The following is a 144179-nucleotide window of genomic DNA, read 5'->3' on the forward strand; positions in this document are numbered from 1 at the left end:
CCATTTAGCATATAAATAAACACAATAAAACATCTTGCATATATTTCCCAAAGAAAAATATAAAAATATATTCCTGACAACTTGGAATACTGGCTGACACCAGAATTTGAAAGGAGATAATAATAAAATTTGAAAAATTAATGTTACTAGTCCTGACAGTGTCAACATAGACTTTCAACTACTCAACTTTCTTTTGACAATTCTTAACAATGTGGATGGACTTCTTTAAATACAGACACTATTAAATTAAAAACTAAAACACAGTACTGTCAGGAACTATGTAGACCCTGTTCACTTTTTGTTTTTAAAAGTCCATTCACTTCAGCAAATACTGTATTGAACATGCCTTTGTATTACTAGTAATTCTGATAACTCAAATGAGAGCCCACCTCAGCAACTGCTAACTAGAGTTCTTTCTCATGTATATGTCCATGAGACCAATTGTGTTTCATCCTTTTACTCACTCTTCTGTATCTTCTTTGCATTATGTGTTTGGAGATGTTGCAGAGATTTCATAATGTGTATACAGTGTCCTCTGTGAACTCATTTATACAGTTCTAATTACACACACATCCATGCACACTCACACACACACACACACACACACACACACTACTAGAGTTTATAACTTTTGTGTCTTTTAAAGAATTTGAAATATATAAAAAAATCTTACACCTTTATGATGGTGTGTCACCATCTGCATGGAGCAATGTATGGAAACAGTGAGATAGAGAGTAAGAGAAAGAGAGAGAGAGAGACAGAGACAGAGAGAGAAGATGATAGGGAGGGGAGAGAGAGGAGATGGAGGGAGCAGGAAAGGGAGGGAAGACAGAAAAATCAAGTGCAAAGCACACTAAACAAGGGCAACTTTGGGGAGCCCCTGAGGTCCTATAAAAACTGGTGAGAATGTAACTCCTCACTGTATGTATGGCTTTCTTGTTCCATTCCCCTGTTTCAATACTCAGAAGTGTTAAAAATCCTTATTCAAATTAAAGGGTTTGGAGAGGAAAGTCACATGCAGAATTTTAGTGATATTAGAAATGACTTATTATTCCTCTTTCTGTGGTGCAAATGAGAAAACTGGGAATAATGCAGTTAAATTAATCCGATAATAGTAGTAATATTTAAGATATTATATCTCAATTTATTACTGCAATTGTCTTAATTTCCTGTCTTGAATTCCTGCCAGCATTCTACCACTGCCACCTCCCTTTGAATTATTCTTCAGTAATAGGAAAGCTAATAGGGCTCTCGGTAACTCCTGCTTTTTCTTTTCCCTTTACTTTGACCATGGACAAAATTATAAGTGCCTTTTTTTCCTGATGTTATGTCACACCATATCATTTGTACCTCCTAGAAGTTTAAGGACATTAGATGAAGGCAAAAACAACATTAAGGAGGTCTGTATCATCCACAATTGAGAGAGAAAGAGAAACTGAGAGAGAGAGAGAGAGAGAGAGAGAGAGAGAGAGAGAGAGAGAGAGAGCTAACATAAATTATAATGTTACTAGTGTAAAACTAAGAAAAGCATGTCTGAGTTTTGGGGACAATGATTTTGACTTCTTACTTACCTTTAAAAGGTGTAATATATTAAATTTCTGACAGTGCTATTTTTTTCCTTTAGACTAATGATCCTGCTTTGTTATTTGAACAAAGTACCTAGCTACTACATTTTCTCAGAGAAAGGCTCTTTTATCTTGATCTCAATAGAAAATGTTGCTTGGCTTTCCCCAAATCCTATGACTCCTAATACGGTATTGTTCTGCAGTCAATCCCACAGGTACCCATTACAGAAGCAGAACAATCTATTTTGAAAGAGCCCAAAGGCATCTTCTTGTTCTCTAATGTAAAGGAAAAGAGAAAAACAATTACCTTGACTGTATAACATCTACAATGCAATTTTTTAGAAAAAAATAAAAAAGGTATTGAATACTCACCAACACTTATGCACTCATTTTAAGTGTTCACTGGAACCTGTCATTTGAAGATGTTAATTTGTTAAGGTGATTAGAATGTAATGTTCATTTTATTTATAAGTTGCTGATGAAAAGCCTGAAAGTATGTTAGTCTTGAGAAGGAGTCCACAGTTGAAGAGTTATATCTGTTGCTGCAAAATATCCCTCCCCAAATACAGAATATTAAAACAACAAGCTCCATTAAGCTTAACATTCTGCACAATTTAGCGTGATTTTTTTTTTTTTTTTTTGTTATGTGGTTTTTAACTCTTGGCCAGAGCATCTTATACATTGGCAGCCAGCTTAGAGTTGCTACGACAAGGCAGTTTGAGAAGAACTAAGGGATGTGTGTTGACTGAAGTCTCCTTACTCCTACACCTCCCAATCAACCCAACAATGTAATTGCAAATCAGATCTGTCAAAAGCAAGAGATAGGGATGTACAAACCCACTTCAGGTTTAGGCTTAAAGGATGATGCTATATAACGATGAGGAAGAAAGTAGCAGCAGCTGTTCTGAAAGGAAAACAGGAATAATCATTCCCAATGAGATTGTAAAAGCTTCAAGGCAATGATTTGACCTTGAGGTGGGAGGAGCAGCATTAGGCAGAAACTACCACATATGGAGGATCTAGACATAGTATAGCCTTGAAAAGGAGAGACATTCTATAACTGGAGAATTGCTTTATAAAGAGTAAATATTAAAGGAAGATCTATATAAAGATAACAAGGTAGCCACTCAGAGATGGGGCAAGTCTGGGGAACCCCCAAAGAAAGAAGCTTTTAGAACATCTCCACAAGCAAAAATTGCCCCAAGGAGACTCCAGACCAATCCCCCTGAAGACTTTTTCTAACCTTTTTTTTTTTTTTTTTTTTTGAGTAGCTGTAAACTTTATGTTATGTGATTACTTCAGCATAGCAGACATGAAGAAGTTATGCAGGAACAAGACACCATGGGTGCAGAATTCAAGTTCTAGCACTGCTTCTTATTCCTGTGTCCCGGAGAGAACTGCAAGGACACATGGCCTGATTCTGTGGGTAGGATGTTGCCTAAGAGTGAAGATAGTAAGTTCTAGAATTTACCTTATATTGCATTCATCTCTCTAATGCCAATCGCCAGGTTGGTCAGAATTCAGAAACAGTGAAAGCCTGTGACATTCTGAACAAATTATATTAGAAAAGGGAGTGCCATTTGGACCATTCATGAACTCTGTTTATTGTGACGTAATATTTGTAGAAATAATTCATATCATTTTAGCATTAATGGCATACGTAGCCCTCCACAAATCTAGAAAATAATAAAAAATGCTCATCAAATTACAGCACCCAGCTACAAGTACAAGATGATAAAAAATAACAAGTCTGAATTCGTGTTGTAGGAGGAGACTCTAGAAATGTAAGAATAAGAGTAAGGCAATTTAACTGCCTTCTGAGCACATAATGTTAAACAGTAACATAACAGCAGGAAAATCACAATGCAAGGTCCATCATAAAAGCTAGATGAAGAAATAGGAGGCTCAAATCCACACTAATCCCACTAATTCTTTTCAGAAACAACTGGTCGGCTATACATGTCATCATTAACCCATTATACCCTAACACATGGTCACTATTTTTTGTATTTTATTATTGTCATAAGTATATATTAATGAGATTTCTTCAGCTCTGTCCATATATGCGTATGTTACACATTAATTATATTTATCTATCCACTTGCCCTTTCATTCTTCCTCACCTCATGTCAACAAGGACTTTTCATGTCCCTTCTACTCTTTCTTCCACACTCAGAATTTTATGTTTATGATTCCAAATATAAGAGAAAATATTTAATTTTTAATATTTGTCTTTCTCTGTATGAGTTTTTCCACTTAACACAATATCATCTAAATTCATCAGTTTTGTGAACAAACCATTTTTTTTTAATTTTGCTGGCCATCAAATATTTTTGTATTTGCTGATAATCACTACTCTTTATGAATTAATAATATGATTCCATTGTACATAGATACGATATTTTCTTTATCTTCCCAACTATTAGTGTATAGGTTGGCTCAGTAGTTTAGGTATTGTAAATAATGCCTTGAATGTAGGCATTCACCTATATATTATGTTTACTAATTCAAATATACAAAAATATGTGTCTATGTGATCAGTAGATTGATAAGTGAATCATATGATAGTTCTGGTTCAGTGTTCCTATGAAGACTATAGTTGTTTATACAATCAAATTTAATTTTATCCATACCACAAATTTTGAATATTTTGACAGAGAGCCAAGATTCAATAATAGGAGGAACTGCAATTACAAAGTTGATTAATCTAGACCCTCGGGGCAAAGAATTAACCTCATGAATTAAAAAGTATAAAGTCAATATTTTAGTTTGCATTATACAAGTTCAATATCAGTTCCCTATGGCTCATTTGAGATTTGTATTTAAAAATAGGTTGATTTTTGTTGATCAACTCAAATTCAGAAACTGTGAAAGAACTTTATTTGGAGAAGTTAAGAGCTGCAGCATATGATATGCAGGTTTGAACTAAATCCATATTCCATTGTGGAAAGGAATGTGAGTGCTTTTATGGAGTATTGAAGAAATAGCCTACATGTCTGTTAGGTGATAAATAAAGTGATATTTTTGGCTTAAATGTTGGCAAAGCAAGAGTTTAATACTACTAAGATACAAAAGTTCAGCTATTTCATGTGATCTTCATAGATCCCTGCACAGAAAATTCTACTAAGTTTAAATGCTTTTTACAAGAATTTAGTACCATATATGTTGTAGAACAATGGGTAAAAATTTATTGAATTAGCATGAAAACATGCTAATTTTCAAGTCTACACACTTAAGAAATAGAAATTCTTCCCATATATTTGGGTATAACAAAAATATTGAATATTTCAAAATAATAGAGACATGTTTCGAACCAGTATAAAGGTACTGATTTTAGAAAAATATTAAAATATATCTCTGTCTCATGTCAATATTTATACATAGAATTCATATATAAAGATTATGTTTATATGTCATATTTTGAGGTGATGAGTTTAATAATAATACTATTGTGACTATGAGGTGGAAAATTAATATCTGTGTCCATGTATTTGAGAAAAATATATTATTATATTCAGCTACAGACACAGCTATAGTGGACACTAAGTTTTTATGAATTAATAAATATGTTTTAGGAGCCTAAGTGTATAAACATGAGGACCCATCTTTGTATCCCCAAGATCCATATAAAAGCTGGGCATGGAACCATGCTTCTGTAATTCCAGTGCTGGGGAAGGAGTGGTTTTAGATACAGGTGGGTTCCTGAAGCTCTCTGGCTAGCCAGCCTACCTCCTGAGTTAATTAGTTACAGATTCGTTTTGGTAAGACAGTCAGTCAAAAAACTGATTTATTCATATACAAGACATATATATATATATATATATATGTTATTAATATACACTTGTAATATGAGGATGATTGTCTTAGAGTTGTTTTCTTTTTCCTCTGAAGACACACTATGACCAAGGCTACCCTTATAAAGGAAGACATTCAGTTGGGGCTGGCACACAGTTTCAGAGGTTTAGTCCGTTATCATCAAAGTGAGAAACATGGCAGTGTCCAGGAAGACATGATGCTGAAGAAAGACCTGAGAGTTTTCCATCTTGATCTGTGTTTCCCAATGAACATACCTTGAGCCTAGGAGACTTGAAAGCCTGCCCCACACCCACCCACAGTGACACTTCCTCCAACAAGGCCACACCGCTAAGAGTGCCACTCCCTGTGGGCCAAGCATTCAAACACATGAGTCTGTGGGGGTCTTGCCTATTCAAACCACTAAATTTATCAGCCTTGAGATTGGTACAAAAGATTATTTACACTCTTGGATAATGTACTGAAATGTGTCCTTCTAAGTCTTGTATTTTGAAGTCTTAACTTTCAAAGTTACTATGTTTGATGCTAGCACCTTTAAACATATAATTAATCAGGTCACAGAAGTGGGCCCTGAACACAGGCTGTCCTGATGAGATTTGATAGGCTAGGGTCAGATGGTAGGGGAGGAGTAGACCCCTTTCAGGGGACTAGGGATGGAAGATAAGGGGAAAGAGAGAGGAGGGTGGAACTGAGAGGAAATGATGGAGCAAGCTACAATTGGGCTATAAAGTGAATAAATTGCAATCGTTTAAATGAATAAATAAATAGAAGTGGCCCTGAATTTAATACGACTGAGATCATTAAGAGAAAAGAAAGGGACACATAGATATAAGACACACAGGTAAAATGTAACAGTACAGTGAAACAGTGGCTTTAGATATAACTGAAAGAAAAAACACAGGAGAATGCTAACACCCAACACCCTTATTGTGGATTTCCGGCTCACAGAACCAAGAGAACATGCTTCCTTTTGTTTAAATTACTGAGTCCATAGTCATTTATTGTGTTGATAACATAATAGTTTACATATATAAGTGTAAGATTCAGAGAAAGCACGCATAGATGACACCATCCGACACAAGACACAATATAGTCTATCATGCCATAAATAGTTATATATAAAAATGTTGTAAAGAAATAAGCTAAGAATCTAGTGTTTCATACAAAGGTTGACAAATCATGGACAAGGACATGCAAAGTTCTCAGAGTCACAATCATAGAGAAGGTTCACGTACGTGAAAGAATGGGATCAATGATCATGTGTTAGAAACTGACATATCTAATGTCTTAACTCTTGTCAATAAAATAAAGGGGCCTTGGCTTTGCACACTGTAAAGAGAAAGAATATTTGGGAAATGATAAAAATTCCCTAAACTTTGAATTTTTGTATCATTTTATCAGTAGTAGGAACAGAAGCATCTTTCCTCCTAGGTGCATATGAAGATTCAAGTATTTAGAATATGAAGAGACCCATAACCTCTAAGTTTAAGACATTCTCACTTTTATGCATAAACCTACGTGATCTCTAGGTGGAACTCAGGACAGGATCCACTACAGAAAAACTCCATCTGACAGCAACGGAAAGAGAAAATAAAGCAAGAAACGAACCACACCTGGAAAGACCAGAGACACAGGCATGTTCATCATCTTTGTTGGTTGCAAAATGTCACAGTCAGCAAGTCAGAACAAGATAATGAGAAATGGAGCTAGCATTACCGACTTTATTGAAAGCAAAATGAAGTTCACACTTCACACCTTGGTGACAATTTGAGCTCACCTCACATTTGTTGCTATGCCCTCCATCATTCCCCCTAATCCTTGAGAATTCTAGCAACACAAAATAATTTAATGAAAGCTGCTTGTATTCTGAAGGCTTTTTGTATTCTACACTTTTTAACCAACAAATGGAATTTAGAGTAGGTAATTTAGAACCTTATTTCAGTATCTTCATCTTCACCTTGTTCCTAATTTATTTTCAGAGTCAAATGAAGAGATGTTTGGTTTTTTTTTTGTTGTTGTTGTTGTTCTAATTTGAGAATTTAAATGTAAACAAACCATTCAGCACTATGACCTTCATATTTCTAAATGGCTTGTCTAACAACCTTACTAAAGTTCAGATTAAGAACCAGAGTCTTGGGCTGGAGAGATGGCTCAGTGCTGAGGAGCACTGACTGTTCTTCCAGAGATCCTGAGTTCAAATTCCAGCAACTGCACAGTGGCTCACAAACTGTAATGTAATCATTTTTCTTTTCTGGTGTGTGTTTGAAGACAGAACACTCATATATATATATATATATAATATTAAAAGAACCAGAGTCTATATCCCACCATAATTGTTGTCAGGTGTCAGTCACTATTATGTAATAATTTTTATATATGTGTTCTCACACATGTTTCTGCATACTTGTTTCAACTTTTATTCCAAGCCACATTCTAGAAGGGTCATCTAATTTCTATCTTAAACCATTGCAACATGCATTTTAATGTGGCATGGTTGTACTCTGTAAAATTAATTTCTTACACCAGCTATAACTGAGGTGTCAAGTACTGTTAACAATCTATGCCTTAGCAGATTTTTCTCAATTCATTAACAATGTGTGTAATTAATTGCAACAGAGAAAGGCGATTGCTATGAACTCACTGCTTATTCCTAATAATTATTAAGTCTGATGGCAGTGAGATTTCTTTCTCCTTGCCAGTCATATTTGGTTTATTTTATACTTAGTCATAATAAGTAAGGAAAAGTAAGTAATGTAATATTAAATTATATACTAATTAATATTTAAAATTAATAAGCTTTGTTAGGATGTTATTTTATACTTCCTTCATAGCAGACTCTATATTTTGAAATAATTTCCTTGTTAAGTATTTACAATGAGATTTCAAATGTTTCATCCTTCTTAATGTACATAATACAAGTGAATCAAATAAGAGATCCAAGGGACACAGCTTGATTATGACTAGCCATAAATGTAAGGTTATAAAAAAAAGCAAGATATTTCTTTCCCAGTATGCCTCATCTTAAGTCTTCCAAGTCTGAGTCTGGTAATCCCCATCAACCCTAATCAGCAAGAAGTGGATAAAAAAAAATTTCCCTACTAATCTCCTACCTAAGGTTGTGGGGTGTTTGTAAGGGAGGAAAAGGTGCTTAATAAAGGTACCAAATAAAGTATGTTTGGTGCAAAATCCAAGCCTATATTTCAGGATATGAAAAAACCTTTGAGTGTATTTTAACTAAAACTTTCCAAATCTTTATAGCCTGATAAACATCGTTGTCTTGTAATAATCACACACAGACTGAGAAACTGAGATCCTGCACTGCCTCCTTTGGAAGATAGTGCCTCTGATCCACTATGACAAGCAGTAAATCATTATACTGTGAAAGACCAACTATCCACCTACAAATCAGGAGAAGGAAGACATCGAATGACATTGTGAATAGTCTTATAAATTGCTAACTTTTGCTAACTTTGAATCTGTTGAACTCAGATTCTCAGGAAAATGAAGATTCTACGGGAAGGATGACCTACTGAGAACATCTGTGATTTTGGCAAGCTAGAAATTTCCAGATCCAGAACCATGTCTTTTTTGACTATCTTGAGCACTCTTAATTGATTTATTGCCCACTTCAATGTTTTCAATAACATCCATCTTGTGACAATTAAATAGATCATTTCTGGTTGTACCATATAAGCAGAACCCTTGCTTCAACCAAGTCTAAGAATGTCTTCAGGTATCACAGAAACCCACAGCAGGATTTTGCAAATTGTCAGCAGTTTACATGGTTTTTACACCTATGAAAACTGGAATGACCTTTGCTTATGCCTTTCTTTTGCTACCCTCCAATCTTCAGGAAACTGTTATTCTCTTTTAATATGGTATTGAGGATAATCTCAATCTGTGTTCCCAGGCCATGAGACATTTTTAGGTCACAGTAACTCTCCCATTCTCTTTGAAATGACAACTTTTTATTTGAACCCACAAACTGTGATGAGAGTTCCTAAAGGAAGTTCTCAAATGCAAACAGCAACATTAACTATTAGGCATCAGGTCAGGTGCAGGGCTTTTTTGAGCTTTATTTTTCATCAAACAGTAGCAACAATAAGGATATTAGTGGTTGCAAATCATCAAATTGCTGAAACGATTAAAGAAAGAGTGAAACCCATGCTTACTAAATCTAAGATTTCAGGAACACTGAGGTTCTAACATGGTTCATCATTATAAATAATCACCACTGTGGGAAGCACAGTAAGGAAGAGTCTACACATGGGAGAATTTGTAAGAGAAGAACAATAGTTATGTTGTCTAAGTATGTGGTAGTTATATGAGGCAAAAAAGAAAGAGAAGGAAAAAAGTACCCACTGTAATTGTTAAAGCCGCATTTGAGCTTAATATGAAATACAAAGAAGATAGATGAGCATTACTTGTACTAGGGAACCTGAAGGAGAAGAGACAGAAGACACAACAGCTTGGATTACATTTACAATAACAAAAATTTGGAATTACCCAACATTGTAAAAATCACCACTTACAGGGGTCTTTTCAGAGACTCATACTCCAATCAAGTACCATACATGGAGATAACCTAGAACCCCTGCACAGATATAGCCCATGGCAGTTCAGTGTCCAAGTGGGTTCCATAGTAATGGGATGAGGGACCACCTCTGACCTAAACTGATTGACCTGCTCTATGATCACCTCCCCCTGAGAGGGGAGCAGCCTTACCAGGCCACAGAAGATGACAATGCAGCCACTCCTGATGAGATCTGATAGACTAAGATCAGAAGGAAGGAGAGGGGGACCTCCCCTATCAGTGGACTTGGGGAGGGGCATGCGTGAAGAAGAGGGGTAAGGTGGGATTAGGAGGGGAGGGGGGAGGGTCTTATGGGGGGATACAAAGTGAATAAGGTGTCATTAATAAAAGTTAAAAAAAGTCACCACTTATATATGGCACTCCTTCTTTTTTCTTGGAATTAAACACCACCAACAACAAAGAGGCATGCACATTCTAAGATTCCAGGCTGTAAGGACTGACTGTCAAGTTCATTCAAACATCAGATTTTATTTTTTGGTAGAAAGCAAAACCACTGATAGGCTAAGGAAAGCAGATATGTATTGTAGTGACTGCTGTGGAACTGCCAGGCTCTGTGGCCTCTGGTAGTTCCATTTGCATGCTAATGAAGCCAGAGGCCAGATGCCACTAATTACAACCCAGTCACTCTGTCCAAAACCCCACAACCAACTGCTTCTGAATGGACCTCGTCATTCCATTATGCAAATGCTAGTTAGGAAGAGCAGGAATAAATTCTAAACAGTGGCAACCCGAGCCATATATTGGCAGGAGGTAAATTAATAAATATATTCAAGAAATGGAAATTAAAAATTATTATTCAACACTAGATTAATCATGGCTGAATAAATATGGAACAGCACAACTCTTTTTTTTTTGTCCCCTAGTGTCCTGTTTAATTACTTAAAAATTCCAGTAACTAACTAAGGTATATAGTAAATTGTGTTTCCAGAAATCATCAATCAGTGTCTGAAGGGTTAAGTTTTCACAACATACACAAGTTGTTTCTTCTTCTGAAGAAGAAGAATAAACAATAAACAATAAATTAAGGCTAAAAATTCTTCTGAATTATAAAATTGTGTTTAATAAAATTCAAAATGAAGCCAAAGATGATGGTGAGTTATGCATTAAAGCCCATACCCAACTTGGCAAAAACATATGCAGAGGCTCTCCTGTTAAGATATCTAAAAATCATGCACCAATTAGAAGCCAAAAACTATTTGCAGTTAAAACCATTCAAAACACATGCTTTTTTTTTTTTTCCATGAAATGTCTTGCCTGAAAATGAATTGAACAGGGGCTGCCCGTTATTAAGTTCCAAAACCTTCCTCCCTGAAGATCGCCTTAGGAGGGATGTGTGAGCCTAGAGCAGTTCTCCCTAGGGCAATGTCAGAATCATGGCATCATTTTTCATGAAAATCACAATGAGTGTTTAAAATACATTTCCCACATCTCTATTAGCAGCCTGTCCTCTCACGGAACATTTCACTCACTCCCAGTTGATTGGACTCCTCATTTTGTTACCATATACTTTCAATTTTCCAGCGATTTCTGATTGTTTGCATTCCGATTCATAATTAAGGTGACTGTTTTTGTGTTTAACCAGCTGTGATGAATATATTATATATGTGGCATTTAGCCTTCATATCAGTTCATAAATGAGGGTTTCGTCTGGCCAGGTGTGGCGGCTAACATTAGTTATGTACTTGACACACCTGGGAGGAGGGAAAGTCAACTGAGGAATTACCTCATCCGGATTGGCCTTCTAGGCATGACTGGGGACTATTTTTTTAATTAATAATTGATGGTGTGGGATATGTCTTAGCTCACTGCCGGCAGTACCAACACTGGAAAAGGAGCCAAAAATAAAACCTGGGTAAGACAGCAAGTAGCATTCCTGTGTTACCTCTGCTCCAGTTCCTGCAGGAGCCAGGTATTGTGATTACATTCTCTGAACATGTGTCCTGTCTATTTTGTCTCCAATAAAGTTAGTGAATAACATTTTTTTTTAATTTGCCTGTTTTGTTTATATTTTTTTTAGTTTTAGGCATATGTATGCACAAATATTGTGTGTGTTTGTATATGAAAGTGTGAGCACACATGTGTGCCACAAAGCATGCATGACAGTCAGATATTCTACTGTTTCGGTTGCCACCTGTCTTCTGCCTTGTTTGATACGTCTGTTGTTGACACTGTGCCACCTTGCCAGGTAACACATGGGATCCCTAGGATTCCCCTGTGTCTACTTCATATCTCCCACTTGGAGCCCTAGAGTTACAGACAAGCACTACTGTTTGAAGTTTAGGTTCTGGTTCTCATGGTTGCTCATCAAGAGCTACTTTTTCCAGGCTGAGTTCCTGAACATTATTACAAGAGAAATTCCTTTTTTTTATTAATTATATTTTATTCACTTTATATCCCCCCATAAGCCCCTCTCTCCTCCCCTCCCGGTCCCACCCTCCCTCCTCTTCTTCAACCATGCCCCTCCCCAAGTCCACTGATAGGGGAGGTCCTCCTCTCCTTCCTGCTGATCTTAGTCTATCAGATCACATCAGGATCTGATTGTCATCTTCTGTGGCCTGGTAAGGCTGCTCCCCCTTCAAGGGGAGGTGATCAAAGAGCAGGCCAATCAGATTATGTCAGAGGCAGTCCCTGTTCCCATTACTATGGAACCCACTTGGAGACTGAACTGCTACATCTGTGCAGGGGTTCTAGGATATCTCCATGTATTGTGTAGGGAAGACAGCTAGCTATCAGACTGAAACCTACATGGTCACAGAGGTGAGATGAAATGCTCCTTTAGAAATAAGTGGTTAACAGAGCATGTTAGAGGGTACTCCAGAGAGGTACCCCACCCCGATAACAAAGAAGAAAAGCAAAATAGAGAACAGAACAGGTTTTTGAGGATCACTAAGCAGGCATGAGTGTATAGACAGAGAGGACGGTGGGAGTGTGAACAAATGCAGTGGATTTACCTTTTTTTCTAAGTATGAGGCGAGAACAAAAATAAGAATGGAGTAAGATTCATTACCTCCAGCAGACACGGGGAGCACAGGAGTCATTTTCAAAACAAGATCCCCTTCAGAAAAGAAGATGGGATTTCTCCTCCAGGATTCTGTGTGCATTTACCTTTAACTCACATACTTAAAGTACGTTACAGGCAGATACACTCCTGAGCATGATCAGGTGAGGAGTACACTTCCGAGCATGTTCAGAAACAGTTCAGGGAGGGAATCTTTGATAGCCTGCTTAGGTCAATATCAAAAAGGCCCGTTCAAAAGTGGTGGACAAGATGCCTCTGAACACACTCAACACTTTCCTAAGAGTTTTAGATGAGAAGGGGGGGAGGTGAAGGAACATTAACAAAAGAGTTTGCACTTCAGGCTGCCTGCCTCACTTCTTAGGGATAAAAGTACCGACTGAATATTTTCCATATACAGATAACCAGATGGTGTGTCTTCATTTTCACCCCGTAGTTGAGCCTCTGAATAATCCGACATAACACATTTAATATTCGAGAAAAAATGATGCTTTACACAATAAGGGTAAGATAATGGCTGCTTTTAATATAGCTCTGAATGTTAATTAAAATAGAGTTTCAAAGCCCTTAGTACAGTCATTGTGAAATATCGGGCAAGTATTAGCTAATTTGATCATAATGATACAGTGGGATTATATTAGATATGAGATTCAAAGACATGGTCATCTGAGTTACTCCATCACAAAGGGCTACAGGCCTCCCTCAGACTTTCCAAAGACTTTTTAGAATCTGCTTATGTTTCCTGAGCAAGAGGTTTCAGCTTCCCTCAGTACCTTTTACTGTCGCTCTCACAGTTTTGTTCCACTATAAATTGGAATTTTGTCCCCAAAGATCATAGAATCACCTTGAGAGACAGCTGACTAGAGGAGGCAGAAACAAATTCATATTTCATAACAGAGTCATGACTCCATTTCTGAGACTACACCTAAGAGAATGTCTTGGCTGAGGCAGCCTGATCAAGGACACTGTAATTGTCCTCATTGTTCCTTTCTCATCAAGTCAGTCCCACAGTTTGAGGCCCTTTTAGTAGAGATTCACAAATTTATGATGAATATTTTATTTTGCTGAGCTGAGAGGCCACTAACACCCAAGTTCATTGCTTATGTCAGCAGGATGTTGTGTGTAAACTGAGCATCTGCTCATGGGGGAAAAAAAAAAAAAAACCAACCAAGCAAAGAAACCAAACCTCCAAACAAAAACCCTCAAACAAGCAAAAAAGAAAAGAAAAAAAAAAAAAAAAAGAAAAGAAAAACTCTGGAGACGCTCAGGCTCCAAAAGTGTAGAAACATGTTTTTTTCTTGTTTTGTTTTGTTTTGTTTTGTTTTAAATCCTATACTGTCATCCTCTACAGAACTAGAAAACTCAAAGGCCAGATATCCACAAAGGCATGGTATAGCTACTCTCTCCTTCACACCCACACTACCTTTTATGTACACTAGTTAATTCAGTTCTCTCTGCTAGTAATGTACTAATTCTCACCTCATTTTATGGATGAAAGAGTTGAATTTCAGAGAGGTTAATTGACTTTCTCAAGGAAGCACAGGTGTGTCAGTTTTATCCTCACAGAAAGGATTTTCAGGGTACTTATGCCTGTGTTAGAAAACCAGGCCTGGCATATTCTATGTGATAGATAGACTACAAGTCATACAGTTGAGGCTTTGCAGCCATATGGTAGCTCTCTCAGTTACTTAACTCATTGTAGACAAGAGCAGTGGTCAATAATTCAGGAAAAAAAAAGATTCAAGGAAGTTGCAACAAAACCAGTTAAAAATTATTGAATAGACAATATTGACCCCTAGAATACAGTTTTATGATCCCTACTATTCCCTGGAAAATTGGTCATAGGTATGCTACTATCTTATTATACAATTTTAAAACAATTCCGGAAGGATTTTTAAGGTCATGAAAAATTTGGCTCCAGTAAAAGTTTTATTAATGTTCAGCCGTGGAAATGTAATTCAAAATCAAGTGATTAAGGGATCCGAGCTCTTCTAGCAGTGCTTGCCTGTGTTGCATCCTGTCAACTCACAGTAAGCTTTGTTGTGAAAACAAAGCTATGCATTGCCCACTTGTTATACCACTCACTGCCAAGGGATATATCCTGAGGTCACTCAGCTCAGATCTAAGACTATTCCTTTTTTGTAATTAATTAGTTTATTACATTTTATCCTGATTGTAGCCTCCTGGTCTCCCTCTCCCTCTTTCTCTGCCTATTTTCCCTCCCCTACTGCTCAGAAAATGGGAGCTCAACAGTTTGTATCCTCTTTTCCTATGGCCTGGCTATACTGTCTTGCCAGGGAGCAGTGATAAAAAAATCAAACAACAATGTCTGTGTCAGAGACAGCCTCTACTCTCCTTATTAGGGAAACCGCTTGAAGCCTGAGATGCCTACTAGCTGCATCTGTGGTTCTTGGTTGCTGACTTGGTCTCTGCAAATCCCCCTTGGCCCTGATTAGTTGTCTCAGTTGGTCTTCTTGTGGAGCTCCTGTCCCCTCCAGGTCCTCTATCCTTCCCCCACATTTCCTTAAGACTCCCTCTGCTTCATCCAATGTTTATCTGCACAGCTATTCTAGTCTCCCACCTGAAGACATAGCAGAGTATCATGAATAGTGTCAGGGGTTGGCTCTTTCTCGTGGAGTATTAAAAGTTATGGTGCTTTCACCATGCAAACAAGGTTATCTGCTGTTAGAGCAGCACAGTGACTGCCTTGGAAATTTCTTATTGGATGTGAGTGCTTGCAGTCAAGCCTGAGGAGGTAGGTGATTTCTTTTTCTAGAACTCTCATGGTAGAACAAGAGAACTGACTCCTTCAAGTTGTCCTTTGACCTCTAATAACTGGACAAGGAAACCACTTGGCTTTATCAAAGAAGTGGCCTATACCTACTTGTATCCCAGGTAAATTTCTGTCTCCCCTACCAAATACTTTTTGCCTGCCTTCTTATACCCAAACTCCATCTTCAGAGTGACCCCAAGAAAGAAGAAAAAAACCTGAAAGTTTAACTATCTCCCCTAAGGTGAGCTATGTGAAGAATACATTTTCAACATCACAAGGAAATAAAATATTCTAATTAGTGATTTAAAAATCCAGAACTTAACAGAGTAGAGGTTCAACAAATGAAAAATAGGTCAGTGCATAAAAAATTAAAAATGCATTTGATAATGTGTAAATTCCTACCCCTCTGCCCTTGCTTCTTAGTCTAACAGTCTATGATCTCCACACGTGTCCAACTCCTATGACCAATACATCACAAGTTAACTAAGTATCAAGATCTTAACTGACAACTTAGCAAGAGCTCAGCAAGAGGCATTCACCATGTATGTGTACTTCATCTATTGTCTTTAATGTATGTCTGAATATGAATTTCCATTACAAAAGTAGCAGATTTGCCTTGCTATCAATATCACAAGGACAATAACTGCAAAGTTGAACAATGGGCCTTTTAAGATAGGAATTTGCAAGCTTCTGAATGCCACAACAGGAGATATTCAACAGGACCTGGGAGAATTCTATTTTAAAGGGAGGCTCATGTCTGAAGCATTTTTCAACCCCATTTAAAATGAGAAAACAAAGAAAAATAAAACTCCTTGGAGAAGTTTTGCTCAAACCCAAGTCACAGACCTTATCAAATGTTCCCACAGTAATCAATGAGCCCCTAACAACTGCTGTAAGGACTGGGGCAGTGGGAGGAATGTAGACCATTTGCTTTGATTCAGAGATTTTTATGGGAGCCATTAAGGGGAGAAAGGCAAGTAACTATGCTCATCAGGGCAAAGCCCCACTGCTCTGATGGATGAGTCTGACCAAACCCTTCAAAGGGCCCTTCAAATAAAATAAAATCAAACCTGGTATAGGTCTTTTGTGGAAGTTGGGGAGCTAAATATTCTGATTTGTATTAAACTTTTGAAGAGTAGAAAATGATCTATATAGGTCTGAGTTATTATGTCTTATAGGAGGACTAACAATAACAAACAAAAGTTATATATGGTTACTAATAAATAAGTATCTTAAGCATCTTAGACTGATGTTTGTACATCTCACAGAAAATAGAATTGTGAGCAACATTTTCTAAGCATTGTCTACATTATCTGTGACTAAAACATGCTTCAGAGAAATGAAGCATTTATAAGGAAATGAACATGTTTTTCCTCAGCTCCCAAGAACTCACCAACACGTGCATATAAGCTCCTTCTTCTGTGCTGTTCACTGCATTGACCACTTTTCCCATTCGTATCTTACAGTATTTTAAACTCCGTCAAATGCTTCTCTACCCATTCTAGATTGTGTATTGTTACAAACTGTTATGTCCAGATAATAACTTAAAAGGAATTTTTTATTTATTATTATTTTTTTTTTAGATAACAAGAAAGAGAGAGAGAAGACACAAAGTTGGGTGAGTAGAGATGTGGAGAGAATCTGGGAGGCATTTGGAAAAGGGAACAATATGATAAAATAGATAAATGTTTTAAAATAAAACTTTAAAAATAAGCAAGCAAGCAAACAAATAAAAAGCAGCTCTGCTCAATTCTTTCATTAATCAATTTTTGTAAAAACATCTCGACTTATTCTGTAATATTTTTAAGATAACTTTCTATACATATTAAGTAAAATAACCTGGGTTTTTTTTTTTTTTCTTGCCCTGTTTGATCCTGCTGAAACATTCCGGTGTTTCTATGCTAAGAAATAGAACCAAGGGGTAGAAAACACAATGGATAGCATGAGTTTTATGTAAGAAGAAATGTTTTCATCCTTAGCTACTTGTTACAAATTCTAAGGAACAACTGCAATGTAAACACTAAGCTATGTGCTTAACCAAATTTATAAATCGCCTAATAATGTCTAGTCATTGCATCAGATGTATAGATCCAGGAGATATCTAACATCATAAACATGTTCTAACAAGTTAATTCAGATGATTTTATTATAGTACAAATACTGTAGGTGACACACATATCCAGATGACATAATTCAATATTGAATTTCGGAGAATTTGCATTCAATGACACTGGATATATATGGCTCCTGCCAGCAAAGCAGCCTGTCTGCAGTAGATTTTATTTGGTTATATAGAATGTACTCTACACTACTGATAAAGTAATTACTAAGATTATACAGTGTATATAATTGCACTGTTATCAATTTATATTGCTGTCAGCTCAGTAAGTCTGTTTATACTAGTTGTACCATAAATAAGCTATTGTACAAAGGTTGGTACCATAGGTGATAAAATGTTTTTAGTTCCATTATAATCTGATATGATAACATGGTGAGCATAGTTCCTCACTGACCACAACTTTGTTATGTGATATGTAACTTTGTGACGATACTTTCAGACTTCATAGTCTAATGAGAAATATCAGTTAATCAATTTCAATCAAATATGGTAGAGTGACAGAATATATTTCTTCTTTACTTAGAAGATTTAATAATTATTTCCTTAGAATAATAAGTAAACATTTCTGAGAAATAATTTATGATATAATTTTATAAATCTAGAAATCAAGCTATTTGTATTTTTTATCAAAAAATACACAGATGTATGTTTTCATGTTATTTCGTTTTTTTTTTTTAGTTATGTCAATATACATGTTTTATCTATTAAACAATTGAATGAACAAGGGATTTCATCTGAGCTCAGCCTGAATCAGGTAACCCAGACCCAGAAAGACAAACATGGTATGTACTCACTTATAAGTGGATTTTAGCCATATGGTATATGATAAGCACACTATGAGGTACGCACTCAAAGGAGATAAGTAACATAGAGGATACAAGGCAGGATGCATAATCTCACTCAGAAGTGGAGTTAGAATAGACAGAAGAAAGGGAAGAAGGTAGGAGACAGGGGACAGAGAGTTTAGAGGGTGGAACATAGACCTGGAGAGAGCAAGGGCAAGAGAACAGAAGGAATGTAGAGATCAGAGAAACTGAGGATGGAGGTATCTCTGTGACAAGCTGGAGATCCAGGTCACTGTAGGCTCGTGGGAGGACATGCGGGGGACTCGAGCAGAGACTATAAGTAGCGGAAGCCATAGAGACTAAAAAGGACATCCACTCACTAGAGTAGTCTCCTACAGAGGGAGGGGAACACCAACCCACCCACAAAATCTTCAACTCAAAATTTACCTTGCCTGCAAGATGTGCAGGGATAAAGACAGAGCAGATATAACAGGGATTGCAACCAATGCCCAACAAATGCCCCACCCAATCAGAGAGTGCTAACTCCTGATTCTATGAATGACACTGCTAAACTTGCAGAAAGGAGCTTGACAGTGTTTCTCCGAGAGGTGCTATCTAGCAATGCCTTAAAACAAATGGTGAGTCTCACAGCCAAACATTGGGTGATGTGGAGGGTGTCTTGTGGAAAAGTGGAGGAAAGAGAAAAGGACCTGGAGGTGACAAGAGCTCCACAAGAAGACCAACAGAGCCAACTAAGCAGGTCCCAGAGGGACTTGCTGAGACTAAAACCATGTAGAAACTGAACCTAGGCCCCCTACAAAGATGTAGCAGATGGGCAGGTTAGGCTTCGTGTGGGTTCCCTAGTAAGGGAAGTGGGACTGTATTGGACACAGACTCACTTTCCAGTCTTTTAATCACTTTACTGTGGCCATGACTGCTCTGCCAGGCCACAGGAGAGGGGGACATGCTCAGTCCTCTTGCTACTTAATGAGCTGGGCTGGATGGGAAAGGGAACTCCCCTTTTCTGGGGGTAAATGGGAGAGGCAAGGGGAGGGAGGACAGAATGAGAATTGGACTGGGATGGAAGGAAGTATGGGGCTACAATAAGGATGTAAAGTGAATAATAATAATAATAAAATAGTTAGACCTGTCAGTACAAATCTAAATGGAAGGCTTAGGTTGGATTTGTTTGGAAAAGTTTGGAAGCAAAAGCTTTCTGAAGAAAAGTAGGACATGGAGCCGCTCCTTGGTTTGTCCTGTTACCCACAGAGAGCAGGAAACAAATTCCTGTGGGCATTTTGGAATGGCTACGTGATTCCCCTTTCCCCATGTGCTTTTCCTTGCTATGCTAGCAGATATCGTTCTACGTGCTCATGATGGAAGAGGAGGAAGTTACCATCAAGAAACTAGTTTCAATTTTACCCATTGTTGGGCAGTATCCATCCTCTGCATGCCAATCAGCAATATATGTCAAAAATGCCACCTGCTATCTTATTAATGCTGACTTGGCAGAACCAGATGAAATTTAGGACAAGTCAGAATTCTTGTTTCATTGTCCTATTTTCAGTATGAGAAGGAATTTAGGACAAGTTAGAATTCTTTCTCTTGCCCTATTTTATTGTATCTATGTTTATTCATATTCAGCAAAAAGGATCCCAATTTTAGCCTTTAGTCTCAAAGAAAGTATTTCTCCAAATTAATTTTGTTTTTCATTTTAAACTTAGCATATTGATGTAAAGCGAATGGAAGTTATATAAACTAGAATACAATTTTAAATGGCTCATAGATTGAAAAGCAAAGAAATTGATTTTTTATAGACTCTTGACATATTCTATTGTGAAGTTCTTAATTATAGGTTAATTTTGTTTTAGGATGCTCATATGTGTACACGTTTGCTTGTCACTTAATTTTTTAAAGATGTATTTATTTTTATTTCATATGTGTGAGTATCTCTCCTGCTTGTTTGTGTGCTCACCAACTGTATGTGTGGTGCCAACAGAGGATGAAAGAAGCCTAAAAATAGAATTACAGGTGGTTGTGAGCTTCTATGTGGATTCTGAGGACTGAATCGATCTGGGTCCTATTCAAGAGAAACTAGTACTGTTTCAACCATAATACTGAGCCATTTCTCTAGCCTCTCTTATAAATTATATGCTACAGATTTGTTTATGTTTTAATATTTGGTGTATTAGGAAATACATAGACCTGATGGAGTTTGAGGATCTGCATTAAGAACCTTTCAAGCCCCTTGACTGACTGAGACAAAGAGATTCTTACTGTACCTAACAGAGCCACTGTCAAAATTATTCGGGTATAGGATGAGTATAGGATGGGGCAGTATTTTCCTTCTGACAATTTGATTAGTCTTTCTTTCTTTGAGCTATCATTCATCTTGTATACTGTGTGTATTCAGTTTCTGAACAGCGGAGCCTGACTACTAATCAAAGCAACTCCATGGAGGAAAGACTTTATCCAATCATGGTTTCAGAAGGTTGCCATTACTGTCTACTTTAAACTCTCCAACTGTAAAACTGAACAGGAAAACACAGTCAATTAGACCTTCATCCAATGCAGATATTTTTCCCATTGTTGCTTCTCTCTCTCTCTTTAGAAAGTGAATGTTCTTTTCTTGTTTTTTTAATGTTTTCTTTATTATTATTATTTATTACAGTCTATCCACTTTGTATCCTGGATGTCGCCCCTCCCTCATCTCATCCCGCTCCCACCCACCCTCCATCTTTCCCACTTCTATGTATCTCCCCTAGTCCACTGATAGAGGAGGTCCTCCTCCCCTATGATCTGACCCTAGCCTATCAGGTTTCATCAGGACTGTCTGGATCTTCTTTCTCTGTGGTCTACTTAGGCCACCTCACAAGGGCCATGGTCAAAGAACCGGCCACTGAGTCCATGTCAGAGTCAGCCCCTACTCCCCTTACTAGGAAACTCACTTGGAGACTGAGCTGCCAAAGGGCTACAGCTGAGCAGAGGGTCTAAGTCCTCTCCATGCACGGTCCTTGGTTGATTCATCAGTCTCTCCAGGACTGCCTGAGTCCAGATTTTGGTTATGTTGCTCTCCTTGTGGAGCTCCTGTTCCCTCCAGATCTTTCTATCTTCCCCTTCTTCCATAAGATTCCCTGCACTCTGCCCAAGGTTTGGCTATGAGTCTCAGCATCTGCTCAATACTCTGATGGCTAGAGTCTTTAAGAGGCAGCCTGTGGAAGGCTCCTGTCCTGTTCCTTGTCTTCTCGTACTTCTGATGTCTATCCTATTTGCCGTTCTGAATGAAGATTAAGCCCCTTCCCTAGGGTCCTCCTTGTTCTTTAGCTTCTTTAGGACTTTAGGTTTTAGTATGTTTATCCAATATGTTATCATGGCAAATGCAAAAGAAGTGTTCTTCGTCCCCACTTTCAGACCATCTCCCTAAATCTTTTTTAGCCACCTGGAGACATTTGACTAAGCTCAAATTTTAATTGCACAATACTTTACCTGTAATAAATTTGATGCTAATTTTATAAAGGGAAACAAAAATGGGTCTGCCAGAATAAGAACAATGAAAGAAAAGTGGGAGAAAACATTGGGTTAATCTGATATTGTCCATACCTTAGTAATTGTACCTGGAACTTTTTAGAAAACAAAAGAGATTATAGTGCTTCCTATGTTAGCAGAGATATTAAAATATATTCTAATGATATTTTAAGTGAATAATTGACTAATTAATTACCATCTGCAAGTGAAATTTGAGGAAGCAGACACCATTCATCTTGTGTGATTAATGAGCGGAAAAGAGCTGAATCAGGCATTTGTCTTCCAGAGTTTTAGAACTAATAATGAAACCTCAGCTACACGTGGTCTATGATGAAGCATTGCCATCAGTCTCTGGTTCTGAGGCTTATGCTATGTCACCTGTGATGCCAGTCTGTGATCACTTTCTCTTTTTGTCCAGGTGTAATGAAATGAGGCAATGCCAATGAGCAGTCAATGTAAACGGAATACAATTATGCACCTGTCAGTTTCCACTGCTAACATGCATGAAAGGAGGGTAGTGGGAAGGAGAAAAGACACCAGAATTCTTCCATTAGAGTGCTGATACAGCAGGACACATTGCTGACCATCTGTTGCTCACAACTAACTCATATAGGAGAATTATACCTGTTAAATAGCATAAACACCTGAGTCTTCCCAGAGCTGAATCCTGATGAGCAGTGACCTGGCCTTGTGTTTAGTTTATATGAACTGACAAGATCACAGGTAGAAGCTTAAGATACATTTACTTATGGGAAAAATAGTGTAAAATATATTTACATAAGCATTATTGTATTTATTTATCAGTTTTTATGTGTATGAAAATATTGCAGACTTTTCAAGGATAAAATCAAGATTAATGGAAAATGTTATAGAAAGTATCAGACACAGCAACCTCTTCCTTATTGACCCTTGTTGAGCTGTCTAGGACCATCACCATACACTTTAATTAAGATACCATATAAGTTGAAGGATAATTTATATTTGCAAGAAACACCATTCTGACTGAGAAGAAATTCTGGCTTTAACATCTGACGAAAGAGTGCGGTAATAATATATTGCAATTAGGTATTTTTCTTTAATCACATGTAAAGGTAGACAGAGCAATATTATCTACCTCAATGAATGCAAACATTTTCCTGAGTTTTCAGATGTGTCTCTTCAGGACACATTGGGTTATGGGAGATGATGCTGATGATGGTAATATTGGTGATGATGAAAATGATTAATTATACTGTTCTCCAAAATCCTGTGAGTGTAGGTGCCATGGTTATTCTTTTTACTGAGAAAGAGTAATGAAATAAAAACTAACATTGCTTTACCTGCCTGTTTGTAAGTAAGCAGCCTGGACATCTGGACACACATTGCCTTGCTTTCCTTGATCGCGGATGACAGTATTTTGCTCTGAAATACAATTTATGCAATGCTATTGCACACATACAACCTTTGATGAAATACCATAGAGCCATAAAAATTGTTGGTACAATGTTTTTGTGTAATGTATACAATTTACCCTTGCTCATTCAAATTCTGATTTCTCTACCACACTGTTTTCTTATTTTATTTATATTTATTTATTTTTTTTTGAATTTTATTTTTTTTTCTTATCAGTTACATTTTATTAACTCTGTATCCCAGCCGTGTCCCGATCCCTCATTCCCTCCCAGTCCCTCCCTCCCTCCCTCATCTCCACCGTGCCCCTTTCCAACTCCACTGATGGGGGGGACCTCCTCCCCATTCATCTGATCCTGTTTTAGTTTTCAATCTGGACATTGCATTGTGGAGTTTATTCGAAGTATCACCTATCTCAAGTTTGTGCAAACATGCTACCATTTGTTCTCCGTATTTTCAATAAAACGACCAGCCAATGCTGTGCAATAGAGAGAATAGGGTAGGACATCTTGGTATGGATGGGAGGAGAAAGAAACGAGTGGAATGAGTCAGAGAGGAGAGATCAGCATGAGCAGAGATGAACCAGACCTAAGATATGACTAAAAGCAAGTATAATGGGTAAAATCTGAATGGTAGGAAATTATGTGGGCTTGGAGGTTTAAGATGAAGTAACTATTTCCCAGCATTGTGCTCTAGGTTAATTAAATACATCCTCGTCTTTGTGTGGTGATTTGGGTTTACAGCTGGTTTAGGAATAACCAGTGTTTAATTAAAAGATAAATCGATAATAAATATTAATAACCCACAATAAATATAATAAAATATGTTAGATGTCTTCATGGATTAGCATAGCAGGAAATCATAGGGAAAATGGTTATTACATGTATTGGAGATGAAGCAACACTCAATCTGTAGGCTCAGAACTGTAGTGCACTTACAGAAAGTCAAGCAGGCACTGTAAGATGAACCTTAATGTACTTCCATGTCATGCCTGCAAACCTATCCTCATTTCAACTGTAATGGAAGGACAACCACACTGCTTGCTCCCAGTTTGGCTCAGCCCACACATTGACTTCTACCACATTTCTACCTTAGAAAGGATGTTGTGTACTCACAGTTACCTGAAGATTTGAGAAAGTCGAAGGACCTGGAAAGAATTTCCACACTTAGACTCATGGCTACTGCCAGAGATGCTGAAATGAATTGTGTGATGGAGAGAAAGCCCTCCATTTTAGAGGTTCTCTTGCCAATACAAGCACACAAAAATATGTTCAATGGTTTTGTATTGTTTTTGTTTCCCATATCTTTTACCTTAATGTGTGTTCACCAGAAAACAATATAAATAGTTGTAGGCAGGTAGATTGATTTAGTAGGGGACATGTTTCTTTAAACAATATTTCATAGTAAGTATTTCTCTGACTAATCATTAAGTATAGTTCCAAATATCCCCCATAGCCCAGAAACACATATGTATCCTACCGTGCGACACTTAATAAACCCATTGTGAACATTTACTTTTCTTCAAATATTGAGTCATACCTTGATATGATATTTATTAATATTGAGTCATACCTTGATATGATATTTATTAATATTGAGTCATACCTTGATATGATATTTATTAATATTGAGTCATACCTTGATATGATATTTATTAATAGCCTATACATTTTTTTGTTCTCATATATTTTCTTTTGGAACACAAAATAAACATTGGCAAGGCTTTACTCTGGGTTCATTTATTGCTATGTCTCCTCTTCCATGAACATGTCCTGCAAATACCAGGGCTACAAAATCATGTATGGAATAAAATTATTTACTAGCTCTGAATTCATGAAAAATGAATGTTTAAAAAGTATGAAAGAGAAGAGAAAGGAATGGGAGGAAAGGAACAGCATAGGAAAAAAGTAATTGATAGAAGGAAAAAGAATCAATAAAAAAAGCATACATTAAGTAAGAAGCTTAATATACTTTGCTCTCTCTCTCTTTCTCTTTCTCTGTGTATGTGTGTGTGTGTGCATGTGTGTGTAGGGCAGAGGGAAAACCTTTGGTGTTGTTCTTCGGGTGACATTCACTCTTTTGAAACAGGATCTCTAATTGCTCCAGAACTCCCCATTTATGCTGGTCTTCCTGACCAGTGTGCTCTGTGGACCCACTGGTCAATCTCTTCAGAGCAGAGATCTCACAGCTGCATCCTCATGCTTGGGGGTTTTGGTCTTAGGTCCTGATGCATACATTCAGGCTCTCCTGCTGGCACAGCAACTGCTTTATTGACTGAACTTTCAGCTCAGTTCAGCATAATGTGCTTTTTCTCCTGCTCTCAGCCAGTTCTTTCTTTTCCTTATTTATTGAAATACAGGCAAAGGAGAGCAGTCTTCAACTGATTAAAAGGAAAACCAGGGACTAGAGATGAGGCTCAGCAGTTAAGAGTACTGTCTGTTCTTCCAGAGGACCCAGGTTCTACTCCTAGCACCCACATGGAAGCTCACAACTCTCTATAGCCCAAATTTCAGAGGATCTGATGCCTTTGCCTGGTCTTTGCACCACCAGGCATGCAAATGGCTCATAGACATACATGCAGACAAAACACCCATAGACATATTTTTAGAAGAAATATAAATCAAAAATGAGAGGAAGAGAGAGAACTATTTAGCTATCATAACAAACACCTGGGAAATTTTCTTGTTATGAGATCTGAATATTAGTGAATCAGTATTAATGTACTGATATTGTCTACTTTATTAAATCTGAAAGATGTAAAAGATTGTGTGTGTGTGTGTGTGTGTGTGTGTGTGTGTGTGTATGTATTTTTCACATTGAAGGCTCTAGAATTAAGGCCAATATACACAGCAAGCTTTTTGACTAAGGAAAAAAAAAACACACACGTAAATGTAAATAAAAGCTAATATTTATTCCCAAAGGTGAAAATGTTAAAAGAATAAAACCAAGGAAATACAGATACATGCTAAATATAATAACCAAGAAATGAACCAGCATAAAATACAAGCAGAAAATATGGGTTATCTTCATAGAGTCTAGTCCATTACTCACATTATTTTCCAATTAAAAAAAAATCACTTTCACAATAACTTTTAGAATACCTGCTTATCTTTATAAACTCTCTGTGTTGTGACATCTACCATCTAATGGACACTTCTCTAAAAGGAGCACTGTTCTTAGGAGTGCTAAAAATATGGTTTCTTTCTCACTCCAGGAGCAAAGAAGTAACTGTTGCTATGGTTCTAATTGAACTGGGAGCCTGTGCAAGCACAGAACAGTTTTGTTTATAGGCACTTAGCTGCCCTCCAGAAGTGTACGGACACTATCCTCAAGGAAACCTTTTAGTTGCTCAAACCTGGCATATAACTGAGAGAGAAAACTTCAAGAACCCTAAGATTTCTCTTCAAATTCTAGCAACAACATGCTGACAGAAATGCTGAAAAAAAAAATACCCCAAAGATCCTCATTATGAGGTGCTTAGTTTTCAAGTCTGTCTTCTACTCTATTTGGACAGAGGAAAGATTGGAAAAAAATGAACTTTCGCCTGACTACATAGCGACTGGAACCTTGAAAGAGACTCATACTCCCTGGTAGATGTTATTTAAATGTGCCTGGAAAGCTGATATAATCTCTTTCTCACATTAGCACTCCCAGTGACATAGACGATGTTCATTTGCCTCATTATTTGAGCTTCTCCTTCCCAACCACCAAAGTCATAAATAGATCAGGGAGCCAGAGGGATATTATCTTTTCCTTTCAACTCCTGTTAATTTCCCTGTGATAATTGACTTCTAACGGGAGCACAGGAAACAGAATTAAAAATATCAGTTGACTGCCTAATGATCTCACGTCGTAGAAGGTCCCATTTGGCTTGGAACACACTTGACATCCCTATCAAGCGACCTGATCTGAGCCTTGTAGTTAAACTTGAAACATGCTCATGTGCACCTGTTTTCTTCCTAGGGAGAGGAATTTGACACAGAGCCAATATGATATATGGAAAGGCTGGTACAGGGAGGGAAGAGGATGAGGTCTGCTCCTGTACAAATTCTCTCTCTCACACCACAGAAATGACTCCGTCTCCTGAAATTATCTGATGAAAGGGAAATTGGTGACATTTAATGTTCATAAATAATGTAAGCATCCCATTTCATGTTGGCAGCATTGTCACAGCCTGTCAGTACTATTGTGGTATCACCAATCTAATCTCAGGACTTTGTTTCCATTGTTGTTTTTTTTTCATATATATATAAATGGAATGGAGAAATAAAAGAGACACCAACAAGCCAGGCTTTTATTGAAGAAATCCAGTGGGAGATATGAAAGCTAGAGCATGAAAAGCTGGACTCTCCAGAGGCCTATGCTTATTAATAGAATGATAATGATTCCTCTGGTGCCCAGCCTGAGCTATTGGATCTAAGAAAAGGGATATTTGTCACTCATTTAAAGAATGAAATGGGACAAAAATGCACAATAATGTTATCAGCTGTTTGTAGACGTTGAATGATTACATCTCAAACAAAATGCAGGTGGTGAAGATTATTCAAAAAATAAAAATCAAAAAAGATGCCCTGGGATTAAAATAACAAAGAAAACTCCTATATTATCACCAAATAGAATAAAGGTAGCATTATACTCATTTTTCTTATTCATTAGTGTTTTAAAATTAGAAACCTATTTTCCTGTTTAAACAGAAGCTTATTCAAATCGAATGTAAATACAGATCAACTTTTTAAAAGTCTAACTCTTGCCCTGTATCTCCTAGAATATTCATAAATGCAAAGTAGCATGTTCAACCGAACAATGAAGGGGCAGAATCTTTTATAGCCTGAGACCTTACTGTACTGAGACCCTTCTTATTACTCAAAAGTTTTTGGAGGATTCAGCTCAGCTAATGTTCCAGTTTAGTAGCTCTAAAAGTATTTTTAAAGAGATATTCTAATACTTAAGTCAGTTATTTCTCCAAACTCTATCGTAAAGTACGCAATACTTCAGATACACTGTTAACTTTCAGTGGTTTTTAAAGTATAGAATTCCTAATACTGTGCAAAGTTGAGAGATTAAAAATATGGGCACTTTCTGAGCTCGCAGAAGCTGATGGGGTGATTCCAAAGCAAAAAGACCACGGTGCTTTCAAAAGAAAGGTATTTGCTATAAACCCATACCACTGAAGATGCAATTTGAGTTTGGCAGAATAAAAGACTACCTGGAAACTTAAGATTGTTAGAAAAGAACAAAATTATCTGCTCTTTGATTTTGGCTTTTTATGATCCTGCTACAAAGTCATTGTCATATACTAGAGAAGGGGTTAAAGAAAGAAAATTTAATTCTTAAAAACAGTCCAAAGTTTCAGTGACTGAAGGATTTCTGGAGAGGTAGTAGTAAAGGGACTATGGTTGAAATGCTCTTTATTATTTTAAATTCTTACTGGTTGAGAGACAAGCCTGTAATCTATAGGAGACTTTTTAAATATATATATTATATAAAAATATTTCTATACTCTTTTAAATATATACATATTTAATCTGAATATAGCATATTATATAGCATGATATACATTTATATATATATATATATTTCCAACAGGATTTTTTAAATTACGTATATGTAACAAAATAGTTTTGCTGTAATGAGAGATAAAAGTTATTTTACCAAAGAACTAATGAATACAAAAAAAGAGAGAGAAAGAAAGAGGGAGGAAGAGAACAAAGGAAAAAAAGAAAATACAAGGAATTGTAAAGGAAAAGAAAATAATTGAGGGTGAGTGAATGGAAAGAAGAATGGAAAGAGAAGAGTGTGAAGAAAGAGGAGATTGGGAATGAGATAGTTACTCCAGATATTATCTAGACCACATGATAAATTTCTATAGCAGTTATTAGTAACAAATAAAAAAAGAACTCATATATATGCCGTTGAGTTGCACAGCTACAGTGTAAAAAAAAGCCTAGACTTTCAAAAATATTCAATTTTCTATCCATGATATTTTGGCTATAGCTGAAACAAATGTTAACATTTGAGAAAGCGGATGCATGGTATTTAGAAAAGCTTTGTGGTGTTTCTATAAAATTTTTGCACATCTAAGATCATTTCAATGTGACACTTTAAAATACATCTCCAAAGACAAACAAACAAGAGCGTTGGCTTTTAAAACTGTCCCCAGAGAATAAAGTTATCCTCATATAATACAGTGTGCAATGCAGAATGCTCCCTAGACTTTCTGTCACATCCTCATTTGCTGCTATACATCTGCGTCCAGTCATTTGCATTCATTAGAATGTGCCACATGCCCTGGTGCTGTGCATTCTTAAAGACAGTGTCCTTACAGACTTAGTATAGCATAGCAGACTCCTAATTCTCTGTCAGGCCAGAGATCGCATTCGTTCCTTAACACTCCAGGCAGAATAATGCACTTGCTGTTGGAGTGGTCCTTTTTGTTTTCATCTCTTCCATTTAGCTCTGGATAAAATCTCTGGTAAAAGTTTTGCGATAATACTTGACCATAAAGCCAAAAGTTCAAACCAAGGTCCAGACAACTGTGCTAGTTCACCACCCCTGGCCACTCCAACACCACTCTCCAGTCGCACTAAAACACCTGTACTAGCCTGACTACCCTGATGAAGGAAGGAAAGTTTCCAGCAAGTAAAACTAAATTTGATTCTGGTAGGAATTTGCTGTCGGCAAACCTGCGCATCCATTAACAGCTCTCCAAATGACTCCATGAGGCAGACATTATTGTGTCTGCGTTTTATGGATGAGACCCTATGACTAACAAGGAGGGGGAAGGAGACTTGGACTTAGATTGACATTACCATATTTATATTTTCCATTAATGAAATCTCCTGTCATGTCAATCACCCTGGCTCTACCATTTATTAGAGACATGTAGCAATCAGCTATCATGCAGTACTCACTTGCATGTCTTTTAGAAAGAAATGAACAGTTTTATCACTTTATTTGTACCTACTCGAAAATTTCCAGTTTGATAGACCTATGTGAATTCTTTACTCAGAAACACCCTGGGCTACAGCATGCATTCTTTTCTTTACATTCATAAATAGAGTGGCTTAGATATTCTTATTACTTTACCATGTCTGACTGTTAAACATTTTTAAGCTCTGAGTACCAGAGGGTAACCTTAAATGAGTGACATTTTCAAGTGCTTTATACTCCAGACCTCAGGATCAGATGTTGCCATTTTCAGAGACAGCTGTAGCTCCGCTCACAAAAGGCCAAGCATCTTATAAAGGAAAGAGGAATTGTAAAGTAAGCTGTTCAAAGCCATATGCCCAATTCTTTTCAGGTACCATAGGAACAGGACTTACTCCTCCACTTTTCAGTGAGGAGAGTGTCTTAATTTCAGGCCCTACTCTAGAAACCATGTTCATTTAGTCCATTTATTTTTAATTATTTATCATCATTCATTTTTTTTGACTCACATATGTCTCTTATGTTACCCATGAAACTTAGAAAGATGATGTAACAGTGTGCCCTGTTGCCTTCTCTGATTCTTCCACTACTTCTGCCTCAGTGGGAACACCTGCTGTAGTTACATAGCACAATCTTTCTATTCATTATAAGTACGGAATTCTATTCTCTTTCTTGATTCTATTTTGTGTCACACATAATCTAGGAATAGGCTGTGATGTTGACTTAACTATGCAAGTATGCACACACAGACATACACACACATGAGTCCATACATATGTGCACACACATATTACACATGGACCTAGAAAAATGAATTCTAATATGAGGACAACCCTTTGCTTCTTAGTCTAAAGAAGTGCTGAAATACAAAGTAGTTAGACACAGATAATATCTATAATGTATCTATTTGCTTGATCATATGACTAGGTTACACCATTTTGAACACATTTTGTACAAAGTTGCAACTTAGGTTTTTGTTTGTTTTTTTGTTTGTTTGTTTGTTTGTTTATTCTTAGCTTCACAGTGGTACAATAGTTATCCAGGAGTGATAGTAACTGTATTTAAGATTTTAAGTTATAATTTTTGTTTTCTGAGCTAGCAATATGTAGCCAAATCTTCTTCGAGCTACTAGATAGCAGCAGTTTTCTGCAGCTCCCAAGCAACTACATGCTTCAGAATAAGGTAGGCTAGTAGAGAAAATCACTGTCAAGTCAGAAGGGTAGAGATCCAAGAGCACCAGTGTCCAAAGCAGGGGAACCAGGGACTGCTGCCTTGGTAATATATTGCTGGTACATTTCCCTTGGTGCTCTTCTGACACCAAGGCATTGCATGATTTCCCGCATACAGGTGGGGTTAACTGATTCAAATGCTCAAGTCTTCTGGAAAACATCTTCAAAAGACATAAGCAGAGGTGGTGTTTTATTTCAGTGGCCAAGGCAGGAGCATTCAAACTGACCTATAAAATTAATCATTAAGGCTATACAATCTTATTTCTAACATCATATTCCTCAAAATATTAATTCACAACTTTACTTGCTTTGTACTTCATCACTCAACAGTGCTATAAATATCCAACAGACATAATGCCAAGGCCTGCATCTAGAAAACGTGGAGAGATTCTCTTTTCTCTACTCCTTGAATGCAGAAGGAAATTCCACTGCATACAGCCCCTTTGGTGATTGAGTGTTGCAATTGTTACCATATCCCCTTGCTGCATGTCACTTCCTCTTATATAAGTGGTCACAGTTTTAATAAGTTCTCTAAATACACACTGACTAAGCTACAGAAATGAGATAATAATAATAATAATAATAATAATTATTATTATTATTATTATTATTATTAAAGCTATCCCAATTCTTTCAGTTCGCCATCCTTGACTGCTTACCTTTGTGGAGAATATTAGAATATTGAAATGTTGAATATTTTCTTTATATATAGAAAATGTTGAATCTTTTCTTTGAATATATAGCTAATATGGCTGTGATCTCTCATTCCTGCATACTGTGTTCTATTAACAAGGTCTAGGCTCCAAGAGTCAGTGTATTATGGTGCCTCACTCATAGAATTCTTTATAATCATTGACTATAACCTATCCAAACTTGCATTCCAATTCTGTCAAGCCCCATGTTAGCACCAAATCTATTTGTGAAAGGAAGTCTCTTACTCTATGTAGTGGCCTGAATGGAAACAACATGCAGTGATTTTTTTTTTTAATGGCAGATTTATTTATTTATTTAGTATATGGCTGTGAATGTTTTACTTGGTGCCTCCTAGGCCAGAAGAGGGCAACAGTAGTGTGAACTAGAGCGACAGACAGCCACAGTGTGTATAGAAACTAAACCTGGGTCTACTGAAGGAGCACTAAGTGCTCTTTAATCCTGAATCATCGACGCTTCCAGTCCCATTTTGACCTTTTACTTTAGGAACTAATACAGTTGGCATTGGATTGTGCTACTGAACTTAGAAATGCAGAGAAGATGCCTTCTGTGGTAGACTCCTGTCATACGTCCAAGCAGCCTTTCAAAACAGATACTAAGACTCGTAACCAAACCTTTGGCAGAAGGGGAGTTAGTATGACGTGGAAAGGATTGGAGCCCCACAAGGACCAAATATATCTGGGCACAGGGTTTTTTTCTGAAACTGTTTCTCTAACCAAGGACCATTTATGGATAAAACCTAGAACCTTTGCTTGGACGAAGCTCGTGGTAGCTCAGTAACCACTTGGTTGGGGGAACATGAACTCAATGGCAGGCTCTTTGACCTCCCCAGCCCCCAAGGGAGGAGCAGTCCTGTTAGGCCACAGAAGAGGACTTTGCTGCCAGTCATGAAGATACCTGATAAAACAAGGCCAGACGAAAGGGGAGGAGGTACCCCCCTATCAGTGGACTTGGAAAGGGGCAGGGAGAAGCTGAGGGAGGGAGGGTGGGATTGGGAGGGAATAAGGGAGCGGGATACACCTGGGATACAGAGTTAATAAAATGTAACTAATAATAATAAAAATAAAAATAAAATAAAATAATAACACAGAAAAAAAAAAAGAAATGCAGAGAAGAGCAGAGGATGTGCACAGGAAGGAAACAGCATTCCCATTTCATTTAATAAGCACTTAGAGTTTATGAACGGGGAGGCCAGAGACCTCTGCAAAGCTAATTGCACAGTGTGAGAAATTCAGGGGAGGGATTTAGCTGAACTCGTTCCCACTTCGAAGTTGCTGTCTGCTAAATGGGCACTGTTTAAGCCTTCAATTCCAATAGAGGTAGAGGAGGCTAATGAAAACTGAGCAGGCCAAGCTAAGAAATGAATACACATTAATAAATCAATTCTGATATTATGTAGATTGATTTGCTTATTTAAGACTCTTGAGAAAAATGCAGAAATCTGGGGGTTTCAGCCGCTTGATTTAATGATCTATTTTTTGAGCTTGAAAGAACAACTTCAGAGGCCCATTTCCCTTTCAAGAGAAGGATTAAATAATCTTAAAGTAGTTTGATGTGCAGTTTATGTTTGCATTTTTTATCTAATCAGCCAAACAAATATAATTAATTCAGACAGTTGTCTCTACGGTTCTGGCGCCTGGTAGGAGCAGTATCATTACAAATGCAAATATGTTCCTAAAATAATGAGAATGTCATTATCACCCCTTACTCATTTACGTGGTCAGAGAGAAAACTAAAATATCATTTGTTATAGAAGTGACTTTCGCACGCTGTGAAAAGAACATTAACGTCTTTGCTAAGCAAGACATAGCCTGGCTGTGACTTCCTGTAATGTCACTGTGTTGCTAATGGGGCATGAAAGTTAGGGGTGTATCATAATGAACTAGGCTGACCAGTCATTTCCATGGACGAGAGATTTTATTCTATATCTGCCTTGGTGTCCCATGCTGATGATCCTTAACATGTCTGTGGCTACATTCCTCATCATTTCTCCCTTGTCTGACTGAAAGCGATGGTATGGGGATTCAACAGAACACATGAAGGCATATACATATGTAAAAGGATTGCTGTTAATTATATACTAGACAGTGTGTCTGTGTGTGCATGAGCCTCTTTTGGCTGATGTTCATCCAATCAATGCTCACAATCTCACTTTCTGTCGGTCTCTATTCAGACGTTAGAGACGTCTTTTGGCATTTTTGTACTTATGTTTCCCTGCTTGGAGTTTCCTTTGGTATGCTGCTGCTCTTTTTATCTCCCTTATACTGGAGTTTTGGTGCATCCAGGAAGCTCCACCTTTATTTAAAAGCATGTGCAAAAGTGCTCAAATTAGTAAAAGGGAAGCCCATAACCATTGCCACTACAATCTTTTTGCTTTTTTTTTTAATTTTCATCATGATATATTCAAATTTTGCCACCACCTTCTCAGTATCAGTTACTCACTGAGCTAGAATTTTTCTGACATTGTTTTCTATCTTAATAATCTGAAGCTGTGGTTTGTCTTTTTCCTAACTCATCTTTCCACAGCAATGGACACAGTTGACCATTTTTACCTAGAAAAACCACACACCTAGAATATTGTTAAAATATTAATACAAACCATACTTTTTACAGTTTTGTATATGAAGCTTTTAATTCATGAGTCTAGAGACAATGAGGCCTTAATTACAATGATGTGTCCTCCCTAAATTTCAGAACATGAATAATGATATTTCTCTCATTTTGTTTTCATTTTCAGGTTTGAGTTCAACTGAAGCTGAAAAGTAGTTGTGGAGAGACTCTCTATGTAAAATAAAAAATCCTGGAACTATGATTTTACATAGTGTTACATAATGAAATGGTGTTGAATGGAAAAAGAATTACATGGCTGATGACTGGAAAACCATCTATGACTTATTGATAGAAAGCTTGAGAAAACACTGTACCAAATGATGCGTAGCAAATATTATCTCAATAAGTTTTAAAATTGTAGAAAGGAAATATACTTTAACTGTTAATAAAGCCTGCCTTAGAACCAGAGATCTCAATTTAATGATCCAATTTTCAATGTTTTAGCTCTGAATCTTTGGGTCACGTACAAAACCTTTTTACATTTTATGTTTGTTCTCTGGTAATGGTAAACATAATAATTATTATCATGTATTAGTATGAAAATTAAACATAAGATGTCTCTTGATGATAACTATAATAATATAACATTTATAATTAATAGTAATAACTAAACGGCAATAAAATAATAATTAAATTATCATTGTAAATGTAATACAAAAGGCAACAAACTTCCTATTGTAAAGATGCTTTCTCAAAAGGCCATGTGGAAGTTTGAGAAAGCAAGGCCATGCTTTCTCAAAAAGCCTCTGCCTTGGTCTGTGCTATCATCTGAGGCCATGTTGATGTCTTTGATCAGGGCTGCCAAAGTAGATCAAGTTAATGTCCATGAACTGCATTACCATCTGAGACCATGTTGAAGTTTCTGTTCCAATCTGCCGCCATTGGGAAGAGAGCATTGGGAAGGTCACGATCCTTGCTTCTGCCAGCTGTTATGGGCAAGGAAGCTTCTTTTGCAGTGGTATCAATGACTGCAGACTCGTAATGAAGATTGAGAGACGTTGAAGGATTTGTGACAACCTCTAAAATGACCCACTTCCTCCAAAAAAAAAAAGAAAAGAAAAAGAACTAGTCCAGACAGGAAGTTATAAAGGAGAGTCATTAAAAGTTGTGATGAAGATGCGAAAGTGTAGCTCTTTACATGTGACGGCTTCTGGCAGGGGTGTGTGGGATGTGGAAGGACTTAGCAATATTTAAGTGGCAGCCACAGGGAGTTTGACCATGCTCCAATGAGTGTATAAACAACATAAATTGGACTTGGTGTATACATTTTTTTTTCATTCGGAGGGAGAAGGGCAAAAGGGTGGGTAGTGTGATCAGATTGCATTGCATGAAATCCCTAAATAATTAATAAAAATATTATGTTGGGGGGAAAAAAGAAGCTTTCTCCAGTCAATTAAAAAAAATACATAGAATAGCAAAATCTAATGTCACTCCCCAACAAACATGTTTGACCTGAACCTGGTGTTACAGGCCAGTAATCCAGCTACTTGGAAGACTCTGATGGGAAGATCAAGGGTGTGTGAATGTCAAAGCAACTTCAAGGCCATGTAGGAAACTTAGTGAAAGTATGTCTCAGAATAAAAATTAAAATGAGGTTAACTTTAACTTAGTGGTGGAGCTCTTGGCTATCATGAGGAAAGCCTTATTTTCAACTCCCAGGGCTGCCCAAAATTATTCATTTTAAATATTTCATCTGTGTCTATCTATCTATCTATCTATCTATCTATCTATCTATCTATCTTGAGCATTTGATATAATATTCATGTTTCTTTCTTAGTTATTTTCATTATTAAATCAAAGTTAAATCTTTTGTAAATAATATCTGTTTCATATATAATACTGAAAAGAATGTTTCCTTATAAAGCTAAATGTTTATAACTTCCTAGGGCATTTTTCTGTCTGATTCTCATATGGGTACCTAGGTAAAGGGCCTAGGCCCTATGTCTGGCAGCATCAGCAGAAGATTCCTGAAACCAAGAAGTAGAATCACCATCGGAAACTAGTTAAAAGAAGGGTCCCTTCCTAAACATGTGCACTATGCTAGTCATAACCATTATAACGAAACGTAGACGGCTTGAATGCAAGAGCTAAAATGATAAGTTAAAATCAATTTTTCCCTTATTCACTATTTTGTTTTGTTTGGAAATGAGATGAAGACTTAATTTTTTCTGACTAAATGAATGATGATTACCCTCAACACAAGCAAAAGAAAAGAAAGATGACAAATTCATTTTTAACCTAGTCATTTAAATTTTCGTTTGATTTATTCTAGTTAAACAAGGAGTAATTATCTCAATACAGCTATATTTTAAAAAAAGTATTGAGGAAGGAAAAAGAGGTTGGGAAACAATAGACTCTGTTATATGTAACTGTGTGTTTATATGGATCTATATTTGCCAATATGTGTACTACACACCTATGCTTTAAAGCTTTGTTTCGGTTTACAAACTTTCTTCATCTACAAATCGTCATCTCTCATATTACATCTTCATACAATAAGCAAATATTTTTCAAAATATTTTTATAACATATTAAGAGTGGAAGAGTCCAGGATGTGAAAGACTCAGAGAAAATAAAGCGAATGGATCCTCTGCAAAAAGTAATTTTATGTTATATCTTTTTTCTTAAATTATATAAAATTTGTATTCTCCAATATAACTAAAAAAAATTCAATTACTTACTATGAGTATCAAGTTCAACACCTTCTTCAAGGATACTTTCATGGAAAAATTACACATCGTACTTTCTATCATCTTGGACAAAATTCAGAAAAAATTTGCATAATAATAACCCACAGAGTGAGTTGTTTCCTGCTTTTTCATGCTTTAAATTCATAAAATGTAGGTATTTTGAAAAACAAGGCTAAAAATATACAGTGTGTGCCAACTTGCTTAACTGATGATTATTTATTCCACAGATTAAGTTGTTTTCTCCACACCCTGGATCCTTGGATGTCTGGCTTCAGCGGCAGTGCTTGAACTATTGGAAACTTTTAGTATGAAAATTTATTTTCAGGAACATCAAATAACAACCATTTTCTCCACATTGTCATTACAGTTGTTTGTGGTTATAATTTTTTCAGTCATTTTCTTCATGTTGGACATTTAAATTTTCCTTAACGTTTCACATCTAATAAGCAACATGAAACCATAAAATTTTGTTATGAATTACAAGAGTAAATACCACTGAAAGGATTAAAAGTCAGATATACTGAAATATTGCAAGCTTTCTCCTACAAAGCTCTAAAGAGTATCTGCTAAATCGTGATGGTAAAACAAAATTATAAGACATGGGAGAGATTTTGTAATATTCAATACGGTGAAAGACACCGAAGATTTGCTTGACTCTAGGAAAACAGCAATCAAGCAGATTATGTAGGTGGGTTATGTCAATCACAAGGAGACATGCCAGAAAAAAAATATTCTAACCAAATGAGCTGCTACTCACAAGTACCCCACCTTGCATGCTGTGCAAAGGCCTGACTAATGTGTTTCCTTACTGTACATGTGGTAAAACATGAAAACATATATGCACATATATATACATACATATATGCACTGACTGAAAAGCTAAACTTGAACATGCTTTTTTATTAGTGGTGTGTATTTGTTTTAGAAAGGTGTTTTACAGTAAAAATCAGGCTATTTTAGAAACATGTTAGACAAACATGTCTCGAAGGGTTGAATGTCAAGGCTATGCCAATATGTGGCTTACACATGATCTCGTTATAGAGAAAATTAGAATTACTTTACAATCAGAATGGTGGTGTCACACCTAAGGTTATAAGATTGAGAGCCAGAAGGAAGGTCCATGAAGAAACCCTTGGCCTGCCAAAGGAGTCCATAAACACCAGAATCCCGATGAAATCAAATTAACACACTCTACTTATATGCCTATCTTTACAGAAGCTTTAAAGTTTACTAGAAAATGTGAAGGGCTAATTAGTGCAATGTGAAAGTGTATCCAGTTAAGGAAGGAAGCCTGATCCCATTACCATGTCAAGTGGGTTAAACGTGAAGTGCTCTCCTGAGAAGTGAGCTCACTGTCTCATTAGTACTTTTGTATATGCATATGTTTGCTTGTGGGGTGCCTAGGGGAAAATCTGGAAGAGCTGGTGCATAATTAGTCTCATATTACCAAAATCACTGTTTCTGGGACACACTTACTAATGAACTTTTTTTTCAGTACGCTTCTGTATTTGTCTGTTTTCACCCAAGCTTTACAGCAAACTGAATCCACAGCGATATTTTGTTAACATCAGTAGTGTTCAAAGTTAATGCTTTCGCAGCACTCTTGAATACTTAAAATACACGAATATTCATGAATATTCACCTTGCTAGATGACTACCTCCTTCGGATTTCTGCTTCCTTTCCTCAAGTCCAATGTTACACCTAATTTACACAATTTCTCTCTCTCCCTCCCCCTGTTTCTCTCCTTGTGTCTCTCTTTATCTCTGTTTCTGTCTCTCTTAAACGACTTTAAGCAAAATTAATAGATCGAATATATAAACAGTACTTCATTATCAGTATGTGTGTATGTGCATACATATGTGTAATGGGAAATCACTTCGAAGAAAGAAGGCAAAATCTCTACAGTATGTCTCGGAAAGAAATCTGTGGCTCCAAATACTACCTTATGGTATTAAAGATTCATGTCAGACTTCAGCTGGGAGAAAAAGCTCTGAACTACCTGTAAGAGCAAGCACTTTACCTCACATCTTTTGAACCATATACTTGAAAGACTAGGTACAACGTGAACTGAGGAAACAGATTACAGGAACATAATGATACTAGAAAATGTTAGAGATAGAAACCTTTGGTGAGAAAGAAAAAACTGATTGATTGAGTATCTTGAGTTGATGAGCCTCATAGAACTCAATAGAAAAAGCTTATACATATCATCACGAGGTATAAATCAAGCCCAAGGGTCTGTAATAGATTGGAGCAAACCTGGATGTGTATAAAATCAACACAGAGGATATAACATCAGAATTATAAGAAGCGTATGGGTTTCTATACACTAATATTAAAAATCAACAAATGAATATAAAACTACTTCAATATTAAATAGATATACCATGCTCATGGATAAAGCAATTTGGTGCAAGGTTATTTAATAAATGTTTTAATTCACTAAATATTAATGCAATTACAAGAGAAAATTATCACATATAACTTGGGTGTACTGATTCTGAACTTTTATAAAACAGGAAGTAAATTAACAAAGAAACAGTTAAAAAGTATTCTACAGAAATTTACACTGCTGGCTACTTTCTATGCAAATATCTATAAGTTATGTCATCTAGGATGCAAGGTGAGATGGGTCCTTTGTCTTTGTCTTTGGGAGATTCCAAGAAGTGCACTCTGGTGCCATTTCTCTGCCCGAAACCAAAATCTCAGTATTAAATCCCTTGAGAATAGGTAGAACTAAGTAAAGGCTTTCATATGATAACAAATGTCTAATCACTTTAGACTTTATTATCTTGTCTGATATATTTCTTTAATCACAGGTTGCTTTTATTTTTGAAAAATTATCATCTAAGAATAAAATATTCAACATATTTTAATCCTGCAAGAACATGAACTCTACCCAACTACTACATATCATTTATATTCAAAATTGTCTTTTCTCCATAGAATACATGAATAACATTAATATTTAATATCAGTCATCATTCGGTGAAAGGAGGAAGATCTTTTGTTTTAAATGAAATAAATAAATAGTAAAACATAACAAAGTTCTACATTAAAACAAAAGAAAATATTAATATCTATAGCAGTTGTTTCATAGAGATAAAAATCTAGTATCAATACAACTTTTAAACTATGCAGAAATAAGGCAGCTGCCCAGAAGGGAATCAACAATTTAAACAATTCTAATATAGTCATACTTAACAGTTAGCTTTATCTCTCCAAGCACAATATGTAACAAATCTCATAACAAATGTCATTTGTTGCAATAAAAGTATTGCAGAGAAAGCCATCTGACTCTTTCTCAGAAAAATAGGAATAGTGCTACCTCAAGATCTAGCTATACTACTCCTAGGAATATAGCCGAAATGCTCAAGCATACAGCAAAGACATTTGCTCAACTATGTTCTTATCAGCTTTATTCCTAATAGCCAGAATCTAGAAACAACCCAGATGTCCATCAACTAAGAAATGGATACATAAATTGTGGTACATTTACACAGTGGAATACTACTCAGCAATTAAAAACAAGAAAGTCATGAAATTTGCAGGCAAACAGATGGAACTAGAAAAGATCATCCTGAGTGAGGTAAGCCAGATGCAGAAAGACACACATGGTATATACTCACTTATAAGTGGATATTAGGCATATAATATAGGATTATCATAGTAAAAGTGATAGTCCTAAATAAGCTAAGCAAGAATGATGACCCTGAGAAAGATACGTAATCCTCATTCAGAAGGGCAAACGGTATAGATATCAGAAGTGGGAGAAAACAGGGAACAGGACAGGAGCCTACCACAGGGCCTCTGAAAGAATGTACCCAGCAGGGTATCAATGCAGATGTTGAAATTCATAGCCAAACTTTGGGCAAAGTTCAGGCAGTCTTACAGAAGGAAGGGGAGACAGAAAGACGTGGAGGGGACAGGAGCTGCACAAGGAGACCAACAGAGACAAAAAAAGTCTTACCACAGGGGGCCCTACAGATAATGATGCCCCAATCAAGGACCATGCATGGGGAGGACCTAGATCTCCTTCTCAGTTGTCGCCCATAGGCAGCTTAATGTCCAAGTAAGTTCCCTAGTAATGGAGGCAGAGGCTGTCATGGATCAGTGGGGGGGATCTTTGATCACCTCCCCCTGGTGGTTGCAGCCTTGCCAGGCCACAAAGGAGGAAGGGTGGCACTGGGAGGGGTTGAGGGAGGCACCTACAGCCAGAATACAAAGTGAATTTTAATAAATAATAAAATTTTAATAAAGAGTAAAGAAAATCTAGGCATGGTGGGTAATTACTGTTTTATCTCTATGTAGAAAGTAGAAGCAGCATGATCAGAAGTTCAAGCTCATGATTATCTGCATAATAAATTTTAGATGATAAAATTTTCAATGCTTATTGAGCCCCATTTTATTCATTTGTTATTCCCATAAAATAGGCAGTAGAGGGCTTGAGAGTTGGCTCAAAGGTTAAGAGCACTGGCGTTCTTCCAGAGGTCCAGAGTTCAATTCCCAGCAACCACATGGTGGCTCATAACCATGAATAATGGTATCTGGAGCCCTCTTCTGCCTTGCAGGTATACATTCATGCAGAATACTGTATACATAACAAATAAATAAATCTTTATAAAAATAGACAGTAGAACTCTCTGTAGTCAGAATATTATTATTAGTCTTGCTTAACACATGAAGACCTGCTCTAACATGCAGTTAAGCAATTTGGCATATATATTAGACTCAGACATGGAAACAAGAGTCCATAACCTGTGTTCTAATTTCATTTTATTTATTTATTTTTTTAATAGGGACTTTCCCATAACTCATGTTCTGGTTTTACTTTGAAACAGTTCTTGCCAAGGTTGGATTTGAACTCACTTTTAATGGTCTCAGCTTCCCAAGGATTGAAATGAAAGCTCTGTACTGCCATGCGCAGCCCTAGCTCCCATTCTTCAGCCATATTTATATAGTTTATCCAATGTTCATAATACCGTCTCTGTACTGGATATAACTATGTAATTGCATGGTGTGCCCTACAAGGGTTTGTATAAGAATTTATGAAGAGAATTATTATAAAGGAGGTTGGGTTAGAGAAAATGACTGTTGTAAGAAATAATTCCCTAAAGCTCCTTGTAGCCACCATGGAAATAACTATGGTTCTGTGTCAGGATGTAAAGAATGAAATGGAATCAAGATATATTCCAGTAAAAGAACGAGAAGATGGTCTTGGCTTGGAGGAAGGAGGTGATCGAATGCATTACTGAAAATGCTGAAGTGCTAGGTACAAACTGCAGAAAAAAAGGCAAAAGGTGTGTTAGAGCAAAACACATTTGAGAAAATCAAGTAATTGGCCTATTTAAATTGTCTTTTAACACCTCAACTGGTACAGGTGTACTCTAAGATTCTGGAATTACTGAAAGGGAAAAAAATGCCTTCTGAATGCAATAATCACCTAGGCATGAGGAAAAGAAACACCGAGAGAGGTTTAAAATGCATCAGCAAGAGGCTCGAGACTCGATGACAGCCGGTTCTGAATATGCAGGAGGCCTGACATGATTCCTTTGTAGTGGGTTGGCAATTTTAAGTGGAATATTTTGAGGTAGGATTGTCTCAAGGGAGGAGGCATGGGGCCATTTGATGAGTCAATATGAAATGTGTCTTAATTTCGAGAGAACACATAGAAAGTTATTGGAAAGGTGAGTATTGTATTTTAAAATAATTGCCCCAAAGTGCTCAATTACATGTTCCTTACTATCAACATCTGTTAGTAAGAAAATAAAGATCAGGTTCCCAGGCTCTCTAATGTACCTTTAAGTGATGAATAAACAGATGAACACATTGGGAAAAAAACTGCATCTTGTATTTCACAGTGAAATTTTGCTGTATAGAATTATTTAAAGAGCATTAAAAAAGAAATGAACTTTTAAATTTCCATTTCAACAACATTTTATATAAATCTAAAGGAGTCAGCAAAAAGACTTGTACAACTAGAGAGGATAGATGAATAAATGCCTTTTTAAATGGTTTCTTATATTTCACCATTATAAAAAATAATCAAAACAACTCCTTTGTGTGTTTTAGTGAATGAAACAAATTAATTTTAATTAACATGAAGTTAACTATGAATAGACAGTCCTTAAATCATGTTCCACACATAATGGTTCTTTAGCCAATGCACATTTTGATCTTTCTATCTTTTACTTATTTGGTTTCAAGGTACATGAGTCTCCAAATACAAATGTAAATTACATAGCCATGCTCAGGAGGTGTTATCTATCTATCTATCTATCTATCTATCTATCTATCATATATATGCATTTTTATATATCTATGTACATGGCTTATAATCTTTAAACTTTCTATATATGTACATATGATTTATGTATTTGGTTGTAGTATAATTATAAGGTGTAAAAATATTGGAAGAAATTTCTGCCTAGAAGAGATGTGGATACGAAAGGGGTAAGAGGTGATAGAGAAAGACAGTGCAGAGGTTCCTGCCTCCTGTACTCTTGCTTAAGCCATTTTTATTTCAACTAGAATTTAATCTTGGTGGAGAAAACTGAAAAATTACCCAACTCTGTTCTCGAAACCTGAGATCAAGATACTTGAGTTAGCTTCTGTTAAATTGCTTGCTTGAGCAAAACCACCTCTTGCAGCAAGATGTCAGGATTGTTTTTTGCCTTTATAAGCTACTTACCATAAACATTCTGTGTTACACTTGGGTCCTGATTACATGAGTATAGTCCCAGCAGGCTGGAACAAAATCTTTCAATTGGCTACAAACTGTGTCTGTGAGGTCATCTTGATGGGCTCCACATAACAAAATGACCAAGAGCTCATACTCTCATAATATGTATATCAGCAAGGGGAAAGGACACTGTGTAATAATAGCTAGTAAAGAATAGCTTGTTTGCTCTGAAAGAGTTGTGACAGTCTCAGAGATGTATGAACATCCCTACTGCTTAAAAACCCAACACTCTAAACGGCTTCAACCACACATCAGAGTTAGTAGGTAAATATATATAAATTAGTACTTTTGAATACACAGGAATACTCTCATAGTTCAAAACTAATTAAGCACTAAAAGCTATGAGGGAAATACTTACCTCCAGCTTCTTTGTTCAGATATGTAACTTTCCTACCCAATCTTTGTTGTTGTTTTTTTCTGGTGAATTCTATTTTTTTTTTAATTTTTTTATTTATTACAATTTATTCACTTTGTATCCCAGCTGTAGCCTCCTCCATGTCCCTCCCAATTCCACCCTATCTCCCTCTTTTACTCCCATGTCCCTTCCCCAATTTTCAGTTGAATCATTGAACATTTATATGATTCAAAAAAGATTATACAACCATGACCAAATGTATAATTTTTGCATTTTGTTTTGTACAATTATAACATATTATGTAGTTTTCTGAGCTTTCTCATAAATGGTGAAAAAAGGACTTGAGAGTTAATATGATTGTTAAAAATTTTATTCTTAAAGTTGAGGAACTATGTAAGCCATGGAGTTAATGACATACGTGGATACACCAGGTTTCATTTTTACACAGAGCGTTACAAGAATGGCCATGGGTTTTGTATTTACATTGTCATGGATGCATATTTATTCAATAGGTTAACAGTTCATTGTAGAATATACATTAGAGAGAGTTAATAATAGTACTAGATGAAACACAATTCATCTTAAGTTACTGATATGATTTGGAAAATGTCTATTCTAATCTCACAGAACTACTGGCATAAAATGTTAACCTTCTTTGAAAAAAAATGTGAACACTCCCATGCCCGCCCATTCCTTCAGATGATTCATGGCTGCAACAATCCATGTTGATAATCCTATGGTTAGTCCTGCGTCCACTCTGGTAGAATTTACTGTGACAATGGCCACTCTCAGCTGCTCCATCGTAGTATCGAATTCTCCAGTCCAATTACCTAAAATATAGCTCGACAATTGTTTAGACAGATTTGCAGCACAGGAAAAATTCTCATGTTGTATGCTAGTGACACGAAGTCCAGCATACTTTCATTGACAGCCAGGTTGAGCGATTTGCCATAGGGTATCAATTTGCTCCTGCAAGAGGTCAATCCTCTGATTGAACACCATCAAGCTTCCTTTTAGTTGAGCATTAATTCCTTTATGTACAACTAAGGCATGAGCTACATTGGCTAAATGATTATTCAGGGTCTGAGCAGTCTGCCTAGTATGACTCATGGCTAATGCCCTGGTGGTAGCTCCAACAGCCGCCAATGAGTTGGTAGTAACAATGGTGGCTGTAGTTCCAAGATCCCTTTTCTGTCTGAAGAGAGTCCTAGCGTGAGGGGCATCAATGGGCACAGGCACCCAGTGAGGCATGCGAGCATGGGAGCTTTAACAGGTCTTCTGGTGTTGGTCTCCTTGGTTTGCCTGTGGTATATATGCAAGATTAGAGTCTCACAACAGTGTGATGCAGCCATGATCATTCAGGCTTTTACAGCCATTGAAGCAGGACATTCTCCCCAAGCATGGTTGGATACCATAAAAAGCTAAAATGATACGCTCAGGATGCGAGGCTAAGCACTGCACTCAGGGTCAGCCGCTTTCGACCCAGAGAAGAGCATTTCTGATTGCATGCGGGTTGATGCCCCAGGTCCCGCCTCTGAGAAAAAGGTATCAGACGGTTCTGATGCTCTTTGGGTGGATGACACCTAAATGAACATCGGTACAAAGTCCCAATTTATTTCTAATATCAGAGATCAGACCTCTACTCTTGCCTGATGCATCTAAAACCAAAAGGGGGAACTGTAGAGAGCTGCGGAATGCTATGCCTTAAAGACTGACTGGTTTCCCGCCTTCCACCTTCCCGATGGTGAGTGCTCTCTGTCACGAACAATTCCACATTTGGCTAAGGCTGAGGATCTCGCTTGCTTCCATGTATGTGGACCTATCTGCATTGCCCACGTGGCACGCCTGGGTTGTCTACCCAGAGGCTATTTAAGCTGTGGGCTGGCTTTCCCCAGGGTCCGAGGATTGTTCAAGGTTCCTGAATAAACTGCATTGAAAAAAAAAATGTGAACACAATGTGTGCAAGTAATTACGAAGCTTTAAAGTTTTCTGATTCCATTAATTCTCCAGAAAAAAAAACAGTAAAGCTTCTTGTTGAGAAAGCAGGCTGTGGGATGCTGATGTCTTCTATCATGTACAGGTGCATGAAGTAGCCAAACCCTGCCGCTTGGTATTCCCAACTGGATACATAGGCATGCAGTGGCAGTGTTCTCAGGGAGAACTTGAGTCCTGCAGGAGTCAATGAAAAATAAAAGCTATAAAGGAGAGTTTCTGAGATTTACTGAATGTGTGAGAAACCATTATTCCAAATTAAATGAAGAGTACGTACATACAAAATCCAAATTTGGATCAGACATTGAAGAAGGAAGGCTGACTTTGAATTTAAATCTACAACACATGTGTTGAGCATCTAATGTGAAATTTATCCTGCATAAGATTATGAAGACCCAGGGTTAAGCCAAAAGCGTCACTAAATCAAATAATAAAGAATACATATTAACTGACAAGGTTTCAATGTGCATGGTGTCAGGAAAGACCATGTTCGCCGCTAAGCAGCCAATGGGAACTTAGCAAACATGATCGTTAGGAAAGTGGATCTTGAAGAATGAATGGAACTTCTCTGACAAAAGTTATCAAATAATGAATCCATTTTTGTTACATTACATTGAGTTCAGACATCTATCAGCAACCACAAGGTTATTATTTGTCTAATCACACATAAGAAATGCACATCAGGGAGAATGCCTGGAGAAGGAGATAACTTCAATACGTATAGGGATTTACACAAAACAAATAAAGGAAGTACTTTGTAGAGAGAAAATTAAAAAACCAAAAATAGAAGTGGAATGTGACCTACATTTAAATATAGTCACAGACTGTGGAATAGTGAAAGGTTCACTAGGAGTAAGACATATGGTAAGTAGGTAAGTCAGTAGACATGCTATGATAGATATGTAGAAATACCATCATACATGTAAATAAACATTCAATTACTAATTTAGGTTATATTTTGATGACTAGGCAGAGGGACCAAAGTTTAAAAGGGGAGGTTATTATGAATAAACAAACAAGAAATCAATACTCAGATCTTTTTTGTTTTTTCTTTTTTTTAGTTTTTTTATATTATTATTTTTTACAATTTATTCACTTTGTATCCCAGCTGCAGCCCCTTCCTCATCTCCTTCCTGCCACACCATCCCTTCCTCCAGTTCACTGATAGGGGAGGTCCTCCCTAGCCTATCATGTCTCATCAGGACTGGTGCATTTTCTTCCTCTGTGGCCTGGTACTGCTCACCATCCAGGGGGAGGTGATCAGAGAGCCATCCACTGACTTCATGTCAGAGACAGGTCCTATTCCCTTTCCAAGGGAACCCACTTGGAGACTGAGCTGTTATAGGCTACATCTGAGCAAGGAGTCTGAGATATCTGCTTTGGTTGGAATATCAGTCTCTGCAAAGACACCTGGGCCCAGATTTTTTAGTTCTGTTGCTCTCCTTGTGGAGCTCCTGTTCACTCCAGGTCTTTCTATCTCATCCTTCTTTTTCATAAGATTCCCTGCACTCTGCCCAAAGTTTGGCTATGATTCTCAGCATGTGCTTCTACATCCTACTGTGTAGAGTCTTTTAGAGGTCCTCTGTGATAGGCTCCTGTTCTGTTTTCTGCTTTATCCAATTGTTGATGTCTATCCCATTTGCCCTTCTGAATGAAGACTGAGCATCTTCCCCAGGATCCTTTTTTTGCTTAGCTTCTTTAGGAGTATTGCTTTTAATATGTTTATCTTATATTATATGTCTAATATCCACTTATAAGTGAGTATATATCATATGTGTCTTTCTGCATCTGGGTTACGTCACTCAGGATGATCTCTTCTTGTTCCTACCAATTGCCTGCAAATTTCAAGTATTCCATGTTTTTAATAGCTGAGTAGTATTCCATTGTGTAAATGTTACACAATTTCTGTATCCATTCCTCAGCTGAAGGACAACTGGGTTGTTTCCAGATTCTTGTGATTACAAATAAAGCTGCTATGAACATGGCTGATTTAATGTCCTTGTTGAATGTTTGAGAATATTTTGGATATATGTGTAGGAGTTGTATAGCTTTATCTTGAGATAACACTATTCTTAATTCCCTGAGAAGGTGCCAAATTGATTTCCAAAGTGGTTGTACAAGTTACATTCCCACTGGCAATGGAGGAGAGTTCCCTTTTGCCACATTCTCTCCAACATGGGTTTTAACTTCATTCTAATGGGTGTAAGGTGAAACTTTAGGGTCATTTTGATTTGCATTTCCCTGATAACTAAGGACGTTGAGCATTTCCTTAAATTTCTCTGCCATTCAATATTCCTCTATTAAAAATTCTCTGTTTAGCTCTGTACCCAATTTTTTAATTGGTTTACTTCATTTGTTGGTGTTTAACTTTTTGAGTTCTTTATCTCTTCTTGATATTAGCCCTCTTTCAGATATAGTGTTGGAGAAGATCCTTTCCTAGTCTGTAGGCTGTCATTTTGTTCTGATGACAGTGTCCTTTTCTTTACAGAATCTTTTCAATTTCATGAGGTCACACTTATTGATTGTTGATTTTAGAGCATGTGCTGTTGGTGTTCTGTTCAGGAAGTTGCCTCCTGAGCCAATGAATTCAAGGCTCTCCCCCACTTTTTCTTCTAACAGGTAACAGAAGATGAAAAGATCTCCCACCCTCATGGATCATTAGAATTAACATAGTGAAAATGGCCATCCTGCCAAAAGCAGTCTCTAGGTTCAATGCAATGACAATCAACATACAAACACACCTTTTTACAGAACTTGAAAGAACAATTCTCAATTTCATTTGGAAAAACAAAAACACAGAATTGCTAAAACAATCCTGTATAACAACATATCATTTGGAGGTATCTTCAACCCTGATCTCAAGGTGTACTACAGGGCAACAGTGATAAAAGCTGCATGGTACTGGCATAGAAGCAGAATTGTGGATCAATGGAATAAAATGGAAGACCAAAACACAAATCCACTCACGTACAAATACTTGATTTTTGACAAAGAAGCCAAAACCTTACAATGGAAAAAAAAAATAGCATCTTCAAATAATGGTGCTGGTCTAACTGGATGTCTACATTTAGAAAAATTCAAATAGATCCACCTTTATCACCCTGCACAAAACCAAAGTCCAAGTGGAGCAAAGAGCTCAACATAAAAGCAGACATACTAAACCTTTTATAATCAGATCTTAAAGAAGTTGTTGTGGGATAATATAGAAGCTGGCTTCCATTCTTAGGACATAAATGATATCTGTTGTTTCAACAGCTTATGGTATTCAATGCATGTTTATCACGTGTCACCAGAAAAGAAACTATTAAGAACATGATAATTTCTATCTTGTGTGCTGAACATTGTCAGCTGACACAAGTACCAAACACTTTTTTCACTGTGTTTTAGTACACTTGAGATATGACATGTGTGTATTGTCAAAAAGAGCAGGTTTAAATTGTTAAAGGAAGCAGTCACAAATTTTATCATCTGTCCTCAAAGAGCTTTTCACTTTCACAGAGGCATTCATAGTCAGAAAAATATTTTCTATTTTAGATTTTCTTTTTATTTTATTTTCTAGAGCAAATAACATGACAATTTCGTGTTTAAAAGTCCATCAGCGGCTGACCCTGAGTGCAGTGCTTAGCCTCGCATCCTGAGCGTATCATTTTAGCTTTTTATGGTATCCAACCATGCTTGGGGAGAATGTCCTGCTTCAATGGCTGTAAAGGCCTGAATGATCATGGCTGCATCACACTGTTGTGAGACTCTAATCTTTATTGGAGGGGTCTGATGCTCTTTGGGTGGATGACACCTAAATGAACATCTGTACAAAGTCCCAATTTATTTCTAATATCAGAGATCAGACCTCTACTCTTGCCTGATGCATCTAAAATAAAAAGGGGGAACTGTAGAGAGCTGCGGAATGCTATGCCTTAAAGATGGAGCTGGTTTCCGCCTTCCACCTTCCCGATGGTGAGTGCTCTCTGTCACGAACAATTCCACATTTGGCTAAGGCTGAGGATCTGGCTTGCTTCCATGTATGTGGACCTATCTGCATTGCCCACGTGGCACGCCTGGGTTGTCTACCCAGAGGCTATTTAAGCTGTGGGCTGGCTTTCCCCAGGGTCCGAGGATTGTTCAAGGTTCCTGAATAAACTGCATTGAAAAAAAAAAAAAAGTCCATCAGCGAGGAGGAGGGGCAAGATGGCGGCGCCGGGAGGACTCTCATTCTGAGCAGCAGCAGCAGGATCAGCACAGTGACCAGTAATCAGAACTCACAGCCATAAAACACAGTCATTGCGTTTCCCAGGTGAGAGGATACCCCACAGTGGGGGATTCAATCAGCTTTTAACTCACCCGGCTAAACCGCGAAAGAGATCCCTGTTCCACCAGACGCTTGGCTGCCGGCTGCCAGCCCCAGCCCAGAGCCACAAGCTGGTGTCTCTGGTCATGGTCCCAGACTGAACCGTGCGCACCTCACTATCAGAGACTGGAATTTTCAGTCGAGAGATAACCCCAGGGTACAGGACCGACCTTAGGTCACCCACACATCCCCTGGAAAAGCCTCGGGGTCCACGGGCACCCCAGGAGCCAGCCCAGAGCCAGAGCCGGGGACCCAGGTTCCGGCACTGAGCCCTGCCTGCCTGCACGCCTGACTCGCAGCCTGAGATAGAACTGTGGGCACCAGGGCACCAGTGAATGAGTTTCACTGTCTGGTGCAAACACACAGGGAGGGAAACGGCTGGTCTGATCTCAGAGCACTCAGCCGACACCCCCAACCTGAAAAGATCCCCGGAAAATTACCCAGCTTAGGGAGGCACCAAGGCTCCCAAAGGCCGCAAAGGCAGACACAGGCAGTTTCTGCGCACCAGACAGCTGGCAGAGACTGAGCCGCCATCACACAGCTGTGATCCAGGCACAGGCAGTTTCTGTGGCCAGCCAGCTGGCAGACACTGAGCAGTGTGCACCAGGGCAAAAAAGACACTGGGAGTCCGTGTCTCCAGAGAATCCACAAGGAAGGAAGGAAACTGTACTGACCTAAATCACCCAATCCTTCCCTAGAAAAAGTCTAGCAGACTAGTGGGGCCGAGGCACCAGCACTCAGCTGGGCTCCAGACACAGGCACAAACAGTTGAGGCGCGCCTGATGTCCAACTGGGTCACAGCAGCTGATCATTAAATTTATAACAAGAAACCCAGAAACAGGGCAGCTGCCCTCAGGACTTCCCTGGGTGAGAGGAGAAGCCTCTCGACTAACAAAGACCACAGTTACCACTCAGGTCTATATCCCTGAGGTGAGCAACTCCTGAAAAAACACCAGCCATCCAGGGACTATACCCAAAAAGCTGAGAAGACATCCTTCAGGAAAAACCAGCTTTCTGCAAAGGGGATTCTCTACACCACAGGATCCCCAGGAACCACCAGAAAATAACCCCAAACACCTAAGATAACACAATGGGTGGAGGCCAGTGTAAAAGCTCAAGCAACAAAAGACAGAGCAATATGGCATCTCCAGAACCCAGTTACCCAGGGGCAAGTAGCCCTGGACACCCCACCATAACTGAAATCCAAGAAGATGACCTAACAAGTATGCTCATGAAGATGATAACAGAGGAAACAAATAAGATTCGTAAAGACATAGAGGAAGATAAACTCAACCAGAATATTGACATCCGTAAAGAAATAGAGGAAGCTGCAGCCAGTTTATGGCCTTTAGAAAGGAAATGCTTAAAACACTGAATGAAATGATAGAAACAGAGTTGAAGGAACTAAAAGAAAAACAGGAAAGTACAATCAGACAGGTGAAGGAAATAAACAAAACAACTCAAGACCTGAAGATAGAATTGGAAAAATTAAAGAAAACACAAATGGAAGAAATAATGGAAAGGAAGAATCTAGGGAAGAAAACAGGAACTACAGAGGTAAGCATAAACAACAGACTACAAGAGATGGAAGAAAGAATCTCAGGTGTAGAAGATACAATGGAAGAAATCGATATATCTGTCAAAGAAAATGTAAAATCCGAAAAATTCCTGACACAGACCGTCCAAGAAATGCAAGACAATATGAAAAGACAAAACCTAAGAATAATAGGTATAGAGGAAAAAGAAGACTCCCTTCTCCAAGGCCCAGAAAATATTTTCAACAAAATCATTGAAGAAAATTTCCCCAAGTTAAAGGAGAGGCCAATTAGAATATATGAGGCCTACAGAACACCCAACAAATTTGACCAGAAAAGAAAATCTTCCCGCCACATAATAATCAAAACAGTAAGTATACAGAACAAAGAAAAAATACTAAAAGCTGCAAGGGAAAAAGGCCAAGTAACATATAATGGCAAACCCATTAGAATCACACCTGACTTTTCAACAGAGACTATGAAAGCCAGAAGGGCCTGGATGGATATCATGCAGACCCTAAGAGAACACAGATGTCAGCCCAGGCTACTGTACCCTGCAAAACTCTCAGTCCTCATAGATGGAGAAAACAAGATATTCAATGACAAAAACAAATTTCAACAATACCTACAAACAAATCCAGCATTACAAAAGACACTGGAAAGGAAAATACAACCCAAGAAAGCTAGCTACATTCAAGAAAACACAGGAAATAAATAACCTCACTTCAGTAAAACAAAAAGCAACCAAGCACACAACCTGATGACCACAGCCAACATCAAAATCAAGAGATCTAACAGCCACTGGTCATTAATCTCTCTCAACATCAATGGACTCAACTCTCCAATAAAAAGACACAGATTAACAGAATGGATACGTAAACAAAACCCAGCAATCTGTTGCATACAAGAAACACACCTAAGACACAAAGATAGACATTACCTGAGGGTAAAGGGTTGGAAGACGACTTTCCAAGCAAACTGACCAAAGAAGCAAGCAGGAGTAGCCATTCTAATATCTGATAAAATAGACTTTCAACCAAAATTAATAAAAAGAGATGGGGAAGGACACTTCATACTCATCAAGGGAAAATTCCACCAGGAAGTCATCACAATCCTGAACATCTATGCCCCAAATACAAGAGCACCCACATTTGTGAAAGAAACATTGATAAAATTTAAAGCACATATAGATCCCCACACATTAATAGTGGGAGACTTCAACACCCCACTCTCAACAAAGGACAGGTCAACAAAACAGAAATTAAAGAAAGAAACAATGTCTCTGACAGAGGTCATGAATCAAATGGACCTAACAACATTTACAGAAATTTACACCCAAACACAAAAGAATTTACCTTCTTCTCAGCACCTCATGGAACCTTCTGCAAAATAGACCACATAGTGGGTCACAAAGCAAGCTTCAACAGATACAAGAAGATTGAAATAATCCCATGTATCTTGTCTGATCACCATGGAATAAAGCTGGACCTCAACAATAACAGAAATAACAAAAAGCCTACACACACATGGAAACTGAACAACTTGTTACTAAATGACAGCTGGGTCAGGGAAGAAATAAAGAAAGAAATTAAAGTCTTTCTAGAAATCAATGAAAATGAAGACACAACATACCCCAACTTGTGGGACACAATGAAAGCAGTGCTAAGAGGAAAGTTCATAGCACTAAGTGCCTTCAAGAAGAAATTCGAGACAGCTCATTCAAGCACCCTAATGGCTCACTTAAAAACCCTAGAAAAAGAAGAAGCAGACACACCAAGAAGGAGTAGACGGCTGGAAATAATCAAACTCAGGGCTGAAATCAATCAATTGGAAACAAATAAAACAATTCAAAGAATCAATGAAACCAAGAGCTGGTTCTTTGAGAAAATCAACAAGATCGACAAACCCTTAGCCAGGCTAACTAAAAGGCAGAGAGACACCACCCAAGTCAACAAAATCAGAAATGAAAAGGGGGATATAACTACAGACATTGAGGAAATCCAAACAATCATTAGGACTTACTTCAAAAGTCTATATGCCACAAAATTTGAAAATCTAAATGAAATGGACAATTTTCTTGATCGATTTGACTTACCAAAGCTGAATCAGGACCAGGTACATCAACTAAATCGTCCTATATCCCCCAAAGAAATAGAAGCAGTCATCAAAAGTCTCCCATCCAAAAAAAAGTCCAGGACCAGATGGCTTCAGCGCAGAATTCTACCAGACCTTCAAAGAAGAGCTAACACCAATTCTCTTCAAACTATTCCACAAAATAGAAACAGAAGAAATATTACCAAATTCATTCTATGAAGCCACAGTCACATTGGTACCTAAACCTCACAAAGACTCAACAAAGAAAGAGAATTTCCGGCCAATCTCCCTTATGAACATTGATACAAAAATACTTAATAAAATACTTGCAAACCGAATCCAAGAACACATCAAAGATATTATCCACTATGACCAAGTAGGCTTCATCCCAGGTATGCAGGGGTGGTTCAATATACGGAAATCCATCTATGTGATCCACCATATTAACAAACTGAAAGAAAAAAAAAAACACACGATAATCTCCCTAAATGCTGAAAAAGCATTTGACAAAATCCAACATCCATTCATGTTCAAAGTATTGGAGAGATCAGGGATACAAGGCACATATCGAAACATAGTAAAGGCAATATACAGCAAGCCTATAGCCAACATCAAACTGAACGGAGAGAATCTTAAAGCAATCCCACTAAAATCAGGGACAAGACAAGGCTGCCCACTCTCTCCATATCTCTTCAACATAGTTCTGGAAGTCCTTGCTAGAGCAATAAGACAGTTGAAGGAGATCAAGGGGATACAAATTGGAAAGGAAGAAGTCAAATTATCACTATTTGCAGATGATATGATAGTATACGTGAGTGACCTCAAAAACTCTACCAGGAAACTCCTACAGCTGATAAACACCTTCAGCAAAGTGGCCGGATATAAAATTAACTCAAAAAAATCAGTAGCCCTCCTGTATACAAAAGACAAAAGGGCTGAGAAAGAAATTAGGGAAACAACACCCTTCACAATAGCCATAAATGACATAAGGTACCTCGGAGTAACCCTAACCAAGGAAGTCAAAGACTTGTATGAAAAAAATTTCAAGTCTTTGAAGAAAGAATTAGAAGAAGATATGAGAAGATGGAAAGATCTCCTATGCTCATGGCTTGGCAAGATTAACATAGTAAAAATGGCCATCTTACCAAAAGCAATCTACAGATTCAATGCAATGCCCATCAAATTACCAACACAATTCTTTACAGACCTGGAAAGAAAAATTCTCAACTTCGTATGGAATAACAAGAAACCCAGAATTGCTAAAACAATCCTCTACAATAAAAGATCTTCCGGAGGTATCTCCATCCCTGATCTTAAGTTGTACTATAGAGCAACAGTTTTAAAAACTGTATGGTACTAGCATAGAAACAGAATGGTGGATCAATGGAACCGAACAGAGGACCCAGAATAAACCCACACACTTATGGACACCTGATCTTTGACAAAGACGCCAAAACCATTCAATGGAAAAAAGATAACATCTTCAACAAATGGTGCTGGTCTAACTGGATGTCTACATGTAGAAAAATGAAAATAGATCCATACTTGTCACCCTGCACAAAACTGAAGTCCAAGTGGATCAAAGACCTCAACATAAAACCAGACACATTAAATTGGCTTGAAAAAAAACTGGGAAATACCGTAGAACTCATTGGTACAGGGAAAAACTTCCTGAACAGAGCACCAACAGCACAGGCTCTAAGAGCAACAATCAACAAATGGGACCTCATGAAACTGAAAAGCTTCTGTAAAGCAAAGGACATCGTCATCAAAGCAAAGCGACCTCCTACCGATTGGGAAAGAATCTTCACCAACCCTTTATCTGACAGAGGACTCATATCCAGTATATATAAAGAACTAAAGAAGCTGAAAGGCAGCAAACCAAGTAATCCACTTAAAAATGGGGAACAGAGCTAAACAGAATTCTCTGTAGAGGAATACCGAATGGCAGAGAAGCACTTAAAGAAATGCTCAACCTCACTAGCCATTAGGGAAATGCAAATCAAAACAACCCTGAGATTTCACCTTACACCCATGAGAAAGGCCAAGATCAAAAGCTCAAGTGACAACACATGCTGGAGAGGTTGTGGAGAAAGGGGAACCCTTCTCCACTGCTGGTGGGAATGTAAACTTGAACAACCACTCTGGAAATCAATCTGGCACTTTCTCAGACAACTAGGAATAGCGCTTCCTCAAGATCCAGCCATACCACTCCTGGGCATAGATCTAAAAGAGGCTCAAGTACACAAAAAGGACATTTGCTCAACCATGTTTGTAGCAGCTTTATTTGTAATAGCCAGAAGCTGGAAACAACCCAGATGCCCCTCAACTGAAGAATGGATGCAGAAATTGTGGTACATCTACACAATGGAATATTACTCAGCAATGAAAAATAAGGAAATCATGAAATTTGCAGGTAAATGGTGGGATCTGGAAAGGATCATCCTGAGTGAGTTGTCCCAGAAGCAAAAAGACACACATGGTATATACTCACTCATATAGACATACAACATAGGACAAACCCACTAAAACCTGTGCATCTAAAGAAACTAAGCAAGAGAGGATCCTAACAAAAATGCCCAATCCCCATCTGGAAAGGCAAAGAGGATGGGCATCAGAAGAAGAAGAAAACAGGAAACAACCTAGGAACCTACCACAGAGGGCCTTTGAAAGCCTCTGCGCTTCAGACTATCAAAGCAGATGCTGAGCCTGATGGGCAATTGTTGGGCAGAGTGAATGGAATTTTAGGTAAGAACTGGGAAATAGTAAGAGTTGGAGAGGACAGGGTCTCCACAAGGAGAGCAACAGAACAAGAAAATTTGAACACAGGGAACTTCCCAGAGACTCATACTCCAACCAAGGACTACTCATGGAGATAACCCAGAACCCCAGCACAGATGTAGCCCAGGGCAGTTCAGAGTCCAATTGGGTTACATAGTAATGGGAAGAGGGACTGCCTCTGACATAATCTGATTGGCCTGCTCTTTGATCACCTCCCTCTGGGGTAGGGGGGAGCAGCCTTACCAGGCCACAGTAGAGGACAATGCAGCCACTTTTGATGTGAACTGATGGACTAAGATCAGAAAGGAGAGGAGAACCTCCCCTATCAGTGGATTTGGGGAGTGGCATGCAAGCAGAGGGAGGAGGGAGGGTGGGATTGGGAGGGGAGGAGGGAGGGGCTTATGGGGGGATGCAGAATGAATAAAGTGTAATTGATGAAAAATTTTAAAAAAAGGGAAAAATAATTTAAGAACCTTAAATGACTTTCAAAAGTGGAGGAAAACATGGAGTTAGTCAATTGGCATGGAGCACATCTCGCCCCTGGGGGCAATGGTCTCCTGAACCTACTCAGACCTCGGACACCACCACTGCTAGTTCTAGAACTGATGCAGGATGTTCCAACGAGGGGGTTAAGGCTTCTCATAATATTTCCTATAAGCCCACACCTGTTTGTTTATATCCCCCATTTTTATTCGTTATTAGCCAGATAGAGCCAAGTAATTGTGGTAATGATATTTGCTTTTTTGTCCAATGCTGGAATGCTAGTAAATTTAGGTATGCCCTGGTTACTCGCATGCCTTGTTGGGTACCTGTGCCCGTTGATGCCCCTCACGCTAAGACTCTCTTCAGACAGAAAAGGGATCTTGAAACTACAGCCACCATTGTTACTGCCATCTCATTGGTGGCTGTTGGATCTACCACCGGGGCATTAGCCATGAGTCATCCTGGGCAGACTGCTCAGACCCTGAGTAATCATTTAGCCAATGTAGCTCATGCCTTAGTTGTACTAAAAGGAATTAATGCTCAAGGAAAAGGAAGCTTGATGGTGTTCAATAAGAGGATTGACCTCGTGCAGGAGTAAATTGATACCCTATGGCAAATCGCTCAACTTGGCTGTCAACGAAAATATGCTGGACTTTGAGTCACTAGCTTATAACATGAGAATTTTTCCTGTGCTGCAAATCTGTCTAAACAATTGTCGAGCTATGTTTTAGGTAATTGGACTGGAGAATTCAATACTACGATGGAGCAGCTGAGACTGGCCATTTTCACAGTAAATTCTACCAGAGTGGACGCAGGACTAGCCACAGGATTATCATCATGGATTGCTGCAGCCATGAATCAACTGAAGGAATGGGCGGGCATAGGAGCGTTAGCAGGCCTTCTGGTGTTGGTCTCCTTGGTTTGCCTGTGGTATATATGCAAGATTAGAGTCTCACAACAGCGTAATGCAGCCATGACCATTCAGGCCTTTACAGCCATTGAAGCAGGACAGTCTCCCCAAGCATGGTTGGCTACCATAAAAAGCTAAAATGTTATGCTCAGGATCCGAGGCTAAGCACTGCACTCAGGGTCAGCCGCTTTGGACCCAGAGAAGAGCATGTCTGATTGCATGCGGGTTGATGCCCCAGGTCCCGCCTCTGAGAAAAAGGTATCAGACAGGTCTGATGCTCTTTGGGTGGATGACACCTAAATGAACATCAGTACAAAGTCCCAATTTATTTCTAATATCAGAGATCAGACCTCTACTCTTGCCTGATGCATCTAAAACAAAAAGGGGGAACTGTAGAGAGCTGTGTAATGCCCCGCCTTAAAGATGGAGCTGGTTTCTGCCTTCCACCTTCCAGATGGTGAGTGCTCTCTGTCAGGAACAATTCCACATTTGGCTAAGGCTGAGGATCTGGCTTGCTTCCATGTATGTCGACCTATCTACATTGCCCAATTGGCACGCTGGGGTTGGCTACCCAGAGGCTATTTAAGCTGTGGGCTGGCTTTCCCCAGGGTCAGATGATTGTTCAAGGTTCCTGAATAAACTGCATTAAAAAAATAATAATAATAAGAAGAAATAAAACCTAGAAGAGAAAAAAAAAGTCCATCAGCATATAACAAGTTGTCATGGCCCACCTGTCGATTTCAGAAATAAATATTGTCTGATACAGTGGAGAAAAGAATGTTGTGAATTAAAGGAGATAATATGGTGTGACATGCCCAAATGCCTAAAATCCCACTGTTTAGGAGACTAAGTTGGGAGGTTCAACAGGGTGAAGAGGAGCCTGGCCTCCATTATAAGTTCAGTTGTGGCTGGGTTAAAGAGAAACACTTTCTCTCTCTCAAAAATAAATAAATAGGAATAACTAATGTGTTGCAACAAGCCTTTAATGCCAGTTCTCTGGAGGCATATAGAAGTGAATTTCTATGAGGCTGAGCCGAGCCTGGTTGTACTTCAAGGCTCTGGGGTAGCCAGTGCTATATAACCTTGTCTAAACAAAAATAAAATTTTGTAAAATAAAAATAAGTAGGAATTACTACGAATAGACTAATCATCATGCTTTCAAAAAACCAATTGGCATTTTACTACAATATAAAAATTGTAAAAATTCCATATTTCTGAAGAAAATTGGATGCAATAAAGTCTATAAAAGTCAAGAAAATATGATGCCAATATGGATATCTAGAGTCAACTAAAGGTGGCAGATACCAGATACCCGTGTAACTTTGAATCCGCAGTGAACAAGACTATTAATTCATCCATTATGGAAACATTCTGGCCAAATGCCTCTTTTGTGTGATTTTATATAAAGTTGTCATTGAGTTGAAGAGTGACTGCCTTCATGTGAATAAATAAAGCATGAAGCATCTGCCTATGACTTCTCACATTTTCTTCTACCTCCTACCTCCTCCAGCATCTTTCTTTCCTGGCTCCAGAGCTCAGACTTCACAGTGTCCTACTATACTAATGTTTAAATCCTAACATTTGCAAAGTAAAGCCTGAATACTAACGTAGAAGTGCACTTAAAAATATTCAGAAGGGTGATTTTCCATCATATAAAAACACCTACAGGACAACACCCTAGAACCAGAAAGACAGCACCCCTGCCTCAGACTCTAAATCTAAAAGCGACTTACTCGTGGATGTTCTAACCTCCAAAATTGTGAAAATAAAGCCTCTAGTTTATAAGGTATTCAGTCCATGGTATTTACTTAAAGGAGCATGATGGACTGAGACTAATAGTTCTTTTCCTTTATTATTCTTTTTTCAAACTGAAGCTTGAACAAGTCACATATTCCTGACAGAGTATTTCAGAGTGAAATGGGGGCTTGCCAGCCAGATTTGCCCGCTGCTCTGATTGCTATCACAGTTCACTCTTCCCCATGTCTGATATGCATGTTTCAGCTCATTTCTTGCTACTATAAATAATTCATTAGCTATTATATGTAATTCTCAGCTTTCCCTGAAGATTGGAAGTCACAGGCATGTCCCTGCATTGTGGTTTCAGCAGCTAGTGAGTTCTGACTTTAAGTGCCAAGGATATGGTTCAGGAATTTATTTAGAGTGTATTAATTAGCTATTTTTCATTAGGCAGTTCTTCAAGAAAGATGGGAAACAGCATATTAACTTGTGTAAGATCTGATTTACCACACATCCTATAAAACAAAACCAAATGAAATTGGGTACAAGTCTGAAATCTCTACTGTACTAATTAATTCTAGTAATTACTAATCAACTCTAATATTAATAAATTAACATACGAAGTTAGCATAATGAGTGTGGGGTCATTCTATGATGTTTATGTGTTTAACTTTCCTTTTTTTCACTAGAGTTTAGAGCTAGAACAAATGTTTGCTGTCATCTTATCTAATATAATCTTTTAAGAATGACATAGCTAAGGCACTGGATGAGATGAAATACAACTTGCATAATTCAAAATTTCTAAACACTTAGGAAAAAATACAAACACAGAAACAACAACAAAAAAGAGCTTTTGGAATTCATTTCTCTGGAAATCACTGTATGCTTTACTTGTTATTATCCGTTCATCGTCCTTGAACAAAATAGGAGTACAAATGATCCCATAGAATGTGAAATACCAGTTTGTCTTGCTCAAATTCTCAAAATAGTTTTTCCCAAACCAAGTACATGCCTAAGGAGGAAGTTCAAATGAAAATAATTAGAATATTATAACTGACATTTTGGAAGTGATGATTATTCACTATTCAAGGTGACATTTATGCAAACCTTGCTTTTACAGCTTTAAACAAATTTCTCGTCTTGTTATTTTATCCTACAGGCTACATTTGCCCCTTTCAGCTCAAAGAAATTTGGGATTTGCTTTGTTTAATCTGCTTCTCTACCCTAACCACCATCACAAGACCCAGCACCTGACATATAAAGTGTATTTCTAAGTTACTGAACAGAGGAATGTTAGCGTAACCAATTTTAAACTAGAAGATTCTAAAACACAAAATCATGATCTCATGAATACTTTAAGGGCACCATTAAAATAATTTACTGACTTCATTAAATTACGAAGTGACCAATACAATGAAAAAGAACAGAATATCAGAAAGGCATTTAGGGAAGATAATAAGAAAAATAAAACCTGGGAAGAAAATATTTGCTAATTTAGGTACAAAATTGCCAGTTGTCCTTCAGAAAAAGAAACAAAATGTTTTTAGATTGTCATTCCTGTAAGACAGAAACCTATTAGTTAAAATATTACTTTGCAGTATTAATATTTTAATCAAATAACAAATAGAAAAGTCAAACAAAGGTACATTCTTTTTTCTTTTTTATTATTAGTTACATTTTATTAACTCTGTATCCAAGCTGTATCCTGCTCCCTCATTCCCTCCCAATCTCACCCTCCCTCCCTCATCTCCTTCATGCCCCTTTCCAAGTCCACTGATTGGGGAGGACCTCCTCCCCTTTCACTTGACCCTGTTTTATCAGGTCTCATCAGGACTGGCTTCAAAGTCCTCCTCTGTGGCCTAGCAGTACTGCTCTTCCCTTGGGAGGGTGGGAAGGTTAAAGAGCCTGCCATTGAGTTCCTGTCAGAAGTAGTCCCTGATCCCCTTACTATGGGAAACCAATTGGTTACTGAGCTACAAAGGTACATTCTTACAGGGATTCATAGAGTCTTTGAATTGGTCCATGCTTATTTGATTTCCATATTTTAAGCAATTTTCTTCCACTTCATTTAATGAGATAAGTAAAAGATTATGGTTTGTAAATATTGTGAGTTATATATGGAAAAGAATCAACTACCATGAAAAGTTCAGAGAGTAACTGTTATAATTGTAGTATAAACTAAGGATAAAGAGCCAGAGAGATGGCTCAGGGGAAAGGGGGCCTTACCTGGAAAGCTGATGGCCTAAATTCAACCCCTGAGGTCCACACAATTTGACTTCCAAAAATTTCCCTCTCAGCTCCATAGGCATGCTATGGCATGGATGTACACACATGAACATAGACACATACAAATACACACAACCCCCCATACACACTCTAGAAATAAAGTAATATTTTTAATAATGAAAGTATCAAAGTGTAGAAATGAGGACGATGCAGAAAGGATGGTAGCACAAGTTTGTGAAAGTAGCACAGCTAGAGTGTGGTGCAATAAACCTTGGGAGTTTCTAGTCATCTTCTGAAAAATAAATCTACAACAAAGTCTGTAAAACCAAGAGTGAGCAATACTGCCAGAGTCAAGAGACAGGCAATCTTGGATCACCTGTATTGTGTTGCAGTAGACTGTCAGTTCACACATTTGGAGAAAGATGGAAGTTATGGGGTGTGTCTTAGTAGCTTGGTTTGCGGAGTCATTGAAGTAGAGTATGAAAAAAGTTTATATTTCCATAATTTTTTTTTCTGAAAAACAACTGAGATATTAGAAAGTTGAGTTTTTGGACAGTGGAAGAGTCTCCACTAAGTCATCAGCGGGGTTAAGGAAGCAGGCATTGCAATGGATGGCAGAAAGAAAAGAAAATGTATGTTCCTTCTACGTTTTAGGGTATGATAGTGTATAGTTTGGTAAGCAATAGGTTCCTCGAGTTAAAAACAAAACAAATAAACAACAACACAAAAAACATGATCACGAAAAGGTGGGACATTTCTGAAATATGTCTAAGGGAGCTGAGTTGGAGGTTAACCTTGTGTTGAGATCACTAGCTGTGGCACCAGCAGCAGAGGAAGCAGCAGCAGAAACAAGAGGAGGATCATCTTCAAAAAGGAACAGGCAAAGCTGGGAGGAGATGGATGGTGCAACTGGGAGAATTGAAGGGATGGGGCTACAACCAGGATGTAAAGTGGATAAATAAATAAATAAATAAATAAATCTTTAAAAGGATACAAGTTCATCTCTCAAACAATGACTTTCTTCCAGATGAAAAACTTGTACAACGAAGAATCTATTAGAGGTTTCAGGAATCTGTCAAATGGAGGCAACCCAGAGAACTCTTTATTCACATAAGCTAATTTTTCTTTCCATTATTGCACGTTATATTTCATTTTTTTGTAGACACTTTCCTCACTACAATGTAATGAAATGATAAATATGTCAGTTTCACACGATGATATGCTTATTTGTTTACAAATGAGTAATATTGGGCTAAAAGAATTTTGATCTTCTGACAGACTTTTATAATATTGTGCTGAATAGGTATTGGACTTAATATCAGAAGATCAAACACTCAGAAGACTATCTCTCTTATGATCATATTGATCCTAGCATACCCTAAAGTTTTCACATATATATAATTGATCTTTAGTAATTATGCAAACATTGGATTAGCATGTTACTGACTAAATGATGAAACTACATATATATCCATATTCAAATGAATCCTAATTAAGTACCTTTGAATATCCTGTAGGAGTTTCCTATCTCTGATAGTAACTGAAATTTCACTTCTGTGCTCTCTGATAATCTTCTTGTAAATATTTCATCCCTCCAAAATATGTCTGCTGTCCCTGCAGTGCAGGGCAGTGTAGGGTAAATGAGAATATACTTAGCACCCAAGACTTTGTCAAGAAAGTAGAAATGCAGACTAAGCAAAACACCACAGTGGTAAAATATCTACTGACCAAATTGTATTTCTCACATTTATCTACAACCACTAACAACAAACATGATGAAATGAATTCTAGATGCTGTTCAACGTGTTCTTGAGCCTTATTTTCTGACACTCTACCTGTGGCTCACGGCTTGTAGTACCAAGTTGTCCAGCAATGTACACCAACAGGAAAATCTGTCACAGCCCTTATCGCTGTGGAAGCAGTGTAGGGAACTGCTGACTAGGCACAAACTGAGATAATTTTCTCCAATGGAAATGCCATTCTGTAACATTATGGATTTCCTCTGTTGTATAAACTTCCCTATAGTAGAGCAGTACAGCTCTTCTGTGTATGTGGGAAAAAGAACCAGAGCTGTGTTAAAGATTCTCTCTTTACTCCCTCAAAGAAACAACAGGCAAGTTGCCCAGTCTTCTATAAATTCAGAGACTAAGGACAAAAGGAGAGGAGGAAAAATATTAACCTTTGAAAATATCAAATATGTTTCATCCAGTGTAAATATTGCCTTTTTCATTCAGCATTCACAACTGTGTTTCAAAGGAGACACTCAAATCTATGCATTATAGATGAGGAAACTGAGCTGTCATATGGCAGCTTCTCAGATGTCAGCTGGGAGAGGACACCGCAGGGTCATGGACATGGTTTGATGGCAAGCAGAGTTGAAGGCTGTATTCTCCCTTCAGGACGACACACTTACCAGAAAGAAAGCATCTCTCTTCATATCTTTATTCCCACAGAATTGACTAAAAATAATGTGTGTACAGGTACATGTGTGTGTAAATTGTGCATGTTTGTGCACGTGCATGCTTGTGCACATAATTGGGAAAAAAGAAATAGGAATAAAAAGATAAAGAGGAAGAAGGTGAAGAAGTGAGGAAATGAGAAGAATCTTAAGGCTTCTTAATGCTTTAGGAGAGGGCAGTTCATAAGTATAAGCAGGAGGAAATGAAAATGTGATTTTGAATCTTGAAAAAACTATCTCCTTATAGGGTTTTTCTTTCATTCTATCACACTTGCAATTTAGGCTGGAATATTTTAAAATGAAAAGTTTAAAAGTGTAGACTTCCACCATTTGTGTTACTGAGAAATGTGACAGAAATGCCACTAAGTTCAGAAAGGATATTTATTTAAAACATTCTGTATTGCTGCACTATAAAAGCACAGTAGTGATTAATTCTGAAGGGCACACATTTATGGAAGCATAAACTATTTGATAAAATGCATCCTCCTCAGATGAGAGAAGACACATCCCCCAAAGCCTGCTTTCACACTTGGATTAGCTCAAGGTCTCAATGGGCTTACATTCAACTTTGTGAGGCTCATCCATTTTGGTTTCTAAATGTATCATGGTATTACCAGGAATATTTTATAAATGCTAAGTAGTTCGACCATTAATACAATCAGTGTGTGTGTGTGTGTGTGTGTGTGTGTGTGTGTGTGTGTGTCTTCATGCTTTTGGTGTACTATATATTTAGTTGTTAGTGTAAGTGTATGTATATGTGCTTGTGGTTGTATATATGTGTATAGGTGTGCTTATGTACATCTGGGGGTATAGGCACATGTTCTGTGTGTTTGTATGTGGAGGTCAGAGGTAAACCTTGCATCCGTTTCATTGATCTTTCTCTACTTTTTTTTTTTTTTTTTTTTTTTTTTTTTTTTTTTTTTTTTTTTTTAGACTAGACAGCATTTATTTTCTCTCCCAAGTCTAAAATACCAATTCCCATTGTATACGGGTGTATTATAACTTTGTACTGATTCATCCGTTTGGGAAAATGAGAATATGGATAGCAAAATGGATGGCAAATGGGAAATAATAATGGGAGAGAGGAATGCTTTTGTTCCCACCCCCCCAGCATAAAGTCCTTGTTAACAATCAAATCAAAAACATTTTTTCTTCCACTTGCCTGGTACCAGTTAGAGACAAATAGACAAGACAAGAACACAGCTTAAGTGAATAGCAGGATTTTCTAGTTTTAAATAAGTTTGAGATGAGGAACAAAATAGGGGTACGTTACAGAAATGTCAATGACAGTTTCAAAGGCAGACGTTCCTGGGTTCCTGAACCTGAACAAGAACATTTTTTGCAGAGCTGTTCTGATAATATAAGAATGAGTAGGTTCATATCAGAGTCTCTGAAACACTGTTAATTCTTATCCAACTGACACTAGTGACAAATAATTCCTATGTATGTGCCACTAATGGCCTCAGTCTCATCAATATGGACACTATAAGGAATACAACTCACAGGATTAACAAGTTTTATACATTGCTTCCAAACTCTTTATTGTCCCATTTCTACTGTAACTATTTTTTTCTAACTAGGTGCTCTGAATACAAAAACTCAGTTACCCAGAGTTTCCAGAGGCTCACCTCAAGTATCCTATCATCCATCTTTCCCTTTATATATGTTCTCATGCCACTTGCATTGCTTGTCTTTCCATGTCTGCAATCAAAACAAGTTTAAAGGGGTTCAGTTTGTTTTAACTTGAGTTATGGAATCTGACACCCATCCTCACTTGATTCTGTGTGTCTGGGTATATAATGTAACAGATAAATTATGTTCGCAGAAATGTATGGTAGACTGTATTCATTTTACAATGGGTAGAAAGCAGAGGCAGTGAATGACAGGACTTGTGACAGGATACAAGCTTTAAAGGCATGCACTGCTTCCTCCAAAGAGCTGCATACGTATATTAAAGTTTCCATCATTAGTAATAATGTTAACATATCCCAACATATATTCTAAAACTAACATTACTTCTAAATTGTTCAGTGTCTCATACCCATCTAATAATTTAAAGATGACTTATTTTCTCGCCAATAATTTTTCTTTTCTCTTTGTTCATTACTTTCCTTTCTTTCATTTAATGAAAATAGATTCCTCACTCAACTATAACACACCATCCTCTACTTTTATTTTTAAGTCACTTTCTTTTCTTGAAACCAAAGCTCACAGAGTAGTCTTGCTTGGCTCCTCAATGAGCTGCAAGTATATTACTCTCATCCCCAGGTCCCCAGTTCTGAGGTTGAAGACATGTAACAGCACATCCAGATTTTTATGTGGGTTCTAGGGATCCAAATTCAGTTCCTTATATTGTATTGTAGGTGCTTTACCATCTCAGTGAAATAATTAGCCCAGTAGCTTGTTTGGAACATGATCAAATTGTTGTGTGTCTTAGAAATAAATCTTTTATTTGGTATGTTGTGATGTGTATATTCCATCAGTATTTCAAAAAAAAATCTGTGGAGAGCTGTATGAATCCAGTGTTTCTTTACTGTTGCCATTTTGCACCCAACTCATTGACATTTATACAGATTTACTTGTCACTGTATCTTTTGATAACTAGAACACCCATCAGAAAGAATGTCTCACCCCCCAAGTTTTAAAAAGTGTCAAATTTGAGAAACTAATTGTATCAATAAAAATTTCTTAGTTCATTCAGGAAAATGTTTGTGTTCTGTGCCACCATCAATAAACCTAGATCTCTACTCTTTCTACAATATCATCCTATTTCACATTCTTAGTAATTTGTGATCTCATTTTAGCCAGGTGCTTTAACACTTAGCCATGCTATACAACTTTCAGATTAGCAACAATATCTATTTTCTTTCAGATCTGAAAAGCTGACTTCCCCTATCCCAAGAGGCATCTCAGGTATGGCTGCATCATCACATGTGCCTCAGCAGATGGCAGAGAGGAGAGCAGTTATGTCTATGCTAAGAGTTATGACCTGTGAACATGTGCAGGTAGCTAAAAATTCCTGAAAAAAAAAGCAAGCCTGAGATGACCAGCAGTCTAGCATGTGCAGGACCAGAAGGGCATGTGAAGTGGGGAGTGATACAGAAACTAAAAGAACCCTATTGGGATGTCAGACTCTGGGTATCATTAAGAGGAGCAAGTAAGTGGTGGAGAAACGAATGACCATGAGAGAAAGAAGGACGTGCTCACAATGAAGAGAGGTAGAACTGGAGACTTGGGGTAGTGAGAATAGCCCGAAGTGAGTAGCTAATGATGCTACCCTGGGGCCTGCAGCAGGTCCTGAGGATAAGAGCAAGAAAGCACTGGCCCTGACCCTCTCCTGCTACAGCAATTGGGAAATCAGGCTCTGCACCTTGGCTGGGCAGCACAGTAGGGCTGTCTCTGATCTAGGGGTTACACTTGAGCCTGACATGAGAGATGTAGACCCAAGCCCTGCATCTTGTCTGCTGTGCAGTCTCTTGTTCCTAGAAGGCAAATATGCCTTCCTCCACTCCCTAATTCCTTGCCACCTATGGCTGATGGAGAACTGGCCCTGGAGCAATGAGAATGGAAGAACCGTCCCTGTCCCTCACAGTTGTAGAGTACCTGCAACACTCAGGAGTGTGGGTCCTAAACGTTACCTACACAGCAAGGTAGAGCTGGCCATGGTTGCAAGGACTGCTTGTGAAACATCAAAGAGGGTCTGAGAGGGGAAGAGCTGGTGGGCTGACCAGCTCAGGTCCAGATACAGGGCTTTAAATTTTTCTACCCCAACATCTACTCAATAGAAAAACTGATGGAGTGCATGAAGGCGTGGCTCCTGCAGATCCAAAACTACAGAATCTCCATGACACAGGGTATTTGAGAAGAGTCCCAGTGAGGTTCCAGTATTGATGGAGTAGCAGAAGCCAGAGGCCTCACACCAGACCAATGATTCATTGCAAAAAACATTTGTGAGCAAAGAATTGTGGACAAAAGGGTAGGACATAGCATGACACAACTTCAACTTCCTCAATAAGGCATTTTATTTCTCTGTTGAAGGAGGGAGGTTGCATGCGTGGTGGGCAGGTACACGGGAAATGGGAAATGAGAGTGAGGGAAAACAATAAAAAAAACAATAAAATGTTTTTATTATTATTATTTTTAATAAAATGATCTACAAAGCAACAGAGGGAACACTAAAAAGACACGGACTGGTAGAAAGGGCTGCTCTCAGGCATTGATGTCACCCAGAATTCACTTTTCCTTCTGTTGCTGTCCTAGCACTGAGGTATAGAAGTTGCCACAGGAGAAGAAAGGCAAGTGCAGAAAGCTTAGTTAACAAATTAAAACAAAACTAGATGAAGAGAGAAATCGAGAATAAGGAGATGTATCCAGGGAGGTAAGAGAATTGATTCATGAGGACATTCGTGTGCATGAAGACAGCCTACGGCAGTTCTTTGATTCAAGTTCAACTGCCCTGTGGGTTTTAAGTGATGCCTGCAGGTACTGTTTTGTGTGTGCTAAGAGCAGTGCCAATGAAACTCCATCCAGTGAGTTTCAAACTTATGAAGGAAGCTACTTTCAAAGAAGGAAACTTTGACCCTTCTCCAGAAATCTTGATTCATTAGCTATGGGTCGGCGCCCGAGAAACCCCACTTCAGTAACATTGCCTTATTGATTCTGAGTCTGAGGGTCATAATAAGTCAAACGCTGAACGTAGCCAATGCTGAAACAAAGAGAAGGCATACCTTGATTTTTTCCTCTCTCCCCTAGGAATGTCTACTCCAGTTTTATGAAATATTGGTGATTTGTTTTTGAGTTTCTTAAACTTGATGTTATAAAATTTTGTTGATGCTATAGAAACACTCAGATCTAAAACTAATCTTCAAGTAATTTGTAATTAAATCTTCTTGCCATCAGAAATAAATTCTAATTTAACTTTCTTTCTATCAGAAAGCTAGCATTTGATTTCAATTTTAAGGTGTATGGGTTTATGATTTTCTAATTTTATTCTTTCCTATTTCATCTAACAGCTATGGGTGCCTAGACGTACACTGTGATCCTGAGATGGACATTGAAGGCGCCTTGTGGATCATGTGAGCAGATCGTGTGCATGTCTAAGTTATTACCATCTGTATATCCTTCAATCAGGAGTGCTGGGAGCTTCGCACTTGGAGCCATGCCTGCTTTCAGGTAACTAGCCTCTCGCTTCCTGTATTTGTTGCTCTTTCCTGGGTATAACGTACTGAGATCTGAAGACTCTGCTGTCCACCTTGAGTCCTAGTCGCAGCCTTTGTATCAAGCACCTATCTGTCCCTTTTCCCCCATAGAATAACACCAATGCTATGTAGGCTTAGATTTTTCATAAAGCTACTTTATTTAAGGTTCTTTAATGCATTTACTTCCCTTCCAACTCACTGAGCATATGCAGCGGAGAAAGAAGGTTATTAGTAAAAGCAGCCTGTGGACCTTGTGGACCTTTTTGGACGCAGTTCCTTGGGACAATTCCACTCCTCTTCCAGATGCCAGCATTCCAGACAAGTAGGAAACACCGAACAGCAACAATAATCCGAAGTAGCCACAGCAGCAGCACTGTTCTGCAGAAAGAGCAAGACTCCTCTGAATCGCCAAGAATTAGCAAAAGCAGCAAGACTCCTCGGGAGTGTCAGGAGTTCTCTGGAGCATTTCTCTCTGCGAAGTGAAGTGTAGAAAAACGAAAGCCAGTGAATCGAGGTGAACTGTTACAAAGCATAGCGATGAGAAAGCATTGTCTCAATGTCTGTGGACTTCTATTTCTCTCTTCTCAGAGTTCACACAAGGATGTTTTTCATCTGGAAAAAAAAACATGCACCTCTCATGAGACAGCTTCCAGAAAAAACATTACCTGCCCTCTCAAGAGTCTAATTTTAGCTAACAAAGATCACGAGTCTGTCTAATGCAATGGAAAAACACTCCCACATCCCACACTTGGTACCAAAACAAAAAATACGTTCACAAGACACAACCGAGTCTACAAAGAAACCAGAAAGTTTCACTTTAATGATGTCTTGTTAATTTTCTTCCAATTCAAATTTATGTCCTGATTTCACATTTCAGATGCTCATCTGTTTCTTTATAATGAATTTCTAACGTATTTATACCACTGCTTTTAAATTTTCAAGTCCTATAACCTTATATTTAAATGTAAAGCTTGGGCACATAAAATTTATAGAACACAATCTTGAAACTGGAGTATTTGAGCACAAATAATAAGTGTTTCCATTCCATTGTTCCTACTATATGCACATTTTTATTAATTTGTTTGCTTGTTTGTTCACTTATTTATTGTGTGTATGTGTGTGTACATTCCTGTCCACCTGCAAGCATGTGGTAGTCAAGGATCATAGGACAACATATAGGAGTTGGTTCTCTGCCTAACTATGTAGGTTCTGGGATAGAACTGATCTAGTCAGGCTTGGCTTCAGTTGCCTTTATCCACTGAGTGATCCCAGCAGCCCGCACATTACATTTCAAAGCTTCATGGTGCAGAAACTTTCACTGATCTATAAGCACTACTTTACTACTTCAGTAGCTCAATTCGCGTGTTTACCACTGCCTGCAGCGTCATTCCCAAACTCGATTCAAGCTTGAAGATTCAACTGACAGTTTACACAGTCAAAATAAGTTAACTTCACTCTCCCCAAACTTTTATTCCAAAAAAAGAATGTTTTCATCTGATACGTAACATATTGAACATAAAACTTAGATAGATCATACATAGCTACAGTTAGCTATAGAAACATATAGTTGATATCACATTCAAAATAATTCTTGATACTCAATGCCCATTTGCTACACATTTGTTCTCATTTCAGATGTTCAAGATGGGTACATTGAACTACTCAGAATTTAGTATGTTGTCCAGTTCTAAGCAGAGGCGTCGTTTTTATGGAGAAAAAGACAAACAGACTTCTATGTGACAGAAAACAGCTCAAAGCAAGGCAAACTGGAATCGGAGAGCATGAACTGAAGGCATCCATTCTTGCTCCTGTTCTGTTGTCCAACATCCCATTTCTCTAATGGTCCTTCCAAAGAACATCATGACCCAAGTCATACTGTTGTGAGATAGTCTTTTGAACTCACTGATATCTCCATCTGTCCTTCTCTATGTGTATCGAGGCTATGGTAATCGATGCCTATTCTTTCTTTCCTCAGTTTCTGAATGTCAGCCTTCCACTTGCTATTTTTTTTTATTTTGCAAAGATCTTTATTTACAAAACAAAATTTAAATTACTCAGAGACCTCAATTTTCTCCTAAAGTTGTGCATTCATCTGGACTTTTACTATAGTTACCATGTCCCCAGGTGACTTGAAGTATCTTTCTATAATTTTAGCTTAAAATAATCGGTCCATGGTCCATTATGGAGCCTTTATAAAGTTAAGTTATCCAATTAACTTAAAAAAAAAGGATAAGCACAGAATGGTTAGAAAAATTATATATTTGACCTAACAAGGCTTCCTCTCTGTAAAATTGCAAATGATTTCCTTCAATGTGAATTGACCCTTAAATTCTTTTCTTTTTTTTTTCTTCTTTCAAAATATTATATTTTATTTTTCTGCTTGCCTGAGACAGGTATATGTTTCTCTGAAATCTTCAGTGAGAACCTCATGTAAATCATGACAGTGACCCACAGGAGACTGCTTTTGTCCCTTTAAACATGAGACAGAAATGTTAGCTATTATCTTTTTTTATTATTAATTACACTTTATATCCCCCATAAGCCCCTCCCTCCTCCCTTCCCGATTCCACCCTCCCTTCCCCTTCTTCACGCATGCTCCTCCCCAAGTCCACTGATAGGGGAGGTCCTCCTCTCCTTCCTTCTGATCTTAGTCTATCAGATCACATCAGGAGTGGCTGCATTGTCATCTTCTGTGGCCTAGTAAAGCTGCTCCCCTTTCAGGGGGAGGTGAACAAAGAGCAGGCCAATCCTTATGTCAGAGGCAGTCCATCTTCCCATTACTATGTAACTCACTTGGACAATAAACTGCCATGGACTACATCTGTGCAGGGATTCTAGGTTACCTCCATGAATAGTCCTTGGTTGGAGTATGAGTCCTTTCTGTGACCTGTTTGCTTTAGATACTTGAGCAATCCTGTTGAAAGCATCCTTAGTGACTTCTTATAATCCTTACTAGAGAGCTCTGGTTCTGGCTTCACCATTTCTGCCTTTTTCCTTATGAGACCATAGTTTTCCACAGCCTCTAGCATAGGACTTTTGGTTCTTTCATCATGTCATATTTCAACCCATCTGTCAGATGCATCAATTCTGAACTCTATTTGGTATTTTACATAGGGCTACAATGCAACTTTTGAATTATCAGAACAAAGTAAAATTGAATTCTGTTGTATGTTACTTCCAAAAGATAGTCAATTTTATGAGTAATCTTCAGAGAAATGTGTTTGTCAAAGGTTTTTTTTTTAAATTAAAACTTTAATTCTAGGAGAACAATGTATATAGTCTTAGTTTAGCTTTCTAATGAAATTAGGAAAGAAAAAGCAAGAGGCCATAGACCAGAGGAATTTTTTAAAATAAAAAGTTACAATTTAAAATTTCAAAACACCCCCCCCAAAAGTGAAAACACTCACATATGAGTTTTTGTCCAAACTGTCAGCTACTAGTAGGTGTGATGTTGATTGAATTACTAAATCCACCACAATTTACATTCAGTCATTTATGAAATATTTATCCTGAGGTTTACCATACAGACTCCTTGTGAATTCTTCCCTTCCTTTTTTTTTTTTGTTGTTGTTATTGAATATTCTTTCACCAACATTCCATCAAAGTGGTCCCTTTCAAAGGGACTTTCTCCTATGCTTTCTTTCAAAATCTCCTATGCTCTGTTCCTCATCAAGAGGTCTCTTCATCTTTTGAATAATGGATTAGCAGTGTTGTGTTTCTACCAGTGAAATAGAATAAATGGGAATCAGAAGAAATAGGAAGTTCCTTTCTTTGACATTTTCCCTGGATCCTAGAAGTCCCTTAGCCATTTCTCAAGTCACTTCAGTGAGTCTTTCAGATGATGAAAACTTCATGAAGAAACACTGGCTCCATTTTGGCTACTCCAATAGTTCTAGCAGATTTCCCAAATATTCAAGGCTTCTCGTCCCAGAAATCTTTCTCCAGTGTCATCTACAGATGGCCAGGCTGTGCACAGAATTTTCAACAAGTGAATAATTTTTATGTCAAATCATTTTATTTGGAAATATTTGATGTGTTAAAAAATGGATGCAAGTGGAAATATTTTCTTATACCAGTCACATAAAGTACACATTTACAGCTTTCCAGCTTTCCTGAAGTACAATGTTGCTAGAGAAAGTCTGACTCCTTTGCAGTGTTCATTCCTGGAAATCACTTCCATGCTGTAATTACAGGCGCGATGGCAGTGCTTGATTCTCAAGTGAGCCAAGCTGCTGAACCTAAATTCACTCCACCAGCTGGGTCAATGGAAATAAATGGCTTTCTTTGACCAGACTTGGCTTGGCTCCCTTAATAGGATCATTTTATATCCCTGGTTCAAGGACACAGTTTTGCGAGGCAGGGACACATTACTGATAAACATGCCACTAAGAAATTTTTGGCTTGAGCAGAGCAGGCAAGTTTATTTCCATGCAGTAGATTCCTAAAAGTTTTATCCTTCTGGGTCAGCCTGAAGGTTACACCCCACAAAAGGTTAAAAAAAAAGTGGTTTGGCTATGTTTGAATCTTACGGTCTTAAAATCTTCTTTTCACAAGCAAAAGCAACATATTTGAAGTTGGATCCCAGATTCACACTCACTGTGATCATTTGTGGTATTCTGGGAGGGAAATTGCTCTTATTCCCATTCTTAAATCATGCAAAGGAAGATAAACAGTTTTCACTGTGAGTGTTATACTAGGAAATAGGTTTATTTACTTTTTTTTTAACAGGTTCCTATTTAATCCATAGGTACACAACGTATGTCAAAAATTCATGTGCCATCAGAGTTTTCAAGTGTCACAGTTGATCAGCCTCTTAATCATACATCGTCGACACCCACTACCTTTACAATATCTATTACATAGCTCACAGGCATGACACAGTTAACATCACAGGTTGGGCTGAATAATCCGACAACTTTTCATTTAAAAATAATAAAGGTCTCACAAGGTATATTTCTGCATACATGTTTTATTTCATTGCACTTCCATACTTCCATTCTGTATTATTCTCTCTCTGACATTTTGCATGTCATATGGAGTCTTTCCTCGGGGAAAGTAAATCAGATTTCTGCCTGGAGTGCAAACTGACTAATAATAATCATCACCATAAAGGAGTCTGTTGTGTTTGGGACCAAAAGTGCTATCAGGTTGTTATGGCAACCAGGATTTGAAAAGGGCTGCCTGGTTGTGAGGGGCAGGCACCAGCATCCCAAAACTGATTCTTCATCCAAGCTTTTCCCAACAGAATAATTTCTAGCCATTCCTAAAATGGATGCAGAGTGACAGATTGTCAGTTCATGTGAACTAAACCTATTTAGTAAAAGGACTGCATTTTCATCAAAGAATAGGACATTTCTCCTTCTTTTCTGTACTAATTTTGACAAAGGTGGAGCAACCTAGGACATGGCCAAGTTAAGGGTCTGAATCAGCCAAGCTAATTGCTGTAGCAGAGCATAGATGCATCTGCTAGGACACCTTTTCCTCATTAAAGTCTCTATCTTTATTTATTAAATACAAATCAAGACTCTCTTCTAGACAATAGGAATCATTATGAATCTATTTTAAACCACCATGCTGGCTATTACTAATATATTTTTATTTAATTATATTTATTTTTATTAATTACAGTTTATTTACTTTGTATCCCCCTTGTACCTCCCTTCTTCCTCCCCTCCCAGTCCCACCCTCCCTCTTTTACAACCGTATCCCTCTCCCAGTCCACTGAAAATGGTGGTCCTCCTCCCCTTCCCTCTGACCCTAGTCTATCAGGCCAATCTCCCTTATGAACATTGATCCAAAAATACTCAACAAAATACTTGCAAACCGAATACAAGAACACATCAAATATATCATCCATTATGACCAAGCAGGCTTCATCCCAGGTATGCAGGGGTGGTTCAATATATGGAAATCCATCAATGTGATCCACCATATTAACAAACTGAAAGAAAAAATAAAACACATGATAATCTCCTTAAATGCTGAAAAAGCATTTGACAAAATCCAACATCCATTCATGTTTAAAGTACTGGAGAGATAAGGGATACAAGGCACATTCCTAAACATAATAAAGGCAATACAGCAAGACTATAGCCAACATCAAACTGAACGGAGAGAAACTTAAAGCAATCCCACTTAAATCCGGGACAAGGCAAGGCTGCCAACTCTCTCCGTATCTCTTCAACATAGTTCTGGAAGTCCTTGCTAAAGCAATAAGACAATTGAAGGAGATCAAGGGGATACAAATTAGAAAAGAAGTCAAATTATCACTATTTGCAGATTTTATGATAGTATACCTGAGTGACCCCAACAAGTCTACCAGGGAACTCCTACAGCTGATAAACACCTTCAGCAAAGTGGCCGAATACAATATTAACTCAAAAAAATCAGAAGCCCTCCTGTATACAAAAGACAAAAGGGCTGAGAAAGAAATTAGGGAAACAATACCCTTCACAATATCCACAAAAGACATAAAGTACCTTGGTGTGACCTTAACCAAGCAAGTCAAAGACTTGTATGAAAAAAATTTCAAGTCTTTGAAGAAAGAATTAGAAGAAGATATCAGAAGGTGGAAAGATCTACCATGCTCATGGCTTGGCAGGATTAACATAGTAAAAATGGCCATCTTACCAAAAGCAATCTACAGATTCAATGCAATTCCCATCAAATTACCAACACAATTCTTTACAGAACTTGAAAGAAAAAGTCTCAACTTCATATGGAATAACAAGAAACTCAGAACCGTTAAAGCAATCCTCTACAATAAAAGATCTTCTGCTGAGGAAGATTAATGACCAGTTTCTGTTAGATCCTTTGATATTGATGTTGGCCATGGTAGTGTGTTTGTGTGTTTGGCTACTTTTGTTTTGCTGTAGTGAGGTTATTGATTTCCTATGATATAGGATAAACCTACTAAAATCTGTACACCTAAAGAAACTAATCAAGAGGGAGGACTCTTGCTAAAATGCTCAATTCCTATCCAGAAAGGCAAAGAGGATGGACATCAGAAGAAGGAGAAAAGAGGGAACAAGTCAGGAGCCTGACACAGATGACCTCTGAAAAGCTCTGCACTTCAGACTATCGATGTAGATACTGAGACTTATGGGCAACCTTTGGGCAGAGTGCAGGGAATCTTAGGAAAGAAGTAGGAAATAGTAAGATCTGGAGAGGACAGGAAATCCACAAGGAGAGCAACAGAACCAAAAAATCTGAGCACAGGGGTCTTTCCTGAGACTGATATTCCAACCAAGAACTATGCATGGAGATAACCTAAGACCCCTGCACAGATGTAGCCCATGGCATTTCAGTATCCAAGTGGGTTCCATTGTGATAGGAACAGGGACTGTCTCTGACATGAACTGATTGGCCTGCTCTTTAATTACCTCCCCCTGAGGAGGAAGCAGCATTACCAGGCCATAGAAGAGGACAAGGCAGCCACTCCTGATGAGACCTAATTGACTAGGATCAGAAGAAAAGAAAAGAAGTCCTCCCCCATCAGTGGATTTGGGGAGGGGCATGCATGCAGAGGGTGGAGGAAGGGAGGGATTGGGATGGGAGGAAGGAGGGAACCACGGGGGGATACAAAGTGAGTAAAGTATAATTAATAAAGAAAAATAAAATAAAAAAATTTTCTGGAGGTATCTCCATCCCTGATCTCAAGCTGTACTATAGAACAACAGTAATAAAAACTGCATGGTACTGGCACACAAACAGAATGGTGGATCAATGGAACCAAATAGAAGACTCAGAAATAAACCCACACACTTTTGGACACCTGATTTTGACAAAGATGCCAAAACCATACAATGGAAAATGTCTACTGGATGTCTACATGTAGAAAAATGCAAATAGATACATACTTATCGCCCTGAACAACAACAACAAAAAAGTTCAAGTGGATCAAAGACCTCAACATAAAACCAGACACATTAAATTGGTGAGAAGAAAAAGTTGGAAAGAGCCTTGACCTCATTGGCACAGGAGACAACTTCCTGAAGAGAATACCAACAGCACAGGCTCTAAGAACAACAATCAATAAATGGGACCTCATGAAACTGAAAAGCTTCTGTAAAGCAAAGGACACCATCATCAAAACCAAACAACTGCCTACAGATTGGGAAAGAATCTTCACCAACCCTATATCTTACAGAGGGCTAATATGACTAACACATTACTTCTATCATACTCATCTATGAATTTCTAACATTAATTTACATACCAGCCATTCACTTGGTGAAAAATAAAATTTTGCTCTGATTCAACTTTTATTGCAAATTTGGGAACATAAGTCAAGTAAACCTTGATTTACTGGCTAAAAAATGTATAGTGTGTGTTATTCTACATATATATATATATCTCATATACATGTATGAGAAAGATAAATTGTGAAATAGCATCGTTAATACAATACTAAGTTTCAAAGTTAAGATTCCTTAAATATTTTTGTTTTAGAAAATTTTGTGTACTACAGAGAATAAACAGATATATATTGAATTTTAAGCAAGAGGAATGGAATTTGAACTCAAAGCATATGTGTGCAAATGCAATTTTGCTTAACCTGATTAATGTCCTTGAAATTCAATTTTTCATGTGAAAGGAAGGAATTATGAATTCTCTTAATTTCAGATGATAATAATACGGTACAGTATAAGTAGTTAATGCATACTACTGTTGTCATTCCAAAGAATAAATCAACTTATATTTGATACTTAATTTTATGTCAATTCTTGACTCTTTGAGGCAAAGCTCAAGCCTCTTCCCACTGAGACAGTCAGTGTTCCATCCCCTATCTGTTTATAGTAGCTGGTTGGCATTTCTGAGTGGTTAAATGATTGACTTGTGAATTACCCAATGCTAAATGAACTCAGTTGGAAGCATGTAATACTTCCCTTTCTGCCAGCGAAATCAGGACATTTTGCTTCCACATTTATGCTATGATGAGCATACGGAATGTGCATCCCTGATGAAGGAATCAGTATGTGTGTTCCTGATGAAGGAATCGTAAGCCTTGCACATGCTAGTCAATTGCTTTACCACTGAGCCATAGCTCCACCCACAGATGTGTTCAGCTCAGGTTAATCAATGTTCCTCAGGTTAGTAATCCAGTCAGAATCCAAAGTCAGTATTGCTTAACTGCTATAATTAGTAGTTAATCACAAGACAGTGTGTTCCTGCACCTATGTTGTCCTCTTGATGTTTAAGTTTAAACTGAAAAAGTATTGCTTTTAAAACTCTTCCGTGCATTCTAAAAAAATTAAGTTATTTCAGAACGTGATAAGGGAATTATCCTCATCAGGACACTCATGCTGACCTGCATGTTCTCCACCAGTTTAAATACTTAGCAACAAGACTCTAACAATCCAAACACTTTAGCAAGGCATCATTCCTGGTAATCTAGGTTGCAGAGAAAAGGGAATCAGCATGTTCTAATAAGCCCCGAAGAAATACGCCTTTTGTACAAAAGCCCCATGCTGCCACTTTTGGCTCACACAATATCTCCTAATCCTTTCCCATTTCTCAACACTTGCCAAGGGCGTACTTCATAGGGATCTTCGGAGATGAAAACCAGTAGCGCCTATACGACACAACTGCATCCCATCGCATCTGAAAACATATTGCTGGCATGGCACACACGCACCAAGGCTTGCAGGATGGGCATAGACTTTTTTTTCCCCTCACAGCTGCATCTTGAAATTGAAGTCTGTTCCATTTACTTGACCCTGGAGCCTTGTCCAAACAAGCTCACTTGAGCTTTACCCAGATGGTGGTCATTTACTAATACTAATTCATTCCCAGTCCCTTAAATCTTGGACCCAGGCCAGCTAGCATTCCAGTGTAGCTTTTTAATGGTAAGATTGCATGCCCCTGTCCCCAGTTTAGTAAATACAAAAAGTGTCCATAAAAAAAAAACAGCAACCACACTATATTTTATTTTTCCCCCTTCATATGAAACTTCATTGTACATATCTAATATTTGTTGAGTTAATCAGCATGTTAACAGGAAAAAATTTGTGGACATAAAAATGATGTTCAAATTAGTTTGTTATATTGATTGCTATGGAGTAATGGTAATGAATAGTAAACTTGCCACACTTGGTGTCATATATTCATATATTTAGAACAGTCCTGTGAGCTTTCAGGTGAGAGATGGTTTGACTGGTGATTATTGCACAAATTACAGTTGGATTTGGGTCCCTCATGTCCATTTCCTTGTATGTAGTAAGGAAGGGGCAGTGGTTGTCAGGAGTCTTTCTGCTCTGAAGAAGATCTGTGGCATAGTAAGGCTACTTCAAACTACCTTTGTACATTTAAGGCCTTTACTGGGATCATTGCCATTCATAAAATGTACATTTTTCTCTAATCTAAAGTTAGTGTTGTCCACATGAGGAGAACGGATGTTTACTGAAAAAGAATCCAAGTCAATGTCATTCTACACAAATGTAAAGATGCATAGTAATACTCAAAACAAAATAATTGTGACTATGAATTGAAAACAATTTAGTAAGAGTACATATAATATAAAACATGCATGCAACATATGTAAGACAAATTTATACTTATACATACATCAATATTAAAGAAAAAATTTAAATTTTACTTAGCATCTTCACAAAACAGAAAAAAATTAATCCTGTTTTAGTAAACTAATGACTAGCAATATTTTGACAGCAGCCTTTTCAGGGAACCTAAAGTAAATACCTAGATAATAGGATAAATGGAACCATGAATTCAAGTTCTTGGTCAGGATAGTCTAAGCGACTTCCAAAACATACAGAATATTGCTGTTGCCTTTGGTTGCTGATCAGAGGTTGAAGGCAAGTCCCATCACATACTTCCGCGAGAGAACTAGGAATAATGGTACTGGATATAACCCAAAAGCCTCCTCCTACCTGATTCACTTTTGCAGTATCCGAGGTGCTTCATCCGCTGCTAAGGGAAGGAAGCAGTCAATAGTACCATCCAGCTGTCTATGTCTCCAGAGTGCATCAATGTCCGGCATGGCAAGATAACCCTAAAGCCAAAATAATGGCATTCATCTTTTGGCAGTAAACAACCGCTGTCTAATGACTGCTCAACAGAAGGAAAATCATGCCTCGTATTGTAAACCTAGCCAACAACTGGTGTTAGAGAGGTCATGAATCTTAGAGGAAAGCCTGTTGTTACTACTTTACTAAACCAGCATAATTCCTAACTGCATTCTAAAATTTATCCTCATGCCCACAGAGAAGTGTAACTCTCACCTCTCATCAAGAAGTTTCTCTTTGTGGGAACAGAAGATCATAATAGAAAACCAGAACTAGTCAACATGCAGAGATCAAGTGATCTTGGGCAGCCCCACCCCTCAGAAACATATCAGAACAGCTGGCAGAGAGATTTTAAGAACCAGAGGACCACAAAGTCTACTTTGAGATTGTGTCTCCTAGAAATGACAGGAAGGCCACACACATGATCCTGAATGTCATGGCTAATTAAACAAGACATGAACAATGACAATGCCAATAAAGAGGCTAATGTGGAAGAAAAAAAAATCTCATGGGGTCTCAGTTCTAGAGAAAGAAATACTGGCAACTAATGATGGCTGATAGAGGAATAATTAGTCTCTTTAATGGATGAGCTCCCAACTGGTTATATAGTACATGATAGTCAGTAGTGAAATCATGTACAAACAAGCAACACCAAATGGACTTAAAATAATGAAGAGAAAGAGGTCATCAGTTTGAGCAGTATTTGTAAGGGACACAGAGGGCTTCTGGGGAGGAAAGGGAAAGGGAAAATGATTTAAAATAAAAAAGAAATGATTCTTTGAAAGACAACTAAAGAAAACACACAGTATTTGTAATCTTCTATTTTTCTTGTTTTTTGTTTGTTTGTTTGTTTGTTTCTTTGTTTTTGTCATGAGTACCCATTGTAATGGTTAATGTTTTCAACATAACAAAATCCAGCATCACCTGAAAGTATGGCCTTTGGGTGTGACTTTAAGGTTTGCCTTGATTTCATGAACTGAGGTGGAAAAAGCTTCCCACGCTGAGTAGCAGTGTTCCCTGGCCCGAATTGTGCCTGTGTAAATGTAGAAATGGAACTCAGCAAGCTTAAGCACCTGCTCTTTCTGCTACATCCTGACTGTAGATGCAAGATGACCAGCTGCTTCAAACTCCTGCTCCATGGCTACCCTGGTGTGATGGACAGACCTTGAAAGTGCTCTGAAATAAATCCTTCCTTTCTTAAGTTGCTTTTGACAACTTTTGTCAACACATTTGGAAAAGAAACCAAGATATCAGTATTTATCACATCTGTACCATCTTAGAAGCAGAAATCAGCCTTCTCCATCTCAGTTTGCCCACATTTTACCTTAAGCTTTTCAGAATTCAAAATTATAAGGAAATAAATTCCTGTTCTTTACAAATTACTTACTCTTAGTTATTTTTATAGCAGCATGAATGAACTGAGATATGCATATCACACATAAGCATAGGTGTTAAGCATAATCTATAGCATGATTCTTATGAGAATACATGATTGAACAAAATCATGCCTATAATGTTATATGGTATATACATTTAGAGTTCTTTAAGAATAATAGTTTCATGTATTTTACTATTCAAAATGTGTTAGTTATTGATTTCTCAGAAGCATAAATCCCAGAAGCAAGTACTGAGATCATTTGGAGATTTTCTATGTATTCTAGTATTTGTTCCATATAAAATTAAAGAGTATATTTGATTCTCCATGGTTTTTATTTTATTAACTTACTCTTTGATCTACACATGTCTTACACTACTCTTTGATCTACACAATATCTTCTATATTACATTCTGGCCAAACTTCATATTTCCATCTTCTCTTTTCTTCCTTCTAAACCCTCCATCCTCCCAATAACGTCCTCTTATTTTCATGTCTTGTTGTTTTGTTCTTATTTTTGTTTTGTGACTCTCAGAGTTTAACCTTGACAGCCTGAGTTAGCTTTATTGTGTAACATGTGGTATTTATTTTTTACTACACCACAAAGTACAGTGCCACCTCTTAGCAGTTAGCTTCTGTCAACCACCAGAAGCCTGAAGAGGTCGTGTGGTGGATCAAAGGCCTTTCACCCAAATCCGATTACATGGTGGTGAAATCAGTATTGTGCAGGCGCTTTTCAAGTAACCACACCTGCTGTGCAGAGGTCATTCCACATACAGAGAACAGTGTTTTACCAACCTCATCCTGATCATCCAGCACTTGCATTCATATGTGATGTTCCCTGAGCCTAGAAGGGATGGGATAGATGTTGTACTGTTCACAGAGAACTCAGTAGTCGCTTGCTCTCAGCACAGTGACCTGCCATGGGTAGCATGCTAAGACTTGCTACACAAAGAAGCTCCTCTAACCAAGGCTGGAGGCAGCTCTACTCTATGATTATAGAAGTATATTTTAGAAGGCAGATTGACAGCATGTTCTTTTAGCAAAGCAGAAGCAGTAGGTTCATTCCTATGGCTTCTGACCTCCCCATCAATAGACCTTTGACCAGGTAGAAAGTATTCAGCATTAACTCCCTCCTGCAGAGAACTAGGATCCGAAGAGAATGCAGTTGGGTTGCCCCGGTGACAATCATGCCATACTGCACAAGTAGACACATGTGCTGAGCGGATCGCTACTGAAACAAATGAGGCCCAAGCTGGATGGTGCTGATAACTCTTCTCCCATAGCTGACAGCACAGCAACTTCGGGAACCATGAAAGCTATCCAGCAGAGAGGAAACTTCAGCTCAGTTCCAGTTTTATTTCTCTATGTCTTATATCCAATATTTGTGAGGTCTCCCTGATTTTGTGTCATATGTTTCACTAGTGGCCTTTAAAGTGATTTTACTATAGGAATCAAACATGGGTAATCCCCTAAATTGAAATCATTTAAACTGTCTCATTTTTTGCTGATATTAATATATGTTTAGTTGTGAGCCTATCCTTTAACAGCTGAGCCATCTTCTAGAGGAGGAGGGGAAAAGATAGGAGAAACCAGAGGAGTCAGGGACACCACAATAACATGAGAACACGGGCCACAGAATCAACTGACCAGGACTCACAGGTGCTCACAGAGATCAGAGAGCCTGCAGAAGAGCTAGGTGCTTTTGTGGGAATCTTAACACTGAGAGTAGGGCTGTCCCTGATACTTTTGCCTATTTCTGAGACCCATTTTCTCCACTGGTTTGCCTTATCCAAACTTGATATACCGGTATGTGTCTACTCTTACTGTAGCTTGTGGTGCAGTGTTTGGTTGATGTCCCTGGAAGGCCTGTTCTTTTCTGAGGGAAGGCAGAGAGGAGGGGTGGATATGGGGGAGATGTGAACTGGGGAGGAAAGACTGGGGAAGAGAGGAAAGGAAAACTGTGATCTGGATGTAATATAATAGAGATGAATAAAACAAACAAAAAACAGCAACAACAAAAACGAAAACAAATTAACTCTAAGTATATGGTTTACAGAATAAGAGTTTAGAACTTATTGATGCATATTGTAAAACTATATGCCAAAGTAATATTTCAACAGAGGGAAGTATGTTTATATGTTTGCAGGATATTTCTTTGCATGGATGTTGTAAATGTAAATAAGGTTCCTCCCGTTTTGCACTAGAAAAATGGTTACATCTGTAAGTGAAAGTGGCAGGGCCATAGACACCCTCTCCTGTAGCTTTTGCTCTGTGGCTCTTGGGGAGATATCTGACCACAAGGTGATTGTATACAGATATCATTCATGGGCAGTCTGGAAAATAAGAAGAAGAAAAAGAAAAAAAAAAAAAAAACAACAAACCTGCATACTGAAGTTGAAGTCATTTAAATGTAATGTCCCACATTTTCATGAAACTTAACCTTTAGAACTCTCACTTTGCTGATGTTTAGCAAAGAGTGAAGCTCATTCCGAAGACTCATTTTTCTGTGTTTCTGAGGTCAAACCATTAATAAACAGCACATTTTTTCTTCTCTTTACTGTTCCCATCTCCCTGCCGCCTCTCCTTTCCTTAGATCCATTTCCACTCCAAGAAAGAGCAGGCCTCTGAGAAATAGCAATCAAACAGGACAAAAAAAGGTACAACAAGAGAAGGTAAAAGCCCTCATATCAAGGCTGGGCAAGGCAGCCCCATAGGAGAGAACGAGTCCCGAGAGCACGCAGGTGGAGACATACCTGCTCCCGCTGTTAGGAGTCCCACAGAATCCCCATGCTGGCAGAAACAGCATATATGCTGAGGATGTGGTACAGATCCTTACAGGCTGCAGGCTTGCTTTCTGCTATGAATCCATATGAACCCCGGCTGGTTGATTCTGTGGGCCATGTTCTCCGGGTGTCTTCCATACTCTGACTTTCACAGTATTTTTTGCTCTTTTTCTGTGGACTTTTCAGAAAGGAGTACCTTATTTAGGGTTTTACTCCTGTGAAGAAACAGCATTTAATTGGGGCTGGCTTATAGTTTCGGATGCTTAATCCTTTATTATAATGGCAGGATGCATGCCGGTATACAGGCAGACACAGTGCTGGAGAAGGAGCTGAGAGTTCTATGTCTTCACCCACAGCAACAGAAATGGACTGTGTGTCACACTGGCATACTTTGAGCATATATTACCTCAAAGCTCACCCCCACAGTGGCACAATTCCTCCAACAAGACCGCATCTACGCCATCGAGGACATGCCTCCTAATAGTGCCACTCCCTACCTGCCAAGCATCCAAATACATGAGTGTATGGGGGTCATTCCTACCAGGAGTAACCTGATGAAGACCTCCAATTTAGACTCTTTCCTTCTGAATAGTATCTGGATATGATTCTCTGCACCTGTTCGTATCTGCTGCTGAAGGCAGCTTCCTTGATGCCTGAACAAAACACTGATTTATGAGTATAGCAGAATATCATTAAAATAATTTCACTGATGTTTGTTTTTTATTTGTTGTTTGTTTGTTTGTTGGCTACTACCCCAGTTCTCTGGGCTATTCAATCTCCGGTTACCGGCCATCTAGAGAATGTAGGACATGGCTTCATCTCAAGCAAGGGCTTCAAGTAAAACCAGACATTGATTGGAAACTCACAAAAGATCTGTGCCACCATTTCCCCACCACATGAGAGCCGAACATGGCCCTCTCAAAGCACTTTTGTTTAGTCTTTTAACTTACTGTGTTTTCTAGAAAAGAGCCCTGTGAGGCTGATCATAGTATGCCTGATATCCAGACCTTAATAACACAGTAATATTTCTAATCAATTAGTTAATATTTAAATTCATATATGTAAAGAAAGGGATACTGAAATTTGCAAAAAAAGAAAAAAACAACTTAGATGGTGAGCCAATTCACAGAGATATCTGTATCTATAATTTGAAACATAAGCATCATGAATTAATTATTGGGAAACACACTAAAAGATTTCAATAGACAATGCAACTAGGATTTATTTAAAAAATATAACTAGTCTGAGCATTTTATTGTTGTTTGCTATTGTAAAAGGAAAAGAAAATAATCCCTGCTGTGGCTAACCAGGATACACCATTCTCTTTATTATTTTCTAACGATCACCCAACTGTAAATAATTGAAATTATTACATGGTGATTTCACCAAACCACCTGTCAAAGGCTGTAATTGTTGTAGTAATTCAGATGGTAAGTATATATTGTTCTGTAACTGCAGTTACAAATTCATATCAACATCTGGAACCTTATTCATTTACATGTAATCAGCATTCGAAAGGAAAATTCAGGTCTGAGTAACCTCTGCTTCCTACATATTACAAAAGAGCAGTTGCATGAAAAAAGTAAGTATTGATGAAGGTATATTAGAGACACATTTTGCTTAGAAAAAATGTGCATGGCTTATTGTATTTAACTTTCAATGACTAATAAAAAATAAAAATCCATATTGTTCATGTTTGGGTATACTCTTAAACACACTTACATAAACACTATAATCAACTCCAGTACTTTACTTTGGGGCCATAAGTTTGTAGCTAGGAGATAGCGAACAAAGTGCTTGCCTTTTTAACATGAGGATCTGAGACTTGTTTTATAATCCCATATAAAAACAAAGACAAACTTTGTGGTGTGCATCAGAAAAGAAAAGGCCTTGCTGGGGCTTGGTGGATAGCAAGCCTCACCTACTCAGTGAAGTCCAGGCTAACAAAGACCATGTTTAAATAAAAATAACACAGAGGTTATTGTGTTATGAAGAATGGCATCAGGATTTATTCTCTGGCCTACAAGTCACTTGTGTACATGTGTCTGTGAATCTATAGATACACATACACACACACACACACACACATCTGCTCTGCTCTGTAGAGATACAATTTTGTTTTCAAATATCTTCAGTCTAAAATTTAATGAATTTATTGAAAGTTAATTTTGAATAACATAAGCTGGAGATATATATGTATATGTGTATATATATGTATATATATGTACATATAGTATATATATAAATACTGTGTGTTAAATATACCCATATATACATATATAGATATACATGCACTAGGAGATTATCATTTCAAATATTCAAGTATTAGTTAACATTTGTACTTTAACAATACTGTCATAATGGGTGGTAAAACATGATTCAGTTTGCAAACTGCTTATGCATGTATGTACATATAAAGGTATTTTGCATAAAGTTAATTTAAGTATTAGAACAAGTCATACTGCAGTGTGCACAAAGGTAAAATATATGCCCGTGCCATAGCAATAGCCCCAGGGGAGCTGTTATCACCTCTCAAGTTCTATAACTGTAACAGTATCTATGACATGTCTCATAAACTCTCCCAGACACAGTAATAGCTACAAAGGAGGCCTTACTGTATCAGTGTGGGCATGTGAGACAGTATGGTGTCCATGGAAATGCTCTTTTAATGTCAATGAAATGACCCACACCCATGCTACTGCCATCACAAAAATAAAGGAAATAAAATACAGAAAGTATGTTGTTATCTGATCAGAGGAACCTAAACCATGTCTCCAAATATAGCAAATCTCCCAGTAGACTTGATGTTTCTTCAAGCTCCACTGAGTAATTTGTAGACTGTAGTAGGGACAGTAAAGTTTGCAGACAAACCATCTTGAGGGAGGTGAGTTTAAAACAGTTGCTTGGCTACTGAGCTGCCTTGGGCTACTTCTGTGCAGGGGTTCTAAGTTATCTCCATGCATGGTCCTTGTTTCGAGTATCTGTCTCAGAAAAGACCCCTATGCCCAGATTTTTTGGTTCTGCTGCTCCCTTTGTGGAGCTCAGTATCCAAGTGGGTTCCCCAATAATAGGACCAGAGACCATCGCTGACATGAACTCATGGGCTGGCTCTTGGATCACCTCCATCTGAGGAGGAGCAGCCTTGCCAGGCCACAGAGGAAGATAAAGAAGCCAGTCCTGATGAGACCCGATAGATTATGGTCAGATGGAAAGGGAGAGAGACCTCCCTTATCAGTGGACTGGAGGAGGAGCATAGGACAAGAAGAGGGACAGAAGGCAGGATTGGGAGGGGAGGAGACAGGGGGCTACAGCTGGGATTCAAAGTGAATAAACTGTAATTAATAAAATAAAAAAAGTAAAAAAAGAAAGAACAACAACAGAAAACAGTTGCTTGGTTTAAGAGGCAGTCTTTGAAGGTAAAAACACTGAAAAGTCTACCATGATCAAATAACCAATTAGATACAGCCATGTGTCCTGGCATTGTTCTTTCAAAGTCATACTAGCCTTTTCTGACTGAGGCTGAATGTAAGACTCAATCTAACATGATATTTAGTCTTCTGGTAAAACTGTGACAGCCTCAAAGGCCCTGACTGAAAAATCAGCGACAGATTGCAGTGAATAAAGAAGCACAGTCAACAGTACTGATGCTGAAGAGAAGACAGGGATTGCATATCTACAAAGAAAGGGCTTCACTTCCTTGACAGACTGCAAGTTTTCAAACTCAAGTATATTCTTGCTTAAGAAGCATGGCTGCCCGTTCTCCTTGTGCCTGCAACTTCTCCCCCCTCCCCCACGGTTCCTATGTAGTACATTGTTCCTTACGGAAACCCCATGTGGCCCTCCATGCTGCAGGGCCTGCCTGTGGGCTGTGAGCCCATGTGACTGTATATGGCTCATCATTCCACCTGGTTAATGTCAGGCTGCATGCTCAGTGATCCCTTCAAACCTAGGTAATATTTTTTTCCTTCAGTATTTGAGGTATTCAAAAAAAGGTGTTACTCTCAGAGTCCAATTATGCTGGCATCCCCTGTCCCCTCCTTAATTTTAAATCACTTTTATCTTAGATTACTGCTAAACTTTTTGGAATGAAAGAAGAGCTTTCACTACAGATTCTAAGATCCTCATATTTAACTCCCCAGTCATGACTCATAACATTTACCTGAATATAGTACAGCTATGGCACATACTATAGTCAATTGTAACGGTCATTTCAAAGGATGTACTGAGACTACATGTGTATGTTTTATGACATAATGTTTATTTTTGTTCTGTATCACCTTGTTCTTCTCTGTTCTCACCAGTAGCATGACTTTTGTTCCTGAAATTGATTCAAGGGAGGTTATGGGACTGTCAATAGCCAAGTTTGTTGCTTTGCTTTGCTGTGTAGATTTCAGAGAATATGACATTTAAACACAACTGTACCCCTGTGTTACTGGGAGGCAGATAAAGAAAGAAGGAATTGCATATTAAAGTGAGAAGATTAAGGTGTTAAAATGAAACATCTCTTGATATTTCTAAGTAGATTTAGTGTGACATAGATGATACTGAAGGGAAGAGTAATGTTTTCTGTAAACTCAAAATCTAATATATATATATATATATATATATATATATATATATAACCATTGTGCTTTAGCACCATAGTATACAATATTTGCTAATAATATCCAGTAACCATTAAAGGTAAGAGAATTGGGATGAGGAGGGTATATGGAGCTGAAGAACTCTCATTTATATTTGTTAGGTGATTATGAAAGCCATGATATTTTTAGATAACTGATAATTTCTATTCACTTCGGAATTTCAAGCTGTTGCAAAATCAGAAAATGTATGTTTTACAATAGCCAACAAGTTAACAAAGCCTATGAAATAGGTCAACATTCTATAAAGTCTTCTACATATTAATTTTAAAATGATTTCTCTGGTGATTTCTTTTGAATTTTCATAGTGGTATATCTATCTGCTTTGAGTATAATAACATTTCTTGCCTGATTTAATTTGGGACCCTAATTAATCGTTGTATCATGTCTCTAATTGCTAAAGCACTTAGTGTGCTATGCATCAAGCATTAAGAAATTGTTGCTTAACCAGCTGGGTTGCACCTGTAATTGTGCATTTGCAGGTATAACTAATTGCCAAAGTTTCACTCATAGAGAAATCAACATTTGTTCTTTTCTCTCAGTGATAAAAGATGCTTTCAGCTAATAGGTCACAGTGTCACATAAACTCAATTTCCATTTATAAGACATTAACCTGTCTCATCCTCAAATGCCTGTTTAATTGTTTGATAAATATTAATAGACTATGGCTGTTTTGTCAGCATCATCTGTAGATAGTAATGCAAGTATCTTTTCTGGCTACAACTCTTCTAAATGTGTAGCCATATTCAAACACAGTTTGCGTAAATTGCCACCTCTCCTGCTTTTAGAGATCTTGATGATTAAAAACAACAGAAGGACAGAGAAGTTTAAATCTTCAAACTTGCTAAAAAGTGCCTAGCAGCAGTATCTCAACTCTCAAACCGCTGAAACCATATAAAGAGGAAATTGACAAGTGGGGCAAAATGTCACCAAGAGGCCATTTTTAGCACACTTAAGATCTACCAAGAACTTTACTTTGGAAAGTTATTTAGGCTTATATCGCTTTTATTACAATTTACTTTTTTTCAGGCTAAAATAGAAAAGTGTATTGTCTGCATTTCATCATGCTCAGCGCTTTTCTCTGACTTAACAAGGTAATTTTTACAGAGCTGACCATTTCTTATGTTACTTTGAAGAAAATAAAAATATTTAAGTGTTTTTATAAGGCTAAATTACATATATACATACATACACCATATCCTTAGACAAGATATTTAAAGAAAAATATAAATGAAATATTTAAATACAAAGAAAAGCATATGTGAACAATAATTTTTAAAGCATTCATTCAAGTCTATGATTGAGTGGCTGATATTTGAAAAGTAAGCATTTTGGTCATTATTTGTCAGTTTTTCCTCAGTATTACTTCAGTGAGACTAGAGGTTTTATTTTAGCGATTGAAAATTTAACAAGCATATTTCTTATGGTTTATATGTGAAACGCCCCGATCAACTAATGTGTTTGAATCCTTGGTTCATCTACTATTGCTCTTTGAGAAAGAAAAATTTTGGAATACAGAATCTTTATTTTAATTTAATGTTTTTCTTCACAGTTTATTTATTACATATTCCAAATGTAGCTCCCTTCCTAAACTCCCCCCTCAGTCCAACCCCTCCTCCCTGTTCACCTTATCCCCTTCCCCTCCTCCACTGAAAGGGGGAGTTCTCCACTATTGCCATCTGTCCATAGCTTGTTAAGTCTCAACAGGACTGCTTGGATCATCTTCCTCCGTGGCAAGGCTGCATCACCAGGGGCAAGTGATCAGAGATCAGTCAACTGAGTTCATCATAGAGGCAGCCCCGGATCCCCTCAGAGATCCACATGGAGACTGACTGCCAATTGGCCACATCTGAGCAGGAGGTCTAGGTCCTCTCCATGCATGGTCCTCAATGGTGAATCAGTTTCTGCAGGACCACCTGGGCTAGAATTTCTTAGTTTTGTTGGTCTCCTCTTGAGTCATGGAGTACAGCACTGGGTGTATGCTTTGTGGTTTTATTCTCTGGCCCAGTTCCTGTTTCCTCTCTGCTTCTTGGCTGCTGATGCAAAGGGGCAAACCAGCGTCATGCGTTTCCAGCCATGCCTTCCCTGCCAGAATGGATCATATTTCCTCTGTGCCAAAACAGTCCTTTCTCCCTTAAGTTATTTTTGTCAGTCTATTCTATTACAACATAAATGAAACTGATACAGATATTTGTACAAGAAGGGGGGGTATTTGCTATGATAAACTTGACCACAGGTTCACAGATTTTGAAACTAGTTTGTGGGATCAGTGAGGAAAAGTTTAGAACTCTGGGCTAGAAAAGGCCTAGAATGCCTGAAGCAAAACTTAAATGGCCTTTTTGATGGGAGTTAGGAGAACACAAGGATGGAAAAATTCAGAAAACAGAGGCCTTGTTTATGAGGTTTCAGATGGGAACAATGACTCTATGAGAAACTTGGACAGAGGTGATTTAGGCTATATTGTGGTGTAGAATCTGGACACATCTACCCCATATTCTGAGAATGCGCATGATAATGAATTAGAGTATAATGTAATTATAATTTTTGGGGGCACAGGGAATGTCAAGACAACAAAACAGTGAGCCTACAGCATGTTTTCTATTGACTAGTTTTATACAGGTTTACAATAGAAAAGAACAACAAGTAGAATCAACAGAAACAAATAATATACGGTGTGGAGAAGAAAAGATCAATTGGGCACTTGAGTTTGATGATGAAATATATACTAAAAGAAGCCAGTAATTAAAAAAAATATTAGCACTATTAATACTGGAAAAATGGGAAAGGTGCCTTGAACAGAAACCACATTTATCAAAGACCCTGACTTCTGAAAGAAGAGAGCCTAAGCTATTTCCTGCTCTAGAAAGCCAAGTAACTAGAAAAGTTTTTGTTTGTTCACCAGTGTGAATGTAGAGAAACTACAGAGCTGGGATTAGAACTTGGGATTGTCATCTGTGTGCTACTAGTTTTGGGGGTTAGAAAGATACCCAATTGAAGAGGTTATGGATTTTTCATCCATTGTTTCAAAGAGCTTGTAACACCATGGAAACTGTTGTAGGGTCACCTTTGGGGACCACCACATGAGGATGGGAGGGCAAATCCTGGGTTTTAGTGAAGCTCCCAAGATGCTGCAGTTGTAAGCACTGTGGGGGTGCTGCCCATTAGGGAGGCCTAGAGGAATGGAACCAGCTCAAGAAAGGTATTTGTCTTTCAGGAAGTAAAGCTGGAGAAGTGGAGCCCCTGAAGCCCTCTGTACCTAATGCAATTTCATCAGGAGCCTCAGAAGCCATACATGGTTCTACAGGATTTGATTTCTTTTTGTTGTTGTTGTTTGTTTGTTTGTTTTGCCATTGAGTTTTAGTCTTGCTTAGATTCTCTTATTCTTTGTTATAATCCAATTATTCTCTTTGTTCATGAGAACATTTACTGAATTTGGAGTTGTTATGTGTTTTAAAATTTATAAGAGAGAGTGGGGTACCACAATTAAGAGATTGCTTTCAGTTTCAGAATCAAATGATTGAACTAAATGGATTTTACCTCATAAGATGTCCATGGCACTATGAGGGCCAGGTGTAAAAATTAAGTTTGAATGTTAAATGCCCTTCATAGGTTCATGTTTTTGCATACTTTGTCTTCATTTGAGTCAGTGTGTGGCAAAGGTTGTTGACCTTTGAAAGGTATAGCATTTCTGGAAGAAATATTGTGCTGGGAGACAATTTTTAAGATCAAACTCCCAATGGACATGGTAGCATACATCTTTAAAACCACCCAGCACCTGGGAAGCAGAAGCAAGTGGATCTCTGTGAGTTCAAGGGAAGCCTGTGTTCCAAAGAGCTCCAAAACAGCCATGGCTGTTACATAAAGAAACCCTGTCTCAAAAAGCCAAAGAAAAAAAAGAAAAAGAAAACAAGCAAACAAGCAGGCAAAGAGACTCAACAGCCTGGCCCCATTTCTTTCTTTCATTCCTGTTTGTAGAATGAGGTAGGTGGTCTTACCATGACTTCCCCACTATGAATGATTGTAGTGCCTCTGGAACTGTATATAAGAATAAACCCTTTCTCTTTTAAAATGTATTGGTCTGGCTCTTTTGCTTGAAATAACCAAAAACAGTAATACAACATTTGTATTGCCTAGGTTTCTAATAAAATTTAAAAATACACAAAATTATATTTGGTAAAAATCAGGATGGTTTATATGACTCTTACACTAGCTACAAAAACATAAAACTAGGAGTTAATAGAGTTCAAACATAGTATTAGACAGATAACTATACTGATATAATAAAAGATATTAATTTGAGGTAATTGTTATATCATTAAAAGGAATAAGAAAGCAAAACATGGAAGATGATTTAGTGGTTAAAGTGTTTGGTGTGCAAACAGAGTTTGAGATTTTAGATTCCAATAACCTCTGAAAGTGCTGTAAAGCTTTGTCATTCCACTTCCAAATTAGGCTCTTAACACAAAAGAGAAAATTCCTGGAGCAAGGTGTCTATGGAGATTGGTGACACTGCCAAGTTCTGAGTTTGACATGAGACCTTATTTCAAAGATTAGGAAAGATTCTTGACATCTACATCAGGCCTTCACTTGTACATCCATACGGGTGGATGTGCACCTGGACACATGGACCCACACACAAATAAACACATATACACATACATGCTCTTAACAGCAAATGCATATATGTATAAAACAAGGAATAAATAAAACAATAAAGAAAAATAAATTAAAAACAGGCCCACAACAAAAATAGGAGTGAAGCGGAACAAGTATTGAATATTTACTTATCAATTTATCTATGTGAAAGAGGAGATACTTGCCTGGGTTGGCAGATACCTGGGATGTTGGGGGAGGGTGAATATGGGAGAAGTGGATAAGAAGGTGGGACTAAGAGGAGAGGAGGGAGTGGGGTTGTGAATGGAATGTAAAATGAACAACTACATAAATTAAGGAAGAATAACTTAAATTATCTACTTATTTCACTTGATAGACTTTTCAGTCCTGTAATAGACCGTCTATACTCCCTATTAGAAGACAGCCTTAACCCTGACATATAATCCATAGTATTCGGAACCATACATTTAATATATGTCAGAGCCACAAAGTTGAATCTATACAGACTAGAAGGCTGACCTCATGTTCCACATGTCAGTATTACATTCAATGAACTTACAGGATCTTTGAGCACAACACAACTAATCTATAAATATTTACATTAATTAACTCATATTTTGCTTAACTATTATAGAAATATAAAAATACATAGATGTACATATAAGCACACATTATATCTAATATACCAAAAATTTACAGTTGTTACAAATAAATAAAATTACTCATAGTAGAGTCTGCACTTGAAGTAATGTCTATATCTATATGTACTATAGATATTCATTATAAGTCTTTGGCTGTATTTACCTACTTTATAGGTACAAAAATAATATGTCACTCATAAGGAATGGGCTAGTATGGGCTCAAATCCACAAAATTTCCATTTGGGACGCATGTGACATGTTCCTGAATAAAGGGGAGGTCTTAGTTATCAATCACAAAGATTACCATCTTCATCTCATTGATATTTTGCTCTGTATTTAATATTAATCTTTAATAGTATTATTCAATTTTCTTAAAATTTTAAAGAATATATAATTTAAGCATTTGACAAATATTTACTGAATCTATATTATGTTTTATGAAACTTTTCCAAGTCAGTAACTATGTTCTTTTATAATTTAATATTTTTATTTTAATTTTTATTAATTACGCTTTATTCACTTTGTATCCCCCCCATAAACCCTCCCTCTTCTCTTGAATAAATTCCAGAAAGAAACTCACCTTTGTTTATTGATATACAAATAGAACAAATGTTATAAGTAATAAATACATTTCCTATTTGAAGAATATTTTATGACATATTTGAAAAGTGAAAAATTATGCTAATTCAACCCATTGTTGGGATGAAAATAAGTTAATCATGTCACATGCCTACCACAGCACTTAGCACAAGTCATGTTTGTGTGGGTAGAACATGCCGTGTCTACTCAGTCTTGAATCTCTTTCCATTTGTCATATTCTTTCTATAATAACAAGACATAAATTCAATTTTTTCTATAATTTGTCCTCTTTTAAACCAAATCCCTGAATCCTCAAATATCAGCAACTATTTTTCATGTGGAAATTAGAGTTGTTGTCAGAACAACTGCCTTAACAACCCCAACTTAACCTATACAAATGTGAGTACAAAAAAAAAAAAAAAAAAGAAGCCGCCCTACAAGAAATTCCTGTGTATGTCTTCCTTGTGCCAAAACCCAAAGCACTGAGAAAAACGAGGATCAACACAAGGAAATTCATAATTATCCCAATGTGGGATAATATACCATATGCCCTTCTATAACTGGTCACAACAGGACACAGCTGAAATGCTTTTCTTAATGCACTCTGTTGGGTCTGGGTACAGAGCTGGAAGCCATATGGTGCAATTCAGCCCTCCACATGAACTTTCAGTGTTTTATTGTGCTCTGTCATATTATTTAACTGCCATTTTTTATTTGAATGTGCAAATTGGGTTTACAGTAACAATCAAAACCTTGCTGAGAACCTCACAAAGAAAAGCAACTTCTGTTGGACTTGACACAGGGCTGTGTGGGCTCTTTCATACAGGTTGCCAGTTTTGGATTTTGAAACTCTTGAGCATGTAGAGTGATATGCAAACTACTGTGTTTCTAATGAACTTAGACACAATGCAAAGAGTCCCTGTGAATAAAAATTGATATAAATATTGTAGCAAATCCAAGTTTAAAGACACATTTACGTATCTGGGTCTATATATCCATACAATCCAATGTGATCAAGATGGTCTTGAGCATGCACTTATCCATTCATGATTCACTCAACAAACATTAGCTAAAACGTCTCTAGTAGTTCCTAGTATAAGGACAAAAGGAGACATATCACACCCTTTCAGAGCTTTAGATTTACATTGTGGAAGAAAACACAGCTGTGTTAAGAAACGATGCAGTAGAGTATCAGGTCTAGAAGGAGATCAACTGCAAAAGCATGCAACAAAATGCTAATAATTAATGAGAAATGAAAAATATTAGATTTCAAATATACTATTAAGAAAGATGATATCACTACAACAAGTAAGAATTGATTGGGGAGAAAAAATTATCGCAATGCATTTGAGAGAGAAGAAATTAATTGTGGTGATACAACAGCATAAAAAAAATCCATACTGTGTTCTAAACTGGTAGTAAAATACTTTAAAGGTTAAAAAATTTTGTTTTATGGCTAGTATTGTTGGGACGACCCATTCAGTAGGCTTCAGATTTATATGCTACGAATGCTAGGCTGATGAGTTTGGACCTTAGGTATTGGTGATGTGTACCTTAGAAATACTTAGTAACTAGAGTGAGGTCTTAATAAAAGGTGACATTTTCTACTGATGTATAGACAAAATCTTTTTTTTTTTTCAATGCAGTTTATTCAGGAACATTGAACAATCCTCGGACCCCGGGGAAAGCCAGCCCACAGCTTAAATAGCTTCTGGGTAGCCAACCCAGGCGTGCCACGGGGGCAATGCAGATAGGTCCACATACATGGAAGCAAGCCAGATCCTCGGCCTTAGCCAAATGTGGAGTTGTTTGTGACAGAGAGCACATCTTACTGAATGACTATCTACAACATTTTTGGAGATAAAGACCTTAATTTACCACCATTTCATTCACATACTGAACAATGTACTCATTATCTCAGTGAAGCAAAGATATTTATTTAAAATCAGCAGGAAATCATATGAAAGAAGGGGGAGTTAGTATCACCTGGAGAGGACCAGAGCGCCACAAGGACCAAATATATCTGGGCACAGGGGTCTTTTGTGAGACTGTATCTCCAACCAAGGAACATGTATCGATAAAACCTAGAGCCCCTTCTTGGATGTAGCCCATGTAAGCTCAGTATCCAAGTGGGTTCCCTAGTAAGGGGAACAGGAACTATTTTTGACATGAACTCAATGGCTGGCTCTTTGACCCCCCTCCCACACACACACACCTGAGGGAGGAGCAGTCCTGCTAGGCCACAGAGGAAGATATTGCAGCCAGTCCTGAAGATACCTGATAAGCTAGGGTCAGATGAAAGAGGAGGAGGTCCTCCCCTATCAGTGGACTTGGAAAGGGGTAGGGAGAAGATGAGACAGGGAGGGTGGGATTGGGAGAGAATGAGGGAGAGGAATACAGCTGGTAGCCAAAGTTAATAAACTGTAACTAATATTAAAAAAAATAAAATCAGTTTGTCATAATTTGTATTTCAGACATCACAGGTCTTAAAAATGTAATATCATTATTTGTCAAAGAGAGTCAAAAGGAAGGTAAAGCAACAGGGGGTAGTCAGGGCAATTTTAATGCCAAATTATAATGAACAAGATTGAAAATGTTAACATAGCATACAAAGCAGTGTTAAACGATGATGTATATGGAGCAATGACCTTCCCCCCCATTTTTCTCACACACTTGATGACAGTATAGAAGTTGGGTTAACTTTGGAGAAATAAGAAATAACTTATAACAACATGTCTTTGGCAAAATCAAAGCATTCATGGTGTATCCAATTGATTTGGGAAGCTTTCACCAGAGAGACCTGGAGAATGATAAGGGTCTGCAGAGCACAGACTGGAATAGTTACAGACAAATCCACAAAAACTACCATCCTAATACATGTAAGAATACAATCTTTTTTTTTTTTTTTCAATGCAGTTTATTCAGGAACCTTGAACAATCATCTGACCCTGGGGAAAGCCAGCCCACAGCTTATATAGCCTCTGAGTAGCCAACCCAGGCGTGCCACGTGGGCAATGCAGATAGGTCCACATACATGGAACCAAGCCAGATCCTCAGCCTTAGCCAAATGTGGAGTTGTTCGTGACAGAGAGCACTCACCATCGGGAAGGTGGAAGGCGGAAACCAGCTCCATCTTTCAGGCGCGGCATTACGCAGCTCTCTACAGTTCCCCCTTTTTGTTTTGACACATCAGGCAAGAGTAGAGGTCTGATCTCTGATATTAGAAGTAAATTGGGACTTTGTACTGATGTTCATTTAGGTGTCATCCACCCAAAGAGCATCAGACCCATCCGATACCTTTGTAAGAATACAATCTTAGAAGCGCTGAAAAAAATCTGAAAACTGAAGATAAGCCTTGAAAAGTGAGGGCTGATGCCAAAAACAAGGCTGTCTGTTTAGAGATATACCACGGCTCTAGAAGACTGTTAAATCTGACTGTGAGAACATCATATTTACTAATATAAGATAATTTTTTCTTCACAATTAAAAATGACAAGAATTTGAAGCAACTGATCTTATTTTCAATACAAGTTCTGAAAAATTCAATCCATGTTCGGAAAAAAAACTTCCGACCTTGTGTTTTCTGTAGATGATGTGCTTAAGCCATTGGCTTCCTGTGAACACTTCCATTCCCATGCACATCTAATGTGAGACACAAATGTGTCTCATAGCCATGCCATTAGAAAAAAGCACCGAAAGCATTCTGGTGTTGCCTTACACAGTATTTTAATTTGTTATTGTTATAAGTACCTCATTTGACTTGGATCTATGAAATTACTTATCAGAAAAACAATGAGTGCATAATTATTTTTTCAATAGCCATTCATTCTAGGGACAGTGATTGGCACTAGAGTGGTATACACAAAAATATTAAACAGTAATCTTAACCTAACAAGACCACAATTGTGGCTTTTTTAAAAAGGATAATAAACTGAGACTTGAAGTGCTTTGCTCATCGAGAGCCAACTGTCAGTCTTAGAATGTGAGCAGTAATTTAAGACTCTGAGACAAGATCACGTCTATGATTTTTTTTTTAATTCAGCATTCCATGGCATGTTAAAGAAGGGGGGTAGTTTTAAAAATCCACATCTCATTCAAGACCGTGGTGCAGAAGTTTCAACATCATGACCTGGTTTCCAGCCAAGTACAAAGGAGTTAGGACAGGCACCCATCAGCCAGGCATCACATGGCTCACAGTGGCACTGATGTTGCTTTCATTGGAATAATTTTACCTGCGAAATTTTGTCTTTCATCTTTGAATGTCCAACCACTTCCCTGGAGCTGTCAAAGTGATTGAATTATGCAAGGGAAAGCAGGGAGTTCAAAGAAGGACTCAGTTATTTCCATACATGTGCAGTATTTTTTAAAAAGTTAATTAGGTTAAAAGTGGACTTCTTTCAGGAGAAATTAGTAAAAATAGTCATTAAGGTTTATTTTACTCTTGGTGCTGTCAAGATCACTACCCAATCATCTGATTTTTATCAGAATTTTTTAGGTATACGGATGTAGGACATTCTTGCATTCTGTTTTGGAAACACAATCTTCTAAAATGCAATTCTGAGGTAAAACATTAGGAAAAATAATTTAGATTCTTTGAGGAAGATTGCAATGACTCAGGACAATCTCCTGTTAGGAAGTAAGTCATCAGTCATATACTTTGGATTACCTGAATATTCCAATCATCTTTTGTGGGGAAAATGATTGTCCAAGTCTGATAGATGAAATGTAACCGCTGCTAATCTAGTCACAAGCAAACTCTCCATTCCATTTGTCCTTTTCAAAATAGTGACTTATGGAAAGACCACATTCCAGATAATAGTGGTGCTGGCTAGGGCTGTCCATTGTCATAGTGAGTTTCAGTTGGTTTGTGCTTTCTTATTGGTTTGTTCAGTAGGGGAAAGTGCAGGCAACGTGCTTTTGGGTTGAAATGGAATGTGATGTTTTCTTTCTGAAAAGAATATGACAAAGCCATGTGAGGTCTTATCTATTTACATTTGATTCACTGTGATATATACCTGCAACACATAACCTGCCACCTGGCCAGTCTCCATTCAGGCAACTGTCTTTATTTCAAGGTGCACGCTTTCAGGATTCTTAAATGTCCACTCTGCATAGCATCTACATGTATCAAATCAAATAGCAGCCTACTTTGTATTTATCTGGCATTTTATTGATTTGATAGAAAATTAAAGCATAACGTTTGGCTTCATTTTAATACTGTAGCATTCAGCCACCATCTTTTCCTGTATAAAATAAAGAGCACAAACTTCCCATTAATTTTGTTTAAAAACTGTGGAATTATCAATTCCAGACTATTTTCTGACAAAACAGACTATTCCTGCAAAGTGTTGGTTCCATCAACAGTTTCTGTAATTTATCTAATGTCAGTGTTGTCTATTTTGTAGTTGTGGTTTTCTCTGAATACAGAAGTGAATGCATCTAGATTGTAACAAGATAAAAGAATGCTCACATGTATATCACAAATATCTAAAATGATATTATTCTTTTGACCTCTAGATTTTAGTTTTAGGTTAGCAAGGATTAATGTGGGATATAAATAATTTTAGTAGACAATTATTTCAAATAAAAGCTCTCAACGCTATCAATTTACCCTTACAAAGTTATCTTAAATATGTACACATATAAACACAACACATAGATTAAAGTTAAATTATGAGGCTAATGGCTCAAATGATGAGCATTTTGTAGGCTTTTACTTGTTAAAACCTACTTTATTTGGGGTTCTTTATGCCTCTTTCTCTCTTCTTCACTCCAGTCCCTTCCAACACCTCAACACCAGGTAGGAGTGGAAGATGCTTAATAGGAACAGGGGACATGAACCTTTTTAGAAATCGCTCCTTGGAGCGATTCCAGTCTTCATTGTCAGGATACCTGCAGTCCAGTCAAACAACAAAACAGCAATCCAGCAAGAGCAAAAGCAGTAACTAGGTACAACAACAGCAGCATCAGGATTCACCAGAAGCAGCAGGAAGAGTTCTCCTAAGCTTCTCTCTTAAGAATAAAGCCCAGAAAAGCAATTTAAAGCATTGCAATGAAAAGGAATCTCTCTGTCTGAAGGCTCCTATTTAAACCTTCTTAAAGTCCACGCAGGATGTTTTTCAGCTGGTCAAAACCATGCCACCAGCAGAGACAGTTTCCTGTTCAGGAGGATCACAAGCCAGAAGGTTGCTTTCAGCTATGCACAAAGCATTCCTGTATTCTACACTTAGAACTACAACAAAAACATGTTCATACAACACAGCCAAATAATACACTACAGCTTTTAAAAATCAAATAACTAGTAAGAGCCCACTGTGTCTAGAATTATAATGCAAGTTGTTCATATCCTGATATATGTTGCTTTTTAGTTATACAACTATAAGTGTTAAACCATGAATAAATTTGAGACAGGCAAAAGATTCCTATATCAAAATAAATATTTTTCTTCTGGAAAATTTTATTTGTCAATAGCCTGAGTATTAAACTTGTTTCATATACTCAGTTGTTCTACAGAATATGATGAAGTTGTCTTACAAATAAGGTACCATTATCTAGTTATAAAAGTAGCTATGTAAAAAAAAAATAAGTGATAAAGCAGAAACAAAGAAAAAGCAGAAAAAGAATGTATTATCTCTAGATTAAGGCCACAGAAGAAGACAATGCAGCCACTCCTGATGAGACTTAATTGACTAGGATAAGAAGGAAGGAAAAGAAGTCCTCCCCTATCAGTGGACTTGGGGAGGGGCATGCATGCAGAGGGTGGAGGAAGGGAGGGATTGGGACAGGAGAAGGGAGAGAACCACAGGGGGGATACAAAGTGAATAAAGTGTAATTAATACAGAAAAAAAAAAAAGCAATGGAGGTTCCCTGCAATCTCCTCAAAGGTTGGCCATGAGTCTCAGCATCTGCTTTGATAGTCTGCAGAGCAGAGCCTTTCAGAAGCCCTCTGTGGCAGACTTCTAACTTGTTCCGTGTTTTCTCCTTCTTGTCCATCCTCTTTACCTTTCTGGATGGGGATTGACCATTTTCGCCAGAGTTTTCCCTCTTTATTAATTTCTTTAGGTGTACAGATTTTAGTAGGTTTATCCTATATTGTGTCTATATGAGTGGAGGGATTGGGAGGGGAGGTGGGAGGGATACAAAGTAAATAAAGTGTAATTAATATAAAAAATTAAAATTAAAAAAGAAATTCACAGAGATATTCAAAAATAAAAAAGAATCAATGGAGAGCAAGTAAAATGACTCTTTGGTTAAAGTTTTGCTAAAAAATCTAGACAACACCTAGGACCCATATAGATGTTAAAAACAACAGCCTCACAGAAGATGTCCTTAAACCTTTACATGTGCATTATAGCATCCTCACATACATCATATTTACAGACACACATCATCATCATCATCATCAAAACAGAGTTAATAGTTAGTAGTAAAGAAATTTGATCTGGGCTTTTTCTAGGCTTTGCATTTAATCTTTTTGTTGTGCAATTTGGGTGCTATTACATAATCTCTTCTTTAATCCCAATAGCAATTTCAACAAAGACTGAGGAGAATGGCAGAAAGGGGGAAAGAACGATAATTAATGCTTTTCTTAAATTATTATTAGATAAAACAAAACATAAAAATCTAAATTAAATAGATGCTTTATTTCAGAAGATGTGCATTCACTCATCATTTTTCAACAAGACACTTTGTCACCTCAGAAAGAGGCTGGCAGTCCCAAAAGCTTAATTTGCCTCTGCTTAAAAGCCATAATAAAAATGATAAACACATGAAAACCAGAATATGCCGCTGAGTGACTTAGGCAGGGAATATGCCTTCAGCATTGAGAGGGGGACATTCATGTCATTAACTGGGACTGGGAGAATTTGGCTGTTGGAAAAATCAGATATTGCAGGACATTTTCTCAGGGGCAACTCCTGGGTGCCAATCTCAAGTTCAATTGTGATGGCGCCGGGTTGCTTTTGATTTTGAAAGAACAAGCAGGATGTTCCTGGGGGCATCTCTGGACTCCAGTAGGAGATCTGAAAGTCTTGACAAGGTACATGTGTATATGAAGAACTCCATTGCCTTCCGGCCTCCTCACAAGGGGCCATCCACAACAGCAATGCTCTTTTGATTTCATCAGAGACATTAAAAGCACTGCTCTCATCAGTGTGGCTGCAAAGTCATTAATTTTATGTTTGAAATGGGGGGATAAAGATAAATTTTCTTAGCTTTTGAAATGTCAAGTGAATTTCACTGAACCCTGAAAGAAACAGTTCACGTTTTCTCTTTTAAGATTTAAGACGTTATAAGAGGCTGACTGATTGACTGGCATTGTTCAATGTTACAATTATAGGAACTCTTTAGTGTCATGGTCTTGAATCAATCAAAGTAATCAAGAAATGTTTAAAAAGTCCCCATTCCAATAAAAGTCAAAAAGTAACCTTTCATAATACCATGGACAAAGAGTATATTTCATAAATATGTGTATGTTTATATTATATGAATCAAAACCGTTTGGTAATTCACTTTTGGCCAAGTCTACATGTTCTAATGTTGATGATAATGCAGTAAAAGAATTTTTTAAAGGACCCATTGTTATTAATTAAAAATAAGAAGAAGCAGGGGGACAACCGATATTCTCTGCGAGAGGTTCATTAAAAGGGTATGGAGGAAGTGGGTAGCAGGGCATGGCGGAAAGAGACGGAAAGGGGCGCCCCGAAAGAGAGGGAGAGGGAGAGGGAGAGGGAGAGGGAGAGGGAGGAGAGGGAGAGGGAGGAGGGGGAGAGGGAGAGGGAGAGGGAGAGGGAGAGGGAGAGGGAGAGGGAGAGGGAGAGGGAGAGGGAGAGGGAGAGGGAGAGGGAGAGGGAGAGGGAGAGGGAGAGGGAGAGGGAGAGGGAGAGGGAGAGGGAGAGGGAGAGGGAGAGGGAGAGGGAGAGGGAGAGGGAGAGGGAGAGGGAGAGGGAGAGGGAGAGGGAGAGGGAGAGGGAGAGGGAGAGGGAGAGGGAAGAAAGAAAAGAGTGTAAAGAGAGTAAGAGTAACAGAGAAGAGTGTAAGAGAGTAAAGGGTTGGCCCTTTAAGGGGGAAGGTAACCACGCCTTCCAGGTGTGGCCACCTGCCTGGCGACACATGCTGGGTAACACAGGAGCAGGTTGTGTTCCAAAATACTAACACCCATTTGTGAAACTTTTCTGCTAAATTCTTTGTATTGCTTAGATACCTTGACAAACTTTTAGTACCGCTGCTTCAATGATTTTATTGAGACTGGGATAGATGGCAGATCTGCTGTGCAAATGCAAAACTGAGGATGATATAACCTTTTATGACCACAGGGGAGACCTGTACAAGTCTGACAAATGACATAAGGTTTATCTGGAGAGCTCAAAATCTGATTTTTTGAATAAATGGTGTGTGGAGGTGTGTTATTTAAAACTATTGGCAGATTCGTAATCACAGATCTTATGGTAGTGAATAAACATTGATTATCACCCTTGCCTGGGGCTCAAATCACCTTGCATATGTGTGTCAATGATTATCTAGATTATATTAAATTATGCAGGAATACTTTCCTTGAGAGTGGAGAGTAGGATTCTATCGGTTGGGGTCCCAAATTATGCAAAAAGGTAGCCTAGCTGTAGATTCAATATGTATTATGCCACAAGCTTTCTAATACCACATCTCCTGCAAGAGGGACTATTACCATCAAACTGTTAGGTAAAATAAACCCTTCCTTATTTTCCTTAACTTTATTTTCAAAATATTATGTTAGATTAAGAAGAAAGATATTTAATACAGTTCCCCAATACAAAAATGTTAAATATTCTGTGTTTAATGTTTTTAATTATATTTATAACTATATATTTACAGTCATATATAATTATGTTTATAATTAAGTATAACTGTAGGCATAAGGTTATTGTATAATTTAAATGCTGATTTATGTATTCCCCATATCTGATTTCAAACCTTGTTCTGAAAGTCTCCTGTCTTAATGTTGTATAAGTTCTGCTCCCCAATGGTCCCCAAATATATCATAAAACAACTTACAGCAAATTGCTGAGCAGGAGAGAAAATATGGCCAGACATCCCCCCAGCAAGGAGAGGAGGAGTTAGTAAAGGAAGTAGTGGATTCAGCCTGGGGATTCAAAAATGGGAGAGATCCAGGTGATATAAGCAGAGAGCAGCTCAGCAAGAAAGCTACAAAGTGCAAGTATCCTTGGGATGAGGGCTCGGAGGAAACCAAACTAGCATTGAGGGTTAACAGAAGAGTAATATCTGCTCAGTTATGTGAAGTGTATTATTAAACAAATGCAAGAATCTTATTTATATGGGTTAAAAGAGAAACTGAGAAATAAAGTGGCATAAAATTAACCTTAACACAGTTTTGTAAAAATATCTGTAACATATAGCCATTATAATATTTTGGTTAAATAAAAAGGTATCACTCTTTTACGTTAGGTATAATTTGAAAAACCATTTAACCTCTTATCCTTTTATCACAAACAGATTTGTTTCTCTACTCTTGACAGTTCTTCCCCATCTCCCCTTCCATCTGGGTCCACTTCTTTTCTGTCTCTTGTTTAAAATAAACACACTTTTAAGAGATAACTACCAAACACAATAAAGTAAAATATAATAAAATAAAGCAACAATCATCACATGGAACTTGAGCAAGGCAAACCAACTGAAGCACAATATCATAAGAAAAATCTAAAAAATCAAAGACCTGTTCATTCACACTCTCAGAAGTCTCATAAAAATACTAAACTGAAAGCTACTATATATAAGCAGAGGACTTGGTACAGACCCTTGCACTCTCTGTGCTTGATGTTTCAGTCTCTGCCATTTCATGTGTTTTGCTCCGTTGATTTAGAGAACCTTGTTCTCCTGGTGTCCCCCATGCCTTCTGGCTCTTACACTCTGTCTGTATTCCCTTCTGTGGGATTACCTGAGCTCTGAGAAGGAGTTGATGGAAACATCCCATTTAACGTTATGTTTTTCAAGGTTACCCTCTCCTTCTCCCTCTCCTTCTCTCTTCCTCTCTCCATTCCTCTCCCCTCTCTCCTTTCTCTCTCCCTTCTCTCTTCTCTCTCTCTCTCTCTCTCTCTCTCTGTTGTTTGACTGCGGGTCTTTGCATTTATTCGTAGCAGCTACAGGAAGAAGCTTCCCAGATGATGGCTGAATAAGGCACTGATCTATTAGTACTGTAGTATATCATTAGGAGTCATTATATCTTTTCATTTTTTTTCTCTTTAGACCACTATCATTTTGTTTTACCCTAGCTCTCTGAGCTATTTAATCTCTGTTTCCTGGTGACCCCAACAGTTTTGGATGTGGGTTCTGACTCCTGTAATAGACTTTAAGTGAAAGCAGACATTGCTTAACCACTCCCACAACCTCTGTGCCACCATTACCCTAACATATTTTCCATTAAGGTAAATTGTAGATCAAAGATTTTGTAGCTGGTTTGTGTCTTCATTTGTCTTTTAGAAGCCTTGAGGGTACCTTTACATATCAAAGAAACCAGAAAGTAAGAGTGAAGATTGAATGTAGGCACCAACTTGACTTCTGCATGTTCAATGAGGTCTGTGGGTACTGTGTTCAGAAATCGGGCTTTGCTCTCAGTTCGTGGTATGCAATCTATTGTCTTCACAACAGACGGGATTATTTGGAGATTGCCATGGTACCCCATCAATCCAGACAGACTTAGGCTAGACCTTGTCCTGGATGTCTTGTTTGATGACAAGGGATGGCTCCCTGAAATCCATCTCCTTCATTATTAAGAGAGTTCACTAGGACTACTACTGACATGTATTTTAAGAAGATTACACTGTGCTAGGTTTCCAATCACCCTTCAAATGCCCATCAATTCTAGTTGTCTTTTACCAATTTTCTTCCTTCAAACCCACTTTCCCTCCCACTTCCCACCAGATCCTTCAGTTTCCATTCTCCCTGATCCCGACCACCCACTTATAAAATCTATTCTAATTTCTCCCAGAAGATCCGTGTGTCTACCCATTGACCCTTATTCTAGCCTCTCCAGATCTATATTATAGCTTGGTTATCAGTTACTTAATGGCTAATATCTGCACAGAAACAAATGTATACCATATTATCCTTTTATCATTTTGGGTCTGGGTTACCTCATAAAGATTATTTTCTTTCCCCCCATCAGTGGACTTGGAAAGGGGCACGGTGGAGATGAGGGAGGGAGGGAAGGACTGGGAGGGAATGAGGGATGGGGACATGGCTGGGATACAGAGTTAATAAAATGTAACTGATAAAAAAATAATAAAATAAAAAAAAGAAAAAGAAAAAAAGGTTATTTTCTCAGTTCCAATCATTTGGCATAATTTCTTTATGGCATGTGTAGTTTTATTCTAAAGCACTGGAGTTTGATAATTCTTGTCACATATTGTAATCTGCTATTTCATTTGGCTCTAGTTGCATTTGAAATCTTGTTTCCGAAATAGTTAGAAAATATGTTTGAAAGTTTGATATTTTTCTTCTTCTGTTTTTAAGTACATTAGTTTCATTTTTCAAAGGGAATATGGTTTTTCCAGTTATGTACACAGCACACTTGATATTCCTGCTTCCAATGCTTTCTCTGTATTCTTTCTTAACGTAAAAGCAGGTATGGGAGTTGGAGATTACATGCTGGTTTTCCATAACTGATTCAAATTATAATTTAGAACTCTGGGGGAACAATAACAACAGAAAAAGTAGAAAAGTATTTTCTACAACAAATATTAAATTCCCAAATACAACTTTACATCTTTCAGGTAATTTGGTAATGAGGCTGTGTATATATTAAATGTTCAGCATCTTGCAAGCAATCCTTATATTCTAAACCACTAGGGATACTCAATAATTGCAGAATGAAATGAGAAGTATGTTTCCAATTTAGAAGAACAGAAAAACTACTGTAAATAAATAGTGTAAGATAATATAAGAAAATCTTTGCAGGGCTATATACTTACATCATCAACAACAACAAAAACTTAAACAGCAAACCACCATGCTCAGCTCCCTCTAGGCCATTGCTTCCTTCTGCAGACATGTCTGGGAATTCCATGTTTCAATAGTGAGTGCAATGTAGCCACTTTGCAGGATGATGAGCCGTACACAGATACTTTAGAGCGCAACCTAAAGCCCAGATGTCAGAAAGGGCTGACCATGGGAGAAAATCAACTGTTCTCTGTGAACCTCAGCTTCCTTTTAGTAAAAATGAAAACATTTAATTTTTCTCTCAATGTGGAGAAATTTCAAAAAGTAAAAGAGTTTATAACACATACACAAAAAAAATCATTTTATTCAAAGCTCAGTAACAATTGTCAATGAGGAAAAGTCAGCCAGAAATATCATAAAGCTAATTAAAATTATGTCAGAAGATAAGCTAATTAGGACACCAGTGTACAGAGATATGTCATTGTGTCATTCTAGAAAAAGAAAGAAGTAAACATTGATATGCTCAAAAACATTACATGAAAAAGAATTTCATATAATAGCAGGGAAGCAAATTAATTAATGCCTCACTCAACATTGGCAGAGAGCATAAAAGTAAAACCTCTGGAGATGTGTTTAAAGTTTTAAAAATACGTATAAATCAGTACAAGTTTTATGTATCAGTGTAGAATTTTTTTGATAGTGAAACTTTGTTTTGCAGCCAGTAGTTGCTTGATTCATCCTTTAGCAAAGTGACCCTTTATTGTCTTTAGCATACCAAAGGATGTCACATAAAATGACATATATACACATATGCCTATATTTGTCTGCATATTTTTCTGCTCCTGCTTGTCTCAAACTCTTAGGCTGAAGTTTATGTCCTACCTCATCTTAGGGAAGATTTAAGGCTATGGGAACACTCCAAAGCATGGCTATAGTCCTGGGCATATGTAAATGGGGAGAAACATCATGAAATCCAGTGTGCCTTGACAGTGGTTATACATTCACAGGTCTAAGTCTTCCCATTATACATTCATTTGCATGAGGCACTGACAAGCTTTGCTTTGAGAAGAGAGCATATTACAGCTCTTGAAGCCCGGAAATTCAGTTTTGTGCACAGGCTTTGGGTTACATCTTTGCAAATTTCTTCAACTACTCCACATAAAACAAAAGAATTGGGCACTGTCAACAGAAAAGGAGCATTTTGAATACATCAGTCAGAAAACAAGCACATTTGAGAAACAGACTTAAGAAAAGGTCAAATAGGAGGTTCTCAAAAGCATGCTGAAAACTCTCAGGTGAATGCCTGTGTCTATTTGGAAAATGATAGACTGCTGACGAGTGCAAACTTGCATTTCACACTGTTTCATCTTCTATAACAAAAGTTAATTAAATATTCCTACATTTGGCTTTTTTTATATGCTTTTAAACTTTCAAAATAATTCCCTTAAGCCCTGAGCACTATTGAAAAAAAAATGCATCTCTGAGTATAAAAATTCTGCTAGAAGTCACCATGGTTAATTACAGTAAAACAATCTTTATGATTGGTATCATGTATAAAGTTAATTGTCTCATTAACCTTAGGCATTTCAATCTAGTCCCATTATAAATGAGAATCAAAAGAAGGGCCAGAGATGAAAAATAAGTAATGACTTCAAAACAGTGTACATTCCTCATTGTGATCTTTAAAATTGAAATTCACATCTCTTTATGTTTAAAACATGCGAGAACGTCATAGGCTCATCGAGAACTTGCCTTCCCTTGAGCGGCATCTTATGATACCATAGCTCATCTCAGATTTCTACAGTAACTTCCCTTCAGCATTTTCATGTCTGAGCAAACTAAAAATTAATTAATTACTTGAAAGAAACAATCTTTTTCAGTATCTGACCAGTCTTCAGGTAGGTAATAGAGAACTTCTGAAAACCTCTTGTAGTATCTGTGTCCATTGGACTTCCCAAGAAAGCTAACACCTGATAAGATGGTATTCACTGAGTACCATTCAGAAGCAATGCCATGTGCAGACAAAGGTTTATCCATGTGGTTACAAAAACTAAAATCTGAAATCTGTGTTCATGAAGATGATTTTAAAAGCAAATGTTTGGCCAGAAATTGAAGACATACGGAAGAAACAGATCCTGCTATTAGAGAGACTCAGATACCTCAAACTAAATAGAATCATTTATTTTATCATGCTTATGATTGTTGACTCAAAAATTGACAAAAGAAAATAGGATAGCATTCAGATGACAAAGAACCATTGATTAAAAGCATTGGATAAACAAATACCACGTTATATTTACTTGTAGAGAGGAGGTCGTAAGTGTAATCTTCTGTTTCCACTTAGGCAACTGATTTCTTCAATCTCACAGATGTTGAGACTGCAGTGCCAACTTACTCTTTTCTCATATGAAGAAAATGCATGTTTTTGTAATTGGAAAGTTGGCTCAGAAGTTAGCAGAGGTTCTAGGTTATAACCATGCATGGCCCTTGTTTGGAGAAACAGTCTCAGAAAAGACTCCTGTGTCCAGCATTTGGTCTTTGTGGAGTTCCTATCCTCTCCAGGTTTTACTATCGCCCCCTTCTTTCTCATGATTCCCTGCACTCTGCCCAAGGTTTGGTTACAAGTCTCAGCATCTGCTTTGATACCCTGCTAGGTAGAGTCTTTCAGAAGCCCTCTGTCCTTTTACTTGTTTTCTCCTACTTCCAATGTCCAGCCCATTTGTCTTTGTAAGTGAGGATTGATTGTCTTACCCCTAGTCCTCTTTCTTGTTTATCTGTTCAGACGTAGCAGCTAAATATCCAAGTGGGTTCCCTAGTGAGGGGAACAGGGACTGTTTCTGACATGAACTCAATGGCTGGCACTTTGATCCCTCCCCTGCTGGAGGAGCAGCCTTGCTAGGCCACAGAGGAGGACATTACAGCCGTCCTGAAGAGACCTGATAAGCTAGGGTCAGATGGAAGGGGACTCCCCTGTCAGTTGATTTAGAGAGGGGTAGGGAGGAGATGAGGGAGGGAGGGGGGATTGAGAGGGAATGTGGAAGGGGGTTACAGCTGAGATACAAAGTAGATAAACTGTAACTAATACAAAAAAATTTAATTATAAAAAAAGAAGTTAGCAGAGGACTGTGGTTCAGTTCCTAGTACCTATATCTGGTTGCTCACAAATACCTGTAACTCTAGGCCTAAGGGATCCAATGTTTCCCCTCTTTTTTTTTTTCACTCCTCAGGTATAAATAAATAAATGCATTTCAGACTAACACTAAGACACATAAGTAGAAAGCAAAGATCAGTCTCAAAAACAAAGAAGGTAAAAGGAATGAAAAAGAGAAGGGAATGCATTGCCTATTGGTATTACCTGGGAGAAATATGTAGAGAACTAAGAACAATATTTTAGAACGCTGGTCTGTTTTTCTTTCCCAACCCACAAACTGGTTCAAAATTCTTACTTCACTGGTTGTCATCCTTCCAATACGGGGCATACACAGTGGCTATAAGACAATCAAGGACACCTATACATGGAGATGATAAGATGTGAAACAGGTAAACAGGAGTCCAGATAGATTCCTTTTCCAGTTGAGACAGAACACTTGATCTTTTTGTTAATTAAATTTTTATTTTTTACATTAATTACATTTTATTTGTTTTGTATCATAACTGTAGCCCCTCCCTCATTCCTTCCCAATCCCACCCTCCCTCTCTCATCTCCTCCCTGCTCCTCTCTAAGTCCGCTGATAGGGGAGGTCCTCCTCCCCTTCCATCTGACCCTTAGCTTATCAGGTCTCATCAGGACTGGTTACAATGTCCTCCTCTGTGCCCTGGCAAGGCTGCTCCTCCCTTGGAATGGGGAGGATAGTCAAAGAGCCAGCCACTGAGTTCATGTCAGAGACAGTCCCTGTTTCCCCTCACTAAGGAACCCACTTGGATATTGAACTGTCATGGCCTACATCTGAGCAGGGGTTCTAGGTTATGTTCATGAATGGTCCTTGGTTGGAGAATCAGTCTCAGAAAAGACCTCTGTGCCCAGATATTTTGGTTCTGTTGCTCTCCTTGTGGAGCTCCTGTCCTCTTCAGCTCTTACTAACTCCCCTTTCTTTCATATGATTCCCTGCACTCTGCCAAACTTTTGGTTATGAGTCTCAGCATCTGCTTTGATAAACTGCTAGATAGAGTCCTTCAGAGGCCCTTTGTGGTAGGCTCCTGTCCTGTTTCTTGTTTTCTCCTTTTCCCAATGTCCATCTCATTTGTATATCTGAGTGAGAATTGATCATCTTATCCCTGGTCCTCCTTCTTGTTTAGCTTCTTTAGGTGTACAGAATTTAGTATGTTTATCCTATCTTATAGATCTAGTATCCACTTATAAGTGAATATATCCATGTGTGTTTCTCGGATACCTCATTCAGGATGATCTTTTCTAGATCCCACCATTTGCCTGAAAATTTCATGATTGCCTTGTTTTTAATTGCTGAGTAGTATTCCATTAGAACACTTGATTTTAGCGTTTTTCAAATACTTGGTATTTTCTGTTCAGTAATGTGGAAGTTTTTGCTGTGTATTCTTAGTAGTGACAATTCTTTGAGACTGTCCATGTGAAAGGTTTAACTAATAATACTAGTTACAAATATATTTGGTGATGAGGGAGCTTTATTGAGTACATGTGTTATAGAACCAACCATTAATATTTCTGCAAAAAGATATGTGCAGACAGACAGCCACCACCATGCATGTGTCTCCCGGGAGCATTGAGACACTTCTTGTACCATGCCCAGGCACCAGAAATAGATCTTGCCTTTCTGGTCCCTGTATTTAGAGCAGGAATGCAAAGGCTGGTGCACCCAGACTCCAGAAAGTAAGGCTTAAGCAAGTAAGTGTGTGCTGCCGACAGAAGTCATGCATCCAGCAAAGAGTTCTGGTATGCTCAAATTATTAAAGGGCTACCCTTCTTCCCAGCACTCCCAGTCTTTAAATTAAAAGATCAAAAATAAAATAAAATATGTTATTCCCTTGAAAATATATCCTGTTTGGTAGTAGATATTCTGTGCTATAGAACAGCAAGAAGAAAGGGCCACTTTCCTATTACCTTAGCTGAAGTACTGAGGGAAAGCCTAAACTCTGCTCCAGGTATTTCAAAGATAAACCCCAAATGCAGTTCTTCCAGAGCAGTGCGCAAAAAAGGAACCCAACAAAAGCAGCCAAGGACTGGACTCATGGTCCCTCCCTGATCCTGCAATGGGGCATTTAATAACCATATATACGACTTTCAGAACCATAATGCAGTATTATCTAATTTCTCAATGAACAAGGGCAACTGCTTTTTCATGAGAAGGGAGAGAATTTATAAAAGGTATCATGGCTGGATAAAGAGTTATTCTTAAATGGAAAGATAAATAATGCAGTCAACAAAAGGCATTCTCTGTGGCAAAAGAGGGACAACCTGAGATAGGCTGAGGGTTCCTTTAATTTTTACTTTTATTTTCTTATTGGAAATTTTCTCAGTCAGGAAGAGAGCAATGTTGAGCCTTTGAGAACAAAAGTCCTGGGTGAACTCATGAACACAGTCCAGATGGTATAGAGACTGATTTTACACCATAGCAACAATTCTTCAGGTTGTAAAAGAAATTGTTTGGGAATAGTCTTCTGTTGTTTCCTGGTTATCAAAATCTTTTTCTTTAGGGCTAGTATACCTAAGTAGTTAAAAACACTTGTTGCTCTTATGGCGTATCTGGGTTTGGTTTCCAGTACTCAGATGGTGGTTCATCACAGTTTATAAATCTAGTCCCAGAGGATATGATGCCCCTCTTGATTTTGCAGGCACCATACATATGGAACATACAAATACATCCAAACAAACACTCCTATATATAAATTAAAACAAAACAAAACAGAACTTTTGTCCATTCCCTTAATCTTCTGGTCTCCCCCAATCTTCTTTGATGTGGGGCACGTTTTGGCTTTATTTTCATTACCTTCCACTCTTTTCTCTTTTTAGATTATGTAAATCTTTCTGGCTTATTATTTGTGAGTTTATGAAATTCTTCATATCATTTAGTCAATCTGTGAATCTTAAATACTTAGAGGAATCATTAATAAAAATAAAATCCCAAAAGAAAACAATTAGTTTTCAAAAGGCTGCCCATGGCTCATCTCATGTGCTAAAGAAGGGCTCTTAATTGCTTTCAGGACCACGAACTTATTATCACCAAGTTCATTAGGACTAGATTACTGTTCTCTTCACTTATATTTTTGCTTTGGTCACACTTTGCAAACCTAAAATTAAAAGGACGACATACTAAAATTCAGTCTGTGAATGGTATAGCTTTCTTTCTTCCTAATTTTTAAAATTAATTTTTATATTACATCACTACCATATTTTTTCCTCCTTCCTCTTCTCCCAGGCTCTCCCTGCACTTTCTCCATCTGCCTCTCCTCCACTTCCCTTCAGAAAGAGGCAGGCCACCCAGGGATGTCAACCAAACATGAAATCAAGTTGCAATAAGACTAGGCACCTCTGCTCCTATTGAGGCTGGGCAGGGCAAAACAGTAGAAGGACAAGGATCCCGAAGGCAGACAAAAGCATCAGAAAGAGTTTCCACTCCAGCTATCAGGAGGAGTCCCACAAAAATGACAAGCAACACAAGTATAACATATATTCAGAAAGCCTAAGTCAGACCTATGCAGGCTCTGTGATTGTTGGTTCAGTCTCAGCGAGCTCCTATGAATCCAGGTTAGTTGATTCTTTCAGTTTTCTTGTGTTGTTCTTGACACTTCTGTCTCCTAGAGTCCTTTCTCCTCCTTTTCCACAGGATTCACTGAATTCTGCCTGTTTGGCCATAGTTCTCTGCATCTGTTTCTGTTTCTGAATGTCTGTTCATCTCTTTACTGGTTAGATTTTTGTCAACATGAAACCAACTAAGTTAATCTAGGAAGACAGAACCTGAACTTATAAAATTCCCCCATCAGAATGGCCTGTAAGAAACATACTAAAATCTGTACTCCTAAAGAAGCTAAGCAAGAAGGAGGACGCTATCAGACAATCCTCATTCAGAAGGACAAATGGGATAGACATCTGAAGTAGGACAAGACAGGGAATAGGACAGGAGACTACCACAGAGGCGCTTTAAAAGTTTCTACCCAGTAGGGTATTGAAGCAGATGCTGAGACTCAGAACCAAATTTTGGGCAGAGTACAGGGAATCTAATTAAAGAATGGGGAGATAGAAAGACCTGGAGGGGACAGGAGCTCAACAAGGAGACAAACAGAACCAAAATATCTAGGCTCAGGGTTCTTTACAAATACTGATATTCCAACCAAGGTCGATGCATGGAGATGATCTAGAAACCCTGCTCAGATGTAGCCCATGAGCGACTCAGTCTCCAAGTGGGTACACTAGGTAAGGGGATCAGGGACTGTTTCTGACATGAACTCAGTGGTTGGCTCTTTGATCACCTCCTCCTGGGGTGGGGGGATTGCAGCCTCACCAATCCACAGATGAAGACAATGCAGCTAGCGGAGGGGCATGAGAGGAGATGAGGTAGGGAGAGTGGGACTGGAAGGTGATGAGGGAGGGAACTTCAGCCAGAATAGAAAGTGGATAATTTATATTAAATAAGAAATAAGAAATGAAAAAGAATGGCCAATAGGCCCACGTGTGTACTGTCTTGGTTGAAGTAGGACCTGGCCCATGGTGGCAGTGCCACTTTTAGCAGATATTCTGGTCTCTATAAGAAGGCACACTGAGCATTGATGTATCATTTGCAAACAAATGAAAGAAAAGTGTAGCCTTTTATCAATATATTATGGCATCTCTCTTTACTTTCTGGGCATGTGTGCTTTCATGATAAAGTTTAAACTGATTGCAATACGCTTTTTCTGAAACTGTATGGTTTGGGATTCTTACTTTTGAGTCTTACTCTGTCTATGCAGAAAATTCAGCACAGAAGAGGTGCTGTCTAAAAACAGAACTTTACTTTTTTAATTTTTCTGTGAAAAAATTAATTCTCCCATGAGATATAGAGGTTCTTCACTCTCTGTCAGTCAGCGCTTGTACATGGCTCAAGTAATAAAAACACAAGTGAGCAGGCTTAGCATGTTGGAAAATCCCATAGGCACAGCCAAATTTTAAGGCTGCATGACACACGCAAAGCAATTGCACAGTGCTGTGTACACAGTGTGTATTCAGCACTGCATTCATACTGTCGTCCAATAGACATAGATGTATTCACACTACGAAAGCCCTTACAGAATTCTCGGAATACTTAGGAGTCGTGTGTTTTGTTTTTATTCAAGTACATTTCACTTTGGCCTGTTTTTGTAAGTATGCCTAAACTTTTTTGAAATCTTAAATAGACCAAGAATATAGAAAGACATGTCACTATTGGTTTCAAATCATCACCAGTGGTCTAGGAGTAAGGAAAGAAATGTCTGTTTGCAAAGATGGGTAAGGAAACAAGCATGTGAGATACCAAAGCAGAGTAAAAATTTATAATGTGCAATTAAAATTTTCAGCAACATTCATGCAATTAGCTTCTTTTTAGCAGGATATGATTAAATGACACCCACATACACGCACACACGTATTTTACTGAGTTACCAAACACTGAGCAGTCCTAGAACATGGCTTTAGCAAAGAGATGATAAGAATTATTTTTTGTTGCAAATAACTTAAGAAAATGTATAATGCAAATATATACATAGTCTTTGTCTTTTTTGACCTAATGAAAGTACATATGGGAAATGGCTCATGTTAAATTTTATATATTATACTTTATAATATGTACAATATACAGAATTTAAATATTTTATACACTAAAATAAAGTTCATTTTAATAAGGAAAATATCATTATATATGGCTTCAAGTTTTATAACACTTCTATAATATTTAGTTATGAAGAGATAACAATAAATATGCAATTATTTCATAAAAAATATTAAATGAATACACATATACAGGATTACTTTTTAAAGCATTCAACAATTCTCAATTTCTTAAATGAGATGGAACAGAAAATGCAATGTTCTACACAAGAGCTCTATTAAAATTCTTATTCTCAAATTTATGTGAACCCTATCTTTCTAAGTAATCAACATAATAATTATGTCAAGAATCCAGTCCTTTTTAGGTGATTATCTTTAGAAAGGCTGATGCTTAAAATAAATGCGTAGTATCAGCCATATAAATGCTTACGGTATATTATTATACTTTAAAATTTTATTCATTGCAATTTTGTACAACCCAGTTGGTTATAATTTGCTGTAATTGCTCCTCAAACAGAGCATTAAGGTTTATGGCTTCATATTTTTCTTGACTAAAAGGCTTTATTACCATAACAATGCATAGAAAATGGAAATATTGATGCCCATAACCTCTAAGTAACATTTGCTTATTATTTAATGTGGAGATATGCAGCTTAATTTTAAATGAATCAGAAAGTGCCAAGGCATATTTTTCTCCTTTTAGTACATTGTTTCTGTCTTTAAAATCTTAGAACATAAAAAAAATTATGTTTTATTATTCATTTTTGATTGTAACAAGACAGGTTTTCTTTTAATATCTTAAATAAAAAGAATGATGTTATAATTTAAACCCTGGTTTCTTAATTTTCAGGAGACTGATGCCCTTTCCATGAGTATAGAAATTTACAGTCAAGATCGGATCTATTAGGATTGAGACATGAAAGAAAAAAAAAAATGGTTTTTAGTGCAGAGGGAAATAACCTTTTACAATATTAATAAAGACTCTCTATACTTACTATATATCTTTGACCTATAATGTCAGAAATATAGATTGTGCCCTTAAATCATGCAATTCCAGCTTCATACCAAATTTGTACCATTCAGCTTCATCACGAATGTGTCCAGATTTTTACAGCATCTGGCACATTCTTAGCAATTAGTTTTGGGCAGGCTGCATAGCCACCAGTCTCAGCTGCACAGTCCATGCACGTGCATACATTATGATTAGTAATGATTTATTCAATGATGAAGACATTTATCTTAATAAGTTAAAGCCTTGAAAGATGAGGGTTGACAGTTGTGGTTTGTGTTGCAGTTTCTTTGATACTATCAATCTTTTTTTTTCTATGTAGAGTACAATTCAGAAGCAGGGGGTTAAGTACCATGTTACAGCATGTACTAAGATAACCATTTCTTGATTCTCATTGGACAAAATAATAAAATTGTGTTAATGATTCCAATTCTTTTCCAAAACTGATGAGTAAAGTTCAGTGTTTGGAATACTCTAAGGAATCTTGTGCATTTTAATTTATTCACTTCTTTCACGGATTGGTTAAACACATCCTGTCATCTACGGAGAGTGACAACTCTAAATATCTCATAAATGGTCTTCTGACATTGCAAACTTAATCATCCTCTAAGACCACCTTCTAAATCCTATCTGTGTTCTCAGGGGAAGGAAAGAGAGTGGAGACAGAACCTTCCCCATACTGGTGTAAACTACCTCTCTGTAGAATTGAATACCATGGATCCCAGATCTTTGTTGGACATCTGCACACCTGCCTAATGCTTTGAGGGTGAGTTTAGATATTGGAGGTACGTCTCATTTATACATAGGACCTGCACTATTTTCAGTGCAGAGCAAGAGAAAGTCATTTAAATATATAACCAATGCATAGTGTTGTATTCATCATTTTGAGGAATTCCTAACACCCAGGATGAGGGCACTCAACTAACAAGGTGGCACCATTACTAAGATAAATGTAAACAACCTCATTCTGCTCAAAAGTTTGCTAAAATGATAAGGAATCCACCTTGCTGATCTTGAGCACAAACAACAACTAAACAGACAAGAGGAATGAAAAAAATGAACACCTGTGGGATTAGTGAACTATGAGTCATAGTTTGGCATCACCTATTGAGAAGAAAGAAAGAAAGAAGAAAGGAATTTGGAGGTTGTTCTGATGCAAGTTACTGACCCTTAAGATCTGATTACACCTATCTTTGTTTTGTAAACCTGAATAAAATGTATCTGATTGGTTGACTAAACAGCTTATACCTGGGCAGGGCAGAATGGGGTAGGCATAGCTAAGGTACCTGGGCTTTTGAGATTCAGGAGAGGATCAAGGAGATGGACAGGAAGAGAGGAAGAAGGAGGACACCTTGATGGGTTAGCCTGGAGAAGAAACCTCATAGGGCCACAGGGAAGGACTCCAATAATGGCATGAAAAGTCCAGATGAGGAATAAAAGCAAGTATTTAAAAGATTATGGTGGAAGCCAGGATGGTTAAGGAGGACGGCACTGGATGGGGGCTAGAGAATGGATGGTGAGGTTATAAAGAGTGTAGGTAGGAATTTCTGCCTGGCCTAAGGTAAATAAGGCAATTATAAAATCCAACAGGTGTCTGTGTCTTATTATTTGTGATAGCGGGTTAGATAATCACAGAGATAATAATAAACGTTATATAGCCCAACCCTCATTTTACTTTTAATTTACTACCACAAGGAGGAAGGAAGAAAGAAAGAAAGAAAGAAAGAAAGAAAGAAAGAAAGAAAGAAAGACCCACTAGTCAGCACATGCAGCTGCTAAAATCCTGAGTGAATGTGTAAGAACCAATGAAGTCCTGAGTGACTATGTATGATTGACATGGGAGCAGCCATGTACTGAAATATGGGAGAGACTCTGTCCATTTAAAAAGAGGGGTGAGTATAAAGAACAAGATACGTCACTGTGAGCAGTATATATGCATATATGTATACATTAAATCTATTATATAGTATCATATATATGATACATATTATCACAATTCGATATGAGAACTGAATCTATTGAAATTGAATAATATGATAAACATTAATTGTCAAAAATGGATAATACTGGTTTTGAACTCAATTCTCTCTGTTGCTAAATCTCTCAAATATATGCGTACCTATTTTCGGAGGCGTAGCCGAAGACCTTTAAGGCAACTAACGCTTAAATAGTATAGGTAATTAAATCAATATTCTTTCCTTACCAGAACGCTTTTGAGTATTTATGGCACTTTGTCTTTTTACCTCAGTTAAATATCACCACAATCTTTTTTGTTTTCCAAAGGCGGAAACAAAGACAGTAATTTCTGCAATCACTGTTCTAGTTTTTCATTTATGATCATCAGATTTTTCTGCTTAAAGCCAACAGAGGGACACCTGTAGGTCTGTTCGCATAACCATATCAGGTAGATACAATTAACAAATACACCTTTGTAAAAACTTCATAGAGATCTCAAGTCTTTGAGTCATTATAGGCTCAGGTACCAGGAATTGCTTCTTACCTGATAGAAAAGAAACCCCTCTTCATTTCATCCTTACTTATGTGAACATTGCTACTCTTTTCCAGTATCAATAAATGTGTTTTTAATTATCTCCTCCCTTCCTTTTGTATGTGTAATCTGCACATTGTGTCTTAAATGTGACACGGCTTATGTTGTTTAGTTTTTGTCACCTTGACACAAGCTAGCGTTATCTGGGATGGCGGAACATCAATTATAGAGCTGTCTCCAGCAATTGGATTGTGAGCATGTCTATGGGAATTTCTTGACTAATGGTAGACGTGGGAGTACCCAGTCCACTGTGTGTATTGCTCGTTAGGCAGGAGGTCCTGTATTGTAGAAGAAAGCAGGATGAGTGCTCCATGGACAACAGACATGGAAGAAATGTTACTACCTGCTCCTGCTCCTGCTCCTGCTCCTGCTCCTGCTCCTGCTCCTGCTCCTGCTCCTGCTCCTGCTCCTGCTCCTGCTCCTGCTCCTGCTCCTGCTCCTGCTCCTGCTCCTGCTCCTGCTCTTGCTACTGCTTGACTTCCTGCCCTGGAATAGACTGATTTGGAAGGTCAACTCACCTAAACCCTTTCTTTCAAAGTTGGTTTATTCATGGTGTTTTTCCATAGCAACAGAAATGTAATTAGTACATACTTACATACCCCAGTTGCAACCTAATTTCATTCAAAGTCTTGTTAACTGTCAACAACATTGTTTTTCCTGTATTATCTATTTAGATTACTCATAATGCTGATGATCAACTACTATGGCATATAGGCCAATAGAAAAGGTGACGCCAAATATTTTTTTGTTAATAACATTATTAAAATACCTCAACCCATGAGCCAATTGACTTCTATAACATGTCACTTTTGCATAACTATATTTGAATACCATGAGTTGATTAGAACTACATTTATTAATACCTATGAAAATGGAAACTCATCAGAATTCAATTATAGCTTTTTACCCTTATGCCCCATTCAATGTCATAAAATATTTCTCCACTTAAAATGATTGACTAGCTCCCATCTCTACACTCTTGGAACTAGAAACCACGCAGGAGCCTCTCTGAAAAATATAGAACTGATTATAAATTTGTGTATCTGCTAAAATTTTCATGTTTGTCTCCTTGTATAGTTCATCTGAATTATGGACAACTGAGATGCTCTCTAATTTAATGATTTTTATCTTCTTATTTTTTGGTGTAAGCTATTTATAGAGAGCCTGTTCTTAAATTTCTCTTTATTTTTTAATCTCTAAGAAGTCTTCATCTATTGCTAGCTTTCCTTAGACATTGTTAGGCCTGGATTACTCCATGCTCTGTAGCACTGTTTCTAACACTGTCTCACAGTTTTCACACAATGGTAGATGATGGGGAAAGAGAGGAAGCACATACCAGCTGTAACTTGAAACTGAGATTGAGTCATAATGGCTGGATTCTATCTTGTGAAAGCCAAGAATTTTAAAAGCAGCATTCCAGACACTGTTAATAATAATTATAGTATATCCAAGGCCATGTTTCTTAACTGAAACTGCAATCGTGAAACTGAAGTCATTGAACTGGTGCTGCTAACTGCTATTGGGAAAACCCAAAGACATAAACCAATGTAAAAGAACAACAGTCTTATGAACAGAGAGATGGAGCAGTGGATAAAAGCACATGCTGCCAAATTTAACCACCAGAGTTCAATCCCCAGCAAAGAGAAAACCAATACCTACAGTTGCCCTGTTATTTATATTCAAGCTCTGTAATTTGAGTTATATATACAAATACTCTATATGTGTATACGTACGTAGATACATACATATATACATACATTACACATGCATATGTGCGAACACATGCGTGTACTCCTGTGAGTGTGGGCCCGTGCATTCACATACACAGAGAAACACACACACACACACACACACACACACATATATGTCTCTGTGTGTGTTTGTGTGTGAAAGTGTGGGCACTAATACCTCTAGAGGAACAATACTATATATATTGAGAGAGTGAATTATGCATATATATATATATATATATATATATATACAGAGAGAGTGAATTAACATTGTAACAAAGAGCTATATTTGAAATGCAGCACTGCTGACCAAGTTCAAGTTCGTAAGTATCAGGTGACAAGAGTTTCTTCAGCCAACTGAGCATAGAGAAATAACACAATCTATGCTTCGGGATAACAAATATATAATTTTGTTTCCTCTCATTTGCTTTTTATTTGTCCTACTAAGGACTAAAAACAAAATTGTTATTAAATAGAATAAACACACTAAGAAACCAAAATTCCAGAATGCAAAGGAGGATCTCAAGAAAATCCATTGAAGAGGAAACACTGAAAACCCTGGAGGAGAAATACCATTATGATACAGTCATTGATTTACTTCTAAATGGTTTTCTTTCCTTTTATTTTTAATTTAACTCTATATTTAATAACTTAGTCACTTTACATCCTGATAGTAGCCCCCATTTTCAAATATATTTGTCATATGTTTTAGTAGATAATGACCACTTGTAGAATTGCAGAGACGATTCCACTCTTTCTCTGTTGTGTGATTATCTTATGTACAGACAATAGAGAAAAGAAGATGATTGATCATGAGAACAACACAGGTTTGCAAGCCTCTGCCATAGGAGAGGTCATTCTATTAGAAACAGTTGCCTAAAATTTATCTATTTTTACTGAAGCTATATCACATGGAGGAATCATTGAAACACAATCACAATGGTCCAATCTGACCTTTCTTTTCTGTTTGTGATTGTTCATAGTTCTGAATCAGAGCTGAAAAGATCTTTCTTCCTAGTTTTGTACAGCAATGAGTTTACTGTCAATAGGTCATACAAATTCTTGCAAATTCTTCCCTTTCTATTCTCCTGCCATGCAATTCATGTCAACATAGTCAGCAAATGAGACAAGTTAGACATATTACATCAGGAGATTAAATTCTCCAGGGCTGTTGATAGCCTTAGGGCAAGGCGTTCAGTATTCTGACAGATCCCTTTCTTCCATTAGACTGTTTCTGTGTGTCACATTCTAGTTAGCCACCCTGGAGCAGAGGCAATGGCTCAGATTGATTTTTTTTTATTGCTATCAATATAAATAACAATTAACCCTTGTGCCAGCTGATAGCAACAAGCATAATTGTACAATTTTAATGCTTCAAACATATGCCTTTGGTATGAATGATGTCACTGTTTCAAATATCATACTAGAATAAACTTTTTTGCAAGCTCATTGAATTCCATTATATGTGTGTGAGGCAAATTTCCAATTCAAGGTCATAGTTTGCTTGTGTTAAGAAGTTTCTTTAGCATTAAATTTAGAATGAATTAAAGCACAGCCTCTCAAAAATCTACACTGACCTATGATGCCATGGGGACGGGGGGGCGAACTGTCAGTCTTTGCAAGGTTCAACACTAATACACCTGTAACAAAAAGATTACCAAAGAAAAATGTTAGAATTATATTAAAAAAAACATTATGTGACTTCCAAAATCAAGACCAAATGGCTCACACAAACCAGACATCCTTAAAAAGTCATTCAGAAGTTTGATTAGGTACAAAGATGCTGTATCCTTATCACAATAAACTAGGCGTAAGTTGTTAAGACATATCTGTTCAGATTATTCTTGACCTTTGAGTATAGGTAATGCCCCTTTTACCATGGTATTCTAAAGACAGAATTGTAGAAGAGTAAGAAAACAAGTCACTGGATTGAACAAAATGAACAAATCAAATGACCTTTTTTTTTTTCAAAGATTATACATTATCAAAATGTCATATTTTTAATACCATTCAAATATTTTAGAGGTTGTCTCTTTGGTATATATTATATACTTTCTTATCTTGTAGTCCAAAATTGTTGCATAAGCTCTAGACTCCAGAATAAGAAAGAGAAAGGAAAAGTAAATTCACTTTGAAGGTACTGTTTTGATCATGGATATAACAGTTAAATTCCATTCCATGTTTCTTTACTTGTGTTAACACATACAATTTACAAAACCTTTTTTTTTTAATTTGATGGGTCTTTCATATGGCTAATATAGTCTTCTTTTATAATTGAGAAAATAGAAATAAAATTTAAGTACCAGACCATTGACTCTTTACTTGATGAACTGCCACCAGCATTTTCTGGACCATAGAACAGAGACTCTCTTAAAATACATCTTCATTCAACTCTGCCACCTCTTTTTTACATTTCTGCATGTAAATTATTTTCCTTAGACTCTGATAGTTAAGGAAATGGTCTGATATTGGCACCTCTAACACGGGAGTTTGTGGATCAATCAGGAAATCCACATTTCCTGAGAAAAGCGAGTATATAGGTGCTGCGCTATATGTTCTTTTGTCTGGTCATTGTTCTGGTCCAGCTCTCTTTTCTTTCTGATGAGTGTCATGTAACAAGACCCAGCATCACAGTCCCACCACTGTGAATCCTGCCACGTACTCCCAACCGTGATAAACTCTATCTCCTATCACTCAAAACAAGTGTCTCTCGACCCGATTTCTGCCATACTCTTCTAAGCTAATGAAAATAGCAACTAACCCATAAAATGGGTTACTGGCAAATGGTACCATTACTGAGACAAACTTGAAAGTCCTGTTTCTATGACTTTTGGTCTAGTTCACAGGGAGATATTTTGGATGTGAAATGAAATAATTCATGAGGAACTGCTTCTGTGAAGTAGGGATGTATTACTTATGTTCATGAATGATGACCACGGAAAAAAATAGACTTTAAGAATGACAACTCATTGCTAATTGAAATCTGTAATGCCAATCAATCCTACTAATTCATCTTACAACAAAAGACAAGCATCCATAGTTTTTTAGTTACCTTAATTTTCGATTAAATACCTAAAAGTCTTGGTTATAAGCTGAGTACTAACTTGGACCCGAGCTAGAATCCACAGTGAACACAGAATTTGTAAACTCAGGGAGCTCATACTTGAAAGGAGGGCACTTGTTCATATAGCAATGGTGAAATGAGGAGTAATTGTAATTTGAAAGAGTAATATATGCATGTATAAAAATGGCATGTGAAAAATCAGAGTGGTATGCAGGAAGTGACATCTTACCAAAATTATAAAATTGAAGTAGGAATCTGAGAGTTAAGAAGGAGATGAGTGTACAAAGAGGTCAGAGGTCAGAGCAAAAGAACACAATGAAATCTCTAATAAGTTCACAGAAACTTAGGACACTAAATGTTTCGTCAGTACTAAAATGCTACACAAATAATAATTATTCTGCTTACTTAATGTAACTAATAATGCTCCCATTAGTTCATACATTATTTGCAAACCTTCTGCTTAACCCTTTGACTCTATTCAACAAGTTCCATAACTTGTATTTAATAGGGGCAAAAATAAATGTCCAAGGCTGAGAGACAAAGTAAAGGAATCTTACCCTGCAAAATATAAACAAATGACTTAATATTAAGGATGATTTGAAAAGAATCAGTCTACGAACTTTAAAAATATCTGGAATTCTTTGATTATTTGAAAATGATCCTGGAATACAATTAATTATATCAGGAACAGATACCATATAACTATTTATATCTGTTCTGCCCCTACTTGGTGAAGTACAGTCTGATAATGGTTTGACTGCATCACACAAACCACACTCTTACGATGTTGAAGAATGTATTTATTCTAGAATGAGTATTATCTATATTTATAGGTCACATATAGACATGTGGTACATACCGAAGACCTATACTTCACAAACTATAAGTATTAGCTTCTGAATTCCATAAAATCAGACAAATAGAAATATTCAGCAGGCCATAGGAATTGATTCAATAATAAGCTTGATATTCTAAGCACTTTTAAAGTGTTGGTTATTATTTAGGATTAACAATTATGAGTACCACATATTCAGAAGACAAAGTTTTAGCCACTTCCACAGTATGACTGAAAACATTTAATTATGTTTCTATTACTGTGCCAATGACATTCTTTACAAAACTAGAAAATGAGATTCTAAATGTATATATACAGATAAAAATATTAAACTACCTGTCTTTTTAAGTAACATGATAAAGCAGGAAAGATTGCACAATCTGACTTTGTACAAAACCACATAGTACAAAACCACAGAATGTAAATAGTATGTGGTTGATGTATGAACAGATGCATAGAAAACAGAACCAAATAGAAATTTTTGAAGTAATGTTTCATATCTGCCCACTGTAATTAACGACAGCATGTCTTGGGGAACATATAATGTCATGCACATCTCCATTCTCAACTTGACTGGATACGTAATCAACTAAAGGGCAAGCTGCTTGATACACCCATGAAGCATTTGTGTGTGTGTGTGTGATCAGGTTACTCAAAGTAGAAAGACGGCCCAAAATGTAGGAAGCACCTCCCAGTGGCAGCCAGATAAAAGGAAGTTCCCCAGAAACCCCCTCAAAGCAGTAGGTCCTTAGCTTTTGACCTTCTTGCCTTTGTGACTTACTGGAAAATCCATCTCATCCACACACACTGCTGCTACTCTATCCCTACCTAACAACAGAATCTATCATCTTTGGTCTTCAAATGTGGAAGTGCCATCCTCAGGACCTAAAGAGCTCTCAGATTCTCAGACACTCCAATATGAATAGAGAAACTGTTCAATTATCCAGATCATATTATATATATATATATATATATATATATATATATATATAATTTCATATACATCCATATGTGCATTATATCTTTTCTGTAATTCTAGAGAGCCCTGACTGAGACAGATTATTCTTTCAATATTTGGCTCAAAAATGCATATCCAAATGCAGAAAAGATGAACACCTGATTCTCACCAGTTACAAAGTAGTTAAAAAACTGTAGTACATGAAAACATGAAATTTGGATAAAAGCATCAACGAAAACTTTCCAGATACAGGTAAGTGGAGGGGATTATAAGAGAAGATTCTAAACTCCAGGAAATAAAAAAAATACCTAAGTGTTACAATAGACTAAAATGTTCTACAGAGAAAAGGAAGAAGTCATGAGACAAAACAACACTACAGAATGAGAAACAATATTTATAAATTTTATATCAGACAAGGACTGAAATATAGAATTTCAAAATCTCATTAGGTAAACAAAATAAAATCATTTTAAAATGGGCAGTGTACTGGATAGTTTTATGTCAGCTTGACACAAGCTACAACCAAGTCATTAATGAATCCTCAGTTGAGAAAATCTGCCATAAGATCTGGCTGTAGACAAGGCTATATGACATTTTCATCATTAGTTAGTGATTTATGAGTTGTGGGCAGTTCATAATGGGTGGTGGCAGTCCTAGGGTGGTGGTCCTGGATTCTATAACAAAGCAGGCTGAGCAAGCCATGGTGAGCAAGCCACTAAACAGTAACTTTCCACAGCCTCTTCATCAGCTCCTGCCTCCAGGTTTCTGTCTTGCTTGAGTTTCTATTTTGACTTCCTCTGATGAACAGTGATATGGAAGTAAAATAATATAGAAGGAAGAAGTAAGTGAAATAAATCCTTTTCTCTCCAACTTTGCTTTTGATCATGGTGTTTCATCCCATCAAAAGATACCCTAATTAAGATGGGCAATGTATCCAAATAGATATTTTTCAAAAGAATATTATAGTTTATATAAATATATGCATATGAAAGACAAAATCAATAATACTTCTAATCAGAGAAATGAAAATCAATCCGTAATGATGATATATCACACCATCCTAGTAGTGATCATGTTATCCTAAACAGTAAATAAAGCTCTAATTTCTGGTGAAGCTATGGAGAAAAGAGAACCTCTCTGTATAACCAGTAGAAATGTAACTTTAGCCCAGTTCTAGAAAATAGCATGAAGGGTTCTGAAAATATCAAAATTAGATATAATACACGATCCCGCAACACACTGTAGAATATGTCTACAGGGGATCAACTCAGTATGTTGAACAGATGTCTACTCACAATTATATGGCAGAGCTACTTAGAATAGTCAAACACAATGTAGAGTACTAACCGCTATATGATCACTGCCCTGGGTAAGAAAGGCAAATGGACAGACATCAGAAGAGGGAGAAAACAGGGAACAGGACAGGAGCCTACCACTGAAGGCTTTTGAAAGACTCTACCCAGCAAGGTATCAAAGCAAATGCTGAGATTCATAGCCAAACTTTGGGCAGAGTGCAGGGAATCTAATGAAAGAAGGAAGAGGTAGAAAGACCTGGAGGGGACAGGAGCACCACAACGAGAGCAACAGAACAAAAAATCTGGGCCCAGGGGTCTTTTCTGAGACTGATACTCCAACCAAAGACTATGTATGGAGATAACCTAGAACCCCTTTACAGATGCACCTCATGGCAACTCAGTCTCCAAGTGGGTGCCCAGGTAATGGGAACAGGGACTGTCTCTGATATGAATTCAGTGGTTGGCTCTTTGATCACCTTCCCCTGAGGCTGGAGCAGCCTTATCAGGCCACAGAGGAAAATAATGCAGCCAATCCTGATGAGACCTGATAGTCTAGGGTCAGAGGGAAGGGGAGGTGGACCTCCCCTAGCAGTGGACTGGGGGAGGGGCATGGAAGTAAAGATCAGGGAGGGAGGGTGGATGGCATTGGGAGGGAATGAGAGAGAGGGCTACAGCAGGAATACAAAGAGAACAAACGGAAATTGGTAAAAAAAAAATTAACAGAAAGAGAATAGTCAAACAACAGATAGAAGCTTCTGTCATTTGTGACAGTGTGGAAGGAACTGTGAAACATGGTAACAAAATCAAGCCAATACAAAAAGGTAAGAACAAGGTAATCTCATCCATCTGTGAAATCTAGAATATGTACAATAAAAGTTGAATTTAGAAAAGTGATAATCAGAGGTTGGTGAGTGTAGGAGTTTTGAGAGACAGGGAAAGATTGGTTGATGGTTGCTAAGTTACATTTGCTTAGAAAAAGGAACCTTGCTTTTAATTTTTTTTCTTAATGTAACTCTCTGATAATTATGCAGCATGCGTGTACTGCAGCCATGAATCATCTGAAGGAATGGGCGGGCATGGGAGCGTTAGCAGGCCTTCTGGTGTTGGTCTCCTTGGTTTGCCTGTGGTATATATGCAAGATTAGAGTCTCACAACAGTGTGATGCAGCCATGATCATTCAGGCCTTTACAGCCATTGAAGCAGGACATTCTCCCCAAGCATGGTTGGATACCATAAAAAGCTAAAATGATACGCTCAGGATGCGAGGCTAAGCACTGCACTCAGGGTCAGCCGCTTTGGACCCAGAGAAGAGCATGTCTGATTGCATGCGGGTTGATGCCCCAGGTCCCGCCTCTGAGAAAAAGGTATCGGACGGGTCTGATGCTCTTTGGGTGGATCACACCTAAATGAACATCGGTACAAAGTCCCAATTTATTTCTAATATCAGAGATCAGACCTCTACTCTTGCCTGATGCGTCTAAAGCAAAAAGGGGGAACTGTAGAGAGCTGCGGAATGCTATGCCTTAAAGATGGAGCTGGTTTCCGCCTTCCACCTTCCCGATGGTGAGTGCTCTCTGTCACGAACAATTCCACATTTGGCTAAGGCTGAGGATCTGGCTTGCTTCCATGTATGTGGACCTATCTGCATTGCCCACGTGGCATGCTGGGGTTGGCTACCCAGAGGTTATTTAAACTGTGGGCTGGCTTTCCCCAGGGTCCGAGGATTGTTCAATGTTCCTGAATAAACTGCATTGAAAAATAAAATAAAATAAAATAAAATAAAATAAAAATAATGCAGCATGCATTGTAGATTCTAGAGAAAATTATTTTTAAATAGCTTAGCATCAAATAGTAATAAATATTGGAGGAGACAGTTTGGTTTAACTTCGTCTAACCATAATATAGTAAATAACAATAGTAAAACATCCTACTCTACAAATGTATTTAGGTTTTTATTTTTATATATCCATTAAAATAAATTTATTTTTAAATCTGTTGGTGAAGTAAACAACTTCTCACCCTGTGTCTGAGTGAGTTAGAAATTATTATCTGTTTTTTCCATGAACAAAACATACACTGTGTTCTCTCATCTCTTCTTTAAAACTAGGCAGTGAACTAGCTCTACCATACACAAAACAGCTTGGCACACTGATTCTCTGTCACACTGTTTTTGGTCCTTTGCTATTATACTTCTTTGTGTGCTTATTTTTTCAGAACTGAAGTCTTGCAAGCGCATCTCAACTAATCGTTATGGTCCTTCTGTATTTTTTCAACCTCAACTAAGACTGTATATACATATTGTCTTCCTACTTGTTTGGACCTGTTGACTTGAATTATCATAGAGGAGACATGAGAGAAGAAAGAAATGTTGTGGAGGTTAACCCATTAAACAAAAGTGAATAAAGCATAAAAACGACAGAGGAAAAGCAGGGAGAGAAGAGAACACAAACCAATGGATGATTTATTGGAGTTGGTTAGCTCCGGTTGACTCATCAGCATTAGCATATGTTTTTGTTTCTACGGGATCACCTTCAGAGCTACAATAGAGGGTGGTGACTTTCCGTGGGTAGCTTGATCTTAAACAGTACTAACACATTTACAACTATAGAAAGACAAGCAGAGATGAAAACTTATGCCGCATATGATATGTACAAAACAGGTAATTCTATGGAGAGATGTCTCAAACTTAGTAAAGATAGAACATTGACACTCACTGCATCCCAAAGCTGGGTTTCATAGTCTTACAACACTTGATAACTGTCACAATTTTTATTCCTTAAGCTTTGCTTAACATCATCAATGAATGGTATGTGTATTATGGTTAGGCAATATCTATGTTCTTCTTTTGCAATATAATGCACCAGACACCAAGACAATACATAAAATATTACATGGTGGTTGGTTTTGAAGTTTGTAACTTGATTAGATCCTGGAAGAAAGAAATACAGTATTATTTGGACTACAGAAACTAAATCTATTATCAAGAAAATTATCCCTCACCAAAATGTGTTAAAGTCTTTTCTGACACTTTTTTTTTAATGAGACAAGAATGAATATCTTTTATCCTACATAAAGTACCAACAACACACCAACTAATTATTCTATCCAAGCTCAGTTTGAGGAACCTGCCAGCATCAGTAAAGATAGGATCTGTGAACTTACCCCATAAAATAAACACAGGACAAGTCGCTTTGATGTACAATTACAATACTTTGTCTTCTTTTGTTTTTAAAAAGAGAGTTTAGTGTGGGTTTAACCATGAAAGTTAACAAAAAGAAATTCAGAGAATAAGACACATCATGTGAGCTTCTCAAGAAAATCACTCTGGAATATCTATACCATTGGCCATTTTTGCGATTTTGGTGGTTTCTAAATTTACACCTAAAAGGTTACCAGAGAATTCAAATGCACTATGTTTTGGGAGTCATACTGATAAGGTGAAGTCTTAGGTAAAAAGATCACCAGAGGAGTTGAGAAGCTATAATTTTACTGTAAAAAAAAAAAATTGATGAGCTTATTTCTAAGTCTCAGAAAGTTGAAGGCTTACATATGACAGAGAGGTAAAGCTGTTCTCAAGGTTCATATAGCTGCAGGGTTCCTTGTTAGTTTAGTATTTTATTGGAAACTATCTCTGCACTTAATGGAGAATGTCTGTGTATACAGTCCTATAATGAGTGTGTGAACTGTGTTGGAGCAATTGAAAGTCACCTGATGGGAGATTTCAACAATTCTCTAGTGTCAGATTCTCTTCCTCTCCTTGCTCTGTTGTGTGAGCTTTTCTCAAGTGTCTACTTACTGCAATAATTAAAGAAAAAAAAACTGAGCAAAAGTGGTGTTGTAAGCCAAGGAAAGTTAGCTGAGATTATTTGCAGAAGCATCAGTGTTGAGTTAACTGAAGTGAATTGGGCAACCTATTAATGGCTATAACACTGAAGAAATTGAAAAAAATCTTTCTCTCTTTTTTTTTCTTTTTATTTTTTTAATTCTTTATTAATTACACTTTATTCACTTGTATCCACCCCGTGATTCCCTCCCTCCTCCTGTCCCAATCCCTCCCTTCCTCCACCCTCTGCATGCATGCCCCTCCCCAAGTCCACTGATAGAGGAGGTCTTCTTTTCCTTCCTTCTGATCCTAGTCAATTAGGTCTCATCAGGAGTGGCTGCAGTGTCTTCTTCTGTGGCCTGGTAATGCTGCTTCCCCCCCCAGGGGGAGGTAATTAAAGAGCAGGCCAATCAGTTCATGTCAGAGACAGTCCCTGTTCCTATTACAATGGAACCCACTTGGATACTGAAATGCCCTGGGCTACATCTGTGCAGGGGTCTTAGGTTATCTCCATGCATAGTCCTTGATTGGAGTATCAGTCTCAGGAAAGACCCCTGTGCTCAGATTTTTTGGTTCTGTTGCTCTCCTCATGGAGTTCCTGTCTTCTCTAGATCTTACTGTTTTCCCCTTCTTTTATAAGATTCCCTGCACTCTGCCCAAAGGTTACCCATAAGTCTCAGCATCTGCATTGATAGTCTGCAGGGCAGAGCCTTTCAGAGGTCCTCTGTGTCAGGCTCCTGACTTGTTCCCTCTTTTCTCCTTCTTCTGATGTCCATCCTCTTTGCCTTTCTGGATAGGAATTGAGTATTTTAGCAAGAGTCCTCCCTCTTGATTAGTTTCTTTAGGTATACAGGTTTTAGTAGGTTTATCCTATATTATATATCTATATGAGTGAGTATATACTGTGTTCATCTTTCTGCTTCTGGGATAGCTCACTTGGGATGATCTTTTAAAATTCCTTTCTCTCTTTCTTCCCAAGGAATTTTTAGTTCTATGCATTTTTGAGGAGGATGTGCATTGTAAGCACTTGCCCTTAGCAGCCATTAAATACCTATAAAGCTTAAAGAGGGTTGGGTCTGGCAAGTCATTCCTTTTGTCACTACAGCCTATAAATCTCAAAGAGTGATGGGGCCTCATAAACCCTTTCTACTTGAAACCCTTATCTATCTACACATTCTTGGTGGTGAAGCATTGACCTCATGAGCCTCTCCCTCTAGCATGGGAGAACGAAGAGGTCAGATCTTATGAAGATCTTTCAGTAACACAGCTATTGGGAGTTCAAGAGGGCTCTAACCATTTTAAGCACATAGGACATCACTGTACAACACATTCCTTTATACTTTCTCTGTCTTCTCATTCTCGTTTAGTCAATGACTCTTTTAGGCTTCAGTAAGGAACATATCGGAATATTACTTACAGAAGCAGGTGTAACAGAAAAACAGCTGCTTCAATGAAAATCTTACCGGATATGGAAGATAACTTAACTCGCAGAAACTGCATCAGTGGTTTCCCACTTTCAGTAAACTTGTTTTCTCTGTTCCAGAGGAACAACTCTGAGCTCACCAGCAGCTGGGAGACAGGAGGCAGAAATCCCAAGTGAGGGCCCTGGAAACCTTTGCCTTCTCCTCCACTGAGAGTGTTAGAGCTTCATCTCTGCAGCATAACCTTGTTAGCACAGATTTGGTCAGCTCTTCTCATTGAGAAGACAACCAGGCTAAGAATTCTATAGGTTGCCACAGTAACATTTGGTCTATGATACTAATCTTCATGGTATGCCAGGGGAAACCGGTTTAATCCAACAAAGTCATCACCTCCATACAATAACTTTACTTCACTGGAGAATATTCATTGCAGAAGTGATTGCATACATTCAGATGATGTATTATAGTTGATTGAGCCCTTAATCCAAAGCAATTAGACTCAGTATGAGAAAGGAAGGCAGAAACAAATGAGAAATACAGCCCTGTAGAGGGAAGACAGATGGAAGTTATGACAGCACAAGCTAAGTAATGTCTGAAGTTACCAATAGCCTCAGGGAACAGACGCAAGCCAATATCTTGATTTTATATTTTTGGTCTGTAGAGATCTAGGAGAACTCACCTCTTTTATTTTAACCCTCCTAGTTTGTGATACAGTTTTAAAGCAGTTCTATGAAAACAACACAGAAATTACCAAGTGTATCTTAAAATTATTTATTCTCATTAACTTAAGTATACCATATATAAGTATACCATAAGTATAAGTATACCATACTATACGAAAGATATAAGTTGGTTTTGACAATGCCAATGTGCCAATGTGTTATTTTACCTTTTAAGTATGCACACACAAATAATGCACCATTTTAAAAAATACCAAAACTATATAGTAGGCGAGTAGCTAAAGCAGAAATAGAAGTTCGAGCAGAGACATTTGGATAGTGAGTCTATCATGATTTATACTCTGCAATAGGATTCCTTTAAACCTGGGCAGTTTCTGGCATCATGATCCAAATACAGTTGGAAATGCCTCCATATTCCATCAAGCTGGTGAAGGTCGACCGAACACCCACAGTTTATAATTGTTGCAGAATACAATATAACTTTGCTTTCCCAAGTGCTAGAACATAAAGTCTAAGGATATTTAATGCAATAGTTACCATGGTGCTGATGTAATTTAATTACTGCTCTTTTGTGAATAAATTATAAAAGAAATTGTTAAAAGATCAAACAGTACATTCAACACATTATAGCTATAGAAATGATAAGTAGATTTTTAACTGAAAATGTTTTGCTCCTGTAGGGAGTTGATTACCTTTTATAAGTTAAAACTTAATTATGGTATTGGGTATGTAAGTGTTTCATTAGTATAATACTATGATTTAAAAGTTAAATATGTCAGAAATGTTTTACCTTTAGTTTATATCTGTGACCGGTCACTTTGCAAAACTGATCCACAATTTCACCAATATCTTTTACAGATTTTATTAAACAACTGTGAATGTATAACATTAAAGGTAGTATGTGTGTGAAGTATATGAGATTTACTTTCCTTGACATGTCTAACATGTCTATGAAAAACAAAGGCTTAAAAAAATCTACAAATTATACACTATCCAGAGGACTGTTTCAGTATCTTTAAAAGTGATAACCTCCTTATGAGAGAGCCTTCATACTTCCAAAACACAGATGGAGGGGAAAAAAAGATGTAGCCAAAATTTTTTATGTTTGTGCATTGAAAGTAAGGTGTTCTGAAGGTTGGAGTCCAAATGAGCAATAAAATATGCAAAAAAAAAAAAAAGTAATGTTGCTGTCCATGGTTCTGAAAAGAACACTTGATTCTGTTGTTGAAACCGTTTGACTTCACTATTTTTAAATAAAATTCATCTAAGATAATGTTGTATCTAGACACATCTTGGCAATATATGTGAACACCATTAGAAGATAGTTCCAGCTGAAGAACTTCAAGGAAGGTCCTAGTTTCTTGCATACACTACTTTGATATGACATAATGCAGTAAATACTGCATTTTTTCACCTCCTCTCAGCTGTTCAGCCAGGAGAAATTAGTCTAATAATTTAGGCTGGTAAACTTAAGAAGGCATTCCTTTTTATTTTATTTATTATTTATTACAACATATTCACTTTGTGTTCTGGCTGTTGCCCTCTTCGTCTTCTCCTCCCTCCTTCTTTTATCCCAATGACCCTCCTCTAGTCCACTGGTAGGGGAGGTCATCTTCCCATTCTATTTGACTCTAGCCTACAAGGTGTCATCAGGACTGGCTGCACTGTCTTCCTCTGTGGCCTGGCAAGGCTGCTCCCTCCTCAGAGGGAGGTAAAGAAAGAGCCAGCTACTGAGTTCATGTCAGAGACAGTCCCCCTAACCCTTACTAGGGAACCCACTTGGAAACTGACCAGCCTATGGGCAGGGGTTCTAAGTCTTCTTCGTGAATGGTCCTTAGTTAGAGCTTCAGTCATGCAGGGACCCTGGGCAAAGATTTTTTGGCTCTGATTTTTTTTTTTTATTTCTGTCCCGCTAGCGTTTTTCTATCTCTGTTTTCTTTCGTAAGACTTCCTGCACTCTGCCCAAAGTTTGGCTATGAATCTCAGCATGTGCTTTGATACTCTGCTGGGTAAGGCCTTTCAAAGGCCCTCTGTGGTAGATTCCTGTCCTGTTCCCTGTCTTCTCCTGCTTCAAATGTCTATCCCATTTTCCCTCTGAAAGAGGATTGAACCTCTTCCCTAGGGTTTTCCTTCTTCTTTAGCTTCTTTAGGACTATAGATTTTAGTATGTTTATCCTATATTATATTTTTTTAATTCTATTTTTCTTATTAGTTACATTTTGTAATTCTGTATCCCAGCTGTATCCCGCTCCCTCATTCTGTCCCCAATCCCACACTCCCTCATCTCTCCCTAACCCCTTTCCAATTCCACTTATAGGGGAGGACCTCCTCCCCTTTCATATGACTCCGTTTTGTCAGGTATTTTCAGGACTGGCTGCAAAGTCCTCCTCTATGGCCTAACAGTACTGCTCCTCCCTTTTGGGGTGGGGAGGTCAAAGAGCCAGTCATTGAGTTCCTGTTAGAAATAGTCCTTGTTCCCCTTACTATGGGAAACCAATTGATTACAGAGCTATCACGGGTCACATCTGAGCAGACCTCTGGATAGAACTTTTAATTGCTGGATAGAACCTCTAGGTTTTATCCACTCGTGGTCTTTGGTTGACTGTCAATCTCAGAAAAGACCCTGTGCCCAGATATGTTTGGTCCTTGTGGAGCTCCTATCCTTTCCACATTAAACTCTCCTTCTTTCATATGATTCCCTGCACTCTGCCAAAGGTTTGGTTATGAGTCTTAGTATCTACTTTGGAACACTGCTAGGTAGAGTCTTTCAGATGCTTTCTCAGTAGACTCCTGTCATACATTCAATGCTTATCCCATTTGTCTTTCTAAATGAGGATTGATCATCATACCCCATGTCTGCTTTCTTGATTATCTTCTTTAGGTGTATAGATTTCATTATGTTTATCATATCTTTATGTCTATATAAGCGAGTATATCCCATGTTTGTCTTTCTCCTTCTGGGATACTTCACTCAGAATGATCTTTTCTAGATCCCACCATGTGCCTGCAAATTTCGTGATTTCCTCTTTTTTGATTTCTAATATCCACTTAAAAGTGAGTATATACCATGTGTGTCTCTGCTTCTAGGTTACCTCATTCAGGATGATCTTTTCTACTTCCATCCATTTGCCTGCAAATTCCACGATTTCTTTGTTTTTAATTGCCGTGTAGTATTCCATTATGTAAACGTACTACATATCTGTATCCATTCCTCAGATGAGGGTCATGTGGGTTATTTCCAGATAGTGGTTAATATGAATAAAGCTGCTATAAACATGGTTAATCCAATATCCTTGTATCATTGAGCATATTTTGGATCTATAGCTAGGAGTGGTATTTATTAATTACAGTTTATCTCTTTGTATCCCAGTTGTAGACTCCTCCATCTTCCCTTCCCAACTCCCCCCCACACCTTCCTTCATCTCCTCCCATGCCCCTCTCCAAGTCCACTGATGGGGAGGTCTTCTTCCCCTTTCTTCTGACCCTAGCCTCATGAGCCAGATCTCATGAAAACTGGCTGCATTGTCTTCCTCTGTGGCCTGGTAAGGCTGCTGTCCCATCAGGAGGAGGTGATCAAAGACTCAGACACTGTGTTCATGCCCAAGACAGTCCCTGTTCCCTTTACTAGGGAATCAACTTGGAAACTTTGCTGAGACGGCTACATCTGTGCAGGGGTTCTAGGTTATTTTCATACATGGTCCTTGGTTGGAGTATCAGTCTCAGAAAAGACCCCTGGGCCCTGATTTTTTGGTTTTGTTACTCTCCTTGTTGAGCTCCTGTCCCATCCTAGTCTTTCTATCTCCCCCTTCTTTCATCCGGTTCCCTGCACTCTGCCCAAAGTTTGGCTATGAGTCTCAGCATTTGCTTTGATACCAGGCTTGGTAGAGTCTTTTGAAGCCCTCTATGGTAGGCTCTTATATTGTTCCCTGTTTTCTCTCTCTTCTGATGTCCATTTTGTTTGGCTTTTTGAATGAGGATTGATCTTCTTACACAGGGTCCTCCTTCTTGTTTAGCTTCTTTAGGTGTACAATTTTAGTATATTTATCTTATAATATCCAGAATATATAAAGAACTAAAGAAGTTAAAAAGCAACAAAAATGTAATCTAATTAAAAAATGGGGTACATAGCTAAACAGAGAATTCTCTGTAGAAGAATATCAAATGGCAGTAAAACACTTAAAGAAATGCTCAATGCCCTTAGTCATCAGGGAAATGCAAATCTAAATGACCCTGAGGTTTTACCTTACACCCATCAGAATGGCTAAGACCAAAAACTTAAGTGACAATACATGCTGGAGAGGATGTAGAGAAAGGGGAACCCTCCTACATTGCTGGTGGAAAAATAAACTTGTACAACCACTTTGGAAATGAATCTGGTGCTTTCTCAGACAGTTAGGAATAGTGCTACCTCAAGATCCAGCTATACTACTCCTAGGCATATATTCAAAAGATTCTCAAGTATATAGCCAGAATCTGGAGATATCTCAGATATTCTCAACTGAGCAATGGATACAGAAAATGTGGTTCATTTACACAATGGAATTTTCATAAAATCATGAAAATTTTATGTAAAATGTGGGGACTAGGAAAGATCATCCTGAGTGAGGTCTCACAGAAGCAGAAAGATACATATGGTGTAACTGGATTGTGAGATAGCACTCACTATTCCAATTTTCTGAAAAAGTGCCAGATTGATTTCCAAAGTGGTTGTACATGTTTTCATTCCCACCAGCAATAGAGGAGGGTTCCCCTTCTCCACATTCTCTGTACTATGTGTTGTCACTTGAGTATTTGATCTTGGCCATTCTGATGTAAGGTGAAATCTCAGGGTTGTTTTGATTTGCATTTTTCTGAGCTAAACAGAGAACTCCAATTGAGGAATATTGAATGACAGAGAAAGAATTAAAGAAATGCTCAATGTCCTTTCTCATCGGGGAAATGAATACATTACTAATGTTTCATCCACAGTCTGGCAAGTTATCATGGGACAGTGGCTCCGGATTTTGTTTTACTTCCTTGTACTCACTCTCTAAAATCATTTCATTGCATAGTTGACATAAAGCATAGCTCTGAATGTCTGACAGCTTTGAAAGAATAGTAAAAACAGCCAACAATGGTACTTAAATAGTTAAGACGCCTTGGAAAATGTCACTTTTGGAAATGGGAAGGTCATTAGATAAAAATCTCTATATCAGGTGGGATATGTTACAATTAGTTCTTAGCCCAGGAGGTCCTTGAGGCCTTCCCGCACTAATAGGACATCGCCCTTGGTGTTGACTATATCAGAAGTACATGGTAGATGTTTGCTTCTGAAAATGCTCTATGTTACAGTTGCAAGTTATAGAGAAATGAAGCTCCGTGTTCAGTGCCTCCAACTCAGGAAGTATCATGGACAAGGAAATGAGTCAGATAAATAGTAAAAAGATGTTTAGGTGTTTCTTCCAAGTAGTTGATGGCAATCCCCAGTCTCCAGCCAGATGTTAACAAAATAAATACTCATGACAGAGTGGGGGGATGGAGAAGGTTCATAAGAATCAGAAGGCTAATGTGACTCATAAAACTTCCATTATTCTTATCTTTCTTTCACAAGTTCTTCATGAGACCTCCTCCCTAAACTTCTCATTGCTACTACTATGTAAGAAGTAAACAATTGACTGAAGTGTGACTACTTATTAGCATTTTATTTGTAACTTCAACAAACCTACTAGACCATCAAGCTTAGAGTGAAAAAATTCTTTCTTTAGTTTGTCAGCTCCTTAGACATATACAACATCTGTCCTTGAGCTGTCTGTGTCCTTTTAAGACTTTAGTTTTTATTCAGTAAAACATATCTCTAAAAGTTTGAGACATGGATAATAACTTATAAGACAGGATACACAAGGACATAGCACTTGTTGGGATTATTAAGGTAGTAGAAATAAGATCCAAAAATCCAAAATTTAAAATTCCCAGGTTTTTAGACAAAGTAATTCTGTAGAACACATTTCATTGTTGCAATTCATGCTTATATTTATATTTACATTTGTATTTATATTAAAAAAAACAAAATTACAAAAAGATATTTTGTTCTTTTTAAAACCTGTAAACTTAAGGAAAGATCACATTAGGAAACACCTCTATAATCTCCGCTTTTTCTAAAATTGTTATTTCTGTTGCTCAGTGAAGGGTTAGTTATGTAAAAACCTCATGTATACTGAGAAGCTCAGGGCTTATTTCACTAAAGAATAATATCTGTGGAACCTTCTGAGTAGGAGATTGACATACTAAAACCCTGGCATCTACCACTGCACTCTCCTGGGGAACTGACCAAAAGATGGACTCTTCCATTCCCAAAGGATTCCCTTTTCCATCCTATAAAAGCCAAGATCCCATCACAGATCCATGCATAGTCTCATCTCTCTGCATTGACTGAGGCCAGCCCTTCAACTGTTCTGATTAAAGAACAATTCTATCTCTGGAGTTGCATATTTTCTTCCGTATTTTTCTGTGTAACCTCCAGCAATCACTGTCTACTACACAGCAACTGAAGATGCCATGTCACTCACATGGAAACAGCCATTGTTCAAGATTAATGACATTTTAAAAGAGTTTCATTTTTGTGAGATTATAATTACATTATTTCCCCTCTCTCTTTCTTCCTCTAAAACCTCCCATATACACTGCCTTTTTCTTTTTCAAATTTATACCCTATTTTTCGTTAATTCTTATTGTTAAACACAGTAACATTAAGAATTAACTGAATTTCTATTGTCCAGCATTTTTTATTCAGTTACCAAAACTTTCTTTAAAAGAAGCTTTCTAGCTCTTATTTCTCATTTTTAACTACTAAGGTTTTAGACATTAATACAGAACATGAAAATGAAAATAATGCTTTCAGTTATTAACATTTTACCAAAGCAAGTAACTTAAGCCTTTGAAAAACATTTTAAAAATTACTTAAAAAATTTTTACATTTGGTCTAATATAAATATTCTTGACATATGTACAAGCTATCCCTCCCCCTTCAATTTCTTATAATAAATATACGGGCAGATGCCTAGATTGGGAACATGAGCTGATCTATTTTCCCATTGTTTCAGCAACGATTTCTTCAGTCATTATTGCCTTACCCATACTGCAATGTACATAATAAAAAGATACTTACCACACACTCTCTTTAAACAATATATAGCCCATAAAGAAAACATGCATGGAAAACTGACTTGTATAGTGTTGTTGAAGAACTAAAATAAAGAGATATACATTCCTGACAGGTCACAAGAAACTAATAGACAAAAACTATGGAGCAGATCAGTTTCCAAGTGGGTTCCCTAGTAAGGGGATCAGGGGCTGTCTCTTTCATGAACTCAGTGACCAGCTCTTTGATCACCTCTCTCTAGGGTGTGCAGCCTTGCCATCTAGAAAGGAAGATGATGTACCCATCCCTGATGATACCTGATAGGCTAGGGTCAGACAGAAGGCAAGGAGGGCCTCTCCTATCAGTGGACTAGGGGACAGGCATAGGGGGAGAAGAGGGAGGGTAGGTGGGACAGGGAATGGATGAGGTTGAGCTACTTCCAGGATTCAAAGTAAATAAATTATAATAAATTATAATAATAGATAAATATTTTTAAATTATTTTTATTGATTACAGTTTGTTCACTTTGTGTCCCAGCTATAGCCCCATCCCTCATCTCCTCCCAATCCCATCCTTTCTCCTTTATCTCCTCCTATACCCCTCCCCAAGTCCACTGATAGGTGAGATCCTCCTTTCCTTTCCTCTGACCCTAGCATATCAGGTCTCATCAGGACTGGCTGCATTGTTTTACTTTGTGGCTTGGTAAGGCTGCTCCCCTCTCTTAAGGTGATCAAAGAACCAACCACTGAGTTCATGTTAGGGACAGTCCCTGTTCCTCTTACTAGGGAACCCACTTGGATACTGAGCTGCCATGGGTTACATCTCTGCAGGGGTTCTAGGTTATCTCCATGCTTGGTACTTGGTTGGAGTATCAGTGTCAGAAAAGATCCCTTTGCCTGGATATTTTGGTTCTGTTGCTCTCCTTGTGGAGCTCCTCACCCCTCCAGGTCTTTCTGTCTCCCCCTTTAAACAGTATATAGTCAAGAAAGGAAATATGAAACTTCATTGCAGGGCAAGATTTGTTGCCATAGCTTTCCTATTATTGACACAGTCATTATGGATGAAAATCCAACTTTTTTTTAATTTTATTTTTCTTATTAGTTTCATTTTGTTAACTCTGTGTCCCAGCTGTATCCCACTCCCTCATTCCCTCCCTAACCCCACACTCCCTCCCTGGTCTTAAACATTACATTTCACATGTGGTGCAGATTTCATTTCCGGTCTTCATTCAAAGTACTCATTCACTGACTTAACTAACTGACTAAGAGTTGTCAGGAAGCAGATGAAAAGATTAGAATTCAGAGATGAATAGAGATGAAGTGCCAGAGAAAACACTAATATTCACCTGCTGCTAAAAATCCTGTCAAAACTTAGTATGTTAGTCTCACAAAATTATCTAAGTATGGTACGATTGCCATCTGCCATACTTAAATACCAACAATGACATGTTAAATTTCAGTATTTGCTGTGAATCATTTTATTATGCTAGCAACACAACTCATTTCTTTGTGTACTTATGCTGATACTGTTGAAGATTTCAGGCAGAAGGCATATTTCCAAGACCAAAAAGATAAATTTGTAAAAAACAGTTGTGTTGATGGACAAATCCAAAGGCCTGAGCTGAAAGTTTTAGTGATGTTTTTGTTCTGGGTTTAAGATGATTCTAAACATCTAAGCAACATATGTTATATTCACAACTATAAAGAAACATACATGTCATCAAAGAATTTAGTGCTTTTTTTTTTTCCCTAAAGT

At 37.7% G+C, this 144179-nt stretch overlaps 1 non-coding gene across 1 annotated transcript; it reads left to right on the top strand.

Annotated features, from left to right (window-relative positions):
- The first annotated feature begins 68296 nt into the window (after window positions 1–68296).
- On the top strand, window positions 68297–68423 carry LOC132646200 (small nucleolar RNA SNORA17). Its single transcript, XR_009584318.1, has one exon. It is a non-coding gene; the product is annotated as a small nucleolar RNA SNORA17 (small nucleolar RNA).
- Window positions 68424–144179: the final 75756 nt, after the last annotated feature.

The sequence above is a fragment of the Meriones unguiculatus genome, chromosome 10 (assembly GCF_030254825.1).
Source record: "Meriones unguiculatus strain TT.TT164.6M chromosome 10, Bangor_MerUng_6.1, whole genome shotgun sequence".
NCBI lineage: Eukaryota > Metazoa > Chordata > Mammalia > Rodentia > Muridae > Meriones > Meriones unguiculatus.